Source organism: Ictidomys tridecemlineatus, chromosome 13 (assembly GCF_052094955.1).
Source record: "Ictidomys tridecemlineatus isolate mIctTri1 chromosome 13, mIctTri1.hap1, whole genome shotgun sequence".
Classification (NCBI taxonomy): Eukaryota; Metazoa; Chordata; class Mammalia; order Rodentia; family Sciuridae; genus Ictidomys; species Ictidomys tridecemlineatus.
The window spans coordinates 22672249-22795115 of NC_135489.1; the positions used below are offsets into that span (position 1 = coordinate 22672249).

At 38.5% G+C, this 122867-nt stretch overlaps 2 protein-coding genes and 2 long non-coding RNA genes across 6 annotated transcripts in view; 3 read left to right on the forward strand and 1 right to left on the reverse strand.

Annotated features, from left to right (window-relative positions):
• Mex3c (mex-3 RNA binding family member C) overlaps nt 1–23630 on the forward strand; it is a 24357-nt gene extending 727 nt beyond the window's left edge. Inside the window, exons 1-2 of the mRNA XM_005323059.2 lie at nt 1–389; nt 20614–23630. The exon at nt 1–389 is cut by the window's left edge and continues 727 nt beyond it. Coding sequence (XP_005323116.2) covers nt 1–389; nt 20614–21839 — 1615 coding nt within the window. The 3' untranslated portion in view covers nt 21840–23630. The remainder of the gene's footprint in view (nt 390–20613) is intronic.
• A 37691-nt stretch (nt 23631–61321) lies between these two features.
• Nucleotides 61322–75792, forward strand: LOC144369783 (uncharacterized). Its single transcript, XR_013429557.1, has 2 exons — nt 61322–61530; nt 75366–75792. It is a non-coding gene; the product is annotated as an uncharacterized LOC144369783 (long non-coding RNA).
• Smad4 (SMAD family member 4) lies at nt 64578–111820 on the reverse strand. 3 transcript variants are annotated; one of them, XR_013429555.1, is made up of 13 exons: nt 111681–111820; nt 99338–99717; nt 97280–97454; nt 96680–96709; nt 91878–92090; nt 87698–87817; nt 87488–87604; nt 86072–86122; nt 80585–80768; nt 79095–79263; nt 72480–72618; nt 71885–71997; nt 70951–71089 (listed from the first exon to the last, which is right to left on the reverse strand). XR_013429555.1 is itself a non-coding variant. In XM_078030027.1 (12 exons), exons 2-12 carry the CDS (start codon nt 99584–99586, stop codon nt 70878–70880), a joined length of 1659 nt encoding a protein of 552 aa, XP_077886153.1. In that variant the 5' UTR covers nt 99587–99717; nt 111681–111820; the 3' UTR covers nt 64578–70877. The 3 variants fall into 3 exon arrangements, 2 of the variants coding, with proteins under 2 accessions (XP_077886153.1, XP_077886154.1); XM_078030027.1 differs by lacking the exon at nt 71885–71997 and having other exon boundaries at nt 64578–71089; XM_078030028.1 differs by lacking the exons at nt 71885–71997; nt 87488–87604; nt 87698–87817 and having other exon boundaries at nt 64578–71089.
• Nucleotides 111821–112168: 348 nt separating this feature from the next.
• LOC106144795 (uncharacterized) lies at nt 112169–116649 on the forward strand. The gene is made up of 2 exons (XR_013429556.1): nt 112169–112401; nt 112799–116649. It is a non-coding gene; the product is annotated as an uncharacterized LOC106144795 (long non-coding RNA).
• The last annotated feature ends 6218 nt before the right edge of the window (nt 116650–122867 follow it).

Consider the following 122867-nt stretch of genomic DNA (forward strand, 5'->3'; position numbering starts at 1 on the left):
GGACGGAGACCTGCTGGAGGAGGAGGAGCTGGAGGAGGCAGAGGAGGAGGACCGGCCGTCGCTGCTGTTGCTGTCGCCGCCCGCGGCCACCGCCTCCCAGACCCAGTCGATCCCGGGCGGGCCCCTGGGGTCTGTGCTGTTGCCTGGCGCCGGCTTCGATGCTCGGGAGGCCGCAGCCGCAGCGGCTGGGGTGCTCTACGGAGGGGACGATGCCCAGGGCATGATGGCGGCGATGCTGTCCCACGCCTACGGCCCCGGCGGCGGCGGGGCGGCGGCAGCAGCCCTAAACGGGGAACAGGCGGCCCTGCTCCGGAGGAAGAGCGTCAACACCACCGAGTGCGTCCCAGTGCCCAGCTCCGAGCATGTCGCCGAGATTGTCGGCCGCCAGGGTGAGTGCGGAAAGTGGGGATGTCCAGCAGGGCACGGCCCCGGGCGTGGGTGGGAAACGAGCTCGAGGCGGAAAAAGGTGGAACCCAAAGAGTCCACCGATTAGGTATCTGGGAGGATCCGAGGGGCGACGGGATGAGATGGGTCACCTTGCAAAAACCCACATCGTTCCTCTCGTTCTGATTGATAAAGTGTTGAGTTTCTCCGGCCATACAATCCGGTGGTGTTCACTTTACTCGAGCTGTATTCGTGGAACACCAGACTGGCGTGGCACCAGAAACCTCAGTGAGGTAGTAAAAGGTCGGGTCAGGAGTTGCAGGTTCGGTGTTGTGTGCGGAGAGCTTGAGATTGCAAGTTTGCGCAGCAGAGCCTCTTTTAAGAGCTCCCGACTTCCCTTCGAACAGTTTATTCAGATGAGAAATGGGCAGAAATGGAGACATGTAGAAGGAGCTTATTCAAGAGGGAAGGGATGTTTAAGTTGACCGTATCAACACTCTACCCCCTTCCGCTATTCTGAAACTTAGCTTTTGAAGAGCAGCCTTACTCTTTTTATCTTAGTGTTCTCGAAGGTTATATTTTTATTCTCGAAAAGGCACATTGGCTGTCTTTTAGGACACTTTAGGGTGCACGATGAAGAAAAATTGGACAGTACGGTAATTAAGGAACTTTAGGCTTTTATGCAGTTTTCAATAAATTCTCCACTTGCCAGCACACCAGTACTGCAGACAGACTCCTCCCACATTGTTCAGACAAAGGACCTATGTCTCAGATTCCAGGAGTAGATTTGTGAAGGTGGGGGAAGGGGATGCCCAGAGTACCTCCATATCCGACATTTTTAGGGAAGATTCTGTGTTCTTTAATGTAGCTTTTCCCCGCTGTACAAAAGGGTAAATATTACCTGCTGCCGCCTTATTACAATATGGTTGAGCCTTGGTTGCTATGTGTTTCTGTACTGTTAGGTTGAGAGCATTGTTGGGGTCAAATAAAGAGATGATGGCGCTGCTGCTTAAATGATCTCATCTTTCCCAAGTGGTCTAAAGTACACATAAATAAAGAGGTCTGCTGAAATGGTTTCACATATCAAGAGTTGGCTTTTCTTATCCCTAAGATTTTAATAAGAAAAAAATCTGAAATGTGAATATAGAAGAGAAAGCTTATTTCAGTCAACCTAGTTAATCAGTTTCACCTGCCTTATTTGTCTGTTTTTGGTGCTATTTAGGATAATTTAGGAGAGAACTGTTTCACCTACCTAAGATGAAATAATAACATTTCAATTTATAAATTCAGAACTAGTCCATCAGGAATGATGAGGGGTTGCTATGCATCACACTTGTATTTTGTCAGGTATTGAGTTTATGGTGATTAAGTTGAGAAAGTGAGATTGATTCAAACTTTCTGCCCGTTATCAGAAGCTAACAGTCTAATAAACAGAATGACACTAAACTAATATGAAGTTAATGGTTCTAATTCTAGTATGATAAACAAAAAGGTCACCCAGGAGTGCTTTTGAGAATAGGTAAAAGCTTAACAAATGGAAGTTGAAAAAAGGCTAAGGAACAATATGAGGAAAGATGGAAGAATTATTTCTAGGTGTGATGGGCAAGTCCTGTTGAATTTGGAGATGCTTAAAATTTGTAAAAGGGGAGTGGTAGAAAAGGGCTCACAAGGCAACTGTTGAGGCCAGAATATAGAATCATGAATGCCATGCTAAGGTACCACTTAACTTGACACAAGTAGCTCCAGCATTTTTATGGTGACAGTGTAGGATAACAAAGGAAAAGAACATTTACATGCCAGTTTTATATAGGACAAGAGAATATATTTTGTAGATTTGATTTAATACAAGCTTTTGTCTTTCATATACCATACCCTTTAGTGCTGTACAATAGTCCTTAATTGTGTAAACTCTTTCCTTTATGCAAAACTATTATTTAAAATTAAAGAAGATTTCAGGTTTTTATTTTGTGCCATCTATTGCATGGTTATAAATGAGCTAAATTCTTGGTTTTTCTTAGTGCTGTGGTTATTGGTTAATAAGGAAAATATAAATCTATTTGTCTTAGAACATGGAGACAAATTGCTGACTGTTCCTTTGCGATTAATATTTTCCCCGAGTTGACAGTACTGTTAAAAGTATGTCATCTTCCTGTATCTAATCTTAAGGGCAGAAAGTCTTGCCCTTTTCCTGTTTTGAACCATTCAACTAGTGGATCATTGACCCCTTTGCCACCCCTACACTCCAGTAGCATGGTAATAAAACCTGTGAAGGATTTGCTCGCTCCTATGGAGAACTAAGTAACTTCTAATATTCACATCCTTTTATTAGTGCAGTAATTTCCCCCATGAGAGAATACCTGTCCTAAGTGACTTAAAACAGGGCAAATCATTTCATTTTCTTGTTTGCTTTGAAGGAGCTAAATATTCATCCTTAAGAATTACCAATTCCTACCATTTATTCATTACCTGAAGTCATAATTTTCTGTTTGACATCTCTTAATTGGTTTTGGAAATAATTATGTCACAGATGGAGACATTTATGACTTCAGCTCTGAAGCAAAGATTAGGACAAATGGAATTCTGAGTCACATAGACTGGCAACTCATGTAGATGGCCTCTGGTTCTAGTGTCTTCCAAAAAAACAAACCACTGATTTTGATAGTGATGAAAGTTGGCAGAGTGTTTGACCTCCTGTTTTATTCCCCAGTAGCATATGGTCTTTGTGAATGTTAAATTGGCTCCGTTTTGTTTTGTTGTTTTTTAGCTATGCATCTATTGTTAATCTGACAATACTGTAAAATAAGGTCAGGAGCTAAAAAGGTTTATTGGTAATCAAAGAAGTTTTAGAATATAGACATAAAAAAGAAGTCTGACCGCATTTTAAGACCTAATTTTGTAAATTTAGAAACATCTTTGTTTTTTAAGTATGGTGCCTACAAGACCCATTGACAGTGGCTAACAGATTTAAGTCAACAGGTTTTGTTCATTTATATAGTCATTAATATCTAGTAAGGCTAAAGAGTTAAAGTAGATCTCAAGATGTATTCTTAACTGCACTATAAGTAAATAATGAATGTTATAAGTTTAGTCATTTAAGGGTTAGCAACTCAGTTTTTTATTGCTACTTAAGATGTGCATCTTGTTTTCTTCTGGGACTTTAATTGATGGAGCATGTGTGTTCTCTAACCTCCTAGTCTAGAAAAGTCATCCTTAGCTTTTTTATTTACTGTGTCAAAAAAAATTGAAATATCCCCAATATTTGGATATTTCTGTATGAATAATATGTATGGTAAAACATTGCACATTATAAAACTTAAAAATTTTAAAGAACTGAGTAAAAATGAAAATAGGAATTCTTGTGTTTTTGTTTTTCCTGCACTGCAGTGGACTCCAAATTTGGATACTATAACTTTCTAGATTTTAAATTTTAAATTTATAGTAGTTTGTGTGTATAGGCTCAGGAACTATTAGGATAGTTTCAGCTATCATCGCTTTACAAATGGGTGTGAATCTGCTGCCTTCTTTCTGATGAACTATTCTGATTCACTAGGAAGGAAATGGGGAAAAAATGTGATAATTCAAGGATATAATTTTTTACCCTCTGGTTATAAGCAATCTAGAAAGATTTCCAACAGTGTTTATAGTTTGGAATTCTGGGTAGTTCTCTACATCTCAAGTTTTCAAGGAAAGGTAGCATTATTTTTAGTACTTAACATACTACTGATTTGGTTTTTGAATTTGGTGTTTATATAAATTAAAGAATTTATGGAAAGCTTAATGCTGTTGCTTTAAACTAAATGCAAAAAAAATGTTTTACAATGTATGTTTCAATGTTAATAAATTATTGTAAACGACATTGAATTGCCTGTGACAGTCCCTGTTCAGGTATTCTGGAAAGAGCTAACAATCAGAAATAGATACACTGAATTCTGATTTCTCTGTGCAAATAATTTACTTCACAGTCTTAAGCAAGTCACTGAAACTCCCTAGGCCCCAGAGACTCTCCTTTTGCAGCTAGACATAATCATATCTGCAATACTTTGAGAGACCCTAAAAAATAAGTTGATGTATATGAAACTGTAAGTGATAAACACATGTTACTTTGTTAAAGCAAATCCGAAATTAATTTGGAACCATTGTAGTTAATACTGTTTACTTTTTCTGAACTTTCACAGATAGGTTTACACATTATATTCTTATGTAATGGAACTAGAACCAATTGATGATTAAATGCATGTTAGATACTTGGAACTTTTATTATTCACAGGGACTTTGCTTGTTTTAGTCATTCAGGGACATAGGCCAGCCGAGCAGTGACCATCTCAAGTGTTACTGATCTTCCTTTGTACAGGAAGATGAGAAGCCATTGCACTAGTCTTTATTAAATGTGAGTCCCGGAAGTAATAATTATCATATCTGCTCGTATTACATTAATCAAAGTAAGTCATCTCGCCACACCTAATTTCAAGTGGACTATAAGGCATATTATAACAGTGTGCCCACAAGGAGAGAGCCAGAATATTAGATGACTACCACAGCACTATTTTATAATCTATGGGATTGTTGTAGAATTTTAAACAATGTAATTTCCACTATTTGGAATTTGTCATTTTAAACTTGAAAATGAAATAATTTTCTTAAGATACTAAATTGAGGGGCTAGGGTTGTAGCTCAGTGGTAGAATACTTGCCTAGCATGTGTGAGGCCCTGGGTTCGATCCCCAGCACCATGTAAAACTAAATAAACAAAATAAAGGGATTGTGTTCATCTACAACTAAAAATATTTTTTAAAAAAAGATACTAAATTGATGTATTTGCAATTTTAAAAATGTTTTAAGAAGCTCCAGATAAATCATGGTTAATTTATTTTAAAATCCTATTGATTTTAGGTGATAGATATTTTTTATTAAACTACATACTTAAATGCCTCCCCAGATGGCTTATATACCATAATTTCTGGGTTTACATTTAACTTTGCCCGTGATACCATTAATTCCTATATAGAGATATGCAAAGATTAAATCTGATATTTATACCTTTAAAATCATCTTCTGTTAAATTACCAAACCCATCTGGGTGTGGTGGCACATGCCTGTAATCCCAGTGGCTTACGAGGCAGGAGGATCACGAGTTCAAAGCTAGCCTCAGCAAAAAAATGAGGCACTAAGCAACTCAGTGAGACCCTGTCTCTAAATAAAATACAGAATAGGGCTGGGGATGTGGCTCAGTGGTTGAGTGCCCCTGATTTCAATCCCCAGTACTTCCCCTCAAAAAAAAAAAAAACCCAAGGCCAGTTATACTAAATTCAGTCTAATGCTGTTTAATCAGTTCAAGTCTTGATTCTATGACCAATTTTGAGGAATTTAACTAAGTAACTGCAGAACCTCTTTTGTGCCAGTCTTTTTTAAAATATATATATATATATTTTTAGTTGTAGATGGATATTTATTTTGATGTGGTGTTGAGGATCAAACCCAGTGCCTCACACATTCTAGGCAAGCGTTCTGCCACTGAGCTATAACCCCAGCCCGCTGTATTTGGAATTTAAGGGCAATTCAATTATACGTGGTTCATTGCCTTTTTGCAGTAAATAGGAAGCTTATTTGACCTCAGTAAAGTTATATCATGGAATAATAAGACCAGGAAAAATAATAAAGAAATTATTTAATGAAATTAAGCATAAAGATTTGGTTGTGAACATGGGGTTGGCACTGATCAAAAACATTGCCCTCTCCTCTATCATTCCTTTTTGCCTTATCCTTTTTGTGTTAGTTTCACCACTTGTTGTCTATGATTTTGGACAAATGACTAGTTTGAGCCTCAGTTTCTCCTTAATGGAGAAAACTTATTGCTTTTAGTTGTTCTTCTGGGTGCCTCTCTCACCTGCCTACCCCCATATTTGTCATGAGAATCAAGTTTGAGAAAATGTCATTAATATAAATTCACTATACAGTTGAAAGTATATAGATGAGAAATTATATGTAAGGCAAGGTAATATTGTTTGTGTTTGTGGCGGGGGGGGGGCGGGGGGGGGTGTTTTAAAATGGGATCTCACTGGATTACCCAGGCTGGCCTTGAACTCCTGGACTCAAGCAATCTTTCTGCTTCAGCCTCCCCAGTAACTGGCACACCACTGTGCCCATCTCAGAAATGTATTTTAACTGATGAATTTCTTTCATACTCCTAACTAAATTATTTACATTTAAGTTACTTGTTTTTAAAGTTTACAGTAATTTAAAATTGGAACTCTAAGCCAAGTACAAATCTGTAATCTCTGCGACTGAGGAGGTTGAGGCAGGAGGATTGCAAGTTCAAGGCCAGCCTCAGCAATTCAGCAAAGCCCTGAGCAACTTAGGTCCTCTCTCAAAATTAAAAAAAAAAAAAAAAAAGGAGCTTTGAAAATGTATTTCCTGGCAGAGATCTAAGCTTGTCTGGAAGGAAATCATTTAAAAATAATTGATTCTGTTACATGGTACCCCAAAAGATAATTCTAAGATTTCTTTCTTTTCTGGGTTTATGGGGAGTTTTTTTGTTGTGTATGTGTGTTTGTTTTGGCTATATGGGGAATTTCTGAACCCAGGAGCCTTGTGCATCCTAGACAAGGTCTCTATCACTGAACTGCATACCTAGCCCTTTTTTATTTTTTAAGAGAGGGTGGACTTGAAATTACCCAAGCTGGCCTTGAATTTGGGATGCCCCTGCCTCACCCTTCATGGTTCTGGGATTAGAAGCATGCACCATTGCACCCACAATTCTTTTAGAGGATTTGTTAACATCTTCTAAAGGGCATGAACATAATTTAAAACTCCCTAGTTAGGAAAATTGTTCTTTCACCTCTAATTTACACCCTCTTCTGGTTGTTTCATAGTTAATAGAAGGCCAAATGTGAACCTTTTCGTTAAATTTCCAATCCTCTTGTTTAATATAATTAAGTGAAAAAAGGAAGGGGGAGACTTTTAGTTTGTTTTGTTCATATTCTTAAGAATACCTTCAGTGAGCAAGGATTTCTTTTCTACTCCAAACATAAAGCAAGAAAAGAAGGCCGGTTGGGATGATAGTGATATTAAGAAACATTAGTTTATAACTTTGAGCAATTCTAAGCTTCAGTTTTCTTGTGTAAAATGAGATGATCTCTCAAAGTTCTTATATTTTGAGTTCTTTCTAAAGATAGTTCCTGAAATGTAGAAATAAACCAGATTTTAAAATACCAATTTGGTTGATTTCACATCAAAGTTACTTGTTTTTTAAGTTTACAGAATTTAAAATTTGAACTCTAAGCCAAGTACACATCTGTGATCTTTGCGACTGAGGAGGTTGAGGCAGGAGGATCAAAAGTTCAAGGCCAGCCTCAGCAATTCAGCAAAGCCCTAAGCAACTTAGGCCCTCTTTCAAGGGCAGAGTTCATAATATCTTAACATGTTTTTCATAATCTAAATATTTTTTTTCTTTAGGAGATAGATTTTTTTAAATGTTTTCAACTTCCTGTAGAAAATCAGCACATTTGACTTTTGTAATAACAAACATTTAAGTGTGTCAGACACTGTGCAGAATTGCATGTATCAGCTCATTTGATCTATTCTTATTTCCATTGCAAAGATAAGGAAACAGGTCTGAGGAGTTATAAGCAAGTTGCCCAAGGTCTAAACCTAACATATCTAAAGACTTCAATCAATATTCCTATCTCAATGAGCAGTAGAAGAAGGAGACACAAAATCAGCAAAGATATACATGATTTGAACACCATCAACAACCAACAACATAAGAAAATGATTTATCATTGTCTACACATAAACATGTACAAGCACTAAATCCTTTTGATGCTTGAAATTGATACAAGGTAGTAAGGGCAGAACTAAATCTTAGTCATCTTTGCATCCTTAATATCAGTTAAACTACCTAAAGTAAAGTAGATACTTGCAGTTTATTTGATTGGATTGAGTTGCTGGATTAGAGACTTTCCATTTTATTATTTACATTTTACTTTCTGTACTGTAGTAATGAGGACTTTTTCACTCCTGCCTTTAATTCCTAGCTCTTTATTTAAGGAGACAGTCCAAGTTGAAGTTGTTTGGGGCTTTTAAAGGGCAGTAGATGCTACTTGGTTGAAGGCATTAAATACCCCTATGAAAACTGATAATAAAACTAAAGTCAAGTAAATGGAGCTGTTTGAAGTGCTGTCATGTGTGAGATGAACAGTATTCCTAATTAAAAATTCAGACAATTTTGGCTTTTAAAAATTACACTTGACCCTTGACCCTAGAAAGAAAAGCTGTTAATACTATATTATACATTTAGGGGTACATTGCATCCTTAAGCTGTATTATTTATTATTTAAATATTGGAATAAAACAAGTCTTTTATTGGGGTTTAGCTGTTATTTATCAGACTTTGACAATAATTTTGAAATTGAGTTACTGAAAAGTGAAGGGAACTTTTGAATGGTCAAGACTGTTATAAAGGGGAAAGGACCTTATTTTATATAAAATCATTAAATAAAATGACTACTCCTTGCTAATTATAATATATCACAAACTTGAAATGATGTGTTTTTACAGGGAAATAGTATAGAGTAGTGAAAAAAGTGTGGAATTAAGACAATTTAGGTTTGAGATCTTATAAACATCTGGAAGATTTGAGCAATCCAATTAAGCTCTTTCCTGCCCTTTCTAAAGCACTGTAATCTGATGATTAAATGAAAATCTAGAAGAGAACCAGGAAGACTAAAAGTGTTCTGCATTTTTTTTTTTAATTTCAAAAGTAGGTCCAGTCTCCCAGATACTAGATGAGTTTACTCATCTACCACTGAGCTACATTTTCAATGAGCATTTTTAATACAGTATTTGTTTAATCATTATAATAAATAAATGAGCGAAATATTTTAATCATAATTATTCACACATGAAGGAAAGGTGGAGGTTAGTTGACCTGCTTACATTGACCAAGCTGGTTTGCCATAGTCTATTTAGTCTTGAGTTCTTAATCATTATTCTGCCAACCCTTTGTGAAAGAAAGAATAAATGGATATATTCATTTGAAATATGGTAGTGTGTGATTGTCTCAAGTACATTTTAAACTTCAGAGAGGAAAAGATAACTATGTATTTCTTAAAAGAGGGACTTGATCCAAAAAGGGTCAGCATTAGAAAAGACCTGGAAGTTGACTGACCTGATATGCAAACAGCAGGTTACTAGGCATTGATTACAACCCAATTCTGCAGATAGTTTCCTTTGAACTTGTAGTTCTTGTAGTTTCCTTTGAACTGGGCCTTAAAGGATTCATTTAATAAGTTTATTCCCATGTTTTTATTATTCTTTATTTCCATAGAGCCTCTCCCCTTCTCTCCCCCCTCCTCCCTCCCTCCCTTTCTTTCTCTCTCTCTCTCTCTCTCTCTCTCTCTCTCTCTCTCTCTCTCTCTCTCTCTCTCTCACACACACACACACACACACACACACACAGATTTTTTGCTTTGCTAAGTGACCAAGTGACCTTGTTTGTTACTGAGGTAACTTGGGGAGGAAAGAGTATGCAAGGAAGGTTTTCTAAGGCTATTTAAGAAAATAATCTGAGCAGAGAGAGAATAGTTAAGACTTGCTTAAGAGATGAAGTTTGGGAGAAGGTAGTTTTTTGTTTTGTTTTGTTTTGTTTTAAATCAGACCAAGGAGTTCAGTTTTCTTGAAGGTAAAAAGATCCGTTCAAGTTTTGACTCCCTTCTCTTCATTTTTACTAAAGAATGTATGTAATGATTTCCAAGTAGGATCCTTTTCTCCTCAAAACAAGTGTGAGAGGCGGATTTTTGAAGACGGGTATAATAAAAGGACTACCAAAAAGTGAAAATGTACATACAGTTTGTTGTTTCTACAGTGTTAGGGATCCAACCCAGGAGCAACTAAACTTTCTAAAGCAAGCACTGGACCACTGAGCTACAGCCACATCTCCATAGTACAGTTGTGATGTTTGTATTTGTTTTTTCTTAAATCACTATGTATAAATAAGAGTGAGTGAGTGTGTGTGTGTGTGTGTGTGTGTGTGTGTGTGTATAATTTATGGAGTAAATGGAAACTACAATAAGGTGTGTATGTTTTAGTCAGTTTTTTCACTGCTGTGAATAAAGGACCTGAACAGCACAATTGTAGAGTAGGAAAGGTTTATTTGAGGGCTCACGGTTTCAGAGGTCTTAGTCCATAGAAGGCCAGCTCCATTCTTTGGTACTCATGGTGGAAGAGTGTGGCGGAGGGAAGCGGAATCACAGAGACTCCACTCACTAGATACAAATATATATAGCCATGCCCCAATTCCCACCTCTTCCAGCCACACCCTACCACCCACTTAATCCCTTTAGGAATTAATTCACTGAATAGGTTAAGGCTGTAACCCAGTCATTTCTCCTCCAAACTTTCTTGCATTGTCTGACACATGAGCTTTGGGGGAACAGCTCACATTCAAACCATAACTCTGTGTGTGTGTAAAATTTATGGAGTAAATGGAAACTTCAATAGTTCCATTTCTGAGAAATTTCCTTGTCAAAAATCAACAGCATAAGAACTTGAAATAAATATACTAGATGTTAGAACTGAACAGTATTATGTATACATGGCTTCTGTCTTGCATACTCTCTTTCATTCTCTTAGCTTTTTTCTACTGATTATTATTATGGCCATTCAGATAAGTCTCTCTGCCTTCTGAACATTAACTGATATATTCCCATCAGTCTGACAGGCACATCTGATATGTTCCTCATCTACACAAAATTCTTTGCACCTACAAAGTTATTTCCCTTATCTGGCATTGAAGACTTCTGCCTTATCCCAATTCTGCCAGCTTTCACAATACTGACCTAACTTTAGTTTCCCCACTATGCCATTCTGAACCTTCATTGACCGCTTTTGACCTGTAGTTCTTTTACTCTCCTAGAATTTCCACCTGGCAAAAATCACTTTTTTCAGGCCTCAGTTCAGATTCTTCTGAAGCCTTCTTTCATTTGCTATAAGCGGTAAAGCCTTCTTCTTTGTATGTTCCCACTACCTTGTATGCCTGCTTTTATTAAAGCAATTATCTTATATCAGTATTGCTTGCATGACTGTTTTCTTTCTAGACTGTGAGCTTCTTGAGGTCAGAAATATTTATAACTCCTTACACTATCTGAAAGTAGCATCTGTACCTTTAGAGGGGAAGTTTAACATTTGTATGGATAAAGCATTAGGTTGAACTTTATCTCATAATTGGTAAAATGCTCTTGAGCCCCAAGAAGGAGTGATTTAGCTATGAATACCTAGGCAAAGCCCCTAGGATAAAGGAGAAAACAGCTTCTGCTTATTTTCCACCAAACCACTCACTTCTCAACATAAACACAGTTACCTTATAAAAGTTCTTCTCAACACCTAGCTTATAGTATTCTTCTTTTCTTCCTATTTAATTTATAACTCTTGTGTGGGGAGTCTACTAGGGATTGAATCCAGGGGTGCTTTAGCACTGAGTTATATCCCCAGACCTTTTTTTATTTCGATGTAGGGTTTTATTAAATTGCCAAGTCTGACCTTGAATTTGGGATCATCCTCCCTCAGCCTCCTAAGTTGCTGGGATTACAGGTGTGTATCACCATACCTGGCTTAACTTTTACCTCTATCCCTTCACCCTATTTCATTGTTTTGTGATTCCACACATTTCTCTCTGACTGTATTTTATGTCTGTTCTCTGCGCAGGCCATTCACTCCTGAATTGGGATTCAAAATTTTCATGACCAAATACTTTATTTTTTTAAAAAGCTGGGTACTTGAATATGAAGACACGAATCGGTGTGAACATACTTTATATACAGATGAAAAATTGTGCTCTCTATGTGTAATAAGAATTGTAATGCATTCTGCTATCATGTATTTTTTTTAATTAATTTAAAAACAAAAAACAAAACAAAAAAAACCTTGGGTACTTGGAAGAAAGGGGAGAAATTGAAAGAAAGGAAAGGGATAATGTGAAGGCAGAAAATTTCTATCTAACTATGAAAATATCAAAGGATTGTTTTAAGTGTTTATTCAAATGTAATTAAGATTATGGACCTTTTACTATTTGGAGTGTGTCTCAAATCATCTGGTGGATCCATATGAGTATGTAAAAGCAGAAAACTTTTCCCAGCTGGGTTTGAGATATGAGGAGGGGAGCTATATTCTTGAAATAATGAATTTGGTAATTGAAGCCACTTAGTGACTTGGTATGACAACATAAAACAAAAGCAGGTAATAAGCAAATTAAAGGATAGAAAAAAATCTGGACTGGTAATTCTAGATTTGCTATAACATGTTATTAATATAATATTCAATGTTAAGCTACTGCTTAATATTGAATATTTCTGATTGAAAGCCTTCTAGAATATCCTGTAGGGTACTGAATAAAAATATAAGACAAATAACATTTTTTTCTCAGCTCCCTTAAGGCAGTAGTTGTGGAATTCTTAAAGGCTTAAGAACCATGTAGTAGTTTTTTGTTGCTCCATAAGAGTTACCATAAATTTTAGTGGCTTAAAATAATACAGATTTATTATCTCAGTTTCTGTATGTCAGCAGTCTAGACATGGTGTGTCTGAATTCTTTATTCAGGGTCTCAATGGGCTGAAATCAAAATATTGATCAGGACTACATTCTCATCTAGGTGCTCATGTCTCACGCAAGCTAACTTATTATTGGCAGAATTCATTTCTTCAGGATTGGAGAATGGAGGCCTCCATTTTCCTTCTAATTCTCAGCTCCTAGAGGCCACTGCCATGAGGTCACCATAGGCAATTCACCACAGATTGTTTATTTTCTCCCCCCTTAGCCAGAGCACATCTCTGAACCTCCTGAGCAAACAAAACAAACAAAAACTTTTAAAGGGCTCATGCTTAAGTCAAACCCACCAAGAAAATCTGGATAACCTCCCTGTTTTAAGTGAACTGACCTGGATCATAATTACATCTACAATATCCCTTTCCAAGGGTACATAGACTGTAATTGACTGAAAGTATGTATATACCAGAAATGAGGGTAAGGGGGCATTTTAGAATTCTGCCTGCCATATCTACTGAAGGGACTGTACCTTTTTAAAGGATTTTATAATGGATGATATATAGCTCCTTAGATTTTTTTTGCCTAAGTATAAATTCAGTTTATCGTGTAATGCCCTTTCTTCTGGAAAGTGGGAACAAATGGTAAAGATAGACCATGTGATCTTTTTGCCAACACCTAAGTGAATCAGTTTTAAGAATTAGAATAAAAACAAAAACAACTTGGAAAACCTTGCTGTGAGGATCCAAGTCTTGTTTCTGATAGCTTGGAAAAGTTGTTGGTTTTTTGGTTTTGTTTTAATTTTCACTATTATTAATGTCTAGGGTCCCTGGCCTCCAAAAGATACTTTAGGTGACCACAGAGAAAATCTATAGTATTACCATTTTCAGCTGTATCAAATTCCATCTGCAAAATCCTATATCTTTAACATATGTTCTCAACAACTCCCACTTCACTACACTGGTTTGTATGTTGCAAGAACATTATATGTTTCGTTTAACTATAGAAAATGGTCTTTAAGGTGGTCTAAGATAAATCTAGTCTAGAGGTTTTAAGTTTTAGTGGTTGGAACCCACAGAAAAAAATAACATTTTACATTGAAGCTCATTGTATACATATTTCAGTGAAACATTTGAAACTCATTGGGTTTTTTTTTCTTTTTTTTGTTGATTGTAAAACACAAAGTTAATATTGCAACTCATAGTTTCAAAAACACCAAAGACAATTACATTTCAGTTCCTTTTCTTCCTTTTAACTCTCCTCCCACCAACAAAAGGGCCTTCCTCTTAGGTTGTTAAGGCTGAAAGATGCTCTACACCCCAGAGAAGGAAGGCAGGATTCTTTGCTATATATAGTAGGTAGGGAAAATATCAGAGTTCTCTGGCTACAGCTAAAGAGGTTTGCCTCTGCAACAGTGATTTAGAAAGAGGAAGTGGGTTCCTATACCAGCAAGTTGGAGACTTTTTATTAGGGGATTTTTCCCAAAAAAATTAAGGTAAAATTATACCTATGCAATTTGTTGATGTTACTCTAGTCCTTGACCTCTGAACCACTGGTTTAGATTCCTGTCTTTTGACAAACTTGAATACAACTTGCCATGTTAGTTTTTGTCTATAACTGTAAGAACACAAGTGTTAGTCCTTACATTTTAAAGTTACAGAACCTTGTTCAACTTTGAGATTATGAAATCATTTATCCTGCTGTTCATGTAATATAAAATAATCTAAATAATACCAACTAAAAGTCTAATTAGTATGACTAGTAAAATTATCATTTGTTTTACTTTTCTTAATCACATTTTTTAAAAAGATTATATATTTGTATTGAGTATACAGTGAAAACTAAGTTTCTTCCTTGCCCTATCCCTCTCATTGAACCAATTTTACAAATATATAATAGTCTGTATTATAACTCTGCTAGCTTCATGCTAATCTAAACAATAAGTAGATAATATAATACAAAGGGTATTCTGTACCTGTGCCAACATTTCTACAAATGGGATTGTAGAGGCATAAGATAATTTTGATAGATACTGCAAACAGCCCTCCAGAGAAAGCAGTTCATGCTCTGAGCAGCTAAATAAGAGTGCCATTTTCCCCATTCTTACTCCAGTGTTATAATGTTTCTGATATTTGAAAATCTCATGGATAGAAAATTATAGCTCAATTCCTATGGAAATAATTCCTATGGAATTTCCATCTTCAAAGCCACTTCTTTGCTTCCTTTACTGTGCACTATTTTAGCTGTTTTTCTCTTAGGTTTTTAATGTTTTGATATGTAAGGAAGGGGATAGGAGGAGAGAAATTAGCCATTTGTGAGTTAAATTGTGAATATATTTTTTTAACTATGGTTTTTCTGACTTGCCCTCAACTAATTTTTTTAAAGCCTGCTCTAATTTTTTATTTATCAGTCCTTTTATGAGTTTTGTGTAACTCTGAGATTATAAATTCTTGCATTATTTTTAAAAATATCTTTGCATTTTCAACCAAATTCAATCTAATATACTTTTTTCAAAAAAATTCTTACCGGGGCTGGGGATGTGGCTCAAGCGGTAGCGCGCTCGCCTAGCATGCGTGCGGCCCGGGTTCGATCCTCAGCAGCACCACATACCAACAAAGATGTTGTGTCCGCCAAGAACTAAGAAAAAATAAATAAATGTTAAAACTCTCTCTCTCTCTCTCTCTGTCTCTCTCACTCTCTCTTTAAAAAAAAAAAAAAAAAAAAAAAAAAAAAAAAAAAAATTCTTACCATCTCCATCCATAAGATTAAAATAGATTCTCATTTAGTTTGTGTCACTCTTTTTTATTTAAATTTTTTTTTATTTGTTCTTTTTAGACATACATGACAGTAGAGTGTATTTTGACATTATACATACATGGAATATAACTTCCCATTCATGAGGTTGTACATGATGTGGTAACAATGGTCATGTATTCATATATGAACATAGGAGAATAATATCCGATTCATTTTACTGTCTTTCCTATTTCACCCTCTCTCTTCCCCTAATCTCCACACACCCTCCCCTCCATTGTGTGTTAGCATCTGCCGGTTAAAGAGAACATTCATGGCCTTTGGTTTGGAGGATTGGTTTATTTCACTTGCATGATAGTCATTTACCAGCAAATACCATAATTTCATTCTTCTTTATGGCTGAGTAATATTCCATTGTGTCCGTATACCACATTTTCTTAATCCATTCATCTATTGAAAGGCACCTGGGTTGGTTCCATAGCTTAGCTGTTAGGAATTGGGCTGCTATAAACATTGATGTGGCTGTGTCACTATAGTATGCTGATTTTAAATCATTTGGATATATACTGAGGAGTGGGATAACTGGTCAAATGATGGTTCCATTCCAAGTTTTCTGAGGAATCTCCAAACTGCTTTCTAGAGCGGTTGCACCAATTTGCAGTCCCACCAGCAATGTATGAGTGTATCTTTTTCCCTACATCCTTGAGGTTGTGTCACCCTTTTATAAACTCCACTGTTTAAGTAGTTCCTAACTTTATAGTGTATTCATATTCTAGGAATCATCTGTTATTTGGTTGGAAGTCAGAATATAACTGTCCTATAGAAACAAGTGTTAGGATGAAACAAGTGTGAAGTTTCCAACAATCCTAATCTGATTTTCAGGTACTTTGGTAAAACTCATAAAATTTAAGGAAAAAAAAAAACTGTACTTTCCTCTGTTTTTAATTGACAATCGCTTAAAAAGGGTTGGCTTTGCTATCTTCCACTTATATATTTCTCCTGATGTACAAAACCTAACCACATGACCCTTTTAGATGATATAGACCTTTCTCCACATCTTAGAAGTGATTTAAGTTCAAAATATTCATCTTTTCTTTTTCCAATGAACTATGTATTGAACACCTATTTTTAGTAACAGCCATATAGGCAAGATATTGTTCTGTGTACCTTTAACCATATTTCCTCTGTTAATAATATACCTATGAAGTATTAAATAGAAATATTCTACAGTGTAACTGACAGTTCCTTAATAGTCTCAGAAGTTGTTTAGAGAGGTTTCTTAGTTTAACTTTCCACAAGTAAAGGTTAAAATTAAAAGGGGCCAATCTTAGAACCTTAGACTAACTTGCCCTTTGTCCTCAGTAGAATTTGCCCAGTATTTTTCTGCAAGATGATCAGGACTATTGTTAGGAATGTGACTAACAGATAGCTTTCTTGCCTTGTCAACTTGTTGCCCAGAATATAAATTCATATAACTGAATAATGGCTGTAACTTCTTGAGTCGGATGCATATTTATACTTATTTCAGATTTTGGATTGAACCCAGGGGTGTTCTACCACTGAACTGTATCACCAGACCTTTTTTAACTGCTAAATTGCCCCAACTGTCTTCAAATTTGAAATCATCCTGCCTTAGCCTCCCAAATCACTGGGATTTAGATGTATGCCACTGCATCCAGCTTCTTTCAGATTTTCTTAAGACATCTATAAATCACAGATTAGCCAGTGGAATATGATTTTAATTCTTAGTCTCAAGCAATATCTATTGTGCTAAGTGTTTTGCCTATGTTAATGATAAAATATGAAAAATTTGTTGCTCTGATCTTCCAGCTCATATTCTGTTATAGAGCAAAAGCAGAGTATAATATACACCTAAAAGTTATGCCACCCTTTTTTAAACTTTATGTGGTTTAGCCAGGCGTAGGGGCACATGCCTGAAATCCCAGCTACTAGGGAGACTGAGGCAGGAATAATATAAGTTTTTTGTTAGTCTGGGCAATTTAGTGAGACCCTGTCTCAAATTTAAAAATAAAAAGGGGCTGGGGATGTAGCTCATTGGTAGAGTGCTCTGGAGTTCAATCCCCCATACAAAAAAAAAAAAAAAAACTTCCTGTAGTTCATTATAGATGTAAACTTACAGTAGCATTCTTTAATAAGTTTTCACATTAACAGTAGCATAAATTTGATTTACTGTTTCTTGGAGAACCCCCCAAGCCACCCTCTCCCTTAGCCTTTTATACCTCATTCAGTTCCTATGCTAAGTGCTTTTTGTGCAGTTTTGCATTTGGCCATTTCCCCCAGAGTCTTCTCAAAGGAATATGACCTTAACATTACAACATCTCTAACCTTGATATACTGTTTCTTACTTCTTTAACTAGCAACTCAGTCTTCAGTTCCCCTTTTCTGAAACTAGCTTTGTAGCCAGTGATGAGATTTTTGAAAGTATAATAAAATGAAGGAAAATTAAGACACTTGGGAAAGCTCTTTGAGGAAGAGAGGCATCATCTTGATGTCTCTTTGGTGATGCTTCCACGTGTATTTCTGTTTTCAAAGGACCACACAGTGTTTGCATGATAATATACCTAGGATCCAGCAGTGAAAAGCCAGCCATTTCTTTATAAGTTCCACAGTTTGTTAGAGAGAGGAACAGAATCTTCATTTGTAGTTGAGATCTAGATGTACAAGAGTAGGTTGCATAAAGTTGTTCTTGACTGTGCTAAATTGAAATTAGCATAATCAGCTCCCTTCAATAAGATTGGATTAACGATGGGCGTGGTGACTCACCTGTAATCCCAGCAATTTGGGAGGCCGAGGCAGGAGGATCATGAGTTCAATACCAGCCTCAGCAACAGTAAGGCGCCAAGCAACTCAGTGAGACCCTGTCTCTGAATAAAATATAAAATAGGGCTGGGGATGTGGCTTAATGGTTGAATGCCCCTGAGTTCAATGCCTGGTACAAAAAAAAAAAAAAAAGCTTAGATCCAATGCAATGTGGTAAGAAAGGCCCACTGTCCTTATATAGAAGAACAGTGATTTTCTTTCAACAAATGTTTCATGGCAGTCTTGTGGTATACATGGATATTCAACTGCCCAGTGCTTTTGAAATTCTGAGAAAAGTCATATCAGTCAGTCCTGGGAGAGGCTAAACTTCATAGAGGATGAGGTATCTATACCAAAACCTGATTAACAGGAGTTAAGCAAACAGAGCTAGGAGTAAAAAGGCAAAGAAAGATTCCAGGCATGGAAATGAGGGAACATGGATGTACCATGACTAAGCCTAAATTCAACTGGTTGGAGCAGAAGTGAGATGACCTGCTAGCCATGAATATGGGCTGAAACATACTGAAGAGTGTAAGGAATGAGGAAAGGGTAAAAGGGAGTGGTGAAAGATGAAGTTAGAGGCATTCAGATATAAGCTAAAGAGGGGCCTTGTAGGCCATATTATTATTAATTTTTCAGGGGCAAAAAACAGAAAGGAAGGTTTAAGAAAAAGACCTGCCCAAATTGTGTCTCCTTGTCTTCAATAGCACTTAGCTTATGTTAAGATCTTTGAAAAGTATAACCCCAAGTTTTATGCCTTAGTTGTGTTTTTGACATTGGTTATAGTTTAAAGCCCTGTAATCTTACATTGGTGCTGATAATCAATGGTTATTCAAATTAAGTTGGCTAAAGTCAGGAATTATGAAAAGTTATGCATATGTGTCTTCAGTGTTTTATTTAATACCCTTAGGATTTGAAACCAAGGCCTTTTCCATTTGGCTCTACCAATCAGAGTAGCCCTTCCTTAATAAAACCACATTCAATACTCATATTTCATATAGTCTCAAGTATCTGTTTCTTATGGATGGATCAAGAACTTATGGTTGATGCTGAATCATTCTATATTACTTTTTTTTTCTTTATCCCCGGGCTTTTATGGTTGTCTCGCACATATGAAACTCAACGTCAGCTCCCACCCCCAAGATACTTACCTTTATTGGATTTTTCAAAAACAGTCCACTCAATTTTCATAGAAATAACAATATTAGTTTCATATTTATATCTCACTAGTATATGTAATTAAGATAAACAATTTAGATAATTTAATTACTAGCATGAGTACAGCTAGCATAACCCAGATGGGAGTAAACTGATTGAGCCTGGAATTCAACTGGTGAGGGCAGAAGTGAAATGACCTGCTAGCCATGAGTATTCAGTAGTCATCAATTGAGTTTTAGAAAGGAGAGAGTAATAGTAAGACCATTGATTTTGAAATCAGGCTGAGTTTAATTGACTCTACTACTTACTAGTTGTGTGAACAATACATATAACAACACAACAACAACTTATATGATTTTTCTGAGCTTCAATTTAGCTTCCTTAGCAGTTAAAAGAGTATAATAATCTGGTTCTTAGAAGTAAAAGGAGTAGTAGTCTGGTTCATAGAGTTATTATATAGATTAAATGAGACTAAAATTAATGTTAAATGTCTCACCTGCACATTAATGTTTTTTGCCACTATCACCCTACAAAGTAGTAAATTATTAGTGTTCTGAAAATCAAACCCTCGGTATAGCTTATCTATATAGAAAACTTCATGCATCATTTGCAGTGACTAATGACAAGAGGAAGTAGACAATGAGACTGACTTCTGAGTTACAGCCTTCCAGTAGAGGTACCATCTCTGCCCAAATGAAGACCACCAGATAAGTACACCTCCAGATATAGGAGTACTAGTAGAATGAGGAAAGTTTTGTCATTTAGTGATGTTTTTATGGCAAAGAGCAAACTCTAAAACTTTTGAAAACAAAAACTGCCCATTGGCAGACATTTAGTTTGAAAGCACTCTCTGTGATTTATATTTACAAATATCTTTGAAATCAATAAAAAGATGATCAAAAAAATTTAATCAAATATCTTTGAAGTCAGTATTGACTTTTGTGAAATGTTTTCTTTCAAACAGGTTGTAAAATTAAAGCACTGAGAGCCAAGACAAACACATATATCAAGACACCTGTTCGTGGTGAAGAGCCCATTTTTGTTGTCACTGGACGGAAAGAAGATGTTGCCATGGCCAAAAGAGAAATCCTCTCAGCTGCAGAGCACTTCTCCATGATCCGTGCATCTCGAAACAAAAATGGCCCTACCCTGGGAGGGTTGTCATGTAGCCCTAATCTGCCCGGTCAAACCACCGTCCAAGTCAGGGTCCCCTATCGTGTGGTAGGATTAGTGGTTGGACCCAAAGGAGCAACGATTAAAAGAATTCAGCAGCAGACCCACACGTATATAGTAACTCCAAGCAGAGATAAGGAGCCTGTCTTTGAAGTGACAGGGATGCCTGAAAATGTTGACCGAGCCCGGGAAGAAATAGAAATGCATATTGCCATGCGTACAGGAAACTATATAGAGCTCAATGAAGAGAATGATTTCCATTACAATGGTACTGATGTCAGCTTTGAAGGTGGCACTCTTGGCTCTGCGTGGCTCTCCTCCAATCCAGTTCCTCCTAGCCGAGCAAGAATGATATCCAATTATCGAAATGATAGTTCCAGTTCTCTAGGAAGTGGTTCCACAGATTCCTACTTTGGAAGCAATAGGCTGGCTGACTTTAGTCCAACAAGCCCCTTTAGCACAGGAAACTTTTGGTTTGGAGATACACTACCATCTGTAGGCTCAGAAGATCTTGCAGTTGACTCTCCTGCCTTTGACTCTTTACCAACATCAGCTCAAACTATCTGGACTCCATTTGAACCAGTTAACCCACTCTCTGGGTTTGGGAGTGATCCTTCTGGTAACATGAAGACTCAGCGTAGAGGAAGTCAGCCATCTACTCCTCGTCTGTCTCCTACATTTCCTGAGAGCATAGAACACCCACTTGCTCGGAGGGTTAGGAGCGACCCACCTAGCACAGGCAACCATGTTGGCCTTCCAATATACATCCCTGCTTTTTCTAATGGTACCAATAGTTACTCCTCTTCCAACGGTGGTTCCACCTCTAGCTCACCTCCAGAATCAAGAAGAAAGCACGACTGTGTGATTTGCTTTGAGAATGAAGTTATTGCTGCCCTAGTTCCATGTGGCCACAACCTCTTCTGCATGGAATGTGCCAACAAGATCTGTGAAAAGAGAACGCCATCATGTCCAGTTTGCCAGACAGCTGTTACTCAGGCAATCCAAATTCACTCTTAACTATATATATATACATAAATACTATATCTCTATATGGACTCGTAAAGGCATGGGTATAATGGTACCCCCAGTAAACTTCCTAATGAATTCTTATGACTGTTATCAGGCTTTATTGGGATTAGGCTAAAGTTGTTAGTAAACTTATAAAAGGCTGCTATGGTAACACTAAACCTAAGTGGTCTCTTGTCTATTAGTTTGGTTTGAATTATTAATACTATCCTGTAGACCCAGAGACATAGCTTGTATAAGAATTGCAAAAGCTGAAGTTCACCTTGGCTGAGCGAAGATCATAGGTTGTGTGACCTATGAGAAAAGGGTATACATCTGAGATTCCAAACAGTGGGTCCCAAAGCCTAACCACATTAAGAGTTTATGGAGGGTACTTGGCATTACAGATGACTCAGACACTTCCAGTGCTGCCTTCTTTACACTGCCAGTTTTGACAAAACAGGTTTGTTTGTTTTTTTATTTCTCAACAACTTATGCCTAACTCTGCAGGATTGCAAGTAACTTTTTAATGCATTGTGATTACTTATTGGTAATAATAGGGCTGATGGCAGTTCACTAGATCACTGGTTATAATTTGGGACAAAAACTGCTACATTGACCTTCATCTCGCCCAGAGTGCTCAAGGCTGGTATGATCAATGGATCAGGAATGCAATTGTCTCTATTGTGAATTCCTACCCATAGCCTCCTTTAGTGAATGTGGAAATGGCCACCATTTCAGGAAGGGCTTTGGGATGCATCTACATTGGCTGATAATTGAGGATGCGAACATTCCATTCATTAGTCTGATCAAGCTATTGATTAATTTTTAGACTAGATCAAAATGTGAAACATTTTATGTTCAATCCATATTTGTCTTGCACATTATAAATATATTTTTATTTTTTAGTAATGTAGGGGATGGGGAGGGAGATAATAATGCCCTTGGCATAACTCACGAAAGCAGCTGTGACGACCTCCAATCAGTTTACTTCATTTCAAAACTATTTCCAATCACAAGGAAAGATTTCTTTAAAATACACTTGTACATTTCACCTATGGATGTCTATAACTTCATCCTCGATATGTTCCCAAATCTGTGCTGGCATTGAAAGGACAAAACTTATACTGGTGGGTTTTTCTACTACTTATTTTTTGAAGCGTTATTTTCCCAACACAAAAGAACTTTTTTTCTCAGTATAACAAAAATGAAATCCTATGTGTATTCAATAGTAAATAGACAAATTTTATTTTTTATTTCCACTTGAAGAGTTACATTTCGTATAAAAGTTTACAGATAACGGTTTTTATTTTGATTTTTTCAGTATAAAAAAGTTGCCTTGATGGCATATTATGATGTAATGCTAATTGCTTGTAGGATAGTTAAATGTCAGTATTGAAACCTAATCTCTAGCTGCCGTCTTGTAGATATGAACGAATGTTCACCAAGCATGTATTTTGTATTTTGTTGCATTGTACACTGCAACTAATAAGCCAAGGAATCGACATATATTAGGTGCGTGTACTGTTTCTAAAAAACACAAACTAAGAATGATAAATTATCAATATAGTTTAGTATTTGCTAATTTTACTACACTCTTTTGTTATGTATATGTAGGGAAGTCATAGGGATTATAAATTCAATTTGAGTAAAGTTTAAAACCATATATTTTATGATAAAGGGCCTTTAACTTAAGATGGCCAAAGCACTGATATTATATATTTGCTGTAAAGAGAATTATAAGAGTTTTATTTTTCTGATATTAAAAGTTACTTAATAAAGACTTGTTTCCATTAACTTGAATGTATTCTCCTTGGTGTTTTTTATTTAATCATTAGCAGTTTATCTTAATTGAAGAGAGGTACTTAAAATTGAAAATTTCCTCTTACCAAGTTTCTCCATTCTCTAACACATGCTCTTCATTCTTGTAACTGATTTTTTAGTATGCACTTGGTGTTGAACATGATGCCCTTGTCTAGTCCAGGTTTAGCTTTTTTATTAAATGATTGTTATAGTGAATTGAATATTTGCCAATTTTAAATTTAATCACATATTTGTGTAGGATTCTACTGTGTATATCCTTTGTTTACAAAATTTTGTCTTTTTTACTACCAAATCTGTAAAACTATTTTTTTCTAATATGGGAGTACAAGTCTTAAATTTTCAGTTTAAAACTGCCTTCTAGGTTTGGTGATAGACAAAAAATTACTCCATCTATGAAATTGATTTGAGTCTGATTGGAGTAAATAGTTGCCATTTGGTTAAAAAGAAATTTCTAAGATCATTTTTAAAGAAATCAAATTTCTGTTCACTCAGTAACTTACAAGTACCACACAGCCATCAAAAGTATTTTCATTGTAGATTTTGGGCATATTCTTAGGCTGTACTAGAGATTGGAGTATATAGATTCAATGATGGGAAAGACCATTGACTTCGAACTGTATGCCAGAATTACTCTGTCAGTTTTGAGAATTGCCTCCAAAAGTATAAAAATTAAATTGGGAGATCTTTTGTAGAAGATCCAGTTTAGATTGGATGACCTATGAAATGAACTTCTTTTACTTAATTTGAGGTCAAGATATTCCAAAGAGCCTTAAAAAAATCTGTCTTAAGGCTTTCCTTGCCAATGGCTAGCCAAAACTTTGGAACCATGTTAGCGAAACTTGGATAAGCACTTACCCCAGTTCTAAGTCTGCACCTGACTTTCCATGGGTGGTTGTACAAATTTTCTTATAAAGCATTGAAGAAGAAAGGCCCCAGGAACTCCACCTGTGTTAACAGCAATAGACATACCAACCTGGATAATCTGCATGGTGAATAACCAGGAATTTGGCCAACTTTTTGAGGAAGGCTGTATATTCTCTCTTCACAACCTGGGAGGATAGGTGCTAAACTGAAAATATTTGATTTACCTAGCAGCTTGAAAAGTTATGTAATCCTTTCTATAAAGGATTTTATCAAAAGAATCCTTATGCAAAGGTTTTTAGTAAGACTAAAAAAGGCTAGATCAATTAGATGTAGAAAATAGCAATAGGAGAGGTGTGATAAATTAGTTAATACAAGTAAAATTATCCTCTTCAGTGGATCTGTTATTCCCAAAACAGTCACTGGTTTTCAGTCTACTATCCACCCTTCCCTTAACTTTCTACTTTTCTCATTCTAAAACTTCTTATGAATAATAATGAGGATTGGGGGTGTTCTATTATATGTTGTAAACATCTTTTGCATGTCATTATACTACTACAACAATTTGATGTTTGCAGTAATACTTTATTTTGCGGCTGTTTTAGAACTCAGCCATTTACTATTAGTGGTTAAATAACTGGGCAATGGAGCACTGATGAAATATAGGAAACACATTGAAAAGCCAAATGAGATTCCATTCAACAAAGATTAAGAATAGGGCTAGGGATATAGCTCAGCAATAGAATACTTGCCTAGTATGCATGAAAATCCTCAGTTTGATTCCCAGCAACACAAAAAAAATACATAAATAAAAAGAATAGCTGATCTGTGTAGAGTGGCATACCTCCCCATTTAATATCTTATGTAATTAATTATTCTTATTAAGTGTCTTCAGCTAACCATGTGGAATAGTTGAAAACTGCAAAATAATTACATTTTCCTGCTATTGAGATTTTCTGCTACTTCCATATTCATTTATCTGTTTTTCATTTTAAAGGATACCAGATTTTTAGGAAAGAATGAGTCAGACATAACTTTTCTATGTTCATATATGAATACATGACCAGTGTAACTCCACATGATGTATGTACAGCCATAAGAATGGGAAGTTACACTTCATGTATATATGTCACAATACACTCTACTGTCAAATATATCTAAAAAGAATTTTTTAAAAAGTATAGCCAGACATTGCTCTTCTGTATTTCAGGGCTTAAGTAAAAACTGTAGCTGAATAATGAGAAAAAAAAAAAAAACAAGGATACTATTTTTACAGTGCAAGAAAACTTCAATAGGAAGGACAAGTGGTCGGATATTTAAAATTGTAAATAGAGTTAATTGATCAGAGATGGGAATTCAGAGGCAAGAGGGAAACAACTAAAGAGAAACTACAGGCTTCTAAGTCCTCAAGGTGATTTTAGACTCATGTCTCATGGTAAGAGGATGTTCACAACTGATGACTAAATGAGTTACATAGAAATACTTTCCTGGTACCTTAGAATGTGTTTAAAATTATAAATCTTTGTAGGAGCATTTACACAGATACCTTCCATTTTCCATAACATAGAAAGCTTAACTATTAGCTGAATTCACAATAAAACTGAAAACGGGCTTAGTAGCAAAAAGCTTGTTAAGAGGCAGTAAATGAGGGTCAGGTTTTATAAGGTTACTCAGTGTCTACCAGCAACATTTCAGTGTTTACCCAGGGCTTCTAGCAATATTATACATAATCCAATGCTTATATTAATATTGAACATCAGGAGGGGAAGAGACAGTCACCATTTTAAAGTCTGCACAAAACCTTGAAGCAGAGGGCAACCTATGCTGTAGAGGCAGTTAAATTAGAATATTTAAATTAGAATATTCTTGAACAAATTAATAATTAAACTTGTAATCAAAATGAGAATTTGAGTCTTATGTTGATCCAAGAACTATAAGCATGTAATTACTTTAGGAAAACAAATTTGTAGGTATTCCTGTTTTAAAGCACCACAGCTTATATCCGTTTATGACACTTCCCAAAGTCAAAACCAGTGAAACTTTGACATGATCTATTCCTGCAATTTCAGGGGAATTACCAAGAGTCATGAATGGAGTAGTGGTTTCAAATCCACTTAAGTCAAATGTGATGTGCCAAAATATGGAAAACTAGGCATTGTGTATGACAAATATAATTCAAGATTAAAATAGAAAGCTAAAATTTCAAAAAGGATTGTAGGAATACTTGATAACTTGCGGCTTTAGCTTACATTAAATAAACACTTGTAAATTACCTGGATTGAAAATGAGGTTTATTAAATGACAAAATATAATAGCACTAATAAGAAATACATACCTGTTAAGTTGTTGGTATTCATGAAATAAAATTTTCTGAAAGACCATTAAAACCACAGAAAAACTGAAGACATAAGCTAGTTAATTTCTTCCATGTTAAGAGACTACAACAAAAACTTGATAGAAATAAGAATTTATTTGTGAAAATAATTGAATGGGTATCTGAAAATAGCTTTTAAAGCTATTTTGACAGCTATATTTCCTCTGAATATTTCTCTGTATCTAGGCTACCGATAAAATCTATGGTTGGGGATAGGGTTGTAGCTCAGTGGTAGAGGTCTTGCCTACCACATGTGAAGCACTGAGTTCAATCCTCAACACCACATAAGAATAAAGGTATTGTGTTCATCTAAAACTAAAAATATGTTTTTTAAAAACCTATGATTGGGCTCTTGCCTATTATGTATGCTACTTTATACTTGGAAACTTGGCACATTTGTTAAGTCCCTCAATGATGTTTCTCCAGTATTTTTTTTTTTTTAAGTTATGGAAGCTCCAGCTATCTAGAAGCTAGGCAGACCTTCTAGGTTTATCTCTTCAGCAAATGGAAGAAGGTTCTTGGAATTCATACTTTGAGAGCTGCCATCTTCATTGGGTTTTAAGAAAGTAGACTCCAAAAATGTGCCTTTCCTGGCCTGCTCTCCATGGCTTTTCCTGAACTGCAAGTAACCTGTGAGATGATAAGGTCTTCTGACTAGAAGCATGTGGTGAGAGCTCTCAAATCAGAGTCCTACTTCATTTGCTCAAACAGGAGATCCTTAGTTTTAAAATGTGTCCTCCTGCAAAGATTGTATTTGTGGTCAAGGCTTGCAGAAATGGTCACTTTATCATCGTTCAACAAGCCTTTCTCAATGTTCCCATTTCATTTCCTCAACCTTTTAGGTGATCTTACTTCACATCTGGCCCCTCATATATTCTCTTTCCAAGGAATTGGTCTTTTAATCTTCTGCAGGAAGAGCATACTTCTGATGTCCCTTCTACTGCCACCACTATTTGGACACACTTAGGTGTAACTGATGGGCAAAAATGGAACCACTTAGACTCTCTCATTCTGAGATCTTTAAACCCAAACAGACCATTGAAGGGAGTTGTGTCACCTTTTGGAGCACATCTGATTTTTTTCAGTCATTTCCCATATGCTCCCAAATCCTGGTAATTTAGGAAACTGCCCCTTGGAATAGGCCTGCATATCTTCCAAGGCACGGCAGTTGTAAAATTGCATGATTCTCTAGCCTTGGACTTCCATTACAATTCAAGTTCCTTTGTCTTCTGCCCTCATTAGAGGGCATCGAATTCAATATTTTGCAGATTTTGTACTTTGAATCTCATTTTCCTTATCTGTGAAATGGAAATAATTACCTCCAAGGACTGTATGAAGTTCAAGAAACTAAGACTTAGAGATGTTGGTGAAATAACTAATTTGCTTTCCTAAGTAGCGTCCTATTTGTTCTGTTTTTTTTTGTTTGTTTGTTTTGTTTTGTTTTTTAAAGCCCAGTCAGCATGACCATGTTAAAGTGCTCCTGAAGACCAATGTAAAGTAAAAAGCGAATAGTCTCCAGGTTTTAGAACACCATGTTTAAGTTGGGTGACCCAGTTAGTACAAAGTGAACTCAGGTGCATAATCTTATTTAATCTTTACCACAGCTCTGGGGTACAGGAATTATTTCTCTCCCTCCCTCCCTCCCTCCCTCTCTCTCCCTCTCTCCTTTTGGTACTAGGGATTGAACCCAGGGACACTTTACCACTAGCATCCATATCCCACAGTCCTTTTTATTTCAAGACAGGGTCTTACTAAGTTGCTTAGTGCTTTGCTAAATTGCTGAAGCTGGCTTTGAACTTGTGATCCTCCTGCCCCAGCCTCCCAAGATGCTGGGATTATATACATGTGCCACTGCATCCATCTTATCCCCGTTTTATGGAGAATTAAAGCCGAAATTTGAAAGCCTAAGCAACTGACTTTTAAGGTAAAAATTAAGAATCCTAAGTCTAAATGCATTTCAGAAGATTCCATGGAAAATGTTAAAAAATGTTTAACAGTGATTCCTAGGCATGCCAATCAAAACATTTCAGTAGTACTTTTTAGTATGACAGGATTAGTTTGATTCTCAAACTTTCATGACTGAAGGGCTTGGGCTGAGTTAAAGCACCAATTCTTGTTTCAGAATTGATGGGCTCACTATGCATTAAAGTGCTCTGACACTCAAATGAAATGTCAAAATTGACCAAAACTATGATGAAATCAGGGTTTTCATAAGTTTTCATAATTTCTGAGGCATGAGCAAATAGTGGCCTACCCATATAACTTTGTTGACTTTCTAAGATTTTTCCAGAATTATGCAAAGACCCATTTTTTGGTGTTTATAATCTGTTTAATATATATAATTTGCCTTCTTTTAGGAACAAAATCAAGAATAGAGCCAAGTCATTTGGCTACTATGTATTGCTCCTTTTTTTTTTCTTTTTCCCTTTTCTTAGACCACTTTTCAATCTCTAGCTGCATTTTCATTCTGATCCTCCAATTTCTATAGCTTTTTCATATCTTACAAAAAGCTGATTTAAAACAGTCCACTGACCTATGAGTCAGATTGTCTTTCCCCCCCGCCCTCTACTGTGGATTGAACCCAGGATATCCCATACACTAGGCCACGCTTTATCCTGAGCTGCATCCTAAATCTGTTTTTAAATTGTGTTTTAAGACAGGGTCACATCAAGTTGGCAATGATGGCCTTAAACTTGCTATCCTCCTACCTTAGCCACCTGAGTAGCTGGGATTACAGGTATGTGCCACCATACCCAGCTTGACCTATGAGTCTTAATCCTGAATCAAACACAAAAGAAAAAAATGGAGAGGGAGAGTTACAAAGCTGTAACCCTTGAATTGCAGCTACTAAATGGGTCCTGAGAAGAGGGTTCCTCCTCCTGGGTTTCCAGGTGCCACCAGATCACGCACATGTAAGCCTACATTCTTCCCCAATTCTGTTGTCTGGGTCAGCCAAGCCCAGATTCTCCATTTAGGTCAGGGCTCCGTATTTGAGGCTGGATAACCTGTTGGAGGCCGGTGGGTGGAGACTGTCCTGTGCATTGTAGAATGTTTACCAGCATCCCTGGCTTCCACCCAGTAGATGTCAGTAGCTCACACACATAGCCAGTTGCAGCCATCTAAAATGCCTTTTGATGTTGCCAGTTATATGTTGGGGGGTGAAATTGCCCCAAAAGAAGAACCACTGCTTGAGTCAAATAGAAAATCAAGCCCTCACAGCCAGTCACCTTGAACAAAACCTAGGTACAAAGGCAAGTGATCAAAGTGTTTTTAAGTGGCTAAGATAACCATCATTTTTAGTACTTGAGTTAAGCATGTTACTGAAAGTTTTATAATCACGTTTAATCCTAAAACTCTAAGAGGGAAGTAGTAGTATGTCCTCTTACAGAAGAGAAAGACCAAATCAGAAATGAATGGGTTTGCCCTGCCTGGAGTCACAGGGAGTGACAGAATTGGCATTCTGCCCAGATTGGTAGCATTCTGATGCCAGGTTCTTCACCCCTGCTCTCCTGCTTTCTCCCCCAGCAAGCAGTTTGCATTCTCATGAAGAGGTTTGAGCAGAGGTTCCTCTGCAAAGCTGGCTCTTTGCACTTCCCAGGTATTCTTTTTTGTAATTTATTTTTTATTCTAATTTGTTATATATGGTAGCAGAATGCATTACAATTCATATTACACATATAGAGCACAATTTTTCATATCTTTGTATACAAAGTATATTCACACCATTCGTGTCTTTATATATGTACTTAGGGTAATGATGTTCATCTCATTCCACTATCTTTTTTACCCCCATGTACCCTTCTTCCCTTCCCACTCCCTACCCTATCTAGAGTTCATCTAATCCTCCCAACCCCACTATGAATCAGCCTCCTTATATCAGAAAACATTCGGCATTTTTTTGGCGGGGGGTGGGGGGGGATTGGCTAACTTCACTTAACATTATATTCTCCAACTTCATCCATTTACCTGCATATGCCATGATTTTATTCTCTTTTATTGCTGAGTAATATTCTGTTGTGTGTATATACACCACATTTTCTTTATTAGAAGAAAAAATAAGCCCAAATATCCAGCATGTCGGGTTAGGTCCCACCTTCCTTAATAAGACTTTTATAGTGCAAGAATTAAAATCAAGAGTCAATATATGGGATAGATTCAAACTAAAAAGCTTCTTAGCCTAAGAAACAATCAGTGAGGTGAATAGAGAGCCTACATCTTGGAAGCAATTTTTTGCCACACCCACATCAGAGCACTAATCTCTAAGGTATATAAAGAACTCAAAAAGCTAAACACACACACCAAAAAAAGCCAAATAGCCCAATCAATAAATGGGCCAAGGAATTAAACAGACACCTCTCAGAAGATGATATACAATCAATCAACAAATATATGAAAAAATATTCAACATCTAGCAATTAGAGAAATGCAAATCAAAACTAAGATTTCATCTCCAGTCAGAATGGCAGCTATCAAGAATAAAAACAAGTGTTGGCGAGGAGGTGGGGGAAAAGATACACTCAGACACTGCTGATGAGACTGCAAATTGGTGCAGTCAATATGGAAAGCAGTATGGAGATTGCTTGAAAAACTGAGAATGGAACCACCATTTGACCCAGCTATCCCTCTCCTGGTCTATACCCAAAGGACTTAAAAATAGCATACTACAGGGACACAGCCACATCAATGTTTATAGCAGTACTTCCCAGTATTCTAGAGCCTTCTGTTGCCCAGATACCTGAGGGCTGCCTTAGAGCTGCAGAGCCACCCCTGTACCCCTACCCCTAGCTGTGCTTCACCTAGAATGGCCTCCATTCCTAGCAGCCCCATCAAGTTCCCCAGAATCTGGTGAAAGATGACATGTTTATAGAACAAACAATGAAGAATAGGCTACCCAAGAACTCATTTTCTTAGGTCCCAAGTAAGATTTTATTGGAAAAATCTAGGAAGTCTCATTTTTCTCTGGTTTTCCCATTGACCCTTTCCCAGGAAGGAACCAAGCTGGCAGAACCATCACCTTCAGGGTCAGAAGTAACTGGAGTGCTCTTTCAAGGCTTTGAGAGATTCCTCTTGGCTAAGTCCTCAGGGGCTTAGAGGGGACCCTCTTTGTTTATTCCCCCACCCACCTTGGCAAATGATGGGGGATAACGTAAATATGAGTCCTTGGTCCTCTTTGCCAGATCTGTACCCAGTCTCAGTATGCTGGAAGCACTGCCCAAGACCATTTTGATCCAAACCAGGTAGATTTATACTCGAGGATTTTGATGTCAGCACCACTTTGATCCAGCAAAAGTCCCTGATGGATTTGTCACTGTAACAATCGGATCTTGAAGAAATCACTATCTCGTCTACAGAGGGACCAGAACCAGTGCCCAGGGAGCGTGCCTACCTGAGTTTCAAGAGTGAACACAACCATGAGCCAGGCTGCCTGGGGTCACCTGGGAGGCCCTTAGCCGTGCTGACACTGAATCCCACCCTCAGAGATCCCACCTCCGTCACTGGGGCTCCGGAAAGGAAGTGGGAGTAGGGTGTTCAACTTTCCCTGCCAGGATTGTGGACAACTGCTTGAAGCTGCAAGACTGAAATATCTCTGAAAGCTTGTGTTTAATTTTACTCAATGAACAGTAGGCATTTTCTGGACATTTAAACTGCTTGAAATTACTTAACTCCCCACACACCCTCTCAAGAGTAAAACCCAAGCACAGAATGATGGTATCACATACCTCCTGTGTTGCTCTTTAGTTGGAGGCAGGTGGGCACAGCACTAGCAACTAGGTCTGGAAGGAAACTGGCCAGCACCACAGTCCGCTGATCCCTGACCCTGGGGCTTCTGGCCACAAGGGTCTCCTGTGAATGCCTTTGGATCAGATTCCCCAGGGGATTCCAGAGCTGCATGGTTGCAGTTGATTCCAGATACAAAAACAGCCAAAAGCTGTGCTCAGATGTTCTATTTTGACCAGATAAGACAACACAACTAAAGGGAACCCTGCTGACTCTGGGTGGGTTCAGATCAGGAACAGTCTCCCCCTCCTAAGTTATCAGGCCTGAGAGCTCCTGTTGCTCACACTGTTATGCCTCATTGTCTTTTCCTTTCATTCCAGAAAGAATTCCATATGGTATGACATTGACTCCTGCCAGTCCCTTGCGGAGGACAGTTATCCATTTTACAGATGAGGAGTGGTGGGTGAGGCTCAGCAGTTGCCGCAACAGGAGGTCCGGAGGCTGTGGTGCTAGGAGAGTGACCCAAAGCAGGGAAGGGGGAGTCAGGCTGAGGTCACAGATGCCCACCTGGTTTGGGCAGCCCTGCTGCCCATCCTAACCTGGAACCTACTTTTTCTCAGAATGTTTTGAGCATTTAAATCCCTTATATTTAACTATGATGAAACAATCTCCTGGGTGTGAAGTACTTCATTCAAAAAATATTGTCCTGTGCTGTTCATGGTATCAAACTCCTGGCCACTCCTTGTGTCCCATTCCCCAGTATGTAGTCCCAGCCCCCTACAGGTACAAAATAGTATGAGGCTCCTTAGGGTGGCCTTGATCTTACACCAATGCCTCCATAAGACACCTTGTACCTTGACCTCCTAAAGGCCTTAAGGGGGACTTGGGCCACTGAACTGTCCCCAGAAACCCATAGATGACACCCATTCTGACTAGCTGGCATAAGTGGGGACTAGAGGTCTGGCCCTACTCAGAACTGGGAGGCAGTCTGGCTCTACGGTCACTAGCTTCTAAAACAACCTAGGGAGTTGCTGCGTGTGTGCTGGTCATATGGAGGGGTCAGCATGCAGGGCATCCAGACCAGACCAGACCAGGGTGGGTTTAGAGTGGAAGCCGAATGCCATTCCAAAAGGGGGCTAGCAAAGGAAAAAATGTATTAATTCTGAGTAAGTAGGGAGAAACATCAAGGGAAAATGGTGATCTTCAGCTCAGTGGTCCAGATATTTGATTGAAAGGTCCCATAATGAGAACAATTTGGCCAGATACAGTTCATGGCCAAGGATGGGGTTCTGGCAGGGGCAGGGTGATGACTGGCCTCACCTGCAGCCTGTATATCAGGGCCAACTGGACTGGCTAAGCAGACAGATGGGGCTTTGGAGTGGCAGCTGAAAACTCTGGACCTGGATGGATCTTCAGGAAGTGTTTCCACCCCCTTCTCCCCCAGGCCTCTGCCAGGGCCTCTGCCTGTCACCCAGCCACCCTCCTCATTGCTCCCTCCCACTGACATTTGTCAGCTGGGCCCAGTATTCAGCCTGGGGAAACAGACACATAAAAAGGACTCTGTCCTCAGCTAACTGGGACCTCCCCTCCCACTCAGATCTCCCCTAGGGTTTAGGAAATAGGGCTTCAATGCATTCTTCTGATGCTGACAGAATTCCTCCCTTCTGGGTAGCTTTGTTGGCACAAAATGGGAAAAGGAGCAGGAAGGATTTAAAATAGCACACAACTGGCCAATTTGCACTGCCAACATAGACTGGCTATTATAAAAAAAAAAAAAAAATCCAGGTGATGTAATCTATTGCAACTGTCTTTGGCACAGGCCCGAGTGTGGGTTTGCATTTTTCAGCGTACACATGCTCTGTTAGCGGAACAGAAATAAACCCACCACGTGCCAATACTGGTTCTGTTGTATGCTATGGACCATTGCAGTGTGTGGTGGCCATTCAAGCTATAATTTGCTTTTGTGCCCAAATAAAGTATAGTTGTCATTCATTCCTGGTCACAGGCCCCCTCAGGTGACTCGTGGGCATGGGTACTGTTGGAGTCAGCAATTCCTAGGAACCGGAAGCTGAGAATTCCTATAAAAGGAAGCCACTTCCCATGGCTGTATTTAAAGATATGTTAGCTTCTTGAAATGGTTACCATAGGCCAGAGTCCCTGGTTGCAAATAAATACTTCAAAGTAGACCCATGTCACTCATCTCCCTCCTGAGGTTTTTAAAAAGGTCAATGTCATTTACACAGAGCTTTTGTTTACAAAGAGTGCTTTTAGTCACTAATAGGTCCTATGCCTGTTATAACCAGGGAAAATGGCTAGCTATCTTGGGACATAGATGCCAGGCCATTCATTGGCTTCACTGGCAGCAGATGAGAACTCAGATTCATGCCTCAGCCAGATAACAAATATACAGGTCAGGGACCTTCTGAGAGGCTAGGGAATGACAGAAGCATCCCCTTCACAGTGGTCTGTCATAGTCTTGTCAAAGCAAGGATTTTGAGGAGAACTATATTCACAGATGCCTTTGTTTCCTTTGCCTGGAAGGGAAGCAATATACCTTATCACAGTGCTCTAGAATTGGCTAATCCTTGCATTCAAGTGACACTTTAGGGCTGACAGCATTTCACAGCTGTCATCTTCCTCTTTAAGGTCAAGAGGGCAGATGTTGGAGGGATAAGGAGAGCACCACATGAAGGCCTGTGCTCAACTCACATCATGGGTTGGTAGAAGCTGAAGTTAGAAGCAGGATTCTTGTTTCCAGGCTCCAGGCTTCTTACCTGGCTCTAATTTTTCCCATATTCTCCCCTGGAAAAGTTAGTGAAACGAAGCCACCTGTCATAAATAATGTGCCTGAAATTCCACCACTAGAGCTTCATCTCTTCTGCTTGAAATATGAGTCTGAATTAATGGCAGATACTAATGAAATGAAGGTTTCTCTAACTCAGATCAGCAAAGGGCAAAGTAAAGCTTATTTTTGGTTGTGCTGGTCATAAAGATTCTGTGGCAACTTCTTAGCTAATTCTGCCTTTGCAACCATGGACTACATAACAAATGAACAATTCATTTATTTACACCAACATATGAACTCTAAGTGATATCTGTGCCAGTGATATCTGGCATCTGTGTCCCAGGATAGCTAGCCATTTTCCCTGGTTATAATCAGGCGTAGGACCTACTAGTGACTAAAAGCACTCTTTGTAAATAAAAGCTCTGTGTAAATGACATTGACCTTTTTAAAAATGGGTAAAGTTCAGATGAAAGTATTGGGTGGAGAAACTGAGTGAGCTGGCGACCACCAGTTGCCCCCAGCAGGGAAGCAGGGAATGGGCCCTTTGCAGTCCCTGAGCCCCGTCTAGAAGGATCAGCTGTGCATTGGGCTCTCTGTGCAGATACTGCATTTAGGGCAGCCATGGAGCCAGTCAGACCTCACCAGAGCTGAGACTCAAGGCTGGTGTGAGCTGGCTGAGAGGGAACCAAACATTGCCTCGCCCTGGACCACAGCTGTATCAGTATTCACTTCCATTTCTATCCCACCTCCCCACCCCAGCTTTTGTGAGAATCCTTGCCTCACCGGAAGGAGGCTGAAGGGTCAGATAACGCCATGTTCCTGTTATGTTTGAGGGATTTGAGGCACAACATTCAGAAAGTTTGGGGATTTGGAATATTTCAGATTTTGGATTTTCATATTAGGGGCATAGAACTAGTTAAATCTATGCAAATATTCTAAAATCTGAAAAGCTTGGAAATCTTGACACACTTCTTGTTCTAGGCATTTCAGATAAGGCGTACTCAACTTATATCTCATTCATTTTTCTTGGGCAGATGTTATTATACCATTTTAGTCTCAGTTCTGTGTGTGTGTGTGTGTGTGTGTGTGTGTGTGTGTGTGTGTGTGTGTGTGGTGCTGGGGATTGAACCCAGCCAGGGCCTTGTGTATATGAGGCAAGCACTAACAACTGAGCTGTATCCCCAGCCCCAGTAATTATCACCATTTTACAGTTGAGACTAAGACTCAGTACTAAAGTGACTTGCCCAAGGTAGAGCAGGCGAGCCGGGTTTGCATTGGGGCCTGACTCCAAGCTCAGAGTGCACATGGAGTGCTTGGGGGACAGGGGTTCAGTCTGCAGGAGGCTTCCACAGGGGAGCAGCCTCATTTCACCCTTCCATCAAGGAGGCTTCTGCCCCAAGCCTCCAGCCTTAGCCTCCTGCTTTGTCTTGCCCAATCCCACAGGCCTAGCAACCTCTCTGTGGTTCTTCTGCCATTTTGCCTGGTTGGAGAAGGCTTCCATCTGTTGACAGTCCCTGTCACCTGCCCTCACCCCCAACCTGCCCATCAGCAGAGTCTCCAGGGAGGCCCATCAGAGCCACCGCCTTTTGCACAAATACATCCCCAAGAGGCTTTTGTTCCTATGTGTCTATTAGCTTATTGTCACACCTGCAGGCAAAGTTTAAGATATGTTCATTATATGGATAAATGAAAGAGTTAATTTCTCTAGCCTTCAGATGCCCAGTACGATTCCCTGAGTTTAGCTTTCATGGAGCAACCCACACGGGTTCTCCAGAATGTTTCAGTGTGGATCAGCATGTAATAAGGATGCTAGAGAGCATCTGTTGGGCCTGGCTCTTCACACACATTTCCTGCATCCTTGTGCCCATCTGTGGTCGACACCCTCATCAGCCCACTTTGCAGAGCCAGGGACTGAGTTCAGTGATATACAGGAACCTGCTCGTGGTTAGTGGTGAGGCAAGGGGTTGGCCCCTCTTGGCCTGTTGTCCACACACAGTTCTCCCTGGGGCCTTCATAGGCACCAAGTCATGCTAGTAAAGAACTCCATAATTAACCCTAAAGACAAAGCTTGGGCCCCATGTGATGCAGTGCTGAGAAAGGAGGCGGCCCAGCCCCCCATTCTGCCCAGCAGTGGCACCAGGCACGGCTTCACTGGAAAGAGCAGGAGCTGTTTGTGATTGTCCCTACTCCCTGCAGGCTACTCACAAGGGGTTGCAACTCTAATCTTTTTCATTGGCAATCAATCCAAGAGGTGCAAAAACCTGACTTCAAAGGAGGCCTTCCCTCTGAAGTGAGCAGCCCAGGTGTATGTGGTGTGCTCTGGCCCAATTTAAAGACACCGACCCTCTCACTGCCTAGCCTGGGCTAGAAATCCTGCCAGGAAGGCAATATCCTGTGGGTGGTTAACTGCTTCTGAATGTCAAGAATGCCCTATAGAAAAGCATATGTGAAAAAAGAAGAGAGAAATGGATGGAAAGTCTATGGGGGAGAGAATGAGGAGGGTCCCACTGGCAACTCTACCTGCTGGCAGGTGTCCTCTGCTCCAGCCCTTGGCTTGCACCCATCATTGAGGGGCACAGCCTCCCAGGTCTGCTCTTGGAGGAAGACGATGGTTTGGGGGCCTAAAGAGCAGTGTAGCCACAGCCACAGCCCACAACAGCCTTCTTGTGGGTCTCCCCAGCACAGACGGGTCCGGCTCTGTCCAATCCTGTTCCCAGCTCCTACACACACACACACACACACACACACACACACACACACACACACACTGCCCTCATCAAGCCTTCAGCTACCAAGATCCTCCTTCTTAGAAGGCAGCAAGATCATTTTAAAATAATATAGCTTTTTTTTTTTTTCTGTTGCACATCCACCATCTTAGGATATGAAGTCTCATGCTCATGGGTGCTACGCAGGAATCCCACTTAGATCTTTCTGGCATCAGAGCCTGAGGCTCCTAACCAGGCCCTTCGCAATGAGGCCACTAGGTGGGCTCCCACCCAAGGTTGACAGGGGCAGCAGTGGCTCTTAAAGTAGCTTCTGTTTTAGCTGTGGTCATTTCCATAGGCCAGTGGTCCCCAGCCCTGCAGCCTCAGCATCACCTGGGAGATCGTTAGAGGTGCACATTCTCACACTGAATCAGAAACTCGAGGGGCAACCAGCAGCCAGGAGGTTTGACAAGCTTCCTGAGGACTCTCTCGTGCCTAAAACCTGAGACCCACTGCCCTGGATCAGGTCCTCGAATATTGTATCGCTTGCCCCTCCCAGAGATGAAAACCATCCAAAGATTCTGAATATTTATCTCATTAGTTTATATCATATCTATGTATTATTTTTTTAAAAAAAAACTCTTTCCAAGTATAGCTTTTTTTTTTTTTCAAATATAGCTTTTCTTTTCAAAAAAGAAGAGTTAAGAGGGGAAGACAAGATGAAATGAACAATGTTCTCAATGTCCTGTGGGTCCCTCGCAGCACCCTGGGCTCTCCAGGCAACATTCCCCGTGAGGGATCAGGTGTGTCAACCTAAAGGACAAATTCCAAAGAGATACAGAGACTTATGGGGAGCAGTGGAGCTCTAGGCATGCCATGGTCCACTCTGGGAGCATTCAAAGAGGATGAGGCAAGGGGGCGTTTTTAAAAACAAAGATGAGAAGGCTTACGTCAGATATTTTGAAACAATAATCCTGGGCCATGAAGATGAATAACAAGAGTGGCATCAGTCCGAAGCTGCACAGACAGTTGCTGGACAGATGTCCTCTTGAAGTACTTTCTGTGGAAGGTTGTAGGGCGTCTGTGCAAGCTTGTGTTCTGGCAGTGTCTTGTGACAGTTTCAGATGTGTTAAGAACCCTTCCCTGAGGCTGGGCATGTGTCTGAGAGGGACAGCAATGCCTAGCACAAGCAAGGTCCTGGTTCGTCCCCAGTGCCACAAACAACAGAAATACTCTTCCCTCATGACCTCATAGCTTTATTTATTTATTTATTTATTGGGGTCAACTTGAGGGACTCCGTTTTGATTCTGTCAGCTTTCACATTTCTTTTAGCAGGGTAAAACCACATTTCAATAGTCTTTTGTTTAATTTCAGTCTTGGCTGTTTGCAGAGCAGGTTAAAGTGCAGTCGCTTTTATTGTATGTGGCTGAGGAACTCATGCTGAGGGTGGGAAGAGGGCCCGGCTGCCATCCTGGGGCTGCTCTATTAGTGTTATCTTCAGTCCAAAGTCTCTTTTCGACCTGGTTTTAGAGTCACTTGTCCTTTGTGTGAGTTCGTTTACTTAAAAATAGATAATAGAATCTCCAAGTCCCTTCAGTGGGGACATGTAAGTTGCAACTTTCACCCCACCCTCCCCCACTCACTTCCCCACACACTCCCCCCCACACACAGGCACTCAGGGCCCTCCTCCCTCCCGGGCTCCCACATCCTCCAGCATTAATGTTGTCAGTGGGCTTTCTCTTTCTGTTTTGAAATGAAACACCAAACAGATAGACTGTTACCAACTCCTCTCCTTGACACTCCCTGGGATGTGGGTCCCCACCTTGAGAGATGCCTGCCCCCTATTCTCTGCTTCTCCTGAAAACCCTGAGGAGGCCCCTCAAGAGATGCCCCGAGAGCACTGCCCATGGCCGTACAGTCCACAGCAGCAACCCCCAGTCCAGGGTCCTCTCTTCTCTGTGACTGGTTCTCCACCTGAGAGGTTCAGGCCCAGATCCACACGCCAAGGCCCAGGGCCGGCCACACTGGGCCACAGAGCAAAGGCAGGGGGAGTTGGAGGGAGGGTCTGCTGCTCCACGGGCTTCTTGTGGCATTTCTGAAATCTCATTTCCTGTCCCAATTCCGAAGCAGGTGCTTCTGTTTTTAAGTACATCTTCAGTTGCTATTCTGGTCTCTGTGAGTTGCTAGTTTTTTCCAAGGACTGAACTGCTATTTTTTTTCCTCCAGTGGAGGCACTGCAAGAGATCCACCTGTCAGCCAGGATCAGATGGGTAGCAGAGGCCCCTCCCTCAGCCAGCCCCCCCCAGACACGTGGGGACACATTGATGGAGCCCAGTGAGCCCCAGCAGAGCAGGGAGCTGTCCCCTGAGCAGTTACCCAGCCTTGTGTTTTGGTTCCAATCATGCGTGAAGTGTGCGCCTGGCCTCACCCGGGAAAAGCAAAAAACAAAAACAAGCCAGGTCCTTGCTCCTTCTTGGGGGACCTTGGCCCCACAGGGCACTGGGAGTGGCTGGGGACAAGCCCAGAAGGAAGCAAAGAGCTTCTCCCATGGAAAGTTAGAACCTCGAATCCAAGCACTGTAGAACTGGGGTCTCAGATACCCTGAAACCCACCAGATACATTCAGGAGGCCCAAGACCCCCTCATGAGAATTTCGATTTTCATTTGAATGAAAATCTTAAAAATTACCATTAACTTATTCCCCATCATATGAATGATCATCTCATGGTTAAGTGTTTCTAGAGATTGCACAACCAGATGGTACTGATTTTTAAAAAGAATGGAACCAGGCATGCTGGTGCGCGCCTGTAGTCCCAGCTACACAGGAGACTGAGGAATGAGGATCAAAAGTTCAAGGCCAGCTTGGGCAACACAGTGAGACCCCAACTCTTACAAAAGATAGGATGTCACATCATTTTACTTTGAATCTCATGCTGGTCACATTAAAGTGTTCTGACCTAAGTCTGGGTGGTTTTGTGGGGACTTTCGCTATTTCATTTGTACACTGATTTTGATTTTATAGTTATGTAAGAGCTACTGAAATGTACAGAATTTATGTGATTTTTACGTTTAAGTGATATGATAAAGTAATTTAAGTCAACCCTGAAGGAGTTTAAGACTTTGGGTTTCCTTTGTTAACAGAGGTTTGTATGTAACTCAGATTTTTAAATCCTTACTCATATGTTTGAAGCCAATGTCCAGAATTTTCATCAATGAAGGTCAATGGTGAAAGAATTTTAAAAAAGTCTTTCAGGGCCAAGGACTAAGGAAGGAAGGGGCACTAGGGACATATGTTGTCATTTGGGTGTTTACCAGGAGCTGCATCTCACAGAGGAGGGTAGAAAGGGGCCAAGGCAAGAACCAGGCCACCTGCCGAGGCACAGGAGAGGCTGCTACTGTAGTTTCTGACACTTTGTGATCAATAAAGACAAAGTGAATTTCATGTATGTGCCTTGGCTTATGAACAAGTTGAGATAAACTTGGATGAGCACAACATTCACAGGTTTCCCCGGGGAGCAGTTGCAGACAACCCGGAGGCGCCGTGGGCAGGTGAGGTCATCGCCCTGGGAGTGAGGAAGTGGCTCCTTTCCTGGCTCAGGCACACGCAAAGCCTCCTGCGCCATGGCCTCTCTTGCAAGAGGACTGGAGGATCCCAGGGGTTAGGTCTGGGCTGTCACAGCCAGGAAGGCAGAGGTCACAGTGTTGTTTGGGCTGTTCTTTACACTTTCCAGGAGCCACAGTGTCTAAAGGAGGAAAACAAGAGAAAGCGCAGTCTAAGACTTAGCTTCACCATTTGGCAATGGTCAAGTTCACGCAAGCCAGTGAACAAGTCCGTGAGGCTACAAGGCCCGTCCCTGCCAACTGTGGTGTGGGAACCTGGCACAGGAACAAATCCAGACCACGGTCCCCTCCTGGGACCTCCAGCAACTCAGCCAGGATGTCAGCTGCCAGGTCCCCTCAGAAACCCTAGAGATCTGGGCTCTCTGCCTTCTGAGACAGGCACCTGCTAGGATCTCCTCATTTGGAAGGCAGGGAAACGTAAAGAAAGGTAAAGGACGACAAAATAAGAGACAAACTCTTTAGACACACTTAGAAACAGCAAGCGAAGCACCCAGGAGTCACTTACCAAAAGCAAGACACCTCCAGACCACAGGAGCCGGGGGCTATTTCCAGAGAGGACGGACTGCTCACTGTCAGCTTCCTTCAACTGTTTGACCCACCCCAAGTGTATTCCTGTGCTCAGGCAGCCATAGCAGATCCCACAGGGGAATGACAGGACTGACCTCCTCACAGCTCTGAAGTCCAGCCCATGGCGTTCATTCTTAGGGTTTTTCCTGAACCTTCTTTCCTTGGCCTGCAGATGGCCAACTTCGGGCTGTGTCTCCACATGGGCTTTTCTCCATGCACGTGCATCCCTGGTGTCTCTTCCTTTTCTTATAAGAACATCAGTCCTATAGGAGTCAGATATTTTTTCCTTTTTGATGGTACTGTGGAGAACCCAGGCCCCTGTGTGTGCTAGACAAGCACTCGACCACTGAGCCATACTCCAAGTCCTTAGGACCAAAACATTATGCCCATATAATATAACCTTAATCGCCTCCTTAAAGGTGCTATTTCCAAATACAGTTGAATCCTGAGGACAGGACTTCAATATACAAATTTCAAGGAAAAATAATCAAATAGCATTATGCCAGGTACTGAAGTCCCAGGCCCAAGCTATATCTTTGCATCAAGAGTTGGGCTGAGCCCCCACCTGCACCCGCAGCTTCTCTCATGTTCGTGAACAGACTCCAGTGGCTCCAGGAATGGTGAAATCTCACTTTCCTCAGCCCTGGACATGGAAGAGCTGACTCTGACCTTTCGCCCAGACCCCTGTCTTTGAATCACAGACTGCTGAACCAGGACCAAACACTCACTACATCATCTTGCTCAAAGTGAAACGAAGAGACTATTTTTTCATTGACCCGTAGAATCTAGGTAGGTCTCAACAACTTTGAACACTGATCCAAAATCGACTCAAGACAATGCAGGTCACCTCGGGTGCTTTTTTGGATTGTTTATTGAGACAGCTAAGCATATGTGCAGCCCCTGGGCCTGGTTAACACACACACCTGACCCCGGATGCAAACTCACACCCTGAGTCCGCGAGTCACCTTGCACAGATGTTACAGAGCTGTGGGAGTTAGACTCCTGTGTTAACAGCAATACTCCATGCCTGTTCAAAGGGCACTTCGTCAAGTATAGTTAATAGTACTGAACATCCACTGCCGTTAATGACAGACAGGATAACTAAGTGAGAACAACTGTTCCACCAGGATAACTAGAGAAGCTGGAGCAGGTACAACGATCATCACAGGCATCAGAGTTAACATTACAGTGACAAATTACTGGGCCAAGATGTCTGGAGAGCAGAAATTCAGGTAGATAAGGTAAGCTTCTAGAGCCTGCAAGGACGCACAGAGGGCAGTCCAGAGACCAGCATGGCTGTGGAAAGCATCGCAGGCTCATCGACACAATTGCTCATAACTCTGAAGTGGAGTAAATGGAACTCATTTTTTCTAAGGCATTTATATTGTCTAAGATATAGTAGTACTAATTTTAGAATATGATAACTCAAAGAAGTATGCTGTAAGCCTTAAGTCTGACCACTAAAAATCGTGTTTCTAAAAACTATGACAGGCTAGGAGCAGTGGTGCATGTGTAATCCCAGTGATTCAGGAGGCTGAGGCAGGACATCACAAGTTTGAGGCCAGACTCAGCAACTTAGTGAGGACTTAATAAATTTAATGAGAACCTGTCTCAAAATTTAAAAAAAAAAATTTAAAAGGTTTGGGGATATAGAAGAGTGACCCTGGGTTCAATCCCCAGGACCACAAATAATAATAACTATGAAATTAAGAAAGGAGAAAGTTATATAATTCGAAATAAATTAAGGCAAGGAAAAAAGACAAGAGAATATAGACTAATTGGGACAAAAAGAGAGTAACTAATAAACATTTAAGCTCAAGTGAACCAATAATTATATTAAATATAAATGGTTTAAATGCTCCAATTAAAATATAAAAATTGACTTGATAAAAATAAAATCTAATTACAAGCTTTATATAGGAAACACTCTTAAATATAGACTATTAAAAGTAAAGTTAAAGTATGAAAAAGATATAGCAACTGAAAACCTAAAGGAAGTTGGAGGAGGTTCATAATATCAGAAAAATAAAATAAATGGCAAGATGCATTACTAGACGTAAAGAGGTATTTTATAATTCAAGGTTTTATTCACCAGAATATCTAGCAAATCTAAATTTACCTGTGCATAATAACAGCCTCAAAAATGCAGCATGTAAAATTTGACAGTAACTAAAAAACACAAATCCATAGTGATGGGAGGTGATAAACGCATTTCTCCCAGAAACTTAGGGAAAAAACAAAAACAACCTAAAAGGAATCACAGGGGCATACCATTTAACCAAAGAAATTCACCCAAAATAGCCAACACCAAGCCATAATCCACTAAAATATTAGACTTTTAAGAAAGAAAATCCTCTGGATGTCCACACAAAAAGATCAAGTAAGGCCAGAAGTGGAGAAAAGTTAGATTATCAAAAATCATTTTAACAGGAACATTTTTGACATTTTATATCAGAGGAAAATGAATAAAATATTTTAAATACTCAAGGAAAGAAAATGAAAGCTAAGGACTTTGTTGTTTTTATTGTTGTTGTTGTTTTATCTAGCCAAACAAACTTTTTTTTTCAATGCAGAGAATTAAAACCAGGGTTTTCTGCATTAGAGGCAAGCACAATGTCCTCAGCCCCAAATCAACTTTTAAATATAAATATTGCAGAAATACTGTATCTGGAACATATAAAAAATTAGGGAACAGAAACTCCATAACCCTTGTGTGTGTGGTGGGGGGAGAATAGAAGTCATTGGATTACACAAAGGGGAACGAAGGGAGGGAGGGGGTGGGAATAAGAAAGACAGTAGAATGAATCAGACATTACGGTCATGTTCCTATAAACCACCCAGTGAAACTCCACATCATATTCAGCCACAAGAATGGGATACTAATTAGTATAAGTTCTCCTCCATGTTTGTATAATATGTCAAAATACACTCTACTATCATGCATCCCTAAAAAGAACAATTTTTTTTAAAAGTAAGGCTGCTTGAGGGGTACTACAGAAGGAGTATGAGGAGTCTTAACTGAATGCCCCATAGAGGAGGAGCCAGAGAAGGGGGGGGGAAGATCAGGGAGAGAACATGCAAAATAATCTGTTTAACTCTTTCCAGCAACCAGATTTGGACAGCAGTATATCATTTCCAACAAAGGAAACCAGTGCTTCAAGGATAAATGTCTGAGACAAGGATCATGCAGGATAAGCCCAGAGTACCCTGTCACATCAGATGGAAAAGAAGCCGCAAGAGCACAGGAGTCAAGCAGCACTCCAACTGCCCAAATGTGGGGCCATCCGAGTATGGAGGACAACTGCTGCAATGAATGAAGCACAGCTAATATGTTTCAGTCAGGAGCTGGGGATGTAGCTTGGTACAGCACCTGCTTAGCACATGCCAGGCCCTGGTTTGATCCCCAGTGCGACACACACACACACACACACACACACACACACATACACACATCCATTGGTTCATGACACACACAAAAATGTATTAATTGGTCTTCCTGGGAGGCTGCTGAGAAATAACTCTATTTTAATAACTGGTAAGTAAAGGGAAATAATTATTAATTATCAAAGTTTTTTCTATCAAACTGGACAACTGGAAACTAAATAATCAATGGGGTGAAATTTCTCTTGCTGAAATTATTTCCAGCAAATGAATGAAGAAGGATTGTTAGAACTGCATTGTATAGCTGTTTCGAAACCTGAATGACTCAGTGTGCCTAGACCTGGAACACCAGTAACTGCTGAATCTCAGGGCCTTCCAGACATGATGTGCTTCCTGAAGATAAATAAAATGAGTAACTATGAAGTCTTGCCCAACACCACCCCTACCAAAAACCCAACCTGGTTCCAATCCACCCTCTAGATCCAATTACCAATTAGCAGGGAACACAGAGGACAGAGGAATGTATTATACCCATGCCTTGGAAATACAATCAGCAAAATCCAGAATATGAGAAACACTATAGGACAGAGTGTTTAAAACACTGTGAGAGAGAAGAAGAGGAAAATCGTAGATTAAATGAGATTTAAAAGATATATCAAAATGGTCAAACAAGAAAAATCAAAATTATACTATAGTATGTAGGTATTTACACTTGAATGATAAAATTATAAAGACAAGAAAGTAATTACCACTGAAATCAGGATTCCATTAAGACTCTATTCCGGCAGGGTGGGGTGACTTGATTAGCCAAGGGCACTTGATGGCACTGTTCTAGTCCACAGCAGTTACAGAAGTGTTTACGTTACAAAAATTCATTAGGTGGTACATTATTTAATGAGATTTTCTGAAGGTAAAAAGTTTTTAAAAATCAAAGTTTTAAACAATATGATTAACAAATTTGACCTAATTGATAAACAAAATACTGCACCAAACAACTGCAGAATACACATTTGTTTTAAGGGCAAACAAACCACTTACAAAATTATTATTTGAAGGGTTGTGACAACATACTCACAAAAATTAAAATCAGAGTATTTTCCCTGACCACAGTAGAAATAAGATTCTAATCAAAAACAAAAAAATATAGCCCTTTATGTTTGAAAACTCTTACACTTCTAAATAATACTTCAAAGACAAAAATCACAAAAGAACTTAGAAATATTTTGCACCAAATAATAATATATAATATAAATCTCTGAACCAGTGGGATGGATGGAGATAGAGAGACATTTATACTTTTTTAAAAAATATTTATTTATTTTTTGTATCAGGGATTGACCTCAGGGGCGCTTCCCCACAGACCCGCGTCTCCAGCCCTTTTTTTATTTTTTTATGTTTAGAGACAAAAATCTCTAAGTATAAAAAAGATTCTCTCTCTAAATAAAAAAGTTGAGACTCTGTCTCTTAAAAAAAGGGGGGGGGCAGGGGCCAGAGAGGGGCTGGGGCTGTAGCTCAGGGTAGAGCACTTGCCCTGCACGTGTGAGCCCCTGGGTTCGATCCTCAGAAACACAAAAAAATAAACAAAATAAAGGTATTGTGTCCAAATATATAGACACAAACACACACTTACACACACACACATTTTTTAAAAGGGGGGGTGTCTGGAGATGTGGGTCAGTGGGGAAGTGCCCCTGGGTCAGTCCCTGGTACAATGAGTAAATAAGAATGAAGTGCAAACCACCAATGTCACGAATGAAGAAGCAGCCGGCAGTCTAGATCCACGCACATGCAAAGACAATTAGGGGAAACTGTGAACCTTGGCATTACATTGGAAAATTCCCACAAAAGATGCTCAAGTCCTCTAGGTTAAAACCCATACGATATCGTTTTTAAAAGTGAAGATCTCTGGGGCTGGAGTTGTGGCTCAGTGGTAGAGCACATGCCTAGCATGTGTGAGGCACTGGGTTCGATTCTCAGCACCACATACAAATATATGAATAAAATAAAAGTCCATTGATGCTAAAAATTTTTTTTAAAAAGTGAAGATCTAAGGGAATGCAGCTCAGTGGTAGAGTACTCGCCTGATATGAGAGAGAACGAGAGAGAGAGAGAAAGAAAGAGGGGAGGAAAGAGAGGGGGGAGGAGAGAGAGGGGAGAAAGGGAGAGGGAGATCGAGAGACAGAGACATATAAATAAATAACTATATCATGTTCAGAAAATGAAACACTCAATATTGGAAAGATACAAATTCTCCTATATGCAATCTGCAGATTCAATACAAGCTCAATCAAAATCCCATTTTTGTTGGAATAGACAAGATGATCTTAAATAAATCATGATACCTTCATACAGTAGAATACTACGTAGCATTGAAAAGGAATGAGCTACCTGTGACAGCATGGATTATCTCCAAAGTCACAGAAAAGTGCCTACAGTACAATTCACTTTATATAAAGTGTAAAATGCAAAACAAAACAAAATGTTCTTTCGGGATGCTGATATATCTGATAAAACTAAAACTAAAGTAGGAGAACAATAAATACAGAATTAAAGAAGTTGTTACCTCTGAATGCAGGGGCAGCGGTGCATTAGGGAGGAGTGTAGGGAACCGCAAAGGGAACGGCACTATGTTCCATTTCTTTGCTCAGGTTGTAGGTATGTGGCTGTCTCTTAGAACTCTTCATGCCTTACTTATATTTTATTAATACTCTTTTACATATACTTAGAATTTTTTTTAGCTTTCTTTTCCCCAAAAAATATCTGCAAGCAAGGCTGGGGTTGTGGCTCAGCAGTAGAGCACTTGCCTAGCACATGTGAGGCAGTGGGTTCCATCCCTGGCACCACATAAAAATAAATAAATAAATAAATAAATAAATAAATATGTGTTTTTTAAAAAAAGCTACAAGCATGCAAAAAACTGGAAATAGCCTATAATGACATTTTTACCCTACCCCAATTTACAACTATTAATGATTTGGTATTTATTTCTTCAGATTTTGTTCTTTGTATATAATTAACATGGTTGATAGGTAGATAGATATGCATATTGTTTAAAATATGCATTTTTCTCACAAATGAGCATTTCTCAGATTGGGGGAGCTAATTTTGGGAGTGTTAACTAAGCAAATCCTTATTAGGCCCCAGTGAAAAGCTTTCGTAAATAGAAACCCTAGCCCAGAGCCCCTGCCACTGTACAGGAGTGGGGTGGCATCATGGGGTCAGGAGATTTAAGGATCAGTTCCCACAGGAGGAGAAGGTGGCACTTTTTTTCTTTTTGTTTCATTTTGGTTGTTTTGGTTTTGTTTTGGAGGGGTGGGAGAGAGTTCATCCATTTTTTGGTTTGTTTTATAATAAATATATTGATTAAAAAGTCTTCAGGTCCAATGAGGGCGGTGTGTTTGTGAACAGAAGTCTCAGAATTCCTGGTGAACAAACTGGGGCTTACTGACCAATGAGTTCTAGACTGTGGCCTGTCACTGAAGGAGGGCGGCTCCTGTGTCTGGGCTGGACAGACTCGGGGCTCATCGCCAAAAAGCGGGTTCACACCTTGGTTCTGTAGGACCCTGGAGAAGTGGGTTCCGCCTTTCCATGGCTCTGTGTCCTCGTGGGCAAAGAGACCTGATAGTTTTCCTCTCCTCTGTACCTCAAAGGCTTGGCCCAAAGCTTTGTCACCTCTCAAGTCCATAGGCCAATTAGCATCTGCCTGTCCTGCAGACTGGAGGTGGGCGGGGCAAATGCCCAGGTGATAAAGCAGAGGAGGAACCAGGCAGGAGAACCCACGGAAGACGTGGAACAGGCCCAGGTAGGGGTTTCTGCCTCTCAGAGGGACCTCTAGCCACCCTGGGCTCCAGAAGTTCTGAGATGACCTTGTAATCTTTAAGTTAGAAGGCAGCCGTGAATTTTATGTCTCTGTGACAGATGTAAGTACCTCAATGAAAAAAATTCAAGCTCAATTGGCCCCATATCTTCGTCCAGCCTAGCAGTGCCTACATGTCATCAGGCCCTACATGTCATATCACAAACTGATATACCCAGATGTAATGCTGTCCTGGTGTCCCAGTGAGTGACCAGGCCCAGGAGAAGAAGGTTATGTTGCAGGAAAAGAAAGCACCATGGAACTGGGCTATTTGAGAAACATCCCCTCACATCCTTGTGATGCACCAGCTGGTTTTACCAAATTCTCACCATTTGGCGTCTTTTCCCTTTCCAGCGGGAAATCCAATTTAGAATGTGTGGTTTGAGTCCCAGCTGAGCTGCCAAGCACAAGTTCTGCCTTCTGCAGGCCTCTGCTTCCTAATCTCTGTGGAGGGCCTGAATTGCCCCCTGCTAGTTATGGAGAGAGGGAAGAGAGTCAGATAGAAAAAGTGCTTTGTGAACTCAAAGGTTTGGGGCATGCTTCTCCAGGTAGGCTCTGAAGGACCCCCAGAAAATTTTACCCAACAAATGAAGGGCACAGCTACCTGGGCAGAAGGAAGCTTTTAGCTTCTGGCACTTCAAAGGAAACATTGGACACCATCACAAATTATTCTTAATCCATTTTTTTCCCCTTTTCTTTTTTGTGGCGCTGGGGATTGAACCCCAGAGCCTTGTGCATGCAAGGCAAGCACTCTACCAACTGAGCTACATCCCCAGCCCTTTTCTCCACCCAAGTCCCAAAGAACCCCTGATTGACCAGGACCACCCTTGTCCACACATGGACTGGAATGTCCCATGGCCGACAGGCTCTAAAATGCAAGCTGCTGAGCTTTTCTGGGACCTCAGCTGAAGCCCGCCACAGGACCAGCCACGCGTCCTCAGTTGATTCTCATAATGAGCCTGGTTTCCTCAAGCTACCTGGGGGGCAGGGTCAGACCGTGGTTGACAGCCAGGCTTTTGTGGCTAGTAGACTGAGTCCAGGTCACGTATCACTTGCTGAGTGTCCTTGGGCAAGTCTCTTAGCAACCTCCACAAGCCTCTCCATCTCTCATCTGTTACAACAGAGGTACGATAATCCCCTCCTCACACAGTTGCTGCGAGGATTAACTAATTCACACAAAGCAACAAATCATGACTAGCATTAGGAAAGTCTTCATAAAGTAATAGCTATCACACTCATTGGTGGGGGGAGTGGAACTTTCCTCAGGGCAGCCGAAAAGCCCACGGAAGCCTCCTTGTGAGCTTTGGTGCCAGGAATGGACTCAGCATAACTGGTAGGTCTCCACTGAGGAAGGACAGCTGTGGGGCCTTTGGCCCAGGCCTCAGGCTGGAGAGGACTCAGACTTTGGCTGGCATTCAGTGTTAAGTTCATACAGAGGAGCCAGCAAGTCTTGTCCCAAAGGTCAACAGTAGCTGAAATCACTCACCTCACAATATTTGATTGTGTCCAGCTGCTGGGAGGCTGTGGCTCCAACGGAAGAACCTCAAGTTGACCAGAGAGGTTCCTCTTCATGGTCCTGCTGCTCGCAGTCTGCACACTAAGACATTCTTCCAAGCCCTCCCACAGCACCTCACAAACTGTGGGGCCCTCAGCCCCCAAACCCTAGCGTGAGTCAGTGTTCCAGCTATTTACGAGAGGCCAGGAGCTCATTTCAAAGTTTCAAATGATCCTCGGTGACTGATGGCCCCTGCTCTGCTCAATATCTTCACAGAGGCTGTACTTCCGTGCCTCAAGGGCTCTGCACTCCGGGAACATCCATCACGGTGCCTTGGCAAGGGGCTCCAAAAAAGTTAGGGAGCAACTGATCTTTCCAGGCCCTGCTGGGGGGAGCGCCAGGGAGTCTCAGCCACAAGGTATGTCCTCCAGATGAGAACATGTGAGTCCAAGCACCCACAAAAATGTCATTAGCACATGGGACAACTGGAGCTCATAGGGTTTACTCAGAACACAATGGGATTATTTTGTAATTTCTCAGCACAATTTGCCCATTGAAACCTGCTCTGCAGGGCTGGCCCTGATTCCAGCCAGAAGTGAATCTCCAGCAGGTTGTGTACCTCTCCTGCCCACTCCCAATGTTAAAAAGTCCTCTGTTTATAAACATTTATTTCAGAAATCGAACCCCATGTAATGAATCAGTGATGTTCATTTTAGCATTCCCATATCCCCCAAACACATACACTTCATTCTTACGGGGATATTTTAAAGCAAATTTTGATTATTTTCAGAAACAAAAGAAAAATGATCTTAGTTTATTAATAAATAAGTCCAACTCAGCAGAATAATCTAGGACTCCAAACTCTTATCAAATTCAAGTTTACTCTCCCACTCAGGCTGCTGCAATTGGAGGCCTGCCTTGTGAAAAAGGGCCTGGGTGGGTGACTCCCCTATTCCTCTCCTTCAGTGCCCTCTTCTACTCACAACTGCCCTTGGTCCCTTCAGGGCTGACGGGGGTGGCCGAGGCTGGAGGACATGCTTCAGCAGAGCCAGCTGAAAATCCCAGAGCAGGCTCTTCATCTCTCCCCTGCAGGTCTTGCCTTCTCCAAGCTGTCTCCAGAGCTGCCGGACACATGGCGGATACAGATGCTATCTGATGGCCTGAGGTGGACAGAGGTGCAGTGCATGCTGGATAAACTGAACACAGTATGCCCATCCTTCCCGAAGAAGACCTTTTTTCCTTGGAAAGAAAAATTCAGAAGTTGGGGGAGTGGGGAGAATATACACTGCTTTCACTCACTGGAGGAATGCAGAATTCTTTTACTGCTTAGGTATCACTTGGGAATGTGACAATTGTTGGCATTTCCTGCTTTGGAGTTTCACTGTCCAGTATGGTAAACACATGGCAATTGAGCACTTAAGTTATGTAAGTGTAAAACATGCAATGGATTTCCAAAACTTGGTATAAAAGATAATGTAAAATATCTTCTTAATAGTTTCATATTGAACTGATGTTAATATATTGCATTAAATAAAACATCATTAAAATCTATTTCACCCATTTCTCTTTAATTTTTTACTGTGACTACTAGAAAATTTTAAATTACAACTGAGGCTTGCACCACCTCAGACTGTGAAACCCTAGAGAGTCAGTGAAAACCAGTAGTGAAACTGTTACAGTTTAATATCGTGTTGCAAAAGCTCCCTTCCACTCCCTAGCCAGAAGAAAAAAATCCCTAGAGCCAATGAGGGTTCATTGGGAATGTCCGGTTGGACCCCTTCATATTAGATTATGAAACAGGCTTTGAGAGAAACGGCCACCAGTTTACAGTCACCCCTGTGCCACTGCAGGGCACTTAAGCTATTTCAAGTTGTTCCTGGGAGACACTGGAAAAGATAGGTGCCAACTCTCCAGAAAATTCTTCCTACATCTATGCCTCCAAATGAACTATTTCAGCATCCTCTAGCTGTGTGATAGCTGGAGAGCAGCCAGCGCAGTGTCCAGAGGTTTTCCCGCCTCCTGCAGACACGGCTGGTCAGGAGCCAGCAGACTGCACACACACCTCAAAGAGGTCTGGGTCTGGGGTCAACCAACTGGCAGCCGGAGGTTTCATCTTGGCCCTCAGACCTGTTTGGATTGGCACACAATGTCTGACAGTTTTTAAAACATTCGCCAATATTTCAACATTGGGAAACATCAATAAAAATTACAGGTTTCCGCCTTTCCTTGAAATATTAGATCTGGTGGCACAAGGCTTGTCATCCTGCCTGGCAGCAGCCCGTGAGGCTCTGCAGCTGCTGGCATGTCACCCGCATTTCCCTGGCTCCTCTCCCCTCGTGGCCCACCCCAGCAGTGCACAGCTGTGCACACTTGGTCTCTAGCTGTCCCTGGAGCTGAGTGGTAGATGTTTCATACCTATGTCTCTGGGGAAAGGCTAGGACACCATCGTTTGTTCTTCAGCCAAAGCACTTCGCCTTTTAAGGAAGCAAGCTTTGGGGGTTTTCCTTTTGTTTTGTTTCTTGTTTGATTGTTTTCACCCATTTTTCTCCCATTGGCTCACTGCAGGCACCAGTTGCCCTCCTGATGGAACTTCTCTCGGGCTGAAAGAAGGGAAGGCAGCCCTGTGGCCCTCTCTCCAGGAGGAAACCCAGGTGCTGAGAAGTGGCCGCCCACTGGATCAAGGAGCGGTCTGGGTGGCCCCGGGTTTGAGTAGGTACCCGGAGCAAGGGGGTCCAGGGACAGGACGCTCCCTTCCCACTTTCTAACATCCCCGACAAGCCATCAGGATTCGTGGAGACGGGGCTTTTAGTGCTTCTGCCCCAAGGACAGATGATGCCCCTCTAGGGGCCAAACCGGTACCGTCGGCCACCCCAACGCTTATTCCAGCGCCGAAATGACACAGTTTAAGTGAAACTGAGGACAGGAAGCGTCCCACAGAGCAGTCCCTGCGGACAGTTTTTCCAACTGTCAGGCAGCTCTCTGTTCCCAGTCCAGTCTCCAGACCCCGAGGCTACCCGCCTCCAGAGCAGGCCAACCTTTAGGGTCGCCCTCGCCCACGGACTGGACTAGGCAGAGGCGCCCCTCACCTCCTGCGTAGAAGAGCTGAAAGGCCTGGTCGTCCCCGGAGACTTAGGATGGGACACGGATGAGGGTCGGCTTTCCACTAGCTGTGGGGAGGCGGTGTCCCGCCTTGGGACCCTGGAAGGGGCGGGGTCCGGGGGACCAGAGACTTGGCAGGGGGCAAGGCCCAGAGAGCAGGCCTGCGCCCAGGGAGGCCAGAATCTGGGCACACGGAAGCCTGGCTTGGCCACTCCCCAGGACCAGGACTCCCGTGGACCTCACAGGACAGTCGTCGGAGGCTTTCTCCCCGCAGCCCTGCAACATCTGGTTGCGACCGGGGGTTTGCAGGACGCGGGTCCTGTCTCTGCCTGGGCCTGCGCAGGGACACTGAGGTGAGCGACTCCAGCCGCTGCCGGCCGCGCTTTCTCCAGGTACCCAAATCCCGGACCCGCGTCTCAGCCGCAGAAGGAAAAGAAAAAGGAGCCTCCGAGTACTCGCTCGCCCGCGCCCTTCGCGGAGCAACAGCGACACCCCATGGTGGCCGCAGGAACATGGGAAAAGGGCTTTCAGACCCCAGTGGGTGCCTGTCCCCCTCCCAAGCCACAACTCTTCTCCGTGGCTTTCAGCTTCTCTTTCCCGTGGAACCGCGCTTCAGCCTCTTTTTCCCAGTCACCCTTAGTGCTGCCCACCCCGATCCCTCGTCCTCCTGAGAAGCAAACTCTGTTCAGAGTGGGCCTACCCGGCTCCTGTCCAGGGTCCCATTGGCTCCGTGGATTAGAGCCTTCCAGGAACTGAGGTGACCTCTGCCTGGTGAAGGGTTTACGTGCGCCCAAGCTCTGAGTGTCTATGGTGCTAGGGGGCATCAGGACAGCTAAACCAGATCTGAGACTGAAGGAGGCCACCAATCCCCAAACAGGACACAAAAACGACCCCTTTCTGCCAAGTGCATAATCAGGCCCATCTCTTTCAAAGGCCAGGATCATCCCAACAAAATTCTGGTTTCCCATGAAGGGTGTCCTAATGATGGTAGCTGTGTTTCATTGGGCTTTCCCGAGGCCCTTCCTTAAGAATTTTACATACATTTTTCTTAACACCAAACCGAAGATGGTAAGTATTCCTTTTGGTTTCCAAAAGAAAAAGAAACCAAAGTTTCAAGAATTCGCCAAAAGTCCCACACAGATTCACAGGGCCACATTCCGTCCTCTAGCTGACCCAGTGCCAAGACCCTCTAACCTCCAGGTGTCTTGTACACCTTGTCCAGGTGACAGACAGTTCCTGATTTAGGTGAATGTGCGGAAAGATTCCTGCAGCAATAATGTTTTCATTGAGGAGTAGGACACCTAGCACCTTTACTCCCCCTCCTGTCTGAGCAGCTCCAGGAACCAAGGAGGTGACAAGCGAAGTCCTCCTGTGTAACCCTGCCCTGAGTACTTAAAGGCTTACTCTGACCCAGCCCCATGTCCCCCTCAGCATTGAATTTCCTAGCCTGAGGCTCTACATTCTCAGTCGGTCTCCCCAAGACATGATGCTTGTCCTGGCCAGATACTAATTCCTTAGAGGAGAGCTGCCTGCCAAATCTGCCACATTCAGGTCCTTATGTGCCACCAGCATCCCCCTTAGCAGAGAGTCACCTGAAGCCCCCGTATAGGGCTTTCTCAGAGAGGGCATATGCTATACTTTTGAAAAATGAATGAATGTTGTATTAATTGTCTAGGGGAGCCATAAGAAAGTGCCACAGACTGGATAGATTCCACAACAGATATAAGTAGATGGAAATTTATTCTCTGTTTTAGAAGCCAGACATCCAAGTTCAAGGTGTTGGCAGCTGCAAGGGAGAATCCTTCCTTACCTTTCCCCCGACTGGTGGTGTAGTCAGTCCTTGGTGTTCCTTGGCTTGTAACTGCAGCTCTCTTTTATTTTTATTTTTTCAGGATTTAAAAAATTTTTTTTTCTTTTTTGTTTTGTTTTTTTATATTGATTTTTTAAAAAATAAATGACAGTGGAATGCATTACGATTCTATTACACATATACAGCACAACTTTTTTACAGCACTCTTATCTCTGCCTCCATCATCACGGGTCTTCTTCCTCACCCCTGTTTTTTAAACCTGGGGTTGAACCCAAGGGTACTTTACCCATTGAACCAATCCTTAGCCCTTTTTTGAGACAGGGTCTTGCTAAATTGCTTAGGGCCTCACTGAGTTGCTGACACTGGCCTTGAACTTGTGATCCTCCTGCCTCACCTACTGAGTAGCGGGGATTATAGGTAAGGCCACCATGCCCAGCTCAGGGTCTTCCGTGTCTCTTCTTCTAAGGGTACCAGCCATATAGGATTAAGGCCCACCCCGATGACCACTGCTTGATTACATTCTATTCCCAAATAAAGTCACACTCAGGTACCTGGCTGGGGTTAGAACATCAACACATCTTTGGGGGAGACACAATTCAATCCTTAACAAGTATAAAGAACAATTTCAATTAAAACAAAGTTTAAAGGCTTCATTTGTCACAGGAAAGATCAACTGCGTTTCTGGGGTGGTGGTTCTTTACACACTGTGGAGATGTACTTGGTTCTCCTATGACTTCCTTCCCTTTTTATTGGTCCATCAGGGATTCTTTATGGTCACCATAATGACTGTGTTTACCCCAGGCTTAAATGCCCATGTTTCTCTTTTTCATATTAGGTGTTAAAATGGGATATTAACTCAGAATATAGCCTCTCCCTCTTGGAGAGTGGTGAGAACATTCTAATGTCAAAATAAGTCAAGCTGACCTTGCATTTTATAGAAGCCACCCTCCTCTGCCTGTTCCTTTAGCGCCATCACCGTCTAGCCAACACGTGTTTTTCCTGCTGTTCCTCCATTCTTGAACTCCTGGGGTTCCAGGTACTTGCAGCTTGTTCTTCCCTGAAATAGCCTTTGCTATGTCCTTTCTGGAAGGCCTTTTCATATCCAGTATCTCCTATTGAAATTCTCCCCCCTCCTTAAGGCTAAGTTCAAAGGCCAGTTCCTCCAAGGAAATATCCCTGATCCTCTTGCTTCACCCCTCAGAATACTAGCAGCCTTAGTTGACTTTCAGTTAAGCACTGCCCATGCTTCAAATTTTTATCTTTCTCTTCTCCCCTTCCCACTACTAAGCAGGAATGGAAGGAAATCTGATACCCACTCATAGACGAAATAGCTGAGAGTGCAGGGGGGTATTTCCATGGAAAAGTGACACCTTCCAGAGTCACATGCCCCAGGCTTCCTTCAACTGCTAAGATGCTATCAGACTGTGAGTTCCTTATGGAAATTATACATGGCTTTTTGATTTGACGGTTCTTTCCATACACACATACACACACATCCGTGCCTAGCACATGCAGTCCTCAAACAACCTCCTGTCCAATATAAAAGGCCTCTCTTTTGCCTTCCTTTCAGGGACTATGAGGAGCAAAATTCTATAATAGCCCAGGATTTCCTGCACCCCACATGTACATGCCCTGAAATAACCCCAGGTCCATGAATATGATGGATTTTTATGGCTGTGACTGAGCCATCTTGTATAGCACAATGTCCCCAAAACAGGGAGATGATATGGATGGGCCAGACTTATCCCACAAGTCCTCTGAAAGCAGCTGGTCACAAAAGGGGAAGACTGAGAGCTTCAAAGTGAGAGAGGAATTTGATGTAGGAGGGTACACAGGTTGAGGAGAGAGCCACATGGTAAGGACTTGAGAGTGACCCCTGGAAGCTAGGAGCAGTTCCCACCTGACAGCTATCAAGACTCAGTTCTACAACCATAAGGAGTAAATTCTGCAGATTCTCTTCCTAGTCAAGCCCTCAGATGAGGTGCAGCTGGCAGTCACCTGGGTTTCAGCCTGTAAGGCCCTGAGAACCCAGATGCCATGGTTTAGACTCCTGACATGGAAATGGTGAGCTAGTAAGTGGGGATTATTTTAGTCTGCTCTGTATGTAAAGTGTTTCAGGGAAATGCAAACTAAAATAACAGTATGACATCACTCTTAACACAATGTGATTGATACCAACTCCTAAGTTAATAATATCCAATATGGGCAATGGTAAGGGAACATATAAGCATGCTAATACACAGTGGTAGGGCTGCAAAATAAGGCCTTTTGGGGGAACAATGACAAGTCTTAAGTGGGCACATCCCTTCATGCACATTTCCCTTCTAAATATCTGTCCTATATAACTCAAAAAGGCTGTGAAAGATATTTATCATAGCAATTTTACATCTCCTGTACATATCATTAGGTATCATCATTAGGTAAGAAAAAGAAGTTGCAGAACAATATCTATAGCAAATCCATATTTTATCAATGGATTCTAAGACACACACTTTGTTACTTTTTCATCATCTCTTGAAAATCAGAAGGCAGCTTACAATCAATGGCATCTTTTAAGTCCTATTGGCCCACTGCCAGTCAAAAATGTAGCTATATTGCCTGAATATGTGATCCCTTAAAATTTTAGTTAACAAACCATTTAAAGATAATGTGAAGAAGGAATATGGGTCCATCTGTTGTCTGAAAACTTTGTTAATATCTTGTAAGACCAAGAAAATGCCTGAATCAAAAATGGCAGAATGAAGGACTGGAGATACAGCTCAATGTCAAAGTGCTTGCCTGGCATGCACAAGGTCCTGGGTTCAGTCCCCAGCACAACAACAACAACAACAAAAAAGAAAATTGCAGAATGAATATTAGCAATGTGGAGATAGTAGTGAAGCAGTCTTGTAAGAAATGCTGCATCCCAAAATTCCTGGTTCTCCGAAAAATGCAGTGTATGAAAATATGGATCTTAGCAACTCTGGCTAGAAGTCACTCAGGAGAGTACCATTTTGAACATTAGCAAATTTATTATTAATTAACAATTAACTGATTTCATTTATATTTTCCATTTCATAGGAACATGAGATAGGACACACACAAACATATACACAAAAAAAAAGAAAAGAAAAAACTACATGTAAAAGAGTCTAAAACTCTTTCAATAAGTGTAAAATAAAAATTTAGTGAAAAGATAGCATTGGGTCATATTTAACAGGCAGTATATTCTCTTGGCAGCATGTGGTACATATTATTATTGATGGTATCTTGTATTTAAAAAAATGTTTGTATTATGATGTCATTAGTGTTATCAGAAAATGAACTCAATACACTTATATATGTGTCTGATACTCATATATAAGTGTATTGATATTAAATGCATGAATAAAAAAATAAGTCTTAAGGATATAAATCATCTGTGAAGAATTATCTCGGGGGAGCAAAATGGGGTGAGATGTGATCAGTAAAGAAAGCTTTAACATTGTATTCTATGTCTCTGAATTTTTACCAAAAAATGCACTGATCCTATGAGATTTAATATTTTATTACATATATTATTGCTATATATTACACATTACTAGATAGTATTATCACATATTAAATATATATATTAAAATATATGTATATTATAAATACTTTATAATATTAAATTATAACATTATGAAAATTTAAATAGTAAGGTAATTTTATAAGAATATGCAAACAGATCAATGGAACTGAATAGAAAACTCAGAGCCACAAGTGGGAATTTTAAAAGTGTGACCAGGTTGTTGGTTGAGATGCCAATTCTGTGTTATAGTACCATTCTGAAAAAAGCACAATGAGAGAATTAACTGTATCAACCATTAACACAGTGTGGTACCTGTACATGAATATACAGACAATGAAAATCCAGAAACACACTCAAACACATGCTGGATTGAGGATGCAGCTCAGTGGAAGAGTATGTGCTTAGCACACACGAGACCCTGGATATGATTCCGGCAGGCACACACACATACACACACACACACAAAAAAAAAAAACATAAAGCAAAAGTTTGCTTTTTATTGCTGAATAGTGTTTCACAGATATATCAGTTTATTGAAGCAGTCATCTGTTGAATAACATCTGAATGGTTTCCAATTTTTAGCTACTGCAAGTTAAATTGCTATAACATTTCAGACATGTTTTTATGTCTTTGCGTTTTATTACCCAGGAGTTAGTGGGTTGCATGGTAGGTGCATGTTTGGTAATTTTAAAAGAACTGCCAAAGTGTTTTCCACAGTGGCTGCACAATTTTCCATCCTCACAAGCAATGTATAGTGATCCAATTTCTCTGCATCCTCACTAATGTTTGATGATGTCACTTTTTCATTTTAGCCATTCCAAAAGGTGTGTGATGATACCTCATGGTGGTTTTTAACTTGTATTTCTCTAATGGCTGATGATGTTGAATGTCTTTTTGTGTACTTATTTGCCATCTATATCCTTTGGTGAAATGCCTCTTCATGCCTTTTGCCTATTTTAATTAGTTTGTTGGTGAGTTTTGAGAATACGTTTTATATTCTAGATACTAGTCCTTAATTGGATCCGTAGCTTGCAAATATTTTCTCTCTGTATGAAACTTCATCATCTTTTTTTTTTGTGAAAGAGAGAGAGAGAAATTTTTAATATTTATTTCTTAGTTTTTGGCGGACACAATATTTTTATTTATTTATTTATTTTTAATGTGGTGCTGAGGATTGAACCCAGCGCCCCGTGCATGCCAGGCGAGCAAACTACCGCTTGAGCCACATCCCCAGCCCAAACTTCATCATCTTAACAGTCTTTCACAGAGCAAAAAATTTTATTAGTTTTTTTTTACATAATTGTAATACTTTTTATGGGATAATTGTACATACTTTTTACTGTCTGTCTATATTTTCCATATTTTTATCTGTGCATTATAATTGTACAAGAAATGTTCATTAGAACATTCGCCCTTTGGTTTTGGATTATTGGTTTATTTCATGATGGTATCCAGGTTCACCCATTTACTGATGAATGTCATAAAATCATTCTTCTTTATGGCTGAATAATAATCCATTGTGTATATATACCACAAAATCTTTACCCATTCATCTGTTGATGGACATCTAGGCTGGTTACATAGCTTAGTTATTTTGACTTGTGCTGCTATAAACATTAATGTGTCTGTGTCACTATATTATGCTGATTTTATCTCCTCTGAATACATACTGTCGAGTAGGATAATTGGGTCAAATGGTTCCAGTCTAGTGTTTTGAGGAATCTCCATACTGTTTTCCATAGTGGTTGCATCAATTTGCAGTCCCACCAGCAAAGTATAAGTGTACCCTTTTCCAGAAGTCCTTGCCAACATTTTTACTTGTAATTACCAAGAGGTAATTGCTATTCTAATTGGAGTGAGACAAAATCTCAATGTACTTTTAATTTACATTTCTCTAATAGCTAGAGATGCTGATCAATCATATTTTTTTCTTTTGAGAAGTGTCTGTTTAGTTCCTTTGCCCATATTTTTTAAAAAGAGTTTTTTAATATTTATTTTTTTAGTTTTCGGTGGACACAACATCTTTATTTTATTTTTATGTGCCGAGGATCGAACCCAGCGCCCTGTGTATGCCAGGTGAGTGAGCTACCACTTGAGCCACATCCCCAGCCCTCCTTTGCCCATTTTTGATTGGATTATTTGTGTTATTTGTGTTAAGTTTTTTGAGTTCTTTGTATACCCTGGAAATTAATGCAGGTGGCAAAGATTGTCTCCCATTACGTAGGCTCTCTTTTCACACTCATTTCCTTTGCTGTGAAGAAACTTGTTAATTTGATGCCACCCCATTTACTGATTTTTTAAATTTACTTCTTGCATTTTAGGAATCATGTTGAGGAAGTCAGTTCATAAGCCAACATGTTGAAGTGGCGGGCCTACATTTTCTTCTAGTAAGTGCAGGGCCTCTGGTCTAATGACTAGCTCTTTGACCCACTTTGAGTTTTGTGCTTGATGAGAGACGTTAAACTTCATTCCATTACATATAGATTTCCAGTTTTCCCAGCACCATTTGCTGAAGAGGCTATCTTTTCTCCAATATATGTTTTTGATGCCTTTGTCTAGTTGAAGATAACTGTATTTATGTGGGTTTTTCTCTGTGTCTTCTATTCCATTGATCTTCATGTGTGTTTTGGTGCCAATACCATGCTGGTTTTGTTATTACAGCTCTGTACTATAATCTAAGGTCTGGCTCTGTAGTATAATCTAAGGTCTGATATTGTGATTTCTCCTGTTTCGTGGCCTTTATTTTTTTCTTCTTCTTCTTCATTATTTTTAGTTATACAAAACAGTAGAATGTACTTTGACATATTATACATACATGGAGTATAAATTCCCATTCTTGTGGTTGTACATGATGTGGAATTACACTGGTCATGTATTCCTATAGGAACATAGAAAGTTATTCCTATAGGAACATAGGAAAGTTATGATTCATTCTACTGTCTTCTTCACTTTTCTTGCTAAGAAATGCTTTGGGTATTCTGGGCCTCTTATTTTTCCAAATGAATTTCATGACTGCTTTTTCTATTTCTATGAAAAATGTCATTGGAATTTCAATAGGAAGTGTATTAAATCTGTATAGTACTTTTAATATTATGGCCGTTTTGACAATATTCATTCTGCCTGTCCAAGAAAATGGGAGATCATTCTCTCTTCTAAGGTTTTCTTCAATTTCTTTCTTTAGTGTTCTGTAGTTTTTATTGTAGAGGCATTTCACCTCTTATTAGATTGATCCCCAAGTATTTTTTTTTTTTAACTATTGTGAATGGGATAGTTTTCCTAATTTCTCTTTTAGCTAATTCATCACTGGTATATAGGAATGCAATTGATTTATGGGTGTTAATTTTGTATCCTGCTATTTTGCTGAATTCAATTATAAGTTCTATAAGTTTTCTGGTGGAATAATTTGGGGGTCTTCTAAATATAGGATCATGTCATGGGCAAACAGAGAGAGTTTGAGCTCTTCTTTTCCTATTCATATCCCTTTTATTTCTTTCTTTTGCCTAAATGCTCTGGCTGGAGTTTCAAGGACCACAGTGAACAAAAGTAGTGAAAGAGGACATCCCTGTCTTGTTCCAGTTGTTACAGGAAATGCTTTGTTTTTCTTCATTTAGAAAAATGTTGGCCTTAGGTTTGTTGTATATTGCTCCTACAATGTTGATGTGTATTCCTACTATCTATAATTTTTCTCATGTTTTAAACACGAATGGATGCTTTTTCATTTTTCAAATGCTTTTTCTGCATCTATAGAGATAATCATGTGATTACTGTCTTTAAGTCTATTTATGTGGTGAATTATAATTATTGCTTTCCATATGTTGAACCAACCTTGTATCCCTGGGATGAAATCCCCTGGATCTTTTTAATGTCTTTTTGTATGTGATTTTGGAGGGCAGGGTACCAAGGATTGAACTCAGCTTCACTCAACCATTGAGCCACATCCCCTATATTTTATTTTATTTAAAGACAAGGTATCACTGAGTTGCTCAGTGTCTTGCTTTTGCTGAGGCTGGCTTTGAACTCACGACTCTCCTGCCTCAGTCTCCCAAGCTGCTGGGATTACAGGTGTGCACCACTACACAAAGCTATTTACCCACATTTTTACTGACCCTTTTTTTTTCTTTCATATTGATATTCCACTTTCCTTCTTTTGTCATTTCCTTTATGGCTAGAAAGAAAAAAGTTCCTTTAGCCATTCTTTTAGGGTAGATCTTCTAGCAATTACTCTGTGGTCTCCCTGAACCCATCCTATCCATCTATTGACAATAAATAGTGCCCTACAGAACTATATCAAAATACAGATTTAAAAGACACCCCAAAAGTAGGGTCAAAAGTAATGGAATTACTCTTTTAGAGCTGAAGGAAGAGGGCGCTGCAATTTATCAGTGAGACAATGGGAATTAAAAAGGCTTGAAGGGGGGTTGAGAACATTTCAACTTCTGGGACTGTCGTTTGTGATAATTATAATGATAGGGGAGATGGAAAAAACAATTTAAGGATCAAGAACAAAGGGCAAAGAGAAATGAAGACTATACAAACTTCCCTTTCTCCTGCAGTACTCCACAAAGGATTTTTTTCTTCCTCAAAAATAGTGATTGAATGCCAGTCTATTACTTTCTTCAAGTACTCCCCTAAAACAACTACAAACTTTTTAGGTGAGGAGTTTCTCTGAGACTCTATGTCAGCGAGATCAGAAATATTGATGTGGTCATGATATTTATAAGCCACTGCCATAGAACCTTACCTGACACACCTCTCTCAGTGATTCCCATCTCATAGAGGAGGCAAGCTGGGAGGGAAACAGCTTTTCTTAATCCTCAGTTAGGCAATGACAGGGTCTCCAATTTCTGCTTCTTTAAGCAACCAGGTTCTCATAATCTCCCAGCACCTATATCTTCTCCAATCACTAATTCTACCTCCTCCTTTAGAGAGAAATAAGAAAAGAATGGGGACTGTTATTCCAAGGTCATAATTGGAATGTCATATTTCCCATTCTGGTAGCCACAGAGCAATAAAGGAAAACATTCACCTCAAGTTTGAAAATTTTTAAAGTGATTAGGAACTCTTTCCAGATCCAAGACATTCACAAGCTTTAAAAAAAAAAAAAAAGAATGAGCACATAATGATTTTGGTTGGCTTTCTCTTTTAATCAAAAACATACTTTGTTACAGAGTTCTCAAGAAGATTCAACTATTTTTTTTAGCCACAGACTTCAACCCGGCAAAAGTATACAGAAAGCCACAAAGGAACTAACTGGAGCTTCAGCTGACCAGTTTTCCCAAAAGCAGAAGCTAAGAGTGGCTCTTCTCTGGGTTTTGGCATAGCTGTATTCCTTGGGCTTTGCGGGAGGAGACAGAGTTGGGAAATACCATCACCAAATCTGTCCCTAACCCCCTAGTCACTTATTCCAAAATGGGCTCTTCAGTCCACCAGGTTTTCGTCATCCATAAGCATTCACACTTTTTCCTTAAATCACATATTCAATCCATTACACAAAACCCCAAATTGGAGGAAGTTTGCTAACTCCATGGTTAGCCATTTAACTAATCCAAGCCCATGAGTCCTTCTATCAATGGCAAGCAGCCTTAGCAATAGCAGCTGGTTTCATCCCAACCTCTCCAGCTACCAGAGCTGGTCTCTACCAGGACTCCCCAACCCCCCACCTTCAACCCACCCTCAGAGAATTCTTCCCAGGTCCTTGAAAATGCCAAATTCATAAACTATCCTCATCTAGGAGTAAACTGGAAGAGAACTCAGAAAGGAATGACCCAGCCAAAAGTTGTCAAAATGGACCTAGAAAGAACCAAAATAAAAGTGAATTATCACCCACTGGTAATGTTTTGAATCATATAAACCATTTTAACAAATGCAGTTCAGAGGAATTACCACTTTGAGCACAGAAGAGTTAAGGAACCAAAGACCCAAAGTAATGGCCTCTCATACCATTAGGCATTAACAATAGGTTTTCGATCCATTTTAGTTGAAAAAAAACTACCAGTACAGAACACTTATAAGGATGGTATCATGCACATACTCTCTTAGAAGCTAGAATGTCATGACCCAGAAAAAAAGCCTTTATAAACTTTGAACAGAGATGATGGAAAAATGAAGGCTTTCCCCCTTCTCAGGTTTTTGTTCTTATAAAGTATTTATTGCAGCCCCTAAGGTGGTGCTAGGCCTTTGGTTAAAATTAAGTCTTAAGAACATATTATGTAACTTCTAGTCCACAGGAGAACAGTAATAACATAGCAAGCCTAATCTTACTTGAATAACTGGGGCGGGGGGTCGGGGAACGATACACACCTCAAACAGCAGAGTAGGTAAGAAAGAAATACAAAACTGCTGCAAGGTAGGCAAGGTCACTTAGAATTCAGAGCTGGAAGAATTAATCTAGTCCAACTCCCTCATTTTACAGATGAGGCAACTGAGGCCCAGAGAAGGTAAATGACTTACCCAAGGTCACACATCAAATTAGTGGCAGAGCACAAACTAAAGAGTGCAAATGTCTGGCCTAACCAGGAGCCATTAGTTTCAGACTGAACATGAACATGAACTCTGGCCTTACTGAAAATGCTTCTTAAATAAACTATGTGAAAAGTACCCATATCCACAGAGAGAAATGATTGTCTTCACCTAAGTTTTCTCCTTAGTCTTCCCACATTAAGGGGTGTGTGTGTGTGGGGGGGGGGTCCTTTCATTCATTCAAGTCTGATGTTAAAATCCCTGAAAACATCAGCGGTTACTTTAGTTACTCCTTGGGGCAGGTTATCAGTCACTCAATTTTCATAAAGGCACCTGTAGGTCAAAAGTATAGAGGAGGAAGGCAGAGCTGAGAGAACACCAAAACAAAACAAAAAAGACCCTCTTAATTTCTGAAGTTTGTGTTGTGTGTCTAGTTTGCTGGTGTCCTCTAAGCAACAGTACTGCCTCTGGCTGTTGATGCTAATTTTGGAACCTTTGTAACCCCATTTTTTGTATGAGCAGCACTTAATTGGAAACAATAAAACCTTTCAAAACATAAGGGGGAAAATATGAATATGACTCATTTCTCTCTACCTCAACCACCTGAAACTCAGCAAGAATCAGAGAAGAGTGGAAGTAGTCAAACTGATGTCAAACGCCAATGCACTGAAGTCCTTTTCAATACCTGACAGAAGAACGTCTTTTGAGTCCTGTCCCAGAATTTGTACTTCCATTTTAAAGAAAGATCTAAAAATTCTGGTTATCTGGTTTCCTTGCTCAAGCAGTTAGAAATAATAGAAAGGAAAGAAGAAAATATTAAGGAGAGGCACACAGGAAACGGCAGCTATCAGAAAGAAAAAAGTCCAGAAGAGAAAATGACTGAAAATTCAAAACCAGAGCAGTCTGGGACCATTTAGTAAAGAGAAAACAGTTTTGTCTAATCTTAGAAGCTCCTGAAGTCTACACAGACAGCTAAGTACAAAAGAAATGTTATATTCAGTATATTCTCTGATATACAGATTGAATAACTCCATCAAAAAAATAGCTTAAAAAGTTTTACTGCTTAGTAAGGCAAGTTTGTGGAAAATTTCATCCCATAGTGATACCAGATAAACAACCTAGCAACACTGGGACAAGTGCTAGGAATAAGGCTGGGCCACGGATGCTAATAAGAATAAGGCCACTGACTTTTTACATCCTTCTTAGTATATTAATTAAGAGAAGAAATTACGTAGTTTTCAGAAGGAAAAGAATGGAAAGACTTGCCTAAGATCCTCCCAGCCTATTCTCAATAATCTTGCAAAGCAGGATTTAGAAGATTATTTACAGACTGCTACCTGCAACAAGATGAGTTTTGCCTTAATTTTTTTTTTTTTTAATTTTTAAAGGCATTTCTTCACGCAGTGTTAGCTGCTAATCTCTGCCAGGTCCCACCTACAAAAGTTGTTAGCCAACTTCACATGTAATTACTCTCACGTAGTCATTTACCTCATAACCTAAATTCACCATTTTGCCAATTTACTGTCATTAAATCAAATGCTAATAAAATGACTGATGAAGGAAGCAAACTATAGAATCAGTTAAAAAGAATTCTTCCCTTTTCAGAGAATAAAACTGCTCCTTCAAAAAGGGTTTGAACTTAATTGACTTTGCATAAAACAGCTAGTGACTCTTAACCAGTTACCACCAGATCAGGAGCAAAAATATTTTGCCTCCAGAGATATTTAGGGAGTATTAGGGGGAAAATGTAAATTTTCGTTTCCCAGATGGCCATAATCAAAAAGATACCTGCAATTCACCTTCCTACAATTAACAATAAACTTTTAAAATAAGAATTTATCATAAGAAAGACAGGATATTTTACTTTTCCTCCAAAACTGCAAAATTACTATTACAAACCATACCATCCTCCCTCATAAAAATGAGGGAAATAAGACATAGCCAATAATGTGGTGTTTGCTTAAAATAAATAACTTTGAAATAAGACATAGCCAATAATGTGGTGTTTGCTTAAAATTCCAAGTATTATTTTTACAACACAGATAATAATGTGTTGTTTATCTGGATGTTCGGGTATAGTTAAACTTAAGCAAGATCCTTCAATCTGTAACCCTGTACCATTTACAGGAAGAATAGGATTGGCAACCTAGTTAGTGGTTACAGCAATCCAAGCAAGCCATGTTTCTAGAAAAACAAGGTTATATGGCAGTGATTTATCATCATTATCTTTGTATACCAGGGGCAGTAAATTATTAAAAAAAAAAAAAAAGACTCAACCCACAAAAACATCTGCTCCTTGGCAAAAAAGGCAATCCCCTTAAGAATTCCCTTTGATAATGCACATAAAGGCACAAGACAAAAGTAGAATGGGTTTCTCTGGATGTACCTGGTTCATCTCTTTCAGCTTTCACTGGAATTCAACATTCTGAAAGACTTTGAGATATGAATTAGCTACAGAAACCCACCTAGAACCATACCCACATTATAATCAAACTCTAAGAACTGTAGAAACTATTTTATCCTAAAGTAGACGTAAAGTTGTAAGCCTAGTGAGAGTCTTTAGTCTTACTCAGAGATGACCACCTCTAAGAAATTGAAATACAGTTTAACAGCCACATTGTCGGGAATAATTCATAACATATTAAATATTTTCTCAAAAGCATGTGACAATCTAGGTACAAATACAAGCAACTAATAACTAAAAGTATTTCTATATTTTATGGCTCTTAGTAGAAAGAAACCAAGAATGGTAGCTTGGCTTTGAAAAGATATTTCTCAGCAAATATTTTCCACATATGTTATGAAGATGATTAAACATGAAAACCTTCCTTAAAGTAGAAAAGGAAGCCACAGGTTATACCACTGCATGGTTAAGATTCTAATTAAATAATCTGGATTTTTTAAAAAATCTGTTATTCTAAAACTCTCTCCTCTCACTCCTATTCCTCATTCATAGGAAAATGGACCTACAGATAAAATTTATAGGGAAGATATTCTTTTATAATTCTGCCCAAAAAGAAACCCTGAAAAATCACCAAATTTACAGTTGAAAATTGGGTCTTTACCAAAAGTACCTGTGAATACTCAAGAGAAGTTGTTTTAAAAATAGGACATGTAATTTTGATCAAGAGCTATATTTCATCACAGCAATAAACAGTGGTTTCTAGAACTGTCTTATTAAGACCTTCTGAGCAAGGCCAAAGACTTGTTCATTTCAGCTGATACAGGAGGGCCACTATGCCTAAGTGTTTCTAGAGTTCAAATGTATAACACACCTTAAAGAATCTTTAAAAGCTTACAGAAGTCCTCTAAGCAAAAACTAAAAACATCTGAAAGATAATCCTTGATTTTATTTCATACTACTTTATCTTGTAGACAATCTATTTTCTATTGACAAACAGGCTTTTTTTTTTTTTTTTGTGCTACAGTAAAAGTTTAAAACAAAGCAAACAAAACAAAACAAAAAAATACTCTACACACGATAACAACATCCATGGGAAAGTCCTGGTAGAGTGTGAAGGAAAAACCAAAGCTGCCCAATACAATTGGCTGTTGCCTGTCACTTAGTAGAAGGTGTCTTGCCACTGAGATTGGACTCAAAGTGCAAAAGAACAAAATTTTAAAAATCAAACCTAGAGTTCAACTTGAGATTCAGTTTTATTTATGCTACTAACTAGGTAAAAAGCATACATATTATGTCTGTGGTACAGTCAATACATCTGCAACTTTTCTACTTAAATTCTCTATACAAAGTCACTGCCGATTGTTATGATCAATGATGGCAAAGGGCTTAGAATAACCAAAAGATATAAAAAAGTTTGCAGTCTTGCCCCAAGATACAAAAACTGAATTTTAAACAATATCATAACATACATGATTTAAACGGTATACCAAAAAAAGTCACACATCAAATCAAGTACAAAAATATCCAAACTACCTATTATGAACTGCAATGTTTCCATTATTCTGCACAGTATTTAACAGAGAATTTAGCAGTTTCCAACACACTCATTATTTAGTCTAAGCACTGCACCATTGTAGAACAGTGAGATATTAGGTAGAGTGACACTGCTTTTAGTGTTTTTTTTTTTTTTAAATACAAAACCTTTCCCTATGAATTAATGAAGGAAAGAAAAGAAATTCCTCTTCTAGGCTTCTTAGAAACCACCCTTGTGCCTAGATATACAGAAGAATATGACTACTGTTTAACAGGGCAAAAGTGTACTTCTTGATAAACAGTCACCCAATAGGGATAACAAATTCAGTATCTGTTACATTTCTTTGTCTGGTAATTTTAAGGAATTCTCAATATACACACAGATTAGTGTTTTGCCTTGGCAAAAATAAAACTGAAGTTGCAAGACAATCTGAATTAAAATCATCTTCACTAGTTTAACTTGCAAAAAAATATTTTGGATAAAAGGTTATAATACATTACTATCTTATTTTTTAAAATACAGAGTAAAGTTGCTCTTGGTAAAATTAACTCACCTGCATGGCACAATATTTTGGAGTAAAGTATGTTCAACAATAACAATTTGCACAAAAAATAACATAGGTGAATTAACTTTGAGAACTTCTCTGTCTTTAAAATCAATAATATTGAATTTATTCTGTAGAATAACACACATACCAATGTTCTGCACATAAAAGGTTCCAAGACATTTTAAAGGGCTAAATTTTCCAGCACTGGAATGACTCCTTCATACATAACTGATAAAGACTTAGTAAGAATGAGTTCTTCCTGATCTTCAAAGTCTGCCCCATGCCTGAAAAGTTCTAAATAGGAAAAAAATTGTTTTAATCCAGTTTCTGTCTGCTAGGAGCAAGGCAGCAAACACATTTCAACCCTTTATGAAAAGATAAAGCAGAACAAAAATGAAATAGATCTTCAGGTTACAAACAGGATTGTATCTTATAGTCCACCATCCTGATAATGTTAAGGGCCCCCACAGTGAGAGACCTCAGTCTAAAGGCTGTGGGTCTGCAATAGGCATGGTGTGAAGTACTTCATCTAGGAGCTGGAGGGCCCGGTGTAAGTGGATCTCAATCCAGCAAGGCGTTTCTTTGATACTCTGTCTTGGATAATCCGGTCCCCAGCCTTTCACAAAGCTCATCCTGAGTATGCATAAGCGACGAAGATCATCAACGCCAATGCCAGCAGCAGCTGAGAGACCTAACAGAAAAAGTTTGGAAGACGTTAGAGGAACATGGTGATCTCTTCCCATCCTCCCTACATTCTACTTTATTTTCCTCAGTATAAAATTTCTCTGTCAAAATGGCAAAAGGTAACAGTAGAGCTAAACCTTATCAATAGGAACTGAAAACTTTTGGTTAAGGCAGTTTACATTCCACAAGTGTCTTCTACGTATTTCCAATTATAAAGTAAATTACTATAATCCAATAACACCCCAGCTATTTTTCTCATTAGAAATGGAGGTGAAAGGATAAGAAACTTGCTTTTAAGAGGTAGTATACATAAACAGGTTGATTCTAGGAACCTTACTGTTTATCTAAGCAGCCTATTTTACAGTAAGACATGACTAATAATGAGAGTTAATATGCCTAGCTCCACTAATACACCTTAGATGACCCAGATGATGGTTTATCTTGCAATTTCACAGTATAAAATATGCAATGGGGGCAGTTAGATGAGAATAAGAAAGTGAATACTAGTTCTGAATTCTTTAGGAAAAAACATGTTTATAACATCAAAGCTAGCAAATTAATCGTTCAGGTGCTCGATTTCTTTTTTAAAGATGAAACTCTCAATGAATGTCTTATCTATGTCTAAACTGTAAACTCCTGAACACAATGGAGACTCTGCATCTAATTTTTCAGTCAAAACACACAGTCATATAGTCATCTGCATATATCAATATTACCATGAAACTAATGGGAAGAATTTGCATGTACTGTAGAGAAACCTGCAGGGCCACTGCAGTTTTCTTAGCCAGTGTGATTTGCTTACCACACTGAAGAGGTTAAGAACAGGGGTTGAATGAATCACTAGTTATGCCTTCAGACGTGGAAGATGGGTGCCACGTGTTTCCATCATAAAAGTCTATAGTCAGGAGTTTAACTCTGCAGTAAAAAATTCCCCATCAGTGTGAAACCTGGCACACAGTTCAATTTTACCCTAAAATTAAAAAAAAGTCTACAAGTTATCAAAATACCACCCTCACTCAGTTTTCTCTCCATGCTTAGCATACTTTAAAAAAAAAATCAGAGAGGTGTCCAATTTTGAAAATGAAATATGCTTTTCTTAGAAGAATAATGCCAAGCATTTCAATGATTATAACCCACCCTGACTGGTGAGGCAGAAATCATTAAAAAAAATCAATAAAAAGGGGGAGACAGAACAATATAATAATAGCCCCCTTTATCCCAAACTCCCTTTTGATACAAAAAGAACACAAATGGCTCTATCCTAGACAAGGGCAACTATTATCATCCCAGGGGAAAAAAAAAATATTTCTATTACTGCTTAAGGGAACTGATCAACTGAGTGAATCAAGATAAAATGCCACTATTATATTAAAAAAAAAAATCAAGAGCATACTTACTGATAGCTGGAGCTATGCCACCTACTGATCCTGGACCAGGGATGTTTCCTGCCACGGCTGCTGCCTGGGCAGCTGCTGCAGCTTGTGCAGTGGCCGCCTGCTGCTGCATCTGTCGATGACACTGACGCAAATCAAAGACCTTTCAAAAAAAAAAAAAAAATCTGTTTAATGTTATGAACCCATTGGAAAAGATTTAATACATCAAAATCCAATGAGTAAGTTATTGAAAATTCACAGCTTCATTTTACCTCCCACTAGATGAGATTTAACTAAAAATTTTAATTTCTATATAGATTATAACTAGAATAACACTAGTTAGGAAGGCTGGCTTAGAACTCACCAAAAGGAACATTTTACTATTAGGAATCTGGCTGCCACGAACTTCAGCATTCTTTACCTAGTTAAGTGTGGGTCCGCTGTACTGTCCTTGTGAAAAGCCACCTATCTGTGAAATTACCCCCTCTTCATAACCAAATTGGTGAGTTGTCTCTAGGTTGGAGTTGATGGCTATAGTCTCCTGGTCAACATCTTTTGTTCCCATTCTTTATCATTTCTGGAGTTCATTGAACTAGTTTATATGTTTGAAAATATTTATGATTTTAAAAGAAAAAAAAACCAGCTTTGAATCCCACCTCTGATATCTGCTTATTATATGTGTTAAGTTTTTTAACCTCTCTGGAGCCTCCTCAATTTTCTTATCTGTAAAATGAGTACTAAGTGTACATACTTTCATAGGGTTACTGTAAACTTGGCAGAGTAAACTGTCAATAAATGTTACTTATTATTTTGTTCTTGGCCTCACCAGTAGCCATCTTTCGGTATGTGTTAAGGAGGAGCTGGCTGACCAGTAATTCCAGTGTTCTCTTTCAAGGAAGCCAAGGACTGGTATAATAAGAAAGGGACTGATGTCACTTTTATCATGAAAATATTGCCATGTCCTTTCAATACACAACAAATTATGGATAATAGTTCATATCACTCTTTCTGGGAAAAAGCCAACATCCTAAAATAATACATTTATTTGCAAGTTTAAAAAGCACTAGAAGATTACACAAAAGCTGTCATCTAGGAAAAGAAGATGAGGTGGAGGGTAGAAGCAAGGCTGCTCATGTCAACCATTTTTTAAATCATTTTAATCTCTGAAACCATGTAGTCACATTCCCTATTCAAAAGTCAACCAGTTGTTTAAAAATTCTCTGGTGGGCTGGGGTTGTGACTCAGCAGTAGAGCGCTCGTTCGAGACCCTGGGTTGGATCCTTAGCACCACATAAAAAATAAATAGATAAAATAAAGGTATTGTGTCCAACTAGAACTAAAAACTAAATATTAAAAAAAATTATCTGGTATGCAGCTAAATGAGCTGCACAGAAGCAAACTTAATTACGATTAAAATAAAAGAAACAGAATGCATAACTTACTATTTGGTGATAGACAACAGCTTTAGAACCCAAACCATAAATTTTCAAATGCTTGAACAAGTTCTGATGGTCTTCAACCACAGTATTTACATAAACCATAACAATATACAATAGTAAATCCCTCCAAGTAGCAATCATATTCCTATTTATTTTTCTACTCAATAGCTATCTTATGAAAAAATCTTTCTTGATTAGTATCAATGAAATACAAAACTTTGGACTATCCTATTCTTTAAAGAGATATGATTTTTTCAAATATACATGTATTACCTGACAAACCTACAAAGTCCTAAAAAAAACTTCAAAACAGAGATCATGATAAAGTTGGGTTCTAGAAATCAGAAATCTCACAATGCCCCCAATAAAAAGCAGGACTTTCTCAAGATTTCATTAGATTGTGAACTTTTCTACTGGGCTATGACCATTAGAAGGCATGTTACCTAGCATGGCACAAAGCAGGCATAAACATCTTAAGAGCTGAATAGATACATAAACACTTTAAGAAAGAAGAAAATTAATAAACTACTTTTTAGAGTAGTTTTAGATTCAGAACAAAACTGAGCACTTAACATTCTTGCTATTTGAAGGAATTTAACAAACAGCATTGTCACTACATAAGAAACATCAGGGTTGGGGTTTTATTTCCCCCACCCTCACCCCTGAACCAGGGATTGAACCCAGGGATGCTTTACCACTGAGCCACATCCCCAGCCCTTTTTATTATATTTTATTTGGAGACAGGATCTCAACTAAGTTGCTTATGAACTGATTTTTCATCAAACCTCATTTAGATAATACTTTCTTAAATATGACATTAAAAGCAACCAAAATAGAACTGAACTATAACAAAACTAAAAATTAAAAAAAACTTTAGTGTTACAAATCAGATTATTAAGAAAGTGAAAGGATTTCTCCATTTGTACTTTTGACATTAACAAAGAAATCAGCAAGATACTGGTAGCAGCTGCTCCTTCAGACCAAAACACCTAAACCTAATGTTAAACCTGGAATATCAAAACCACACTGAACCATAGACTGACTTGTTGAATTCCTAGGAACTAGAAAAGGGACAATCTTTGTAAGACAGCCTGGTCCCTCAGTCAGCTTTCCAGATCTTTTCCCATAATTCGGCTTTCACTGGCAGTTTTTTGGTAAGAGAAGGAGGGCACTGAACAACCTTAATCAGAACAGGCTCAAAAGCTCCCCACTGCAGCTATTAATGTCCTTTAAACCCCCAAGAGGTTTAAATACTTGCAAATCATGCATTGATAGAGACTAGTACTCAGAATATAAAATATTTTAATGCCAATAAAGAGAAAACAAAAGTCAAACATTTATTTCATTTAAAGCTTTGAACTTCCTTGTGTCTTTGAAATTATGCACGCATATGATATGAGAAGTAAGATACGTCATGCCCATGTAGAAGCCTTTACTAGCCAGTGATTAATTTGCTCTCTTTTTCCTCCAGGCTCAGTAATGCTGGAGACTCCCGGAATGAGGACAACATGGGAAGAATCCTTACCCAATACATGATAGGCAGTATGATTGAGAAATAGAACTATGCTATTTGAAGTCACCAAAATTTTAGAACTGATAATACTGCCTTACAACCTAGCATATTCTGATTGTAATGGGATGAAACTTGGAGAACTATGGGAGAAGGTGAGCCCATTTTGCATGTGAGAGCAACATGAACCACTAAGAGCCAGAGGACATGTGGTAGATGAATCCCAAAGATTCTCATCTCTTGGCATTCACATACTTGCATAATACAAGTCTCTCCCTAAATGTGGGCTGAACCTGGTGACTTGATTCTGATAAAAAGAATGCGCAAACGTGATGGAATGTTAATCATGAGATTTGATTACTTAAAAAAATAAAAATGTGGCATCTTTCTTGTTCACCCTGTCTCTTTCATTCACTTGGAGCCTTGGTCCAGGGAAAGTCAGCTGCCATGTGCTCAGCAGCACTACAGAGAGGCCTACAAGGCAAAGTATTAATTTCTATGGCTTATATCAGGTCTTAAAACTACTCTAATTCTGGCTGATACCTTGATTGCAGTCTTATGAGAGATCCTGACCCAGAGATACCCAGCTAAGTTACCTCCACCTGTGACCCAGAGAAATATATGAGATAATACAAGTTTATTGTTAAGAAAGAAAGGAGGGCTGGGGTTGTGGCTCAGTAGTAGAGCACTTGTCTACCATGTGTGAAGTACTGGGTTTGATTCTCAGTACCGCATACAAATAAAAAAAGAAAGAGAGAAAAGAAGGGAGGAAGGGAAAGAAAATGAAAAGACAACCCAAAAGATGGAAGAAAATACTTGCAAATCATGTATTGATAGGGACTAGTACTCAGAATATAAAAAGAACTCTTAGAACTCAATATAAAGAACCCAGTTGAAAAATGGTCAAAAGATTTGAACAGACATTTCTCCAAAGATATACAAATGGCCAACAGTACACAGAGATGCTTAACATTATTACCCACTGGGGAAATGTAAATCAAAATTACACTGAGACACTGCTTCACATCCTTTGGAAGGCTAAATCAAAAAACATATACAAGTGTTAATGAGAATGTGGAGAAACTGACACCCTCATATATTGTTAGTGAAAATGTTAAATGACAATCACTTTAGAAAAGTTTGGTAAATACACAGTCACCTTACAATAAAGCAATTCTACTTCTAGGTACATGTTCAACAAAATGAAAATATACATTTACCCAAAAACTTAGAAACAAATATTCATATAGCAGTAATATTTGGAATAGACATAAATAGACATAAATGAAACAACCCACAGATAAAACCCACCGTGAAGATCAGAGACTAAAGACAAAGGCACTAGGGATAACAAGACCATAAGCAGAGGTAAAAGCCAGGAATTCACCTTCTTGGAGTAATATGGAAAGGGACAATAGCCAAGCACTCTGAGGGCTACAACTAGCCACCTGCCCATCAACCAAGTGCTGGTAGAAATGCACATAGGAAAAAAATAATTGCCCATAGCAGAGGTTAAGTAGCAGAGAAACCTACACAATGAGAATTAGGCCCTGAGCATATCTGGGGATTGGAATGCAATTTCTTCAAAATCCCCCTACCTTGTGATTATAAGATTAGATTCTGAAATGTGGATGCCAGATGCCAGGCAAAATTGCCCTATGAGTAAAAGCAATTTCACAGGAAAAAATAAAAATTGAATTATTTCTTTCAAAACAAACTTGCCAACAAATACAAAATGGGTTACAAAGTATATAAGGAAACACAAAGCATTAAAAATACTAACAAGGGACATATAATCAAATATAAAAATTCCTTGTAGAAAAATTAGAAAAAAAACAAAGTAACTCCCAGAGATAGTTCCTGGTAGAACATTTTGCACAGACATTTTAACAAAAATGTGATCATACACTATTTATATGCCCTGAATATCCTATCAATAGATATAACAATAATTTATTATTCTATTCTATTGTTTTAATATACCAAAACTATAACTGATTCTCTATTGTCAAAAATTTTAACAGGGAATCACAGTGAATTTTGTTCGTTAAAAACAACATTGTGATTATGTTTTTAGAAGTCTTCATGAATTAGAAATTCATGTGGAATTACTCTATAAGCCAACTAGTATAATCTTGGAATTGGTTTTAAATTACTCCAGGAGGATAAGGGTGGGAAAATTACATGAATAAACAAAGATTGGTAAAATGTTAGTAATTGTTGAAAGCAGATGATAGGTACATGAGGTTTGTTATTTTCTCTGTATTTGCTATGTTTGAAAGTTTCACATTAAAAAAAAAAAAAAAAAAAAGACAATATCCTTTAACTGAACCATAACCAAAAATGGTATATTAGGTTCACCACTGTAAGGTAATTAAGCACTTCCATTTTCATAGTTTCTATCTAATTATAGTATTTGTATCTTATGCAACCTCCTAGGAATAAGTACTAAGATACAGTTAATTCCACTAATGTACAACAGCTGATAACAAAGATGTTCAGGATGACTGAAAAGTCTGAAATTAAAAACGTATTTGGCATAATCACAACCATTTTTCTCATCTAAGAACAGTGTATGTTATAAACAAAACTGAGTTGAATATGTAATTTGTAATAAGCAGTGAAAAATATCTCAGGTTTCTCAGGGTCTTGATTTGAAAAGCATTTGATTTTAGAATTCCCTTCCATAAAATCCCAAATATTGGCCAAGAAGAAAGTCTAGGCTGGTAGTGTAGCTAAGTGGAAGAGAACTTGCCTAGCTTGCACAAGATCCTGTGTTCAACCCCAGTCCCAGGCTAGGGTTGTGGCAGCAGTAGAGCACTTGCCTAGCATGTGTGAAGGCCCTTGGTTTGATCCTCAGCACTACATAAAAATAAATAAAATAAAGGTATTGCATCCAACTACAACTAAAAATAAACATTTCTTTTTTTTAAATGCCAGGTGTTGTGGTGTGCACACCTATAATCCCAGTGACCTGAGAGACTGAGGCTGGAGGATCACAAATTCAAGACTAGCCTCAGCAACTTAGTGAGACCATGTCTCAAAATAAAAAATAAAAGGACTGTGAATCTGACTTAGTGGTAAAGCACCCCTGGGTTAAATCCCCACTACAAAAAAAAAAAAAAAAAAAACCCTGAAATTGCAGTCTGGATTTTTGCCAATTTCCATGTCAAAGGAATATAAGTTTGGAGGTTTCATTCAATATTTTCAAGTCTATATTACTCCAAAAAATTTTAACAAATCTGTAAAAAAAAGAGAAAGACACAAAGGCAAGCCATGAAACTAGATATAACTGATATATCAATAAACACCTCCATGAAAGGTGTTTTCACATATACATCCACAAAACCCACAATTTTTTTTTTTTTTTTTTGTACCAGGGATTGAACCCAGGGGTGCTTAACCACTGAGACACATCACCACTCCTTTTTTTTATATTTGACTCATTGAGTTGTTAGAGATTTGCTAATTTGCTAAGGCTGTCTTTGAACTCATGATCCTCCTACCTCAACCTCCAGATCTTCTAGGATTACAGGCAGCTGGCTTTACAGGTATACGCCACTGCACCTGGCACAAGTTTTTATTATGTATCAATGTAAAACATTTTTCTATTCCTCTCACCTCCACTTCAGTTCTTGAAGCAACAAAGAGGTTTGTAGCCTAAAATATTCAAATTAAATTGCAACTAACCTTTATATACGCACTTGGGTAGATCTTATGAACAGCATCTCCAGGTGCACGTCCAGCTTCTCTGTCTAAGTAGTAACTCTGTACAAAGACTGCATGGTCACTAAGGCACCTGACCCAAACGTCACCTTCACCTTTACATTCCAACTGCACACCTTTGCCTATGTGCAACCTAGAAAGACAAACATTATATCTTAAGTATTCACAAATAAATTTTAGTTCAGATTATACTGCATATTCAATATTGAAAAATTAAAAAGAATAAAGAAAGAACATAATACAACACCATTATCAAAAGATAACCATGGTTAACTTTTTTATATTTCTTTCCTTTCCTATTTATATATAATAAAAATATACATGGTGCTTGCTATGTGTCAGGAACACTTAACATGAATTATAATTTAACCTTCACAACTAAATAAGGTACATACTATAATTTCTATATTTTATGAGTTACACTGTCCAGCAATATATGGCTATAATTAAAAATTCAGTTAATCACATGACTTTTTTTTTTTTTTCCACACCAGGAACTGAACTCAGAGGCAACCACTGAGTCACATCCCCAGCCCTTTTTATTTTTTGAGACAGGCCTCACTAAGTTGATAGGGCCTCACAAAGTTGCTGAGGCTGGCCTTGACCTTGAGATCCTCCTGCCTCACCCTCCCAAGCCACTAATATTACAGGTATGTGCCATCTTTGTATAAGCCATATTTTAAGCACTCAAAAGCTACATGTGGCTACTGGCTAGTGAATCGGACAATGCAGATATAAATCATTTCCTACATGTCAGAAAATTCTATCAGCCAGTATTAAGTAACTTGCCAAAGTTAGATAGCAAATGTAAAACCAAGATCATGTGCATACACACACATATCCTTTAACAGGTGAGATCAAATAGCCCAAATTATGCATTTTCACATCATCTTTTCTGTTTCATTATATAAACATTTTAATGATTAAAAAAATTGTAATGATTACATAAAAATAGGTTTATCATAAGCCACTTAACCATTTCCCTTTTATTACCAATTTTTCGATTTTTCATAACCTTCAGAAATATCTATTCTCATGATATATTATTTCCTCTCAATAGATTTGGAGAAAATAATACATTATCAAAGAAATTGAAATTTGGAATCTAGTTTTCAAAGGTCTAGCATTTAATAGAAACCTATCTTTTATCCTTACATATTAAACAAACATCTAAAATTAAAATGGAATGCTTAAAAATTCAGAATTTTCAAGGCAATATTTTTCCATCTTCATTAAATATAAATGAAGAAATAAACATTATCTCAAAAAGATAATGTATGGGGCTGGAGTTATAGCTCAGTGGTAGAGCACTTGCCTAGCAGGTAGAGGCACTGGGTTCAGTTCTTAGCACCACATAAAAATAAATAAGTAAATACATAAAATAAACAATTTTAAAAAGACAAATGTACTATGCTCAATTTTTTAAAATAACTATGGAACTATACAATCAATACCTCGCTCTTTCAATGGCTTCTGTCCTGTGGACATTGGAGAGTTGACCCAAGCAAAAGCGATCTCCTCCAGAAGGATCCACATATCCATCAACAGTTACAATAGGGCAGCTTGAAGGAACTTTAAATGTCTCTCCTACCTGAACGTCCATCTCAAAGTAAGCAATGGAACACCAATACTCAGGAGCTATAGGAAATAAACAAAAAAGAACATCCATCCATTTGAATATTAGGCCTTTACTTACACTCCATAGACAGCTTTTCCAAAAAGAAAGGGTAAAACAGGGGAGAGGGAAATGAAAAGCACCCCAAAGAATTGGATTAAAATAACACAGTGCATTAAAAAGTAGCAATTTCCATGTCTTCTGTTTTCCAGCTCAGTACCCAATACTGTTCTTCAAACCCTAAAGTCATTTTTAAAATCTGGAGTTTGATTAGGATGAGATCAACTGAAAAATATAAGGCAATAGAATCAGTCAACCAAGGAGTGAACCTTGGAAACAATAAGCCAAAATGAACTTTTCCTCCTCTAAATTGTTCTGGTCAAGTATTGGTCACAGTGATGCAAAGCTGACTAAAACAGCCTCTTTCCACTCTTTCACCCCAACGAATAAATGCCATATAAATATCAACTCTGCAGCTTGTCAAAACCAGCAAGAATAGAAGGCTGGAATTACTCAATTCAAAGAGGTTATTCTTAATGTTCCAATTCATTTGAAAGGGACTGAGAATTTTATGTGCTTACTTTGGTATTTTAATTTTTTCCCCTTAAATTAGTGAAGTCTCATTTAGTCTGTGGGGTGCTCATCACTGCCAGGAAAAAAAAAAGGTTTTGAAAGACTGAGTTGGGGGCTGGGGATGTGGCTCAAGCAGTAGCGCGCACGCCTGGCATGAGTGTGGCCCGGGTTCAATCCTCAGCACCACATACAAACAAAGATGTTGTGTCCGCCAATAACTAAGAAATAAATATTTAAAAAAAAAAAGAAAGAAAGACTGAGTTGGGCTAAGGATACATAAGTCAGTGGTAGGGAGCTTCCCTAGCATCTGCAAAATCTTGGGTTCAATGCTCAGCACTGTGATAAAAAGATATTGAGTTAACATAAATTTTTTATAATTAAGAATGTAATATATATTACTAAATATTTCTGTAAAGGGGAAATGTATTATAAAGCACAGTTTTAACAAGTAAATGTTCAATTATAATGGAAAGTACGTTACCAAGATATTATCTCTAATATATAAATAAAAATAAAGTCATTCAAGACAAAGTTCAAAATCTGAATACCTAAGAGTCACGTTATGAATTATTCCTTTTATTATTCATATCTGAATGAGATGCCCTGTGAGAATCTTATGAATATATAAGGTGCTCTCTGGAATGGTGGATTGCTCTAAAGTGCCAAAACATATCTGAATTTGTCAAAGTAAGGGTTTCAAATCCATTTGTGAATTTGAACACATCCAACCTGAAAGACACTGAAGAAACATTTTACTTTAAATTGCAATCAATATGATGAATATATCTCAACTGAGGCAGGAGGATTGTGAGTTCACAGCCAGCCTCAGCAACTTATCGAGGCACTTAGCAACTCATCAAGGCACTTAGCAACTCAGCCAGACCCTGTTTCTAAATAAAATATTTAAAAAGGGCTGGGAATGTGGCTCAGTGGTTAAGACCCCTAGGTTCAATCCTCAGTACCAAAAAAGAAAAATAAAAGAAATGGAGTGATTAACCTTTTCCAAATATGTAATTTTTATTTCTTTTCTGTTTGTTCACTAAATGAGGACAGAAGACATGTAAACTAATACTTAGCATTATTAGAAAGCACTAGGTAGCAGGGGACAAAGGATTAGTATTCTCAACAGTGGTGTGCTTGAGCTACATTTAGGAGGGCAGTTCTACAGAGAAGTCTATATGGAGAGAAACTGGAGCTTCCTGCCAATGATAACACAAACTAGACAGGTGTGGTGGTAAATCACCCTAAAAAGGAACCTTCCAGCCCCTAAAAAGCCTTCAGATGGTGACAACAACTTTATTGCAACTTCATGAGACTTCAAACCAGAAGTACTCAGCTAAACAAACTAATGTAACAAATTGCTATTACTGTTTTAACTTCTCAAGTTTTGGTATTATTTGGTATAATTTGTTGCACTGCAAAATATAGTACTATAGAACATATAATACATATGCAAAATATAACATATACACTAAAAAGGTAGAGAGGAATGATATACCCTGCAAAATTAGGTAAGTAGTGCAAGATGTTTAAAATATGATGAGAAAGAGCTAGAGAAGTATGCAGGGGCCAGACCAGAAACTCTCCTCTGCTTTGCTAAGGAATGTGGACTTTAATCTTATGGCCAAGCAATGAATAGGTAATAAACTGCTACTCAATACTTTTAAAATTTGAATATAGTTATGTTATTTCTCTTGAGCATTACTTGGTAAGGAGGAAGGTACCAAGACTGAAAGCTCTCCTATCAGAGAGACCAGCGTGAATATTCTTTCTAAAAGTATAAGAAAAGACATCAAGAGTCACAGTTATGAAGTAAAACTCCTTGGGGACCCATTAGTATCCATAGCCAAAGACCATCTATCTCAGTTCTAACCTACTGACTTCATTAAGATGGTATGGCCTAAACATTATAAGAACAAAGTTAACCTATCAAAAGGTCAAAGGAAGGGGCTGGGGTTGTGGCTCAGTGGTAGCGTGCTCACCTAGCACATTCGAGGCCCTGAGTTCAACAAGTAAACAAAATAAAGGTATTGTGTCCAACTACAACTAAAAAATAAATATTAAAAAAAAAATCAATCTGCAATGGAGTCTATATCACTAGCTAAATACTACTACTACTACTCCCACTCCACTATTCCATCCAGGGTAGGTTCTTCTCTAGATCCCTAACTATCCATGTTCCCGGAGACCATCTCCCACTAAGCTACTGAGTCTCCAAAGGTGGTAAGAACCACTACTGATTTTTAATGATGCTACCTCAGTGCCAGCAAAAATTTTCATTCTTATGGCTCAACATTTTCTCCTTACCATTATATAGTTCCTTTACAAAAAAAAAAAAAATTAAGATTGTGACAAAATGATCCAATTTATATAATTTCAAAAACCAGTAAAACCAAACTGCTAAACTAGGTTGTTTAGGGATGCTTTTTTTTTTTTTTTTTTTTTGTACTGAAGATTGAACAAAAGAGCACTAAGGTATATAGCTCTAGTCTTTTTTAGTTTTTGAGACAGGTTCTAAATTGCTGAGGCTGACTTTGAACTTCCAATCCTCCTGCCTCAGCCTCCTGAATTACAGGCATATACCACTGTGCCCAATAAGCACACATTTATTACTTTAAGGGAGCAAAAAGAAAAAAATGATTTGCATAAAAAGCAGAATAGTGGTTACCTTTAGGGAGAAGAGAGGAAAAAATTTCAAAATGTAGATAGGAGGGTTTCTGGGGTACTGTAGTATTTTAGTTCTCAATCTGGGCAGCGGTTATGGCTTTAATATCATTCAATAGATGATATGCTAATGTTATGTTCTTTTCTATATATTACATTTCTCCAAAAACTGCTAAAGAAAAGGCAAGGCCACTTGATCCACAAAAAATGTTTAAAGTCATAACAAATATACCATAACACATACAGAGAATATCTATTAAAGAAGATAATTAAACTAGTATATACATAAAGTTTAAAAACTGGTTTTGGCCAGGCACAGTGGCTAACACTTGTAATTCTAGCTACTCAGGAGGCTGAAGCAGAAAGACTGCCAAATTCAAGGCCAGCCTTGGTAACTTGGTGAGACCCCGTCTCAAAATAAAAAATATAAAGGTCTGAAGATATAGCTCAGTAGAAGAGCACACCTGGATTCAATCCCAAAAGCCACAAAAAAAAAAAAAAAGAAAAATCTTTCTGTCCCACCACCATCTCCTAAAGAAAATAAATATTATTTACCTCATTAATCTTTAACCAGTTAAATTTACTGCTAGTGAGCATGGTTAAACTAATTCTCACAATCTTGATTATTAAAATTAATAATTTCTTAAACAAGGATAGTCATAAACAAAAAAAATCTTCCTTTCAATTATTTTTAAACAGCTGAAAAAATGGAATCAGCATACATAATCAGCAACAGCACACTATTTACACAAATAAAAATATGTAGAACTACATGAACTATAAGTTATCCTTTAAATTAATCATTTTGGTCACTGTAGTTATACATTTTTAGAATCTTTATTGGAAATCTATACAGTTGTCCTCCAGTATCCATGAGGGATTGTTTTCAGGGCCCTTTGTAGATATCAAAATCTGCAATGCTCAAGTCCCATATATCATCTTCCTGTATACTTTAAGTCATCACGTGTAGGTTATATGCAAACACTATGCCATTTTATATAAGGGACTTGAACATCTGCAGATTTGATATCTGAGGGGCATTTTGGAACCAACCTCCTGCAAATACAAACAGACACAACAGCATTCTCATCTTTTTAAACTAAGAAAAATCATTATGAAGGGATGAAGGGAGAGGGGCTTCACAACAGGGGAACTTCAATATTTATTTTATTACTTTGTTTTATTACTTCTATGATTGAAAAAAAAAAATCATGTACAAGCTCAATTAAAGAAAGCTACTTAGCTACTTAGTCTTCTGAACATAATTTAATCATATAGTTTCTAAATTCCAGTTAAGGAAAGACTCTTGAAATCTTCTAAGACAAGATACAATGAATTATTTTTCTTTTCAGCATCTATTTAAGATTCTTTCCTGCCTTTTAAAGCTACAGTTTTACAGTAGTTCTATTTCAAAACCTAGTTTTATTCTACTGTATATTTATGTATCCAATGCTGAAACCAGCATTTCTATACTTTATATTTTAGTGCAAACAGAATTCTTGTCTTTTTTTTTCCCTACCTTTTTTTCTGGTAGTGGGGGTGGGGGAGGTACTGGGGATTGAACTCAGGCATTCAACCACTGAGCCACATCCCCAGTCCTATTTTGTATTTTATTTAGAGATAGGGTCTCACTGAGTTATTTATCACCTCACCATTGCTGAGGCTGGCTTTGAACTTGCAATCCTCCTGTTTCAGCCTCCTGAGCCACTGGGATTAGAGGCATGAGCCACTGCACCTCGTGTTGTCTCTTCTTTCCAAGACAATTAAAATGAATCAAATATAGCTGGGCATGATAGTTCACATCTGTAATCTAGCTATTCAGGAGGCTGAGGCATAACAGGAAGATCTTGAGTTCAAGGATAGCCTGGGCAAAATAGCAAGGCCCCATCTCAAGGAGGAGAAAAAAAAATTATCAAATACAGTCTATATATGATTTTATTAGCTACTCATAAATACTTAACTCACATAATGAGTATTACTCTTGTCTGAAAAGCTAACTTACCTGGTAATTACGGTAACACCTGTATGTGTATTCCAATTACCACAATGGAAAGCTAAACATAGGGAATCAATTTTGAAACACACTTACCAGGATGATTGGAAATGGGAGGCTGGAATGCAAGTTCATTGTGAACTGGCCCTAAAGAAAAGACAATAAAAATCCCATTTTTATTTATTAAAAGTTTCCCAATGCTAAAACTTTTAATAAATCTTACTATTACCTTATGATTTGTTAAAATCAAGCTTAAACAATTTCTAAAACTTAAAAGCTTAGTTTAGATTACTTTATAATTATAAGCAAATACTTCTGAATTACTTTTGTGGATATATAACAACTAACACTTTAGTGCTATCTGCCAAATGCTGTTAAGCAATTTACAAATAGTTTTATAAGCAATTTGCAAATAATTTTTCATGCAGTATTTAATGCAGATTATAAATGAATTATTCATGTAACATGTAATATAGAATAATTTATAAGAAAATAGTAATAATTTAAATCATTAAAACTATTCTAAAAACAAGACTGTGTTTATTAAGGATATTTATACAATGGAATAGTAGCTAACAACTGCAAAAAAACACAGGTGAATTATTACATTTTCTTACAACACTATTGAGTACCCTTATAGGCTTATGAGGTTAAATAAGTTGCCAATGATCATACAGCATAACCCAGCACTCTTAAACACTATGCTGATCCAGGCAGCCATTAAAACTATATTATTTTAAGACATGGAAAAACAGTAATATAATTGGAAAAAAAGCAAATTATAACAATATACATATAATGTGACCAACCCTTCAATTTACATATACCCATTTATATGACTGGAAGAAAAAAACAAAATATCAGAAGCAGAGATCTCTAGGTAGTAGGATTTTGGGTTATTTTAATTTTGTTACTTATACCTTTTGGTATTTTAGAGGTTTTCTTTGGTACTACTAATCTTTAAGTAAGAGGAAAGAGATTTTATATATATGGAAGATTTATACTCCTAGTTTTAGTAAGCCACATGTAAGATGTTCCTATTCTGACTGAAACCATAGGCTATCTGTAGGGTACCCCTCCCAATCATGCCTGCACAGAATATTGACAAATTATAAACATCTAAGTATCTATGGCACTGAATACTATGGCAAGGGACTGTTGAGAATGTAGCACTCAAGATGTTTCAATACACTATGGGTGGATATACAAGATACACATGAGGTTTAAGGAGAAACAGAAAGCAAACAAATGAATGGAATCAATGTGGTGTTGTGTTAATGAAACATCAGCAACAGAGAAATGCATATTTAGTATATATCATTCTAAAACAAAGTATGGTAACTACAAAAAAAACCTACTTAATAAAAATGCTGAAAAAAGTAATGAAAGCACTAATTATTTAATGAAATTAAATTGTAGAATAAATAAAAGATGTAATAACGTTAAAAAAAAATAAACTGAAAGCAAAGTCCTACAAAATAAAAAGTCCTTACAACAAAAACAAGAGCTTACAGTAATGTCCGGGATGGGGCGGCATAGGCGGGTGGTGCTGAAGATGGCCGTTTTGGTGGTGAGGCAAATTAGGTGTGTATGGAGCAGTCCTACTTCCAGTCCAGGTGGTAGTGCTGTCTAAAAATTAAGGCCCACATGGATTAATTTGCTTTTATAAAGGCTGCCTATTTTTCTCAACTATTTAAAATATTTTAAAAAGCATGTACATACTATGATGGTAAGTAGCTGGCTGACCAGTAAATCCATTCTGCTGCTGTCCTGGCTGAGGCCCTGAAGCTATTTGCAACAGTCCTTCACTATGACTACCTGCCAGAATACTGGCAGGCTGACCTAGAGAAACAAGAAGAAATTAACATGGTACACGTACAGATGCAATCCTATGATTTTATACAATTAATGAAGGACCAATTGTATCTGATAATCCACAACTATAAAGATGAGTTCCAAAAGTGGAACTCACCCATTGCCTATCAAATAAATAAATAAATAAGCTAAAGTCAGCTTTAAAGGCAATCCTTAATTTTAAGAAGTTCAAAATTATTTCATCTGATAATGTCTGACTAATTTTAATGGCCGATTTCTTCACAAATATTCTTCAAATGCTAGCCAAATCCTACTACTTGTCTACACTACCATAATAAGTTAAGAAACACATCAGTTAGCCACATCACCCAACTCTCTCTGGATATTTTTAAATTAGGACCTCTAAAACCCAGGTTCAAGAAAATGTTGAAATCTAAAAGTTAATTATTATCAGCACTAGTACTGGTAATGGCAGAAGGCTAGAGTTTGATAAAAGAAAAGCAGAGCAGACAAATATTTTAAATGGGATGCAATGGAGAAAGTGAAATATCTAACTCTACTGTGCAATCAAGTCAATATAGTATTTGTTTACAAAACAAAACAAAAACCCTATCCATCTACTTTGAAATTTTTTCATGTGCTTTTAAAAACCAAGAATTATGCATTTTCACAAATGCCATCATAATTCCTATATTTATATGAAAGTAGATCCCCTCTCTCAATGCATCATACCAGAAAAAATTAAACTTCCCTTGGCTTTTATTCTACTCAAAACATTCTAAGATATTGTTTACTGTCTGGCATTTTTAAGGCTTTTTCCCCCACCTTAGGTGGAAAAGATTATTTCTTAAAGCAAGTATTAATTTTAAGCATTAACAAAGGTACCAAAATTAATTTTAAGGCAATTGTTTATCCTATTTAGAAAGCTTTGAAATTCCCTATGTTATTTGTGACTGGATCACCTCACTCTTCACATTTAGATGGAAATGTAATCAAATGGAAGAGAGTAAATGTCAACATTACTCAAAGTATCAAGAAAAAAAGGCATATTTTCCTCCTCTCTACATATCACATTTGTATAAAGCTAAGAACTATAAAATCAAATGCTAAAGAAAATGTTTTGATAACCCTCAACCTGTTTATTTTTAAAGATGTTCCTAAATCATCCCAAAAAATTCTCTTAAGTTTTCTTTAAAGGTCAGTTATGTTTTTGCTCTAGGTTTTAACACCTGTACAGACTATGTGCTCTTAGCTAACTTACAAAAACTGTCACTAAACTGGAGAAATTATTTTCATTAGAAGTATCTAAAAAGAAACTCTGAAGATTCAAGTGCCAAACTAAACAAATTATAAAGTGACAAACTACAGTCATCTGTATTGAATATTTACATTACATAGTTCCAAGTGTATCAGATAAACAACATAATGAATATAATGAAATTGGCTCATATAAAATAGCCTCAAATTCCTCTATTTTAGCCAGTTTCTTTTCTGCAATTCTATCAATATACTTTTTGTGATGTTAGGAAACACTGACTATAGTAGTTACTATTTAAAAACAAAAATTTACTCCCAAAATACAAAATTAGATGCATTTCACTCATAACACTTTTTCTGGTCTTCAAATAAGACGAAACCACAAGGAGCAAAACAGTTGAAATGAAGTCACTTTAATAAGCATTAACAAAGGTACCAAAATTTAATATCCAGGTTATATAAACAGACAGCTGTGCTCTAACACTAATCTATGCTCAAGCAGCTGTCATGTATCTCCTTTTATTCTCCATTTGTTTGTCAACCATACTCACAAATTGGTAACTAAAAAGTAGACAGTTCTCTGTGATTAAAGGTCCAAGTTTTAAAATGAATCCATATAGCCTACTTAAAAACACTATCCAACCAGGTGCAATGGTGCATGCCTATAATCCCAGTGGTTCAGGAGGCTGAGGCAGGAAGATCACAAGTTCAAAGCCAGCCTCAGCAAAAGCGACGTACTACACAAAGCAACTCAGTGAAACCCTGTCTCTAAATAAAATACAACATAGGGCTGAGGACGTAGCTCAGTAGTCGAGTGCCCCCGACTTCAATCCCCAGTATCCTAGTACCACCCCCCCCAAAAAAATATCCACAGTGAGATTTTCACATCTTGTGTTGCAAAACAAAAGATATTGCTTTGATATCACGAAATAGATTAAAGAGAAATGTTGGTATACTTTACTTGAAAAGATAAAGATACCAATCATAGATACCAATCTCCCATTTATTCCAAAGATCAAATTTCAATGTTGACTCGGACCTGATATTAAAGTAAACAGAATAATAGTCCCTTTGACAGCAACTAACAAAGTTACCAGTCTAAATCTATCAAATATCTACTGCTCATGTAGGCTTAAACACAATCCCTTTAGTATCCAGGTACAATTTACACCATACAGATACCAAGACAATGTTCTGTAATTCATTTTAAAAAAATATTTTTAAAAAAGCTGTTTCACTTTCTAACCAGCAAACCGTTCAACCTTTGGTGATATGAAACTAAATAGCAATACTAAAAGAACAAGGTCATATTATCTTAGGCCTCCAAAAAATCTGAGCCTTGGCTGGGGATGTAACACAACAGTAGAGCACTTGCTAATTCTCAAAGGCCCTGGGTTCAATCTCTAGCACCTCAAAAGATAAAAGAAAAAGGAAAATCTGAACTTAATACCCCTCTGCCTCCTACAATATGGCAGAGAAGGTAACAACGCTATCATGGGAAAACTTCATTTGAAAAAGACTTATTTTTTAAGAAAAGAAGTAGTAATTATAAGATATTAGGAAAAAAGAGGTGTAGAATTTAGCTTTACATTGAAATTGACTAAAGCTGGGGCTGGGGCTGGGGCTGGGGCTGGGGCAGAGCAGTAATGCACTTGCCTGGCAAGTGTGAGGCGCTGGGTTCAATCCTCAGCACTGCATATAAATAAGTAAAAATAAAGGTCTATCAACAACAACAAAAAAATTGTTTTAAAAATTGACTAAAATAGTGTCTATCCAGTGGCATATATGTTATAAAAAAGTTTGTCAAGATCCCTTTTTCAAGCTGGGGCTGTATCTCAGTGGCAGAGCACTTGCCAACATGTGTGAGGCACTGGGTTTAATCCTTAGCATCACCCACCCCATCCCCACCGCCCCCCCCCCGCCATAAAAATAAATAAATAAATATTAAGTCATGCTGTCCATCTATAACTACAAAAAAATTTTTTTTAATCCTTTTTCTCTAAGTTTGTACAATGGAAAATTGAGAGGACTATTTTAAAGCAATATTCTCCCAGATAAAGCAAACTAAAAACACTGGACTAAAGAAAGATTGCAATTCCTTAATAAGACCTTCATAAATACCTTGGTTCAAAACTACTTGTTAACTACTTAAATATTTCTCTAAAATCCATCAGGAGAACTGGGCGCAGTGGTGCACACCTATAATCCCAGCGGCCTCCAGCCAGCCACATCCAGGCACTAAGCAACACAGTGAGACCCTCGTCTCCAAATAAAATACAAAATAGGGCTGGGAATGTGGCTCAGTGGTTGAGTATCTCCAAGTTCAATCCCCAGTACTAAAATAAATATATAATAAATAATATATATATAATAAACAAACAGAAATATAAAATAAATAATATAATAAATAAAATATCTGGAAAACTTAAGATACTTCTTACTCTTGCATATATTAGTAAATAAAAGACAAATTCGATCATTAATATAAATGTGTGTCATAATCAAATCCATCAGTCAACTTCCAAATGATTATATATATATGTCAATATAAAAACCTTTAAATAAATTATAAACACCATTTTTTCCAGGACCAACTAAAACACTTGTCCAATATTTGTTTATCTTGGGGCAGGAGAGTATGTCTGGCTCTGTGGTATATAATGCTTGCCTAGCCGTACCAGGCCATGGGTTTGATCCCTAAGTTCACCTATGAGAGATACCACAGTACTTTTAACTTTGACTTTCTTGGGGTTTTCCTCTAAGTGACAATGTATAAATATTCATTGGTTAGGAAGTCAACTTGCTGACTACATCAGATTATATAACTTACTTGTGGAAGCCACAGGAATGTTGGGAAAGTTGGTAGTGCTGGTAGCATTTGACTCAGATGGGGCTAAAAGAGCTGGGGTACTGTATGTCTCCGTCGAAGCACGATTACTTGGTGGATGCTGGATGGTTTGAATTGAATGTCCTTCTGTGGATAATGATGGCTGTCCCTCAAAGTCATGAACATATTCATCCTTCACCAACATACTTGGTGGAGCTATGCAGAAAATTAAATATTTTTTAATTTTGCAAGCTTCTATTCCCAGGGGGAGAAACATATTTGCAATAATATGACAACCCTAAAATCAACTATTCTATAAATATTCTATCTTTCAATCTTTGAAAAAAATCTATCCCATATAAATACCAATTAGTTATATGACTATTACTTTTTCATATTTTAAAAGCATACTATTGTATCAGCAAAAACCATTTAGAGGTATTAGGATATTAGGATCAGTTATCTTTTATCAATCTGTCTCTGACTTTTGAAGCTAGACTATATTCCAACAGCCTCCACAGCAATGGTCCTTAAGAGGCAATCCTCAGTTTCTTAGTAAATCCAGAAGTAATAATCATCTAAACAGATAACATTAAGAAGGTAAAAACCAAATGCCTGGCAAAATATTTATTCAACTGAAAAGACCAATTACTTAGCTCTTTTTTAATTTCATACTGTAAAGATATGAGTGGGATCTGACAGCTTATTCAATTTCAGGATCTAGTATTACTGTTAAGTAACATATTTCTTAAAATTGAAATATATAAATATCCCCAGTAAGTTTAGAAACAAACAAAAATCCTTTAAAATTTCCCTCTAGAAACCCAATCCATAAAAGGAAATCTGATAAACATGTGGTATGAAAAAACTCACTTATCAACATCTTTCACTTGTGTGGTTACAATTTAATAAGTAAACTAGACTCTAGTTGAAAAAGCATAATCCTTTTCCATTAACAAACTTGCATTTTAAAAAATGCATTAACGGGCTGGGATTGTGGCTCAGGGGTAGAGCATTTGCCTCATATGCATGAGGCACTGGGTTTGATTCTCAGCACCACATAAAAATAAATAAATAAAGGTATTATGTCCATTTTTTAAAAAAATGCATTAACAAACTAAGGAATGCTTTGTTGCATTAAAAAAAGAGGAAAAACTGAATTGTATTCATAATGTCAATTTTCTACCTAGAAACTCCCCATTTGGCTTTGGGCTACTGTTTTGGGGTTTGCTTTCTCTCTAGCAAAACCATCCCTTACTCTCTCTGAACTACTCCAGAATGTTACAATCCAGTGAACTCTGGTATTAGGTCTCTTAGAGCAATCAGTTATAATCCACAAAGACACTGCCCTTTCCACTAAGAACCAGCATATCACTTATCTTTCCCCATCTTTCAATCTTTGGAAAAAATCTATTACACATAAATTTTCAGTTAATTATGTGACTATTTTTCTTTTTACTTGAGACTACTTCAAAGCAGTAAGAATAATCCATTGTTCAAATTTCTATGTACAACCTCTTAAAAAGCATTTTAATGTATCAAAAGGAAGATGTTGGTATTTTTAAGACCCATTAATTCCACTCCAAAGTTTCTCTTTAGAAAAGTCTATGGAAATAAAAAGATAATCAAAATAATGCTTAACACATCAGCATGTATCAGCAAAAAATTGGACATAACCACTCACAATTAATGTTGGCAAAAGTATAAAAATAAGACAAAAGAAAAAATGTGGCATAAAATGGCTATTGTCCACATTTAGTCAGCCTTTTATTATACCCTTCGACAAAGTTCTGCAATTTTCTTCATACAGATCCTAACATCTCTATTTAAATTCTTGGACATTTTAGCATTTTTCTTGTTATCATGATTGAGATCTTTTTGCTGATTCCGCATATAAGGACAACATTACTGATTGGAGGCTATAACCAGTCAACTTGCTTCTCACTGCTCATTTTTCAGTTGACCCTGAAATGGCTTAATGGGCAATCATAACATCCCCTTAGACAGTTAGGTCTTAAAAAGTTCTTCTTGCCTTACTATGGTGGCTCAACTCTCCTAAGTGTAAGTTTGGAACTTCTACAGATCTATGGATTTTTTAAATCAAATAACCTAAAATATATATATCGTAGGTAAACGATAGTATCAACAAGGATAGATGTATCTGTGATATATTTTTGCCAAGAGAAAAAAAAGAAAGTTTCAAATCATTATTGTATGCTGTGGTCATATACATGTTTTAAAAATCATACACTATAAGTAAAAAATCAAGGTCCACAACAGTGAGTACAGTATGCTTTTTGTGTAAGAAAGGAGGGAAATAATACATGTATTTTTTGCATACAGAAATCCTAGAAGGAAACACCAGAAACTAATAAAAGTGATTACCTGAGGTAGGGGGGAATGGGGGCAGGGGTGGGAGCACTTCTTTTCACTGTATACCTTTTTATAGTATTTTGATTTATGGACCATGTATTGCCTATTCAAAAAAATAAAATTAAAAAAACATATAGCATATATTTTTTAAAGTCCAGAAAAACAGACACCAAACTGTTAAGTACTTCTCTTATGGGCTAGCAGTCAATAAGTTCATTAATTGAAAAAAATATTTATTGAGCACCTATGTTCCAGGTACTATTCTAGCACTAAGGATATAGCCACAAACAAAACAAATATTCCTTACTTTATAGAGCTAACAATCTTTTGTAATATTTTTCTGTTTTTTAAGTATCTAATAGCAAGCACATATTACTCCACCTCCTCCTTTCTAATACTGGGCCACATCCTTGACCTCTCTAGGCACCAGTCTCTTCTTCTAGTAAAGTGTTAGATAATCCCATCTATAATGTGGGAGCACTGAGAGAATGATAATACAATATTCACAAGTTATTTTGCTCAGTACCTGATAAACGAGTACTCAGTATTTGCTATTATTATTCAATCATATTTTTAGAATATTTGTACATATAAAGTGACTACAAAATGTTCTATGAGGGGTAAAGAATGTACTCTCTGTAGATGACAGAGAGGCTGAAGCCAGTGGACTTGCCCTAGGTTTTTGATCTTTATCTTTAGCAGGCAGGTCACAATAATGTCTGATGTTACTGTCAACTCTGTTACTTACTATTTCTTTTTTCAACCAGACTATGAACTGGAGAAAACATGGTTTATTTATCTTAGTGTTCCTGGAACCTAACAAGTACCAGGCAATACATGCTCATTAAATATTTATAAAATGAATACACAGGTCAATATGGTCATGGAAAACTTCATGAAAGAGATGAGACAGGTTAGAAACAAGTACCTCATGACCCCCAAATCACAAGTGAAAGAACTGTTCCATTTTCTCAACTTTTAGTTACCTGGCCATGTATTATTTCTTTATCCAAAACTAGAATGAACTGTGAGAAATATCTTTTTCTGAGAAATACCATTTTCTGAGGAAATAAGCCACAAGACAGCCTTCGCATACCACTAGAGGGCTCCACAAGGCTGAATAAGCCTTAGAGTCACTAAAAAAAAGGCATCAATCCACACAACCCCACCAATAGCAAGCAACTCAGAACAACATTAATATTAGGACAGAGAAAGCTTCAAAATTTGAACCCCCTCACAACTACACCCACTGAGATATTCTAAAGTTTTCACTGCAGTCTTCTAATTCCTCACATGCACTGAGCTAAATGCTTTAGTTCTCCAAAAACACTGATGGGAGAATGGTGAAGATCTGATAGATGTTCACTTTCAAAGAAGAGAACTGACATGATAACACCTATGTGGCAAAAAGGCAGGGCATTAAGCAATCTTAAAGCAACCATTGCCAGACCAAGCCACACAACTCCCTTTACCAACCCATACTTCTCAGAAATCTGTATAACAGTTAACAATGGCACACCACAGGACACTGTACAGTCTTCCTCTATTATTAATGACATGAAAGAAAAGTAAAGAATTAAAAACAAGAAGGCTTACATGCTCTTCCCAAACTTTAATGTCACATGATATTTCTGAGCTATCACTAGATTTTACAACAAAAGAGGTTCCAAGTGACTAAAATGCCTCCATAATAGCATACCTTCTAAAATGAAGGTGGCTCTTATAAGATTTTATTTCATTAACAAGTTCTAAGTAACAGAGCTAAAGATATATTCATATGTATCAACACACTTAAAATACAAAAACACACTCCAACTGGATTTTTTTTTTTCTCACCTTGAGGGAATTTTTCTTTCTTAATACAGGATTAGATCATCTGTGATTAGCATATACTTTCAAATAACCTTGTTTTAGTTACAAGTGAAATATAAAACAAGATATTTCAAGATACATAACATATTTGAAATATAACAAGATTGAAAAAAACTCTAACATGTAATTTTAAATCATTCCCCACATTTGATCACTCATGAAAGTTATGTTGAAATGCAGAAAAACTAAGACACTAGTATTTTTAAAGGATATGTTTCACATAACTTCCAATTATCACATATTATAGGCATACTTACACCCATTTAAACTGGCTCTACAAATTTTCTAACAAAATAGAGCCAGTTTTATCAAATTCAAAAAATATTAAATTGATGTATTAATGTTTTTAGTGCCACTTCAAATTCAAAGAGCCAATAGCCAATTTAAATCCAGTTTTAAACACTGATACATACAGAAAAAAATCTACATTTCCAAAGTAGTTCCTTTTTTTCTTGTTAATATTACTGACCCCTAAACAAACTACTTCATATGAATCCAAAAAAAAAAGAGCAGACAGGCAAAAAGAAAACAAAGAAAGTTACAAGAAACAGATTACCTACCATTACTCTGCAGTGTTAATCCTGAGAGATCTTTATTTTTTAAAGGGAAAAAAAATGAAACATTAATCATTATCATGAAGATATGTTCCATTATAGAATGTAAATTTAAGTCAGAGATTACAAACCTTCATAAACATTTCAATTCAGGAAGTTTCATAAGTGACATCTAATAATATATAAACTATTTGAATTTATAATATTTTCTTATTTTTCAAAACCAATGTGCTAAATGGGCAAAATATAAACTATACTTAGTTTTCACATTCAAAATACAAGTTTTGTTTCTAAGTTCAAAATTAAATACTTATATTTCATTAAAAATATTTGATTCTTGGGGCTGGGGTTGTGGCTCAGCAGTAGAGCACTCGCCTAGGACATTTGAGGGCCTGGGTTCGATCCTCAACACCTCAAAAAAATAAATAAAGGTATTATGTCCAACTACAACTAAAAAAATAAATAAATATTTTTAAAAACATATTTGATTCTTTAACCTTAAAGTTCTTGGTAACTCCTAAATACTTAATTTAACTTAGAAGAACTAAAACCCTATTGGGGTCTTTTCCCTTTATGCACTTAAGGATAGAAGTAAAGTCTACTTACCAATTCCAGGTGATACAACTCGTTCATAGTGATATGGATTCACACAAACACTATCACATTTTAAGTCAAATGCATACTGACAATATTTAACATGCTTTAATTCATTTTTGTGAAGATCAGGCCACCTCCACAGACGGGCATAGATTACATGAGGAAATCCTTTCCGACCAGCCACCTGGGGAAAATAAACAATCATTTATTAAGCATTGGTTATATATTAAGAATCAGCTGTGTGCCCCAGGTTATACAAGGAACTTTACAGATGTTTTCATTTAATTTTCAAAATCCAACAAAGTCAGCATTATAACACAGTAAAATATACATTTGGTTTTGTTCCATTTCCTGGCAGACAATTCCTAAAATCTTAGAATCTTTAAAGTGATGGGTTTATATGCTAATGAGTTGGCTGAAGACTGGAAGACTAGGTAGCTGCAGGATGGGGGCTGTTTATTGGAAAGACTAAGGCAGCATAAGAGGGTTGGAATTCAGCCCCATTCCCCAACTTCTGAGAGGAGAAAAGAGCTATAAATAGAGTTGATCACCAATAGACCAATGATTTTAATCAATCATACCTTAGTAATGGAGCCTCCATTTAAAAAAAAAAAAAGAACAGGGTTGGAAAAGCTGAACATGTGGAGGTTCCTGAAAGGTGGTGGGCCTGGAGAGGGCTTAGATGCTTACCTCACCTTATGCATCTCATCCTTCACAACAAACCAGTAAATGTGTTTCCCCAAGTTCTGTGAGCCACTCAAAGCAAATTAATCAAACCCCAGGAAGGGGATAGGAACCTGATTTATAGCTGGTGGGTAAGAAGCACAAGTAAAACAACGTGAGGTTTGTGATTGCATCTAAAGCCGGGAGAGGGTGGTGGCAAGTCTTGGTAACTGAATCCTCAACCTGTGGGTCTGCCACTATCTCCAGATAAGAGAATGTAAGAACTAAACTAAATTAAAGGAAACCCAGCTGATGTCCCCTGCAGAATTAATTACTTGTTTGCTTACTGGTGTGAAGAAACCTTTACACAATTTTGGGTCACAGAAGTAATTAAGTATTGTGAGTAGAGAACAAGAAGAAAATCTGAGTTTGAGCAGTTTTTTCCCCTATATTCAGAATATCATAACCCTCATTTCATAAAAGAGAAAACCACAGCTCAAAATAACTCCGTCATGGTCACACATCAGAATTTAACCCTACATATAATTTTAAGACTTATATTCAGATTTTAAAAATGTAAAAAATAGGATGCTGGGTGCAATGGCACATGCCTGCAATTCAAACAATTTGGGAAGCTGAGACAGGAGAATCACAAGTTTCAGGCCAGCCTTGGCAGCTTAGCAAGACCCTGTCCCAAAATAAAAAAATGAAAAGGGCTAGAGATGTAGCTCACTGGTAGAGCACCTCTGGGTTCAATACCCAGTACCCCAATAATAAAATGAAATACAATAGTACAAATTTGTTATTGAAACTATGACCAAAATCTACAAATAAAATTTTTAAATCTAACAATATAAGATTTCTGTAAGTATCTTAAAATATATATTATATAGTTCCATATAAAAACTGTCCAGTGAAATAATGTGGTACCACTAAAACATGATACGAGATCTCTAAATGGTAAAAAGATAATGTATAATTCAGATTTTAAATATGTATACAATACCAAAAATGGTTTATAAGAATGAATATCAGAGTGCTGAAGGCAGTTCTCTCAGAGTATGGGACTTCTTCTGCCTTCTATTTGTATATTCCAAATTGAACTATTTTTTTTGTTTGTTTTGTGGTACTCAGGATTACACCCAGGGCCTTGTGCATGTGAGGCAAGCATTCTACCAACTGAGCTATATCCCCAGCCCTTCACTGAACTATGTTTGAGTAAGATTAATTAAAAACTTTTTAAATATACCCTTCATACATTCCCATAATGCATGCATACTGGTATAGAATGTGAAGTATCTAAAGAAATGGACCTCACATTAAATATCCTAAGTAACTCTAAGAGGAAACAAGAAAGTTTTTAATCCACCACCACAGAAGACATAGAAAAACTCTAAGACTAACCTGAAGTCTTCCATCCAATGTTCTCTGTATTGTAACACATTTACTAGGATGAGCTCCATTTGTAGTTATAGCTGTTATTAAAGAATCCAACTCATCTTTCTTCTCCTTCAGCTTCTTTACCAAACTTTCAATTGCTCTTTTTGCAAATGTTTCACTTTCTCCACCTTGTCTATGGCACATCAAACTATGTACAATGCTCAGGCAGGCATCATTACTTGTTGGTGTATTTGTAATAGACATATTGTCCATTTGTTCAAGTTTTTTCTTTTAAATCAAATCTCTCTCCAATTATCTGGAGCAATTTTGATCTTTTGGAGGCAGTGAAAAACAATGGCTAACGTTGCAAGGAAAATTGTTAGACATCTGGTGTTCAGGATAACCTGAAAAAATAAATAGAGAGATATGAGAACACATCTCAAAGGTAGATTCAGTTATCTGGGAAAAGACACAAAACTGCTGTAGTGAAGTCAAAGACAATGCACATAATTAAAAACTGATGCTAAGAGTTTTAAATAGTTTAATTAAAATGTTACTGCTTTTTTATTTTATTTTATTTAGTTATTGATAGATCTTTATTTTATTTATTTATATGTGGTGCTGAGAATTGAACCCAGTGCCTCACCATGGTAGGCAAGCACTCTACCAATTACAGTCCCAGCCCCAATGTTGCTCCTTTTGACATTCCAAAATATTAAAGTTAGGCCTTCTCCTTAGTATAAAGTCATGCTTAATCAAGTCTTATCACACATACTAGTCAGTTGTAAAATCTTTTTTTTTTGGGGGGGGGAGTACTGAGAATCAAACTCAGGTCTTCAGAACCTGCTAGATACATGCTCTTCCACTGAACTACACCCCTAACCCCCTAAAGTAAAATTGTGACTTATTTATGTCTCCTTTCTATTCTCTCTGTCACTGCTAGTTTTAAGTCTTCTTAGAATTTTTATTATCACTTGGTATTTAATACTTGCTTCCCTCTAATCTTACTTCTTTTAATAAATGCCTGCCTCCTCAACTTATAAGAAGCAACTTTTCATGTATTTGAATACTTATCACTTAACCATATTCAACAAATTTTGAAGGCACTCTTGCCAGTTAATCAAAGATTACTTGCATGGGGGGTTTTGGAGTCAGAGATCTGGATTAGAATCCCAGCTTTCACACTGAGAGCAGTCAGACAGATGAAGCAACTTAAACTCTCTTAACTGGAGTATACAAAGCTCCAAGGAGGAAAAAAAAAAATCTATGTAAAGTGTACGGCACATAGTGCTCAGCAGAAAGTACCTATTGCTTATTTAATAAGCAATAATTTAATTGTCTTAAAAGATTATCCTAAAACACATTATGTTTTCTTCTTATTAAAACTTGTCAAAGAAAATGTAGGATGGGAATGACAGAAGTAAACCACTGATCCAGACAACTCAAAGGCAAATCATATAAATGAACAAAATGTGCCAGGTGTAAAGAAAAAGTATTGACCCAGCAGCTTGGGAGGCTCAGACAGGAGAATTTCGAGTTCAAAGCCAGCCTCAGCAACTGCGAGACACTAAGCAACACAGTGAGACCCTATCTCTAAATAAATTACAAAAAATAGGGCTGGGGATATGGCTCAGTGGTCCAGTGCCCCTGAGTTCAATCCCTGGTACCAAAAAAAAAAAAAAAAAAAAAAATATTGAGGATTACAAGAGTATGCCAATTGTGACACATTAGTATTTAAGACTGTTAGCCCACAGCTGCTAGATCTTCAACTGAAAGAGAAACAAAAATAAATAAATAAAAATTGCCCATAGGTATATGAAATCTCACTTTCAGGCAATAGTAATTTATCACAGGGAAAAGGAGGAGGAGGAAGCATAAGGAAACTGCCATGAATGCCAAACAAAATACAATTTCAACTCAAATCTGACCCAACAGAATGACCAGTTTGAAATGTGAAAGACAAACTCACTAGAATTTTATTTCTAGATCGCAGTCTAGTGAACAGGGACTGTACTTGTCTTCACCACTATATATGCCCAATTCCTAGGACAAGTAAGTGCTCTATGTTGTCAAATGATTCCATTTCTGTATGTGCTTTCAAATGCTTGCTCATGCTTTTGGGCACTGGCGGGTTACTGGTGAATGAACCCAGGGCCTCCCACATGCTAGCTAGGCAAACCATCTACTACTGAACTATCCTTTTTATTTTGAAACAAGATCTTTATTAGTTGCCCAGGCTGGCTTCAAAATCGTGATTCCCCTGCCTCAGCCTTCCAAGTAGCTGGAAAGTATATACCACCACACCACACTCAGCCAGCTTTTTCTTTTGCCTAAAATATTTGGTCCCATTTTATCCACTCAATAAAATCCTAGCCATCCTTCAAAGTGCAGCTTGTTTAAATTTCTCCAAGTTTTTCCTTACATGTTGTCTCCTTTCCTCTCAATCCCCAAAAATTACTTGCTTCCCCAGTATGTTCATTATGTATGTGTTCCTTGCTGTGTAATTTAATCTTCAACTTTTAATACACCCTATTACAGTTTAACATGTATTTTTTTATTATATCCTACAAATCTAGAAGCTCAAGAAAACATTCTCTCATCTTAGAAATTCCTAGCCACAGGTATAGTTCCTGCCTGACATATACAAGGCAAGTGTTTGTAAATTGACTACATCATTTTTATTCTGTGTTATTTTCTGAAAATAATTTTTGAATATTGAAAATATTATTTTTGTATTCATATTATATCCCAAAACATTTGTACCAATTTATAACACAATTAAAGTGTTTCAGTATAAACACTTCACCATCAAATGTCACCATCTCTAAAATTTATTCTATTTGGGGGCTTAATGATATTGCAAAGGTGTGCTTTAATTACAAGTTTCTTTCACGACAAATGAAAATGACATTGTTTTCTTAAATACAGATGTCTCCACATGTGACTTCACTATAGTTCTGGTGCTTGAAACATTTTAAAACGTCTTTTTTTTTTTTTAAGAGAGAGAGAATTTTAATATTTATTTTTTAGTTTTTGGCGGACATAACATCTTTGTTTGTATGTGGTGCTGAGGATCGAACCCGGGCCGCACGCATGCCAGGCGAGCGTGCTACCTCTTGAGCCACATCCCCAGCCCTAAAACTTCTTTATATAGAAAAATAATACCAGCAGGGATTTGAGGATGTATCCCTCCATTATAGCTCTGAATTATGGTAGGCATAAACACAATACTGTTATAAACAAAATTATATGTTCCAATTAAAGCTCTAGCACTATGAATAGATGTGTTATCTCTCAATTGTCATTATATCATCTATAAAATGGGAACAAAATCTGCCCTGCCCACTTTACAAGACTTAATATTGTAATCAAATACAACATAAAAGCAATCTTGAAACCATAAATTGACCAACTCAACAAACACTGTATCTATCATGTGCAAAACACCACAAAAATAGGCAAACAAAACCAGAGAGTGGTACTTAACTGTATCAGACCATATCCCATTTTTGAAACAAATTATTTATACCGCCTCAGTAGCTCTCTTGTGGTAGCCCATAATCCCAGCAGCTCAGAAGGCTGAGGCAGGAAGATGACAAGTTCAAAGCCAGACTCAGCAAAAGCAAAGTGCTAAGCAACTTAGTGAGACCCTGCATTAAATAAAATACAAAACAGGGCTACAGATGTGGCTCAGTGGTCTAGTGCCCCTGAGTTCAATCCCTGGTACCTTTCCCCATCCACCCCAAAAATGAAAAATTCTAACTTACTTACACCTATTTTTAAAAACCTAGCAATGTCCTTATTGTAAGTTAAAGGATGAAAAGATCAATACACAATAAAAATGTATATTTCAATATGCAGGCATATCAACTAACTTACAATGTATACTAAAGAAATTAGAGACTGGTGATGTAACTCCGTGGTAGGGTACATGATTAGCATGCCCAAAGCCCTGGATTCAATCCCCAGCACCAAAAAAGAAAAAAGAAAGCAGGAAGTTTAAATGCTTGCATTTAAATACAGAATCATAAATAAGAAGCTACAAATTCAGACCTTCTAAGATATACTTATCTTATATATATAATGATGTGTTGGTGACCCACACTGTCCCAAACAGTGAACTTCTGATAAAGTTCCAAAGAAAAGAATTTTAATTAAGAAACTGAGTTAAAGGGCTGGGGATATAGCTCTGTTGGTAGAGTGCTTGCCTTGCATGAACAAGGCCCTGGGTTCAATCCCCAGTACCATGAAAAACAAAAAAAGGAAATGAATTAAGAAAATAGAATTCCTAGAAAATTGGGTATATATTAAGACAGAATTGAGTTCTAGACTAATTTCCTCCTACACATATTTCTGGGACATTTTAAAGGCTTGTGAGATGCAAGATAATTCTTCACTGTCTCCCCCAGACCCCAGCCATGAAGCTCCTCTCACAAATGACCACAATGCCCCTTCAGGACAAATTACAACTCCATTAAAAATTACTGATCCTGGCTGTGCATGATGGCTCACACCTGTAATCCCAGTAACTCAGCAGATTACAGGTTCAAGGACAGCCTCAGCAACTCAGCAAGATCCTGTCTCAAATTTTTAAAAAATAAATTAAAAAAAAAATTTAAAGGAAATGTGGATGTAGTTCAGTAGTTAAGTGCCCCTGAGTTCAATCCCAAGTACTAAAAAAGAAAAAAAAAGAAAGAAAAAAAAAGAATTACTGATGCTGGTCAGCATGGATGTATGCATATAGTCCCAGGGACTCAAGAGGCTGAGGATGGACAATCATTCCTGGAGCCCAGAAGTTAAGGCCAGTATGAACAACACAATGAGATTTCTTTTTTTTTTTTTTGGAAAGGCAGATATTGGGGATGGGGGTATCAATGGTAGAATGTGTCCTTTGAATAACAAAGAACTTGTGTTCAATCTTCACACCCAAAGGAAAGAAAACCTTATCTAGAATATCTAAACATATTATCAAAAAAAAAAAAAGCTAAAAGAGATGTATAATTCAAGTGATTTGCAACTATAAATGAGAAAGCATGAAAAGGTTATAGGTAATCTAAGTCTTGTCATAATATCAGGATAGAGCAGGCTTTATTAGTTACAACCAACCCTCAATTCATCAATAGCAAAAGAGAAAAAAAAAATCATCAATAGCTTAAAACAAAGATTTTATTTTCTGCTTATGCTATTTGTTCATCACAGATCACCTGGTGGCACTGTTCACTGTCATCTCTTTTAGGGATTACACTGATAGAGGCTCCAACTCTACATATGTCCTTAAATAGGAGGGAAGGAATAAGACAGCTCATACACTATCTTTTAAAGACTATTAGTTATGCTCAAATTTGACTGGTTAGTCAAATGGCCATGCCAGTAATTCTCAACTAGGGGCAACTCAGTCACTCAAGGGACATCTGGCAGTACCTGTAGACACTCTAAGAATCACAACTGGAAGGGAGAGGTGAGAGGCAAGAGTACTACTAGGCACCTAGTGGGGAATGACCAAGAGAGCAGGCACCCCCCCCCCAGCTCCCCACCAAAAAAAAAAAAATTATCCAGCCTAAAGTTGGCAGCCCAAAGTCAATAGTGCCAAGATAAGAAACTTGGGGCCATGACTAATTTCAAGTGGGAGGGTTGGTGAGGGAGACAAAGAAATGCAATTCTAACACGTGCCAGAAGAAAGCCATCAGAATATTGGTCAAAGAGTACTAATGACTACCATATGTGAATAAGAATTTGCCACGCTAAAGGAAAATCACAGAGAAAAAAGCATAGAGGAAAAAGAGTCAAATATTTTGTCAAGAGTAGGTTCATGTTAGGAAAGAGGATGAATAACAGCATCAGATTTATAGAAGAAAGGAAACTAGTGACTACATGGAAAATAGCTTATTTTAGTAAATTCCTCTTGAATTTACTGTATTATTTATGTCAAACTTTATTTTCTAGAAATCATAAGGATTTTAATCAGTAATTAAAAAAGTAATAAAGGCCTAGATCAAGGGCATGGGCAGTGGAAACAAAGTGATACACTTATATAAGTAGAACAGACTGGATTCTTTAACAAATTGACTATGAGGTGAAAATGGGAGATTTTCAAAAGACAACCCATTTCCTAGATAGACTAAATAAATGATAATTAAAAAATAAATTTTTAAAGAAGGTATATAACAAAATCAGTTTTAGATATGCTGACTTTGAAGAGCTTAGTAGAGAAGTTATGCCTAATTGAAAGACACTGACAAAGATGAGACAGAAAATAAAGACAAAATCATGATAAGGATTAATAAAGTCAAGACAGTAAAAGAGAGAAGTTTGTTCTTTTATCTTCCTATCATTTGTTCTTCCTCTCACTGTGGTATTAATTGTAAACTGTCAATTGTTGAGCACAGGTATAAAAACTAATTCATGGGAGGCTGGGGATGTGGCTCAAGCGTTAGCGTGCTCGCCTGGCATGCGTGCGGCCCGGGGTTCGATCCTCCGCACCACATACCAACAAAGATGTTGTGTCCTCCGAGAACTAAAAAATAAATATAAAAAAAAAAAAAACTAATTCATGGACTATGAAGCTGGATAATCAAACTCATTAAGACACTCAATAAAATTAAACAGGCAGAGTACAGGCCTGAGAGGCTCTCATGAAAATTCCTAAGTTTTAGTTAATGAATGATGACATCTCTCAAATGTTAGTCTCCTCTTGAATTTACTGTATTATTTATGTCAAACTTTATTTTCTAGAAATCATAAGGATTTTAATCAGTAATTAAGAAACCATGTAATATGGGAATATTTGAGAAAAGTGCTTAAAAGAGTTTTTAAGGAAGAGGAAAAAGGCTGCCAGGTGAAATATCACTAGGATAAAATTTTAAGCATAGGCTTTACAAGCAGAGAAAAAAAAAAGCTGTTCCAAAAAAAAGCACAAGTTACAGTGTAGATTCTAGACAAGTGAGATTCACCAAATGGAGGGCAGGCAAGAACCTCCAAGGGCACAAAAAATTAATAATACAAGCAAAGCAATCAAAAGAATGTTTCTGTGGTAACTTTTTTTTTTTTTGGTGGTGCTGGGGGTTGAATCCAGGGCCTTGTGCATGTGAGGCAAGCACTCTACCAGCTGAGCTATATGCCCTGTGGTAACTTTTAAGATAAACCACAAGGGACAAATTGGGAGGTATGCTTTTCCTTACCCAAGAGTCTTAGATCTAAATGTCATTATACAAGCTTTACTTTAAGTAACCTTATTTAAAAATTATCACTTTCTGATTAATAAATTAGAAGTTGCTAAAAGTTCTAAAGCTAGCATCTATTTTTGTCTGCCAACATAATTTCCTCTTTTGTAACAAAAGTCTAATTTTCCAAGAGTCTCCCCATCTGGCCGGGTGGGACAATTCCCAATCTGACTCTCCAGAGCCAATCCTTGATGGCACAGTTGTCCTAGAGATGGAAAAGAACTCCAAGTCAGATGACACAGCTCAAGAACTTCTGATGGAACTACAGAAGAGGATGGAAGAAGACCTCTTTATACAGAACTTGAAACTGGGAGTAGTTAGCCTGGGAATTACCTGAGATTTAAAACTACAGAGAGGAAAGCAAAGCCATCAGACAAGTCTTGATATTAATTCAGACTCTGGATCTAGCAGTCTGAAATTAGCTCTATTTCCAGGCCAAGCAAATGTCCCCTTTTTACTTAAGTTTGACTGCTACATGTTTCCTAATACATAATAACTAGACAAAAAATTTGAATCACTAACATTCCTAATCAGTAATTTAGTTGACAACACAGAAGTATTATCTTTTTTTTTTTAAGAAGTTACTAAAGTAAGGGCTGGGGATGTGGCTCAAGCGGTAGCGCGCTCGCCTGGCATGCATGCGACCCGGGTTCGATCCTCAGCACCACATACCAACAAAGATGTTGTGTCCGCCGAGAACTAAAAAATAAATATTAAAAATTCTCTCTCTCTCTCTCTCTCTCCTCTCTCACTCTCTCTTTAAAAAAAAAAAAAAAGAAGTTACTTTAAAACAGCACCTGTCAAACTCTAGTCTAGGTTCCCTTTGTTTACATTCATAATTATTAAGGATCCAAATTAGTTATTGTTTATGTAAATTACACTACTATTTATCATATTACAAATTAAACCAAAATTTTAGGTATTAATTTTATAGTCTACTTAAAAATAATAAACCCATTATATGTTAATACAAATAAATTTTATGAAAAATCATTTCCAAAATAAATAAAAAACTAGTAATAAGAGTGACACTGTTTTACATCTTTCAAATTTCTTGTGTCTAGCATAAGAGAAGACAGCTAGATTCTCCTGTCTGCTTCAGCATTCAATCTGCTGTGATGGCATTTTGGTTAAAGTATATAAAGAAAATGTGCCTCACACAGACATGTAATTGGAAACAACAGTAGTATATTAATAGTTTTACAAGGCACTTATCTGGTCTACAAATTTCACTTCTACAAATTACCAAAAAGACAGTGAAACATATTACAATATCATGAATGTATACAACTAATTTAAATGATCACAAAGAAATCGTGTCGTTTTTCTTTACAATTGGTCAGTCACTTCATTTCAACAGGGATATACAAATAATTATTCCATCAACTAATTTTAGCAAGGGATATCTATGGTACAGATGCATTTAGTGTGGTTATGTTCAATGATTCATTGCTTAGTTTAGCTCATTAAGCACTACTGTCATCCTTTCAGTCAAAAGACTCAATTGTTACATCACCCAGCCACCTATTGTTATAAAATGCTTTAAAATTCACTAGCAAATATCACTGCTAAATATCCTTAATTCAATTTAAAATTTTAAAATTCATTTTTACTTGAAAAAGATCTGAATTGCCCAGGCAGGATGGCACACACTGTAATGTCAGCAGCTTGGGAGGCCAAGGCAGGAGGACCCCAAATTCAAAGTCAGTCTCAGCAACTCAGCAAGGCCCTAACAACTTAGCAGGAGTTTTCTCAAAAATAACCAAGTTCAACCAAATCAAAATTTCTAAGAGATGAATTTAGATATCAGTGTTTTGTAAAGCTCTCCAAAAATATCTCAAAGTGCAGCCAAGATTGAAAGCCACTGCTCTAAGGACATGGGTTCAAACTCTAACACTGGGTTATAACCAACTTTAAATTGATTAAGATATAATAGACCATCTTAACCAGTTACCTGTCTAACCTATAACTTGCTGCACCAAGTTACCAAGCTGCACCAAGACTTAAATTATAAGACTCTGACCACCTACCATCTTAATTTTACATATGAAAGCCTACCCTAATTTTAACTTTTGTGTTTAAAATAAAATTTCCTAGATGCCAATTACACCATGTAATAATATCAAGGTGACACAACCTAAAATATCTTGTTCCTGAGAAACTGGAATTCAGTCATCACCAAATTACACATCTTTAAAATAAGAAAAAAAATATGTAAAAATTCTAAATCTAATTATCATGTTTGCGTTATCATGATACACACAATATCATACTCAAAGTAGCTCAAATAAATTATCTATACATATCTGGTGGGCAAAAAGCCTAAAAATTGGCAATTTAACAAAATTGTACAAAATGCTGCACTATCCTGGCCTAGCTCCTTTACCTTTCATTAGCATAGAAAACAAATCAATAAAACCATTTTTGTCCAACTAGTTTATACATGATTAAGGCTCACATCAGTCACCATTCCTCATCATTTTAAGCAAAACAAAACTCTACCTAACAACACAATCTTCTAAGGAAAAAAGAAACCCAAATATGTACAACAAGTACTGAAATGGCCACTACAACATGCTTAAAGAGCCAGATGTGTTGGCACAGGCCTATAATCCCCGCAACTCAGGAGGCTGAAGCAGGAGGACCACAACTTCAAGGCCAGCCTCAGCAATTTAGCAAACCCTTTCTCAAAATAAAACTAAACAGGTAATGAAGCTCAGTGTAAAGTACCCCTGGGTTCAATCTCCAATACAAAAAAAAAAGTCTAAAATCACTACATTAAAAATGGGGGGGGGGGGCCATGAACAAAATAGAAATGAAAAAATAGATAAAGTTTAAACAACAGAAAAATAACATTTGTTCTCATCAAATTAGGCAAAATATTTTGGCAAAACTAAATATGCCTTTTAAATATAATGAACCCTGAAAATTCTATAGAGTTAACAGCCCAACTACAGGCCCCAGAAATTCAGTTCAATTAGAATAATGTCTAACAATGTCACTAACACTGGCTCAATGGGGGGATGGGAGGACGGGGGGGGGGGGGGGGGGGGGGGGGATGGGGAGATGGGGGGATGGGGGGTTTTCAAATGGAAAAGCTGGAGTGTGGCTGAGGTGCATAAATTAGTTTAATGTCCACTACTTTTTTTTGGGGGGGGGGAGTGCAGGGGGAGTCTGAAGGGAAATGCAGAAAAAGAAATTACACAGAGAAACACCTCAACTAAAATGTAGCTTCAGTGAAGCACTGACTTCCAAAAAGACTTGATGCATTTTAGTGTAAAAAGAATTGCTTTAAGTAGCAAAGGCAACATAAAAGGTCAATGGTCCATATAAAACTTATTGCAAAATATTTCAAGGTGACTTTCTCAGCACAAATTTTCATTAATTCTAAAACAGATTTGCAGTTGTTTCTAACCTCAAGATTTACATTGAGGGTACTTTTAGGTAAACAGAGAAGTAGACTGTAAAATTTTTTAGAAAGATGAAATGCCTCTTTAAAGCAAACTCAACCCAAAAACCTTGAAAGCAAAAAAAAAAAAAAAAAAGGCCACTTTATTAACAGATTCACAAAATGTTACATCAATTTTTTCTAGAAAGGCTTTTAATTTTAATTCCAATAACTTAAACTTACATAATTCATCACCACCTAATGCTACAACAAATCATAAATTCTTGATCTTCTGCCTCTACTACATTTGTTCTGTAACAAACACATTCATGGAAACAAAATCATAACAGCATTATGAAAGAAACAGTAAGTAGAAAAGTAGAAACCACATTTTTAAAATGTTAATTACAATTTGTAGTATCATGTACTAATCATATCAGAACTTTCCATAAAGTCCTTACAGGCGGGGGGAAAAAAAGAAAAAGGTACACTTTAGAACTTCATACACTACATGTCAACTGAAATATATAATCTATAGTCTTAGTACTGCACGGCAAAGACAATTCGTGAAATTTACAACAAAAATAATTCAAAAGCAGTGTTCAACTTCCAATTACTTTATGAAATTAGGCATTCCTGCATTTTTCAATTATAACTACATCATTTCTGCCAGCAAAAAGTACTGAACCTACTTCTTAAAACAAGGAATAATCAAGCTGCTACTGAGACCAAAAGGATGCTAAATCTGGCAAAAGCCAAAGGTTGTTAAAAATTAACAACAAGCATGTAGACTACAAGCATGTAGAATTCAGGATGCTTAAAATGATTCCTTTCTTATCTTATTATAGTTATTGTCGCTTTTTTAAAAAAACTGTCAATTCCACCTTAAACTATGGTCAAAAACTAAAGGCACTAAGAAACTTATTTCAAAATGAATTAAAACTAAATGTCTTTAAAAAAAAAAAAGTTTTCTACGGGGGGGGGGAGGGTGGGTGGATGGGTAATCAATCCACGACAGGGCTTTTGAAGCCTCTCTACACCTGCAAAGGAACCTTTCAACTTAACTATACACACTCCTATCTTTGAAATCTAGCCTGAGAAATCCTAACAGCCAACGCCCTCCATCCTACACCACTTTTACACTCTGTACATGTGGTCCTAACAATAAGATAAACTGCGTCATTTATTAGAAGACACGTTTTACTAGAGACGGGAGGAGGTTCGGTTAAAGTGCTAAGAATGTTTCCTGCATGCTGCCATCACCCACAATACCCAAAAAGTAAACAAATCAAAGCTAGAATTGTAAACTGGAATGACACAACCAGAAAGAGAAAGTAAGGGACAAAGAGAAAACAAAAATCTGCTTGAGAAAAAGAAAATTAAAATGATAAACCATTTACTACTTTCATTTAGACCTGGGGCAACAAACACTCCAACTGACCTAACGTGCTGCGCCTGGGCGACAGCGAAACTACTCAAGAACAACAAAGAGGAGCTGCGGCTGCCGCAGGAGTCCCTGTTCGAGTGCAAATAGATAGTCCGGGAAACTGCGAGCGGAGTTCGGGGCCGCAGGACCCACCTCGAAACCCGAGGGACTAGAAGCGTCGCGATCCACCTCGGTGGCAGCGCTCGCGCTCCCGGTGGACCCGCCGGGCCCGCGCGCTCCCCGCCGCCGCCCGGAGTCCGCCCCGGGGCGGGGAAGCCGCGGGCGGGGCGCGCGGGCCCGGCGGGGGAAGGGGAGGGGACATGGCGCGGTTACCTGGGCTCGGGCGCTGGCGAGGAGAGTTCACTCTCCCGCCGCTGCTCGTCAGCCGACGTGCCGCGCCCGTCGCTTCCCCCGGCGGCCCGGAGTGCTCCTCGACCCCCGCCCCGAGTCGTCCGGAGCAGACCGCCCTCCTCGGCGCCGCGCCGCTGCCCGCGCGGGCCGGGCCGCCGCGAGCTCCCGGGCCGCCCCGCGGCGGGGGGCCTCTCTGTCGTGGGGCGCCCGACTCCCCTCACTCGCTCCTGCCCCTGGGAGGCAGCGAAGCCGAACCGAGGGTGGGAAGACCCTCCTGAGGAGAGCGGGCGGGCGTGAACGCGGGCTCAGTCACCCAAGCCGCTCCGTTACCGCAGCGGCGACGACGATCAGGGCCGTGTTGTTGCTGCCAACTTGTCGAGAAGACACTGAGCATGCGCGCGCGGAGACCACATCCGGGTAATTTCAGGGTTTGGCCCTTTTCCCCTGCAGCTCTCCTTTCTCCCGGCTGCCCCCGCCTCCCGCCCCGAGAGAGGGGAGAGTTGCTCTGCGCAGGCGTCCGCGGGACAGCGCCTGTCCGCGAGCGGCGGCGAGTCCGGTTCAGGACTCGCCCTGGCCGAGCGCGCTGCGCTGTTTGGGTGGACTGAGAGGCGGCTCTAGGGGTTGGTCATCAGAGCGTGGCATCTCTTTGCAAAAGAGTACCCAAGCCGCCCGAGAGATCTCGGCGTCCTGTAAGTTGCTTATGGTGAGTGGTCAGCACGGCCTCTTGGGATTTGGTTTTGTTTCGAAGACCTGCGAGGACTTAAGAGCCAAGCACTAACTCGGGGTAGTCGTAGCGGTTTATTTTGGGAAGAAATTGGCGACCGTCTGTATCTTCCATCCCTTTCCCTTTCCACCAGCCCCAAATCACGAATTCCAACGGTATGTAAAATCGACAGGTGCTCAGGACAGTGTCAAGGAATTACACGTTCAGAAACCTTGCCAGGTGTCACGAAATGTAAATGGTTGTTGGGAGCGACCTGGGGGACCTCTACACTTCCTATTAATCAGGTTGCTGTTGGGTGGGGAAGGCCATAAACTCTACTCTACACTTGTCTGTATTGGCAATTTCATAAGATGAATGCATTTCTTTTGTATTTCAGGATTGGGGGTGTCGCTCAGAGGTAGAGCACTTGCCTAGCATGCTCAAGGGCCTGAGATCATCCTAAGCAACGCAAAAAATAGTAATAATAAATCTTTTAAAACACACGAATTATATGGGGGTGGGGGGGTATTTGTTTCTTTTGTTTTCACCTGGCAATAAATAATTCTATCGGGGTCCCTCCAAGATTAATTTAGACAGTTCTAAGTCATTTCTTAGATTGTGTTGGCCAGAAACAACTACATACACACACACTGCCGCATTCTGTCCTCTCCATCACAGCCTGAATTCTTTTCCCTTTTTTATTAGAAAACCATATAATCTTCAAACTAGTGTTCCCTCTAAGGGAATTCATTTCCGGATCGTCCACTATCATATGTACTATTTTCTAAAATTGCTCAACTTGAGAAGGCAGCTGCGGACACTGCATCTTTCAAAACTGTCCTCACACCTTAGCAAAGAAAATCAAAATTCTCACCAATTACTAAAGTGACCCAAGACTGTAAAACCTCCAGGGAAATCCAAAGGGATATTTCAAAAATTGGTGTCTGTGCTGAGAAAGTAAATCACCTTAGTGAATGGGCATTAAATTATTTTGCAAGTCCAATGTTTCCAATTCTTTGCTGTCAACAAAATTGAAGGAAGATCTGTCAGCTGACAGATCATTAAAAAATGATTTGGTAAGACATCAGTATGTGATTCCTTAGTATTATACTTCAGAAGAGTTTTTAAAATTGGATAACATTGCTATCACCGAAAGTCTTCTGTTCCATCTGTATTATCTACTGCCATATAACAATATTACCATGAATAGAAGAGCTTGAAAGAACACATTTATTGTCCCATAATTTCTGTGGAGTCCAGGCAAGGCTTAGGTAGGCCCTCTGAAAAGTAAGGCTCTACTGGGGAAAAAAAATCTGTTCCGAAGCTCATGTAGTTGTTGACAGCATTTAGTTCTTTGCAGGCTGCAAGTTTGAGGGCCTCAGTTCCTTGACAGCTGTCACCTGGAGGCCCCTTCAGTTCCTTGCTATGTTTTCCTCTCTGTAGGGAAGCTCACAATATAGCAGTTTGCTTCTTCAGAATCAGTAAACCGGATAGTATGATCAGGATACTGGTTACTTGTTTTAAAAAAAAAAAAAAATTTAAGGGACAGTATCTCCAGGCCAGCCCTGACTCAAGAAGTTCTGCCTCAACCCTGAACTGGGACTATAAACAGGTGTCACTAAGCCTGGGTTGGTTACAGGCTTTTGTAACATAATCATGTACACATAAGCACACAAGGCCCAAAGCAAATCACAGGTCTCATCTACACTCAAGGGGACAGGACCACACAAGGGTATGAACATCAAGAAGTAGGGATCATATGGGTCTATGTTAAAATCTGTCTACCACATCATCTATTTATTTATGCAAATGATATTTCCTACAAGTTCATCCTCTTCTCCAGCAGTGTACTGTGTTTCCTTTCAGGTTCCCTTTACCTTTTTACTTAATGTAACCTGGATTTTCCCCTGAGATGGCTGCTGCCCCTTCCACTGCTTATATAGTGGCAACTGTGTTTTCAGCCATTGAAATGTTTTCAACCATTGGCTAAGCCTCTTAGCCAATGCCTAGAGGTCAGGTAAGTCTCTGCTCTTCAACAATCTTGTTATGCAGGACCCCTACCAGTGCCCTCCCTCATTCCCCTTCCTTTTTTCACCATCTGCTGCTTTCAGTTACTAGTGCCACTTCTGTACTAATCCTAGGGTAGTTATAAAGTATACTTAAGGGGCTGGGGATGTGGCTCAAGCAGTGGCGCGCTCGCCTGGCATGCATGCGGCCTGGGTTCGATCCTCAGCACCACATACAAACAAAGATATTGTGTCTGCCGAAAACTAGAAAATAAATATTTTTTAAAAATTCTCTCTCTCTCTCTCTCTCTCACACACATACACACACACAAACACACACTCACTCTAAATAAATAAATAAATAAAGTATACTTAATTGATATTCCTAATGCCTCGGTCTCTCAATTCCTTGACTTCTCCAAGGATCTTTCCCTCTAGCCTAACTCAGCCACTCACTCCCTAGGTCATAGCCATGAGAGCCTTATCAAACTCTGCAGCTTTTTCATAACCATAGTTCCAAACATCACACACTCTGATCATCATCTCCTATTTCTGGGTCACTCTGTGTAGTACAATAATCCTTCAGCTTTCACCTCTGCTGCCTGCCATTCTTATCCATCTCAAATCCCTGGCCAATCATTGTAAACTCTTACACCTACCCTCAACCCCCCTTCTTCCTCCCTGTGTCTTCATTGCTTGGCAGAACCACCATCCTGATTCAAGCCAGCTCTCCACAGATTTACTCCACACCAGCACCCATGGATCTGAATATGGCTAGAGAAAGACAATCATACTGACTTGTTTCACTTGAATTTCATCACCATGAACCTTAAACCTTAGTGCCACCCAGCAATCTTACTTCCATCCTCCATTCTTTCTAGATTTCATATTTTCTCTTTCCTCTAACCTACACATCCTCCCCTCCATCTCATTCTCAAAGAATAACCTTACTTCCTGTTTCATTGACAGCATTGAAGCAATGATACAAAAACTACCACAAATCTACAATCACATCCACCTATACCCAGATGTCAGCCTCTTCTCAGCCTCCCCCTCCATTATATAGTTGAATTTCCATGGTGCTACCTAAGGTCATTCCCTCCACTAAGAAAATGTGTTCCAAACCTTCTTGTCTAATCCAGATCATCACCTTCACACTGTTTCCATATCTATTGGGTCATTTCCATAACCTTGCAAATGTTATTTCTCCAGTCCTAAAAGATTTTTTTGTCCCATTTCCACTGTCAGCTACTACCCATTTCTCTGCTTCCTTTGCAACAAAATTTCTATAGGAATTCTAATATTTTGTCCTAGTTCTTTTACTCTGAAGCAACATACACACAATATGATATAAAGTTCAAAAACATGTCATACACTATTTGTACATGCAGACCACACATACATGTAATAAAATCATATGAGGTTACATATGGAACATATTATAAGTTATCAGGTGAAGTGGTAGGTCTCCCACCATCTCTTCACCCATTCCATCATGGTTTCCTCCTTACTATTCTATGAATATTACTCAACAACAAAAATCATATTGGCTAAATCCAATGGCCTGGTCTCAACTCTCAACTGATAACAGTTGACGTAACTAATCACTTGATTCACCCCTCCCCCACCATCTTGGTTTTCCTCCTCCCTGGTACATCCTTCCCTTTCTTCTTCTCTCACACCCCTTAGTCTTATAGTGAGTGACCCAAGACTCGTTCCTTGGTCTTGTCTTTTTTAATCTATACCTACTTCCTTAGTGATCTCCTCTAGACACCTGACTTCCAGTGCCATCTAAGATATACGTTATTGAAGCCAGATTTAAAATTAGGTAGTCAATGTAGTAAATGGGGTCTAATATGGAGTGAAATCTAAAATGGAGGCCATGCTGAGAATGAATTCCCGGAAAAGTTGAGCAACTCCTGGAATGTTAATGAAGTCCAGGAAACAGCCCCCAACAGATTTAAAGATAGCCCATCCCAAAAAAATGTTAATAAACAGCCCCAGCAGATTTGAAGACAGCCAGTCCCAAAGAAGTGTTAATGAAGTCCTTCCTGCCCAGATTACTTCTTTGGCCCACCTGTGTCCCACCCCTCAGGCCTTCCCACCTACCTTCCATCACCGAAAATTATAAAATGGAGAGACAACCGCACTTCCACGGATTCCACCTCTTGGGTCCCCTTCTTCCTCCTCCGGGAGAAGTCTTTTCTGCTGTCCTTTAATAAACTTCTAATTTCTACTCTGACCTTGCCTCAGCGTGCTTCTCTGGTGTTATTCTTCAACATTGGGGAAGCAAGGACTCACCGGTCAACAGCGGTAACATTATCATCATTATGATTACAACTCCCAAATTTTTATATCCAGCTCCAACCTACCCACACCCCAGACTCTGATATCCGGCAGTGTACTGTGTTTCCAATACCTAATATATCACAAACTGAATAATATTTTCTCAAACCTTTCAATCCACCAGCTTTTTTCTATCTCAGTTGATGACAACCCCATCCTTCATGTGGCTCAAACTAGGACCCCTAAAATCTTACCCCTAAAATCATCCCTCTTTCTCCTACATTCCACGTTTTGTTCCAAATCTGAGCATCCTTCACCCCCTTCCCTGCTACCTCCTGGTCTCAGCTACTATCATCTCATACCTGGATTAGTCCTCTCAAAGTTTTCCCTGTTCTGTGCTTGCCCCCTCTCAATCTAATAGCTTGAATGACCCTCTGAAAATACAAGTCATCCCTGCATTAAATGCTGCTTATTTCATTCAGAGTAGGAATCAACTTCTTTACTATAGTTCAAAAGTTTCTGTAAGATCAGCACCACCACCTTACCCAGATCATTACCTGTCCAGTCCTATTCTCTCCTCTTCCTGAATCACTCTGCTCCAGACTTTCTGACCTCCTTTTTTGACACGGGAGGATGCCACATATGTTTCCATGGCCCTCTGGTACACATTTCTCCCAGAAACCTTCACTGCTAACTCCTTGCCTCCTTTGGTAAAAAGTCCACCTTTCAATGCGATCCATCATGACCTTCTGAAAATCACAACTCATAACTCTCACTCTGTGCCACAAATCTGCCTTACCTAGCTCTCTCTTTTCCCATGGAACTTGTTTATTATTGCCTACCACTCCTGCACGCTCGAATATAGGCTCCAGGAAGGCAGGGATTTATCTGTAGTGTTTACTAATGTATCCCAAGTGCCTAGAGTAACTATTGACATATAGGAGGTCCTCAATAAATATCTGTGGAATGAATGAAGACTGTTTTTATACTTCTATCTATAAAAATTAAAACTAGGAGTAGAGTTGACTGGATACTATTACACTTGGGCAAAGATACTCTATACTTTTAACAGTATATCAAAATTTTTAATATTTTATATGATTTAGGTCGGTTAGGAATTTTTATATTAATTATACAACTAAGACGGGTTTCTTAAGCTTAAGAGACTCCATTTTAAAAAAGAATTTTGTGGAGAAATATAATAGGCTAATCAATAAAAGACATTCCAGCCTAAAATATTATACTAACATACTCAGGGACAAGTGTAATGAAAATACAAGATAAGGGATGAAACAGTGATATGAAATTTCTTTTAAAGAACAGCTTGTTCATGTATTTTTTAAGTGGATGATAGATGCATTAGGATATTTAGAATCCCTTGGATACACTTAAAGAATGATGTAACAATCTTATTTTTAAATGCCAATACTTAGATTAAGACAGAAATAACAATAGCTTGCCATTATTTAAACCTATGATGAAACATTTTATATGTATCCTTTAAAGGTCCAAGAAGAAACAAAGTTTTTCAGATTTCTTTTAGGAGGAAAGCAAGCAAGAAACGTTGCAGACCACAATCCAAAGCACTGGAAGTGAGCCTCAAACTACCTTCTGTCCTGGGGCTTGTCCAAATGGAACATCTGGATTCCCACATGCTCTCTGACCTGGACAGGCAGAGGCTCAAAAGCTTTCATTTCCTTTGTTTTCTTTAGAGGCTTCACCTCCCAGGAGTAGGAGCTTTCTTTCCCAGGGTGAGGGGAATGCCTGGCATTAACTTCTTCATCCCAAGGGTTGAAGAGTTCCCATCTCCAGCCCTGCCCATCTAGGCAGGACTAAAAGGAAATATTCTGTGGAAACCACCTAGCCATTGACAGCTTCAGGCACTCATGATATTTTAATGTTAACACATAACACGGATTAACTAAATGCTTCAGAGTTTTTCCCACAGTCCTAAAAGCAAAGTAATAAACTATCATCACCTTTGGCTTGACATGTAGAAGTAATATTTGAGAATAACTTTGATGTACATTTGACCATAAAGCTATTTGTCTTCTTAACTTTAGAGGCCACAGATCTGATGAAGAGAGAACATGGGTGGAGCTAGGTCTCCATTTTTATTTTTATTCTTTTTTTTAAAAAGCTATAAGAGCCGCTGTCCAATGCCAGATCCAGCAGAGGCTGCAAGGCAGCTGTGGACAGAATCCCAAGGGGAGAAAGGGGTGGACCAGGAAGGAAGGAATTAGGTGGGTGGGGAGGGAAAATCCCAGCCCACCTTTGTCCTGCATCAGTCCTCAGTGTTCACAGAGGCTGAGAAGCCAATGACAGTGAAGGATGCTGCAGTTCCACACCCCTGGGTGGACCCCAGTCCCTCCATTCATGCAATACCAGTGCCTACCAGGTGCCAAGTTCTGAGGGATTCAGAGAAAAATCTCCTGCAGCATATGTCCTTAGGCAGCTCCTAAGTTGGGGAAGAGAAGGATGTTAAAAAAATTAAAAATTTCTGAAGATGTGGGAGTGGAATATTTCTAGAAGTAAAAAGGGGGTTGGGGAGAGAGAGAAGGAATCTGGCCTAAGGGGGTTCAAAAGTCTTCAGAGATAGTAACATTCCAGCTGGATCTTGAAGTGAAATAGGAGTTGACCAGCAGAAGAGAATGGAGTGGGAACTTTCATGGCAAAAGAAACAGCCTGGAGATATGGACGTGGTTGGTGTGTTTGAGGGATGGTTAAAAAAATTATTTTTAATATGTAGCCATGGATATACTTGCCCTTATATACAATAAAACTATTTATAAAATGTCACACATTGTATTATTTGCCATAACAGATACACAAAGCTCAACTGTTTATCAAAAAAGGGAACTATACTTGAATATGACATATCTATAAACAGAACACTACATAAAATAAAGATGTTCTCTGTTACCATATGGAAAAGTCTTTTTTTTTAATATTTTTTAGTTGTTGATGGACCTTTAAGGTTTTACTACCAACTGAAAGAGTAGAATCCAAGAATAATGCAGATATTATGCTACCTTTGTATTTAAAAGGAAGAGAAATAATATTTATTTATAACAACTATAGTTGTACAAAGTGGAATAAGAACTGGGCCTATGGGGAAGGGATAAGAAAATTTTTTTCACTGTATAATTTCTTTTTAAACCATGTAAGTGCATTACCTTTTTTTTTTTTTTAATATTTATTTTTTAGTTCTCGGCGGACACAACATCTTTGTTGGTATGTGGTGCTGAGGATCGAACCCGGGCCACACGCATGCCAGACGAGTGCGCTACCGCTTGAGCCACATCCCCAGCCCAGTGCTTTACCTTTTTAAAAAATTGATGGAAACTTGATTCAAACTTGAAATTCAAGGGCTGGGGATGTGGCTCAACTGGTAGCACGCTCGCCTGGAGTACGTGCGGCCCGGGTTCGATCCTCAGCACCACATACCAACAAAGATATTGTGTCCGCCGAGAACTAAAAAATAAATATTAAAAATTTAAAAAAAACTTGAAATTCAAAGTTCCAGACTGTCTGCAATACATATTCTTTCTTGGGGGGAGGGGGGGGATACTGATGCTTGAACCCAGGAGGACTTAACCACTGAGGCACACTTCCAGTCCTTTTTAATTTTGGAGACAAGTTGCTTGGGCCTCTGTAAGTTGCTGAGGCTGACCTGGGGCAACACATATTCTTATTCCTCTTTGTTAAGACTCAGAGAGCCTCAGGAATGGCTGATGTTTATGAGAGTTGGCTACCCTTCCTCCTGCTCCAGACTCTGGCTCCCTAATGACAGGTCCTCCTTCTCCACCTTCTCCAGGTCCTAACACCAGGCTTGTGTGCAGCAGTGTCAGACAATGCTTAGTGAATGAATGTGTGGAGCAGAGAAGCGGGAGATGAGACTAGGAAGACAGCTTTGGGGGAAGACATGATGATGAGCTGGACCCCACTTGGGCCAGATATGTTTGTGCATCTTGAGTTTTATTGAAATATAGTTTACATATTTAAAACTTTTTTCAGTATTTTATTGCATTTCAATAAATGAATATGCCATGTAACCACCACCACAATCAAGTTCAGAGCACTTCATCACCCCCAAAAAGCTTTTTTATGTCTCTTTGCAGTCAGTGCCAACCCCATCACATCTGATCTTGCTCCCTGTTCCTAAGATTTGAGTTTTTCTAGGATTCCACAAAAAATGCAGTCTTACAGAATGCAGTCTTTTGCATCTGGATTCTTTAACTCAGCATGTTCTGAGATCCAAAATGCTGTGTTTATCAGCTCCTTTTTATTGCTCAATAGTGTTCCACTGTATGTGTATACAAACCATAGAAAAAGATTCACAGCTTGGTTGTTGTCAGAGAATGGGAGTAGGGAAATGGGAGATATAGTCTCCCCCTGACACTCTTTCTTTCTTTCTCTGGTGCTGGAGATTGACCCCAGTGCCTCACATATGCTAGGCAAGTGCTGTACCACTGATCCACACCCCCAGCCCTATGGTCTCTTTTTGGGTTGATGGAAATGTTCTGGAATTAGCTAGTGCTGATGGTTATGCAACATTATGAATATATAAACAGACACTGAATTATATACTTTTGAAATGGCTAAAAGGGTGGGTTCTATGATATATAGACTTTATCTTTAAAAAGTTCAAGCATGATTACTGAGCAAACAGTCTTTGGAGGCAGACTGACATGGTTGGGGTCTGTATTTCATGAGAACCTGGCAAAAATTCTAAGTCTTCATTTCTTCATCTGGAAAAATGATGGTAAAAATAGAGCCCATCCCACAGGGGGTGGTGAGGACTGAATGAGGGGACGGATACATGCAACTAACTCCACATGGTACTGACAAGTGCCTAATCGGTGGCAGCTACTCCTTAAGCCACCTACACCTGCCATATGTCAGGCCTGTCACATGTCTTATTTGATCCAGCCTGAAGCAGGGACTATTCTCAATCGACAGGTGGTGAAACTGAACGATGAAGAGATTAAAAAGTAACTTGTTCCACATTAGGGGACATTCTATCACTGGTCTATAATTTTCAAAAATGTCAGTGCCATAAAAGATAAAGACAGACTAAGGAACTGTTCCAGAGTGAGGAAGATTAAATAGATATGACAATTAAATGCTCTGTATAATTCTGCAGTGAGTCTGAGGGAAAACTTTTTTTAGCTGTAAAGGACATTATTGGGACAATTGAGAAAATTGGAAAATGGACTATAGGTTAAATTATAATATTGAATGAATTTGATAACTGTGGCGGGCAGTGCCAGGACTGCAGTGAGACAAGAAAGTCTCCTCAGGTGCAGAATCAAAGCACCCCATAGAGACCTTCCTTGCCTCCTCTGGCTCTTACTGGGTGGTGTGGTTGTCACAGAATGTCCTGTTCTTAGAAAGTACACACTGGGGTTTTGAGTGTAAAGTCATACCAGTGTAGGCAACTGGCTCTCCAAATAGTCCAATAATAATATTGACGGAGGCGGAGAGAGAAAATGTTAAACCATACGTGGCAAATGTTAATAAATGATGAATCAAGGTTAAGGGTATACAGAAGTTGTACTATTCTTGCAAACTTTTTAAGTTTCAACTTAAAAAAAAAATTTAGGTCACTTTTTGGGGTAATCAAACCAAGGACTCCTACAAAGCCCACACTCTTCCATTCAGCCACATCCCCAGCCCCAGAGCTGGAAATGAACTCTGCACAGCTCCAGCCTTCTACTCTGTACCCCAAATAACTGTAGCATGAAGCCAGGGCCTCAGAGGGCCTCCTGACAGGTGCCTCAGAGCAGCATTTCTTCAACTTTAACATGCACACAAATCGCTTGGGAATCTTATTGAAAGGTGGGTTTTGATGCAGTGAATGGGAGGTCATTAAGACTGGAGAGTCTACATTCCTAACAAGCTCCTTGAATGAGGACAATGTTGCTGGTCCCTGGACCGTGTGGTTCCAGAGGCAAGGCTCTAGACTATGGCCTACACCTGTAGGGCTTAAAATACAAAATGTATTGGGGAGGGAAATGAAGGAAAGGAAATTGAATGATACAGGAGACACTCCACTTAAGATGCTTTTTGATGATAAATTGAGCTTTCTTTTTTCTTTTTCTTTTTTTTTTTTTTTAGTTACAGATGGTTTATTTTATTTATTTATTATTATGTGATGCTGAGGATTGAATC

Bases quoted from the DNA above. Each gene is read 5' to 3' on its own strand.
- Smad4 (XM_078030027.1), bottom strand. From the start codon at position 99,586: ATGGACAATATGTCTATTACAAATACACCAACAAGTAATGATGCCTGC. The intron at 97,455-99,337 runs GTTAGTCTTAGA...TATTTTCCCCAG, and splicing joins CATTGGATGGAAGACTTCAG to GTGGCTGGTCGGAAAGGATT. The intron at 96,710-97,279 runs GTAAGTAGACTT...TAAAAAATAAAG, and splicing joins AGTTGTATCACCTGGAATTG to ATCTCTCAGGATTAACACTG.